General features: G+C 32.6%; 6 protein-coding genes across 9 annotated transcripts in view; 3 read left to right on the top strand and 3 right to left on the bottom strand.

The window, feature by feature from the left end:
• The window catches only part of LOC124360727 (integrator complex subunit 13), a 35,725-nt gene extending 14,622 nt beyond the window's left edge, over positions 1 to 21,103 (top strand). The window contains exons 6-13 of the mRNA XM_046814577.1: positions 2,300 to 2,393; positions 9,998 to 10,205; positions 10,353 to 10,506; positions 11,880 to 12,096; positions 13,842 to 14,003; positions 17,180 to 17,337; positions 18,929 to 19,099; positions 20,475 to 21,103. Coding sequence (XP_046670533.1) covers positions 2,300 to 2,393; positions 9,998 to 10,205; positions 10,353 to 10,506; positions 11,880 to 12,096; positions 13,842 to 14,003; positions 17,180 to 17,337; positions 18,929 to 19,099; positions 20,475 to 20,775 — 1,465 coding nt within the window. The 3' untranslated portion in view covers positions 20,776 to 21,103. The remainder of the gene's footprint in view (positions 1 to 2,299; positions 2,394 to 9,997; positions 10,206 to 10,352; positions 10,507 to 11,879; positions 12,097 to 13,841; positions 14,004 to 17,179; positions 17,338 to 18,928; positions 19,100 to 20,474) is intronic.
• A 7,772-nt stretch (positions 21,104 to 28,875) lies between these two features.
• LOC124360726 lies at positions 28,876 to 50,943 on the bottom strand. 3 transcript variants are annotated; one of them, XM_046814574.1, is made up of 6 exons: positions 50,586 to 50,943; positions 48,002 to 48,171; positions 43,459 to 43,592; positions 35,362 to 35,539; positions 33,511 to 33,689; positions 28,876 to 29,526 (listed from the first exon to the last, which is right to left on the bottom strand). In XM_046814574.1, the coding sequence occupies exons 2-6, from the start codon at positions 48,134 to 48,136 to the stop codon at positions 29,118 to 29,120; spliced, it is 1,035 nt and encodes a 344-aa protein (XP_046670530.1). In that variant the 5' UTR covers positions 48,137 to 48,171; positions 50,586 to 50,943; the 3' UTR covers positions 28,876 to 29,117. The 3 variants fall into 3 exon arrangements, with proteins under 3 accessions (XP_046670530.1, XP_046670531.1, XP_046670532.1); XM_046814575.1 differs by having other exon boundaries at positions 48,002 to 48,168; XM_046814576.1 differs by lacking the exons at positions 48,002 to 48,171; positions 50,586 to 50,943 and adding an exon at positions 46,442 to 46,577.
• Positions 50,944 to 55,682: 4,739 nt separating this feature from the next.
• Positions 55,683 to 62,685, bottom strand: LOC124361528 (leucine-rich repeat protein 1-like). The gene is made up of 2 exons (XM_046815585.1): positions 62,456 to 62,685; positions 55,683 to 55,946 (listed from the first exon to the last, which is right to left on the bottom strand). Exons 1-2 carry the CDS (start codon positions 62,618 to 62,620, stop codon positions 55,722 to 55,724), a joined length of 390 nt encoding a protein of 129 aa, XP_046671541.1. The 5' UTR covers positions 62,621 to 62,685; the 3' UTR covers positions 55,683 to 55,721.
• Positions 62,686 to 66,855: 4,170 nt separating this feature from the next.
• On the top strand, positions 66,856 to 84,673 carry LOC124360725 (c-Myc-binding protein-like). Its single transcript, XM_046814573.1, has 3 exons — positions 66,856 to 67,081; positions 77,042 to 77,163; positions 83,648 to 84,673. Exons 1-3 carry the CDS (start codon positions 67,067 to 67,069, stop codon positions 83,922 to 83,924), a joined length of 414 nt encoding a protein of 137 aa, XP_046670529.1. The 5' UTR covers positions 66,856 to 67,066; the 3' UTR covers positions 83,925 to 84,673.
• A 12,025-nt stretch (positions 84,674 to 96,698) lies between these two features.
• LOC124360724 (prefoldin subunit 3) lies at positions 96,699 to 116,252 on the bottom strand. Of its 2 annotated transcripts, none has more exons than XM_046814570.1 (6): positions 116,179 to 116,252; positions 111,462 to 111,617; positions 108,649 to 108,776; positions 105,237 to 105,402; positions 99,928 to 100,040; positions 96,699 to 96,937 (listed from the first exon to the last, which is right to left on the bottom strand). In XM_046814570.1, the coding sequence occupies exons 2-6, from the start codon at positions 111,534 to 111,536 to the stop codon at positions 96,850 to 96,852; spliced, it is 570 nt and encodes a 189-aa protein (XP_046670526.1). In that variant the 5' UTR covers positions 111,537 to 111,617; positions 116,179 to 116,252; the 3' UTR covers positions 96,699 to 96,849. The 2 variants fall into 2 exon arrangements, with proteins under 2 accessions (XP_046670526.1, XP_046670527.1); XM_046814571.1 differs by lacking the exon at positions 116,179 to 116,252 and adding an exon at positions 115,805 to 115,829.
• Positions 116,253 to 119,039: 2,787 nt separating this feature from the next.
• On the top strand, positions 119,040 to 143,805 carry LOC124360723 (box C/D snoRNA protein 1). Its single transcript, XM_046814569.1, has 8 exons — positions 119,040 to 119,327; positions 127,193 to 127,374; positions 132,135 to 132,232; positions 134,024 to 134,202; positions 137,451 to 137,597; positions 138,240 to 138,364; positions 141,812 to 141,991; positions 143,529 to 143,805. Exons 1-8 carry the CDS (start codon positions 119,284 to 119,286, stop codon positions 143,684 to 143,686), a joined length of 1,113 nt encoding a protein of 370 aa, XP_046670525.1. The 5' UTR covers positions 119,040 to 119,283; the 3' UTR covers positions 143,687 to 143,805.
• Positions 143,806 to 144,179: the final 374 nt, after the last annotated feature.

Genomic DNA, 144,179 nt, shown 5'->3' with positions numbered 1-144,179 from the left:
TTTAAATTTCCTACACCAATCACGCACTGTACTGTCACTCATAAAGCTTTCACCGTATACTCATTCCATTCTACGGTGAATTTCTGCTGCAGATAACCCTTCAGCTTGCTAGAAACGAATGACACTTCTCAACTCACACTTGGCGGGAGATTCTATCATGGTAGCCATGTTTATGTGTCACTAGATAAATTGGAAATGGCGTCGGCCGTCCGAAAATGAGTGAGGTTGTAGTGGGAGAGGTGCGCAGTTGACTGCCACGCATTGCTGGCCGATACCGCTCGCCCAGCCATCTAGCGGCACGGTCGGAAGTTGAAAAAAAAACAGCCCTCGTATGTATGATGATTCCAAAGTATCTGTTGTCAATCTAGGGAACTATTTGGAAAGAGAACTGATTTTGAAGAATATACATTCTTTATATATAGTTTATAAGAATATTCCTCGTTGTAAAGTAAAGTTATCTGTAGTTATGCATGCAAAGAATAGATATTTTTCAGAATTAATTGCCTTTCCAAACAGTTCCTGGATTAACTTTTGGAATCCAGGCAATCCGAACGAAGAGATAGAGATAGATTTTATTGAGCCTATATTGAGCTAGCCATTTGAAGAATTCTTAAAAAATCATAATCTGTTATTGAATTCAAAAAAATCCAATTTCATAACTCGACAACAAAACAACAAAATCGGCACAAAATTCAATGGCAATGATCTTGCAATGATCTCATAACAAAGAAATTTTACCAAATTTTTAGGTTTAATCATAGATGAACACCTTTCTTGGAATAAACATGTTAACAATGTATTAAATAAAATTTCATCTGGAATCTACTCCTTACGGCGTATGTCAAAGTTATGCGAAAGTGCTCTAAAAAAAATTTACTACGCACTACATCATTCATTCATTCACATTTAGCATACGGAATAAGTATCTATGGAGCAACATCCAAACAAAATCTTGACAAGATACTAAAAATGCAAAAAAAGCAGTTAGAATAATATTGAACCTAAACAGACGAGATTCAGTAAAGCACCTGTTTAGTAAGCTCAAAAATTCCAACAATTTATAGTCTTTATGTTACGGAGGTCATTAAATATGTTTAAAAGTAATTCTACAAAATTTTTAACAGTAAAGCAATGACTACAATACACGTAATAAAATGAGCACTGACAAACATAACTTGACATTCTATGAAATGAAAACAGAATATATGGGGAAAAAATGTTTTAACTGTTTACCCAAAGAATTAAAAGATTACAATGGCAAAAAGTTTGATAGTGAAGTAAAAAAAATTTCACAAATAAAGCTTTATACTCAATTGGAGAATTATTATCAAACAGTTAGCAGAAAACTGCTTAAAAATAATTGTAAATGTTAGTGTTAGTTTTAATATAAGTTTTAGTTTTAGATTTTTATAGTTATTGACACTATTCATGTACAGTTGATGTTTACATTTAATGTAGCTCAATGTATGTTTTGGAATAAAGAAAATTCTCTCTCTCTCTAATCATCTTTAGCTTTAGATTTATAAGGATTTGACATGATGGTAATAAAATTGTCCTCATTTAGAAACTTCTGCTACACACCTCATTTATAATCTGCACTGAATCTGCATCTGAAAAATCCGTATAACTAATATTTCAAGACGTGCAAAAATCTCTTTCTTATTTTTTTCAACTATTAAAGGTGTACTTGACCCATAACCAAACAACAAATATTTTAAAAGAAAACTACAATTCAGCTCCCATTATTTCCTCTGCCCCAATTGATAAGAACGCATCAGGAAGTAGGGGGAGAGGAGTGACGTAACACCAACGACCTTCAGACTAGTGCTGACCGATTGGTTCAAGCTTATTGTTTATATGTGTAAGCATATCCTGTTTGTGTAATTCGAATTTGCCCATTTGTTTTACAAACGTTATTTGGTCTGTGTTTTTTAGCTTTTGGCAATACATGGTTTTGAACATCTAAAGATGAGACAATTATTTTGAAACATGTAGTATAATAGGGTGCAGAACCATAAATTTTGAAACTGTTTTGACAAGATAAAGTTCAAGTTTTGTTACTTATTTGTGTGGCATGGTGCCACATGGTTTTCTTGTGTGTTGCTCAATTGCTATAATTGGTGTGATACACAAAACTGATCTTATTTTTCAAATATCTATGATTTTCCATACAGCTATTGGTGGACCTGTTTGGAAATTTAATATACTTCCATCTCCAATTGAGCATACAACTATAGTTTTTATATACCAATGAATACTTTTGTGCTTACATGTAATTAACATTGTTTTTATGTGGCAGTCTGATCCCAGTTCACCACTGCCATCTTGTGATCATCAATGTGTTTCCCAATAATTTGGACGCTGTCGCTGTCACTCCTCATCCTGTCATCAATGTAAGAGTCTATTGTTTTCTGTAATAGTCAGTTTGCTGCATTGTCTAATAATCTAAAAGAGTAGATAATTCTTTTACTGAATATCTGAAAGGAATTTAATGTAAATAAAAATTTTACTAATTAATATTGATTAAAAAAAGTTATTTGTTAGGTGTACGTTGTAGATTATAAAATAAAAGCTGTTGTTACTTAACAGATGTATTATAGTTAAAATCCCAAGCATTATACATTACCAGGCTTCCAAACTCTTCCAATAGGGATATTAAACAAAGCCTCCCTGTAAAGCTGAATTATACATTGAAGAATGATTTTGAATAAAGGCATTATTACGAGGGTCGTCCACAAAGTAACCTCCGTTTTGAAATAAAAAATAAACCAGTTGAGATACAAAAAGTTTATTATATAAATGTTAAAACTACAGCTTTTCTCTACTTTTCTACATATTCACCATACAAATTCAAGCACTTATATCTTTTAACAGTTTTTGAAATTCCGTCTTTAAAAAAATCTGCCGCCTGAGAACGTAGTCAACCTGTCACAGCGTTTTGAAGCTCTTCATCACTCGCAAACCTCTGAGATGCAAGCCACCGCTTCATGTACGGGAAAAGATGGAAATCACTTGAAGCCAAGTCCGGGCTGTAAGGGGGGTTGGTCAAAAACGTCCCATTTGAACTTTTCCAAAAGTTCTGTTGTTCTTTGAGCTGTATGAGGGTGGGCGTTGTCATGGACAAACACAACACCAGATGTCAGAAGACCACGACGCTTGTTTTGAATCGCTCGTCATAGCCGTTTTAAGGTTTCACAGTAAGCTGCAGCTGTAATGGTCGTACCACGCTCCATAAATTCAATGAGCAAGATGCCCTTAGCATCCCAAAAAACTGTAGCCATCAATTTTCTCGCTGAAAAAGATTGGCGAGCTTTCTTTGGCTTGCTTGGCGAAGCGGTATGACCCCATTGCATTGACTGTTGTTTTGTTTCGGCATTCACATAGGCTACCCAAATCTCATCTCCTGTAACAATCCTGTTCAAAAATGTTTCTCCTTCAACATCATACCGAGTAAGAAAGTCTATGGCAGAACCCATTCTTTTCATTTTTTGATCATCGGTGAGCACTTTTGGAATCCAATGAGCACAAAACTTGTGATAGCCTAGTTTTTCTGTCACTATCTCATGCACAAGACTTCGAGAAATTTCAGGAAAATGATCTGAAAGTTCCGAGATTGTGAAGCGACGGTTCTCGCGAATTTTCTCATCCACTTTGTTCACCAAGTCATCACTGATGAGAGATGGCCTACCACTCCGGTCTTCATCGTGAACGTTCGTTCTTCCATTTTTAAAAAAACAAACCCATTGACGGACTACACCTTCGCTCATAATGTTTGGGCCATACACCGCACTCAATTCACGATGAATTTCAGCTGCTGTGTAACTTTTCGACCACAGAAATCTTATTACACCACGCACTTCACACTTGGCGGGATTTTCTATCACAGCGCTCATGTTTTTACGTTGTAACAAAAGAATGCGTGATCGCACGATGCTCTCCCTTGCACAGCTAGAAGCGTACTGAACGGCTGCGCACACCGATGTGAGAATGGCGGCGCTACCCCCACTACTTATCGCGCCACGCCCAAACGGCGGTTACTTTATGGACGACCCTCGTATTATGTTGATGTTAGGCCTTACCAATAAAACAGAGTATCTTAGGTGGCATACACATGAGGGGAGGCCATTGAAATAAACACTGACTTGTTGCTGAACCAGGCTTCCAATCTCTTCAAACAGGGATGTCTATGGAAGTCCTTAATGATATTTATACAAAACTGAAAAGTCTTCAAGTATTCACAAAGCACATGGCTATTTTAGTTAATATCTGTCTACAGATTCCTTTTCTTCTTAGTATAAGCTTTGTTTGTAATAGTTACACAAGAAATAACCCATCCAATTAGTTGAGGCACTGCAAAAGTGAGTGCTGGAATGTATTCTGGGGTGTGAGAGGTTGTCGTCAAGTGAACTTGTTGTCTCTCTGTTGATTGCATAATAAGTGATGAGTTGATGCTTCTCGTCGGGTTGGCTCACTAGAATCGCAACTACAGTCCGCTTTTTAAGTGCATCGTACCTAAAGAGTGGTGGGAATGCTAGCTCTGTCACTCAGCATAACACTTCATGAATTATTAACAGAGGGCGTTTGTTTTTCTTGAGAGCTTGTGAATATCATGGAAGGAGACCAAACATATGCATGTGGTGTTCGTATGTAGTCCTAGCTTGGACCTCAGTACACCTTGCCCATATGAATGATTTATCTCTGTGCAACTAATACAATCAAAGGTTTAAGTAGAGTAGCCTTCATTATCTTTTTATCAAAGCTGCAATACACTTTTCAAGGAATTTTTTTTGTAGTGTTATGAGATGTATTCGCTTTAATCTACCTACAATGTACGCACTAGTTATATTTTATGTTCAGTCGTAATTATTGTGACAGATTTTATAGCATTTAAAATTGCCCTTAGCACTTTAATTACCATTGCAATTTTAGTAGTAGTTTAAGGTGAAAGCTACAAATGTTGAAATTTCATCTAACTGTTTCAAAGTGAAGTCAAGAAAGTCACTATTTTTATCTTATAAATTGTGTTTTTTACCTCTTTTAAGCAGAAGGTTTCCAAAAAATACATTGAAGATTATTTTTATAAAATGACATACTGGATGGAATTAAGGCATATTTTATAAATGCTGTTGATGACAGCTGTAAAATATAAAAAAAATTTGGTAGCAATAAAAGGCAAATCTTTTGTAGTTACTATTTTCTGTACAATACTGCCGAAATCCAATCACTAAATACTTATTCAATAATATTTAAAAATAAAATTTAATATTTTCTAAAAGTTTGAAGTTCTTGTTTTGAACGAGACTATATATTAACAGTTATTGTAACAATTGTACCATGAAGATTTTTTTAAAGTTAATCATGTGTTTCATAAATTTTTTAAATTTACTAGCTGTTATCCGCTGCTTCACACACAATTTTAAAAATTGAAATTCTTACACTACTTAGTAAAAGCACTTATCATGGAGCCCTATGCAATTTTTCAAATGTAAGTACGCATATATTAGGTAGATATTATTTAAATATTCATGGTTAAGAGTATCAGAGTAACCTGACTCTTACATCATGTTTTGCACATGTAACAGCATTTCTGGTTCAAATTAATTATATTTCCAATGTCACAGCTGAGTCTGCCTTGTTACCCTGATCAAGAAAATACAAATACACAGGTCTCGGAAACCTATTTAGACTAAAAAGTGTTTACTTCTAGCCCTTGTCATATAATTCCGGTCTAGGTTTTTTCCAATACCATATTATACTTTAATTTACTGTCTCGACGAAGAAAAAAACACAGATATGTAGGATTGAGAAGCCTCTATTTTGTTTAAAAGGTGCCTACTCCGGCCATTTAAATTCACTTAAGGTGCCACTTTAAAGTTTGCCTTATTGCCCCAATCAAAGAAGTACATACAAATGTAGCTCGAAAAAATCTACTTTGGTCAAAAAGTCTACTTTCAACTTTTCTTTCCGTCTAAAATATTTCTAGTGCCATAGTTGAGTTTGCCTTGTCCCGATCAAGAAAATATGTACAAGCATACGATGTAACAATAATAGTTTGTAATGTTTTACATTATACAGATTGGAGCGCGGTAATTTGCATTTTTGCACTGCAGGCTGTGGTGGCACTGTTGGTCAAAGAGAGGGGAGAGTGGGCGTGGCTTATAGTGGCTGACGGGAGATTTGTATTCCTCCGCGTTCCAGTTGCCATCATGCAGTGGACACGAAAGGAGAGGTCGTTTTGTGTTGAAGCGTATTTTTCAAATGCCCACTCGATCATTGCAGTGCAGCGTGCTTTTCGTTTACGATTCGCTGTTCTCCTACTCGGACGTGTTCCTGGTCGACAATCAATTGTAAATTGGGTAACTGCATTCAGAACAGCAGGGAATGTGTCATGTGTACGAAGGGGACCTCAGAGAAGGATTACAACACCGGAAAACATCGATAGAGTTAGAGCAGCAGTACTGCAATCTCCAAAACGCTCTGCTCGGAAGCAATCACTTGCTCTTGGCATTTCAAGACGTTCTCTCCACCGGATTCTTTATGATGAACTAAGATTTCACCCGTATAAAATGTGCGTGGTCCATCAATTGTCAGCACGGGACTATTTGACACGGCGTACTTCTTGTGAAGACATGCTTGCAACTATACCGCGTGACGCAATTGTGTTCTTTTCTGATGAGGCACATTTTCACCTCAGTGGGTGTGTCAACAAGCAAAACATGCGCTACTGGAGTGAAACAAACCCCAGAGAAGTCCACCAGAGAAGTCCACCAGAGACCTCTGCATTCGGACCACGCCACTGTGTGATGCGCCATATCACGAGTAGGCATCATTGGCCCTTACTTTTTTCAGGATAACCGTCGTGCCATAACTGTGAACTCTGAACGGTACTTGACTATGATACAGGATTTGTTTCAGCCGGCTCTTGAGGCAATGCAATTAGAGGATACATGGTTCCAACAGGATGGTGCCACTGCACACACAGCGAGGGTTACCATGAATTGTTTGAGGCAAATGTTTTCTGGACGGCTTATCTCTTTGAGGGGTGATGTGAACAGGCTGGCACGCTCACCAGACTTATCCCCATGCGATTTTTTCTTTTGGGGTTACCTGAAGTCGAAGGTGTATATCAACCGTCCCAACACCTTGGAAGACCTAAGGAACAATATTGAGGCTGAAATTGGCAGAATACAAGTCGACATGCTTGTTAGAGTTAATGAAAACTTCAGAAAACGTATGCAGCAGTGTGTGGATGCCGAAGGTCGACATTTGCCAGATACATTATTTAAAACCATGTAATTTAAAAATTCCCTTACTGTTCAATATAATTAAAATAAAAAATAATTTTTTCTAAGGTTCATAATTTTTTTATTTCATTTCCAAATCAGCAAATTACTGTTTCAGTGTTATTGTTTGTTTATCAACTTTCCTTCAACATCTGTTAAAATGCCATGTCACACATCAAGGATGCCCACCATTCTGGAGAATCTTATGTGAAAACATTCACTACTTTGTTCATTGAAATTGATTTTATAGCGGACATTTTAATAGTATTTGCAATGTATTAAACATTTTAAATTTGTCACTGGTGCAATCTGGGGTAAAATTTAGATATTCATTTTTTATTTGCTGTCTGGATTACACTACTGATCAATCACTGTACAATTTATATTTCATAAAGTTTAAATGTAAATAGATGTTTCAGCCTATTTTTAGATCTTCATAAGATATTATCAAAACAGCTGTTTATTGTCAGTTAAATGTGGATTATGAAACGTAAATGTTACAATTTTTTTAGAATTCCAAAATATTGCAGGTAAATTTTCTTATCTTCTTTTTTTTTAAAAAACCACCCTTAGATTTCAACAAATATTTTACAAAAAGAATTAGTCGAATTGCTCCAGCCATTCTCGAGATTAGCACTTAGCAATACAGTTTGCGATTTTTTCAAATAAAAATGGTTTCAAAATTTAGTGAAAGAAGGTTAATCGCAAAAGATTTCTAACACAATTGTGCTTAAAACGTGAAAAATTATTGAAATTGTTCAGACACATACAAGTAAGAACACAAGTAAACAAATGTACATTTAATATACACGGAAATAAAACTAAATTCAAGAAAAAATTATCATGCATTAGTATAATTAAAAATACACAGCAAGTATAGAAGCTTATTAAGAAATCCATGATACTGTAAGATTTGACAGGTCAGTAGAAAACAATATGATTTAGTTTTTATAATTAGTATTAAGGTTGGGTAAGATATGTTCACAGTTTAAACAAAGGCTATCTAATATTTTAAATCTAATATTATACTAATTCCAATTTAAGGTAGAATAATGAATATGTAAAAGCTGTTTACTATTTAAAATTATTAATAATATTTATTTTATTTTATCAACTCTGCCAAAAGTTTATTTTAAGAAAGTGTTATAGTGACTACCAAATTATGTGTGAAATCAATGAAGAGGAGGAGTAACAGACAACTATGCAAAGTGATGTAATTTATAAATTCCACTCACAATTATGTAGCCTACATGTATGTGTTATTAAAAGTTTATTATTTATAAACACTGTATTTTTCCAAAATTGATGGAGAAAATTCCAAAAATATTTCCCAAATCAAGAAACTAATGTTCTGAATAGAAGAATATCAAAGGGTAATAGAATCTGAAATTGGTTTTTACTCAAAGACGGTGATTGAAGATCTTTGTCTTTTTTTGAACTGTGAACGCAAAAGCTAAAGAACATTGCTTTATGTTACTTGGCTTTGAAACTTACTAAATTTTATTAAAAAATTATACCATATCGAAATTTATTACTCAATCAAGAACAAAAGATGTCTCCATGTATGGTTAAGTGCTAATCCCATAACCAAAGGTTTTAGCGTTTTCTTGTAAACTCCAGGACTAGATCAAAGCACACATAAACAAGATGAAGAAAAACAACATTTTATAGAAATGAAAGGATAACAGAATTTTAGAGATTTATCATCGTAGGATAAAACACTTTGTTATGAGGATAGGAATCTACTCTTTTCTTCATGTATAAAAAGACTTAATTTACAGGATTAAGCAAACGCAACTCAATATATGGTGATAAATTTGCCAAAACCAAAGATATTGACATCGGAAACAAAACAAAATTCAAGCTTGTACCTAAGATGTATAGCTGTGTGGAGAACCACAACCCATGGACTGCCTAATACAGGCACACTACACATAATATGCTATCTGCACTACGCAAGGTGAGAGACTGAAAAAGTAATGGCACATGGTGCTAGGTATAGCAGTACATCTGGAACAATAAACTGGATGCCATTTTTGGTTATGCACATAGAACTAAAAGAACTTTATCTACAAGATAAAGTCTGTGAAATACTTAAGCATCCACTATATGTGAGCGTTAAAACATATGAAGACAATGTAAGAAAAGGACTAGTTGAAAAGTCTAAAATTGCTGATTTGAAAATTATCACATAAAGTGTATACGTCCTCTATAGTACACCTCGTAGAAAAAGCTTTTTTAGCGTAAACTAATTGAGGCTTCATGTTTAAAACTCACAAATCAACTAATAAGTCAACATTCTGTAAAACCAAAATTAAAGAAAAAATTAACTATAAAATATAAAAAAATTGTAATAATCAAAGCAACCTCAGAAGAAAGACACTATGCCATTGGTGTGCCTATTAAAATATTGGAGTGTTTCAGATTTCTAACATGTTGAGTGCAGAAGTTTACTGTGCTAAGGCAGCAGGGCAAGTAGCAAGCAGGCTGTCTCACCTCATACTTTCGCATTATGAATTAGCATCCACTACAGCGACAGGCATACCCATGAAGTATTGGAATGTTTTAGGTTTCTAACATGTTGAGTGCAGAAGTTCACTGTGCTAAGGCAGCAGGGCAAGTAGCAAGCAGGCTGTCTCACCTCATACTTTCGCATTATGACTTAGCATCCACTACAGCGACAGGCATACCCATGAAGTATTGGAATGTTTTAGGTTTCTAACATGTTGAGTGCAGAAGTTCACTGTGCTAAGGCAGCAGGGCAAGTAGCAAGCAGGCTGTCTCACCTCATACTTTCGCATTATGACTTAGCATCTACTACAGTCACAGGAATACCTATGAAAGAAGAGCAGAATGCTAGCTCTAGTGCTAATTACGATGTTGAGATTTTTCATTCTTCTCAAGCACATACTACACTCTTGGGTAAGTTTATTTTAAACTAGAGAACTATTTTTAATAAATAAATGGAATTAAAGCTATAACATTTTTTTATGTTAATTGTCAAATTAGTTCTTGTGTTGAATATGAATTTCATTTCTTCTTGCAACCTGATGATGTTTTTGTTTTCAGGAAACGCTGCTGATACTGCTATAGTGAAAACACAAAAGGAAGGTGCAGATTATGAGACGGTAACTCTTAAGTGGTGTACCCCTCGGGGTATGTCGCCCTCCGAGGTTCACAACTGCACTTCAATGTTTAGAATTACACCTGTTGACGTTAACAGGTGAATGATCAAGCAGTGTACACAGTTGTTTTTGAACTAATAACTATTATCGAAGCGTATTATTATTGAAAGAAATGGCAACACTTATTATATATTATAATTTAATTTCTTTTAAACCCATGAAGACAGATGGAATAGATTTTAAAAGGGAAATAATGGTTGTCACCTTTTTGTGAAAATGAGAAGAAAATTCATCTTGGGAAGTTATTTTGTGATTAATGGACTTTAAATAAATGGTTCACGTCTTAGTGGTTCAGGCCACTTGGGGCTTAGCCAATATTTTACCTAGCAGTCTTTAAACAGTTACTGTCCGTTCTCTAAATTTTATTGAGATTATTATTTACACTTTACTAATATATTCCAACTTTAGTTTGAATATTGGGCAATACTCAGTTACAAGAAATTTGAATGTGTTTTTTGAACCCTCTTTTTCTAAATGGCATGATTAAAATGTTCACTGCAGCATAAGTTAGTTACCACCAGTGGCTCATAGTGCATGTTTAATTTAGAAACATATTGTATTTAAAAACAATTGTATGGAAAAATTAATTGGGGATTGAATTGAGAAGTATATGTTATAATAATAAAGAGTATTATTGCTTGTGAATCACAGATAGTTCTTGCTGAATATGAATTATTTTGCTTACACAATTATGTTGAAACATGGGTAACTCAAGCCAGTTCAAAAAATTAAATACCGTACACAGTGGCATTCCCTAATAGAACACAATCTGGTAGTTCTGCTAATTTTGACCTAGAGCGCTCTAGTGTTGACCTACAATAAACTATCTGACTTCAAATTCTACCTTTTTCATAAGTCACTGGTGATTCATACTGCTCAGATATAATGCATCTTTCCGAGTCACTGGTGATTGACGTCACAATATGAGAAAGATTACCAGATTTAACAATGCAGCTAACATACATTCTAGAATTTCTTTTCTTATTGGAATTATTTATAAATTTAAAAACAAAACACTCCAATAATATACTTTTTATTTTTGTTGAACCACTTTTATTCAATTATGTGGGTCTGATGTGTTCCTTGAGCTCACAAAAAGAAAAAGTATATTATTGGAGTGTTTGTTTTTTCAATTTATATGCAGCTAACATGTTAACTACTTTATTCTCCCTTCTCCCTAATCTGATGGCTTTGTTTGGTCCTCTAACTACTGAAGAATTGTATAAAAAAATCTCCACATCAAATGTTAAAATATGTAATTAACTTTTGTCTCATTTAATCATTCTATAACGTTTTTACTTTTACAAGACTTGTGTAAAATCCTGTTCCTCTTAATTATATTATTTTTTTCTTCCTTTATATTTAATAATTCTGTGTTTTGTATCTTTCTTTATTAATTAATGTTGAACAGCCGGCCATCGTCTTGTTTAATTAACTTCTTGCTGAATGGACGCTCCGTGATGCTGGAGATGGTGCGGAGAGGTGGAGGTAAGGTGATGTCTCACCTCCTGGCAGCTCATGGAGGAGAGATCTTCATTCACAGTCTGGGCACTGGCCGCAGCATCTTGGAGGATCCTCCGTCCATTAGTGAGGGCTGTGGTGGCCGTGTTACCGATTACAGGATCACTGTACGTTTTTCAGTTGTTTCATCAATAAGCTATTTCTATTTACTTCTCAGTACTTTGTTTTATGAGTCAAAAGTAAATGCTTTTCAGTGAACAGTAACTTATAATAAATTGAATATATGATTAAACATGAAACATTATGTTATAGATCTAGAACCTTTATTAAGCTATATTAAAAACATTTGTTGTAGAATATTTTGTGATATAAACTTGGACTTATTGCATGTTATAATTGAAATATAAATAATATTATCCTATATTGCAGAGTTAAGGCCATGTCACACTGCCGTGGCGTCGCGTCCGTCCATCTGTGGATGGATTTTTAAAATAATCGCTAACCATGTTGTCAAATAGGACAAGTCACACTGACATAACCGACGTGGCGCAACGTTCGTCGCGTCGGCCACCGTCTGCTGCGCTATGCGGCTGGAGCGATCCTTGGCCGACGTCGGCGATGCTACGAAGCCTCGCGCATGCGCATAAAGCACCTCCCCAACCCCCTCACCGGGGCACCGCGCGCTCTTGCCACTGCCTACTCCTTTTATTTTATATTTTTAATAATTTGTTTAAAAACCCCTTGCGCGAAGCTCTAAAACAGCCTGACACTCCAGGATGAAATGACCGCCAGTTCTAGGGTTAATGAATACTCTGGTGTCATGTTTATATGCAATCATTTTATTTGTTATTTTTCATATTATGTTTGATCTATAACAAAATTAAATAGGCCTTATTTTAAAAAACATAAAGACTTATTACAAAACTGAAAACACCAACACAAAAATTACAAAATAATCCTTTCAAGTGCATCTTAAATATAAAAACCAATAGTTTTAAAGAGGTATATCAAAGTATTGAATGCCCTTATTACTAAGTTCATAATAGAAATAGTATTGCATGTAATAATGAAAATATAATTTTGATAATAATAATTATTAATGAATACGCTCCAGAACAATAAATTAATTTTGTAGAGCTATAACAAACTATTAATTCCACTATCAGTGTATAACTAAACAAATTCAAAGTAGTTGAAATGCATAAGCAACTCCTAGAAAGACGTTGCGTTGGCCGCGGACGCGTGTCTGGTAGTTTGACGGGATTCGAGACCGTCGCGGCATACGCGGACGTTCATACTGTGGATGGACGGACGCGACGCCACGGCAGTGTGACATGGCCTTTAGAGACCCATGCTCATTCTACATATTATTCATATCACATCACAGGTTTTTAACTTTCCCATTCAATAAATATAGAATTAATGTAGTGGTAAACAAAAATCTCTAAAGAAATTAATCTTGCACAGTATCAAATACAATAACAACACAATGTTATTACATCATGTACAATTTATATGTGGATAGAGGGTTTGACATCCACTACTTTTATGTGTTTATCTGACAATTTTCTGAAGTTGTCCCAAATATACCACAGCTAATGTTACAGTAAAACTAACATTACTTGCCTATTACTTTAAAACATTAAGAAATTAAATAAATAATGAAGCTGAGAATAAAAGAGTGGTGACAGATTAGCAAAATGGGATGTAAAAATAAAGAAGCAAAAAATAGAGAGTGCTGACAGATAAGCACCATGGGATTTTTTTGGTAAAACAATGGTGTAAAAAATTGCCCACTGTGACATTCAAAGAGGGCAATTAATTATTAGTGTAGATTAAAAATTCTATTCAGGTTAGTCTTTATAAATATTCTTAAATTATGCCTGTTTGTAAACATTGGAAATTATTCCAGGATTTTGGCGTTTTTATGCAACAAAATAAAATTGTGCCAATAAGGAGAAAAGAAAAAGGATCTGTCATGTCACCAAATGCAATGGTGAAAGCCAGGTTGGAGAAACTGACAAAATACTGGCCCATTACCATATCGTCAACATGCATATTTAACTTCAAACAGGTATGTAGAGACATTGAAATAAATGAGCTGCTAAACTACAAAACTATTAGTATTTTCAATACAATTTTAGCAATTTCTTGGTATTTAGTCAACATTACTGTTGTTATTTTTTCTTCACTTCATCATTGATCAAAGCAGAATATGTGCAGCATAGTGAGGTTTAGAGGGAGATAGCAAGTTAATACATTAAATCCTAAACAGTATGCTGTAACAGTGGTGAACAAAGTTTATATTGGCATAAATAAGTTCACAGTTCAGGTATGGGAGATGGCAGGGGAGAACTCACGATCAACTTGTACTACTAAAGAGCAGATAAATACAACTGAAAACTAAACAAATGGTGTGTACGAGGAGATAACACCATACTCCCACACCATACTCCCGTAATTAGAAATAGAAATATCTTTGTTGTCATCAGAATATAAGTATTATCGACAAAGTAAACATCACAGCCATAAACTAACTTACAACATTAGCCTAAAAAAACTCACAACATTCCACATCTACTTCAAGCTTACAAAATGGTTTGAGCATTAAAATTATGATTAATTGATTGATTAATTATGATTATGATTGATTTGTATGCAAATTTATCAGAGCAGAATAGACAATTTTTGAATCTTGCATTGAAATCATACACACTTATGTATATATATATATATATATATATATATATTATATATATATATATATATATATATATATATAAATATGTTACAGAATCATATAACATATAAATATAAACAAAATAATTTATACATTTTTATTTTGAAACATATTTACTGTGTGACATTGAAAATGACTTACAGTATAAAATGCATACTTTATGTTCAAGATTTATTTTCACATTCTCTATAATAATTGTATAGACTAACATTAAGGGAAAATATACATAATTGGGTTGAACAGAATTTTTAATTTTTATGCAGGCATCATAGTTAATTTTACATAATAATAGTGTAGTGCGTATTTTATTTGACTATGTTGACAATGGTCAATCTGACTGTATGCTACTACTTACAATACTCAAATGACATTTAGACAGAAGCCATTATTGTGCAAAAAAAATAATTCTGGTTAAATAGTAAAATATATTTGGTTTATATAGAGTAAGTGGATTATAAGCATTGTTATAATGAACCGTATTTTCTGTACAAATTTTATTAAGGGCAAAGATAAAAATTTTACCAATCTTATGCAAAACACACTTTATTAAAAAATAAAAATATTACATAACCATAAAATAATGTGCCAACCAGGCCTGTTCTGAGACCGGTTTTTTTCGGACAATTTTACTAGGGCCCAGCTGGTTATCTTTTCCGGGGCTCGACAAAGCTGAATACGGCCCTGGTGCCAACATACAAGTTAAAAGTGTAATTCCATTATTTTGGAAACATCACAAAACATGCACATATAACACATCATGGAACAAACACTAGAACTTACAATATACTCACTACTAGAAAGCAGCTGTCTAACACCCATAAAAAATCACTTGGAACCTGAGAAACATTATGTTTACCTCACATTTTCCATGTTTCTTGGCCTGACTGTTTACTGAGATTTCTTTTGCATTATGGTATTTAGATGGGTTTACACTTTGCTCTAAAGATTATCACTCTAAGTATATATTCTCCAGGATGTTATATACAATTGACATTCTCATAAACGGCTATTCTTATAGAAAAACTTTATTTGTTATACATGGTTGTTTTTTATTAAGAATTTGCTTTAACTGGTCGTGTTCAGTAAGAAATGAAGTGATACCTCACCTGCTGTCTGTGAATCTCTCATAGTAGGTGTAATCAGCTGTATTTTAGTACAGTGTAAAGGAAGCAATAAGTTAATGAGTTCCGCCCTCTTGGCTTAACCAGTTAAATCCTTATCTGACCTGAAAAAGGACATTTGTAGTATTGTACTGTATAGTTTAATAATAATAGTATATTATTATTTAATAGTTAGTATTTTATTATTTAGTACTGGTTGAGTGTGACTGTGCTTAATGTTGGTAATCTCCTGAGAGGAAAGGAGAGATGTTCTGTTCATATTATATCATTATATACTAGGTAAAATATCAAGATTACATAAACTGTATCCTTTAGTAGCCACATATTTTTCTTTGTTTGAATGGAACAGTATGATTAATTATATTTTCTAAAAATACAACGCATATCCAGAAAGTAAGTGAACTGAGGCACTCACGGCCGGAGGAATTTTATGTTTTGGAATTTATTTTACACCGTCGTTTAGCCTGATTTTTCCCCTCAGCAATGAGACAAATTCAAGGTCAGTACATTGAGAACTGTCGATGCGACAGTACGTTTCATGAAAATTTGTAATCCAATCTCCTACTATGTGCGAGATACGCTGCATCATTCATTGTCTTGTTTGGAAGGGAAAAACTCCATTAGAGGTTTATAATGAGGTAAAAACTGCATATGGTGATAAAGCTATAAATCGTACAAGTGGTTTCAAATGATGTAGCTAGTTTCAAAATGGTCATACGTCTGCATGATGATCAGAGGAGCAGAAAACCTTCAATTGTGACTGAAATTCTGGAAAAAACTTGAAAATACACTCTGTAACAATCTCAGATTAACTGTGGATTAACTTTGCGATGTGTACCATACAAATCTCCAGATCTCTGCTACACGAAACCATCACAGAAACCCTTGAATATTTGAAACTATCTACATGGTGGGTCCCAAAACAGCTGACAGACAAATACAAGTTAAATCGAGTGGAGACCGGCAAGAGTTTTTGAGACAATACAAACTCCTTGGAGATAAATTTCTTCACTCCATCATTTGGAATTATGCACTTTTTACCTCATTAAAAACCTTAACCAGACTTTTTCATGAAAATTATCGCATCGACAGTTCTCGACATATGTACTGACCTCGAACTAGTCTCATTACGCAGAAGAATCAGGCTAGCAGTGTAACCAACATGTGGAAAATAAAATCTCTCCAGACGAGAGAGCTCCTCAGTACACTTACTTTCTGGATACGCCTTGTAGAAAACACAAATGAGGAGTGAGGTTTCCATTCAATACCATAGTACTTCCAGGCTTGTTATAATTGGCATCAATTGTAATACCATGTAAAATAGTGTTAAATATCTAATGCCATTGTGATTATAAAATGAGAAATGTCTGTGTTTGTTGTATGTAACAGTATACAGAGCCTCTCCTGAGCCTGATGGTCAAGGATACACTGACAGAGGAGGAAGTGGTCCAGTGTAAACAGTGTATCTATTCCCTCATAGGTTTGGAGGCTAAACATGAACCTCTGCAAACACCAAACGTTGGCCAAAGAGGAAAAGGTCCTAAAAGGTATCATATACTAAAATCTATTATATGATGTTAAAAACAAGACAGAAAAGATCATTGTAATAAGACAAACGTATTAAATCCTTATAATTTATTTTCCTGTGTTAAAATTTCAAATAATATCATCAAATGTCTTTCGATTCTCAGCACGCAGAAGTGATTTAATTGAAAATCAACAACTATCATTTGCTGAGTGAAGAAAATAGTAATATTATGCACCTCTATTTTTTGTTGTGTGTTATCAGTTATTTAGTATCATATCAGGACTTTTGAGTTATACTAATGAAAACTTTAAATTGAAAATCTTGACCATTCAAATTTATAAGAAAGAATAGTAATTTTTGAAATATTAATTTAATATCAACTACCTACATATGTAATGTATTAACAAGTTGCTTACAAGAGTAAATGAGATCTGTTAAAATAAAAGACCATTCTTTTGGCATTTTATGCAGTAACTTGTTGACTGGAGTAATTGGCTGCTGCTAAGATTATGCTATGTGTTCTAAATGCAATATTAGTACATTGTTATTTTACTATTTTCTATTACTGTTATATACCTTTAAGAGAAAATAAATGGCAGATTAACATCTATAAACCCTTAGAGCGCTGTATATTATTATTATCTATTTCTCCTTAGTGTGTAATTCGCTTTTAAAAAAACTAATGTAATTAACTTAAATTTCTATTAGAATTAAGATTTCTAAAGTTATTATAGGAAATAAAAAATGAAACTATTTTTTTTAAGAATTTTAAGAGATCTTTTACGAATAAATATGTATAGAAAGCAAAACATGAAATGTTACAATTCGCAAAAAAACAGACAAAAACAATCATAATAAAAAAAGACATTGAATTAATCTCAATTAAAGTTAACCTACAGTCACTGTAAACAATGTTCAGATGTAACATATAGCACACAATTCGACATAGTAAAGCTTGCACGCAGATCCCAAGAATTACACTGTCCTCCTCCATGTACAGAAAAAGCTATCGGACGTGCCAGCTCACAATGAAAAAATGGCGTTCTGTTTTATAACAACCAGTTTCAGATTTATATAACAGACAGCCGGGAATTGCAAATTCTGACTTTCAGTTAACATTCTAATGCATTTTATCACAAGTTTTGCAAACTATTGAGCGAACAGAAACAAAAATTTAAATAGCGAGATTTGTTTTTATACTCATGTTGGAATCATCTTACCTGTTCAGAATTTCATGTAAAATGCATGGGAAGGGTCAAATGACTGTTAGATATTCAAATGTCACAGTTTGTTTCTTGGCATTAATTTTACTAGGAAAACCAGATGTTATTTTCAGTTCACCATAGTTAATAAATTTTAGGATTTTTTATTATGTTTAAAATATTCTCAATTATAAAGCCATATGGTTCCAGTTAACTGTGCAATAGATCTCATTAGAAGTTTGTTTACCTTCACATAATCATAAAATGATTTCAATAATGTCTGTGATTTTAGCAATACAGAAAACAAAATATTGTCTATCTTTAAATCAATACAAAAGCTTTATCGATCAGAAGTAAAACTTTAATGAAAAATCCACAACCACAATGCAATGTGTTTGTATTTTACAGAGAGGAGCAATACAGACAAATGTGGACAGAATTGGAAACATATCTAAGAGCTTACGGTCAAACTGAACAACACACTAAGGTACTGCACTGTCTCCTGGAGTGTAGAAACAAAGATGATGACAAAATCAAAGTGGAAAAGGTTGAAACGAATCATGTACTTAGAGAAATTGAGTAAGTAATATAAAGTGATGAAGTGAATTATTTTATAAAATTTAATTGCTATGGACATGTAAACAAAGTATATTACAGGTAACTGAGTACATACTTTGTTGCTTCAATATGGTTAATGTAAGGCAATATATGAGACTACTTGGAAAATGTCAAACATTCAGATTGAATTGCATTTGACAAATTGAAGGACATTGTTGACAGTTTAGTATGTACAGTCTCCAACTCTCTTCATGCCATTCCTTATTCATTCATATTTTGTTGGGAATCTACATCATTAAAAGATTTTTTTATTTTTATGCAGCAATGGTAAATGTCTACAGCTATTACTTTGTATATATACATACATATACACACATATGGTTTGTTAAATGTAATCCTGTGCTTAAATAAATACCTTAGACAATTGTGAACCCCATCGGGCACACGATTGTTTGATTGTTAAGGTAAATTAATTTTTTAGTACCCCTTGGGGTACACGGAAAAACATTGAAAGAACATATTGAAATAATCGTTGTGTGAAAAATTGTGAAGTCTACACACTTTTCTCATTATACTTAGACGTTTGACGTAAAACAACTATTACAATTTTTTTGAAATTATTGTTGAAAAAATTGCAATGTTCATCTTATGACAATATTTTTGTTTAGTTTAAAACAACCGATTACTAAAAGATGTGCTGCTCAGGCTGTTATTCTCAATCCACTAAGCAACAAACATGTTCAGGACAACGGATTATTTCAGGACTTTTTTATTTGCCATCAGATTTTTCAATAATAATTGAAAAAAATCGTAATAGTTGTTTTACGTTAAACGTCTAAGTATAACGAGAAATGTGTATAGACTTCACAATTTTTCACACAACAATTATTTCAATATGTTCTTTCAATGTTTTTCCGTGTACCCCAAGGGGTACCTAAAAATTAATAATCTTAACAATCAAACAATCGTGTGCCAAATGGGGTTCACACTTGTCTAAGATATTTATTTAAGCACAGGATTACATTTAACAAACCATCAAGACAGGCAAACAATAAAAACACAATAACAAATGCATAGCAACGTGTACCCCATCGGGCGCACAAAGCTCTTAACAAATCGGGTACACAACGGTAGTTGTAAAAGATCGTGTGTACCCGATGAGGTACAAGTCATCGTGAACGTGTTAATATCAGCTGATTGGCTATAACATAACATCATGCAAAGAAAAATAGTTTGAAGTATTTAATGAATGGTTAAAGGACATCATGTTTAGCTTGTATGTAAAAGAAAAATTATCCAATGTTAAACATGCAATTGATCTTGTGTTAGAAAAAATGTTATTTATTTTTTTATTTTGGTATAATTAACTTTCATTGAGCTTATGTATCTCTTCTAGGATTAGCAAGGATTCATCATGTTCAAGATCAGGCACACCAACTCTGATAGAACGGGCAAGTGTTATTAGAGCAACAACTGACTCACCTCTCTCTCCTCCTCTCCAGTCATCGAGAGCAAAACCTTATCCTAGGAATCTTCTTGAGATCTGGATAGCAAGAAATACAAAACCAAAGAGGCCAGACTTCGCTGGACGTTTGAGTGCAGAACCTTTAGGCAATAGAGGAAGTATTGCACGACTTTATCCGAATCTGAAAAGTGAATCAAACACTTCTGGTCCTTCTGCAATGGAGACAAATTAACTTTTTTGTACAATTTTGTAAATAAATAAATAATGATCATAAGCCTTTTGTAAGAAGATATTTTTCTGATTATCTATTTTTATCAGTTCTGTTCAATGTGATTTTTATATATATTGTAGAGGAAAATACAACTGTAATTGTTACAAAATCAAGGTAAAAGTGTCGAGTGTTCTAGACTAGTTCTTGTATTATATTACAACGACTGATAATTTAAAAGTTTACTAAAACCTCAAAGTAATGGTTTATAACGTGTCTTTCACTTAGGTGTTTATACACATTATTGTACAGTTTAAAAATATTACAGAATTATTAAATTGATTGCATCAAATATACTCGTATTACTACCTTAATTTCCCACACCACTACACCTTTTAAGTACAAAATTTACCCAGCATAAGTTACACCTAATATGTTAAATACTATGATTACTCTAAAAGTGTTGGGATACCAGCAGACGGTGTATATTGCAATAATCTTATCATCGTTATCTGATTGTCCAAGTGCCAATCAGTACCTGACAGCAACTTGGATTCATCAGTGTATTTGTGTTGTCTGTTCAGAAAGATCGGTTGGGTGAAATCTTGGAGTTATTTAGAGAGTATTTTCGGGCTATGGTTTTTGAAGTTGATTTGTCTCAAAATGAGTGCATCGAACGTCTCAAAAATTGCCTTTGGTTCTGGATGACCAGATATTTTTAGTTTGTATTCAGAATTTCAAAGGGACTATAATTCAAGACGATGAATGTTTGGGAAGGGTGTATTTTATTTATTTATTACATGAACATTAAGAACAGTAATTTGTCAAGTTACAATAAGTAGAATTAAGGAGATGTGTTCATTAATTCCAGGAACTCTTCTATCTTGTACACAGGATTTTTCAACAGGAATTCTTTAAGCAAGCTCTTCAGTCTGTTGCCAGTCAGGGTCCGGAGGTGGTGTGGAAGGAGGTTTTTCAGTTTTTGGCCTATGTATGACAGTTTTTTCTCAAAGAGGGCTGTTCTATGTTGGGGTAGGACGAATCTAGAGGCATGGCGTGTGGGGTAGCTGTGAAGGTCCATGTGAGTCTGCAGGTTTAGTGTGTCTGCATATAAAATGGTTTCATAGATGTAGAGCGCAGGTACTGTTGGTATGCCTAGGGTCTGATAGGCTTGACGACAGCTTTGCTGGGACTCCACGTTCACAATTGTCCTAATTTCCTTCTTTTGTAGTACACGTACTCTCTTCAGATTTCCCGAGGAGCTTCCCCAGATTGTAAGACCATATCTAATATGAGATTCTACTAGAGCGTAGTATGCCATTTTTGCCGTTTCCTGAGTGCCAACCCATTTAATGCGTTTAACAACATAGACACCAGTGCTGATTTTATTGCAGATGTTGTTTACATGGTTTGCCCATGTGAGTCCATTATCTAGAGTTATTCCTAGAAACTTAATCTGATCAGCCACTGCTACATTGGGGATACTAGTGGGTAGTATTCCACCAACACTCTAGAAAACGTTAATTGGGTACACGCTACGATCATACAACTTCACTTATATTATAATTGAAGCTTACTTAGGATTTTTGATGAGAAACAATGCAAATAATTTTGCATGACTTTAAAAGCCAGAACAACTGTTTCTCTATGGATTCCTCGTGGTTTTACAGATGAGCGAAAAGCTGAACATGTGAGAATCAGCCAGCAAGCCATCCAACTGTTTAGTAATTCAAATTCAAATTTGTTTATTAAGAATAATGCTTACATTACAGGTTTCCCCAATTACAATGCAGCATTAAATTATATAATTAATTAAATAAAGAGAGAATACTATATGCACATAAGTATATAAATATGCATAACAATGTAGTATAAGTTAAAAAAAATAATAGTAATAATAACAAGAACAATATAATAGATAAATAGTAAACCACGAACAACAACTAAAGTTAAAATACTAAATAACAACATGACCGATTTTATTGAAGAAGATGACAAAATACAAACTATCAAAATGAAAATATTTTATAGAACTTGATAATTAATTTATACATGCAAAACTAAAAAGACGAAGATTACCAATAAATACTAATCAATACAATTTGAAACATTTTTTATAAATATTCTTAGAGAATTACCAAAAATATCAACAACTAGTGGCAAAGCATTGTGATGACTAATCATTGATTAGTCACACAATCAATGATCAATCAATTAATTACACAATCAATCAATTACACAATCAATTACAATCACAATCAATTAGTTACATTGATTGGCGAGTTGGCAGCCCAGCTGGTACGAGAGTAGCGAGGAGAGAACAACAAACGGTTTCGTGAATTGTGTCTAGGAACATAGAACTGTAATTTTTATAACAGAGCTGAGTCGTCGATTGTGCCACCCACCAGCTTATACAGGCAGACCAACATAGCCACCCACCGCCTTTTACCCAGGGAGTCAAGATTAAATATTGACAACAGTTCGAGATATGGAACTACTGTTGTGTAATGGCCAAATTCCTTGAAATATAAAAACCTTAGAAATTTCTTCTGGACGCTTTCTATTAAATCGGAGAGGTAAACAAACTGTGGATTCCAGATGACTGAGCTGAACTCTAACCTAGACCTTACTAAGGAGCAGTAAAGAAGTTTGATTACATTTGTATTTTTTAGGAAATTGCTAGATCTGTGGATGAAACCCAGTACTGAGAATGAAGATTTACAGATAGAAATAACATGGTCGGCAAATGAGAATTTTTCGTTAAACGTGATGCCTAGGTCTTTAATGGAACTGTTGGATGCTAGGTCAATGCCTCCTATCAAGTAATTAAAAATAACATTGTTATTCTGAGATCTTTTTAAAAAACGCATAATAGAACATTTTTTATGTTGAATTTTAAATTAGTCCTACTCCATTCAAAAAGATTGTCAAGATCATTTTGCAGAATCTGACAATCAGAAATATTGTTTATACTTTTGAATATTTTCAAATCGTCTGCATAAAGCAAAAATTCACAATGTTCAATTGAAGAAGTGATGTTGTTGATAAATATAATAAACAGAAGTGGACCTAAGTTGGAGCCTTAAGGAACTCCAGATCCCGGATGAAATTCAGAAGACAATGTACCTTCATAAGTGACATATTGAACTCTTTTGGACAAATAGGATGAAAACAACTTTATCAATGAAGAAGATAACACAAAATAATTAAGTTTTGAAAGTAATGTCAAATGGTCCACCTTGTCAAATGCCTTTTCGAAATCTGTGTATATGACATTGATTTGACCTCCAGAATCTAAAGTTGAAATGCAGAATTCAGAAAAATTGACTAAGTTTGATGTGATGGATCAACCAGGAAAGAAGCCGTGTTGATGTGGACTGATGAAGCACTTTACATAAGCGAACAATCTGTTGTACAATATGGACTCAAATACTTTAGCAGGTGTTGATAAAATAGGTATAGGTCTGTAATTCTTTGTCTGATCTTTGTCCTTTTTTGAAAAGAGGAGTAACTTTGGCCCGTTTCAAAACGTCAGGAAATTGTGAAGTAGAAATGGAAATATTGAAAATGTGAAGTAAAGGTAAAACCAGTAATTCGGAACAAGCCTCGAATATATAGGGAGGCAGACCATCCGGCCCCACGGAAGTTTTTGGTTTTAATTTTTGAAGAGCCAATAGCACCTTGTTGCGGGTGACAGCGGTGAGTGTCATGACCGGGGAGCGGAGCGCACAGCGCCACAACTCCTCACTGTCCAGCTGACAGTGTTCATACACTGAACCAAAATACTGAGCAAACTTGTCTGTTATCACTGTGCGGCCCCCTCTACCTCCATCCCGTCTAAGCTCATAACAGCGGGTCTGCCATCTACTACTCTCAAATTATTTATTTCTCGCCAAAAAGATTTAGGATTTAACCTTAAATTGCTTTCAACAACACTAATATGATTTTTAAACGTTTGCTTAATGCAAACTTTTATTGTACTTCGTAATTCCTTGTACTCTTCATAAATGCTAAGGATCTTATATTTTAAGTATTTACGTCTTACAGTGTTCTTACGCCTAAGCAAACTAATTAAATATCGATCAAACCAAGGAGGGTACTTAGAATTCAATTTATGATGAACAGGTACAAATTGACAAATAATTCTATTTAAAACTGAATAAAAATAATTAACAGCTTCATTAACACTACACATTTTCAATAAATTAGACCAATGAACATCTCTTAGATAATTATAAGAGAGGTAATTATAAGAGATAATTGAGGTTAAGCGGTAGAGAGAGGACTTTATAGTCCTAACTTCACCTCTAATAAAGTCATTTTTCATTTTCATTTATACAACATTAAAAAAATCTGCTCTTTTAAAGTTAAAAAAGTTTGTATTAGGAACTATGTAACTAATGCTCTGAACAGTGGACTTAAAAGTAATACTGAGTGGCGGGTGATACTTATCAACATTGACTACTGGACAACAATCCTGTTCAACAGTTAAAACTACTATGTCAGATAAAATCAAATCTAGAGTTTTACCAAGTTCGTTTTTTATATCATTATGCACAAGTAAATTATAGATTTCCATAAAAAATAATAACTGCTTACATATTTCATTACCCAGTTTTAAATCAAAGTTGATTCCAGTAATTGGTAGATTAAAATCTCCAAGGTCTAAAGATTTTTGTTTTTAAGTGATAGGGAATGAAATTTGTCGAAAAAAGAATTATAATCAGCCAATGGTGAATTAGGAGGAAAGTATGTGCAACATACAATTATTGGTGATTTGTTTAAAAACTCCAAATTTAACCATATGTTTTCTCCAAAATCTTCCAAATCACTAAGTCTCTGAACTTTAATATAATTTGAAACTGCAATTAACACCCCTCCCCCCTTGTCATTCCTGTTAGCAGTTGACACCGATCCCGACGGTATACCTGATAGCCGGTTGATATGTTTAAACTATTATAGATTAAGTAATGAAACTTTGTAAATCAATACTATTAGAAAAGATCTACTTCAACTAGCAATTATCGGTTTTTGCTACATCAGGTGGCTCATGAAGAGTTTGAAGAGGTTCATTTGTTCATAAAACTATTTTTATCATTTCAATATAAAATATTTTATCATCCCTCAGGTTAATTTAATTTAACATACTCGATTTTCTTATCACCACTATACAAATGATTTATTCAAATTATTAATTCATTTTGATAAGAAAGTTTAAAAAGTTCAAAATATAAAATAGGCCGCACTTCTTTATCATTGATAAGTTAGGTGTTTCATGTTACCTGGCAAAGTCACAATTAAAGTGGATTTGGTATTGTTTGAATATTGATAGACTTCCTTCATCATCCTTATTCTGCAATGAAATTTTCCTTTCTTAACCCTTTGGATCCCATCAACTTTTGAAAAAATAGACCGTCACTTTACTTTATTAATATAATACTATAAAACACGATTTAGTTACACCAAATGTCAGGCTAAGTAAGTCTCTCAAAAGCTACAGCTATCAGCAATATCTGCTGTTTAATAAATCACCATTATCTATAAGTTACCATAATAAGATTTTTGTCCACTAACAAATTTAGAGTATTAGTGGCAAAATAGCTTAAAAACAAAGTGTATATTCATTAGATGAATACCCAAGTTGTGTCCTAAACAATATAACTATTGTTTGACGAAGCCTATTATAATTAAATTGTGAAAATTATGTAACGGTTAATAAAGATCTTGTATTGAAGAGACTGGATAATTAAATGTGAGATCCGTCATGTAATTAATTGATGGCTGATCGGCAATACACAAATTACAGTGTTCGCTGTACTTAGTGTTTCAAAAAGCATTAATATATTATAACCTAATTAACAAATTATTATACTTTTGTATATAATATTTTGCTTGCAGTTAGTACTGTCTATATTTATGCTCCATCACCAGCTGTTGATAAAATTAATGAATTATCGGACAAAAAGAGATTTAAGGAAAAAATTTAAAAATATTAAAGGACCAGAAGAGGAAATTAATTCTTTAGCTAATTTTAAAATAGTGGTTTTATTTTTATTCTAACTTACAAACATTGAACATAGTGTCAACAAATAAATATAAATATCTGCATGCTTTGATGCTATTTTGTAAGTACCACTTACATTGTTTCATTTTTCAGACATTGTATGAAACTTTCGTATTATGGCTTAACCAAAGGACTGGCAACAAAATTACCTCCATTGGCAGGCTTTTTTCCAGTTTTTGCAAGGGTATTTTATACAAAAATATAAAAAATACTTATTTTCATTTATCATATTTTTCATAAAAGTATGTATTTTTCTATGCATTTTTTACTATGTATAATTTTATAAGTATTTTTTTTGTTTTTTTTATTTGAAACTTTTTTATATATATATATATATATTTTTTTTTATTTGATACTTTTATTTATTTTTGTGTTAGGGGACCGTACCTACAGAAGTGTTATATTTGTACTAAACAAAACTTTTAAAATATAAAAATTATTTTTACATTTCTCTAGTTTCAAAAAATATATAGTTTGATGGACTTATTTCATAAATTTATATTGATAAACCTTGCAACAGAGCATTTTTTTGAAAATTGACATTACCCTGGTAACATATTATATTACAACAATAGTTTTTCCTTTCATGAAACAGTATTATATCACACCAAGAGTAAGCAATAGAATATACTTTATCAAAAACAAGTACAAGTACAAAATTATGTAGCATAACTCATCTTATTTATTAATCCGGAAAGCATACATTTTCTTACATGTCAAACTTTATATCTTCAAAGTTATCAACAATGTTCAAATTTTCTTCTCATTTTGAAAAAATAAAATTTTATTTACCCACTAAACACATTCTGTATTGTAAACACATGTCCCTAAACTTTATTTACACAAATGTTCAATGATAAACCTAGTTTTGGTTGGGGCACTGGTAGATTACTCCGTAGTATGCCGTCATCAGTATCTGGGTCAGACAATACTCCAATATTTTTCTCAAAACATTAGATTCCTGAGGTTAGTTTTGAGCAAACATGGTCTATGTGACAGTCCCAAGTTAACCCTTGATCAAGGTGTATTCCAAGGATTTTTGACGATCAAGGTAGTCTACTTGCTCACTTTCTTACAACTCTTATATCACTAGATCGGTCTAAATAGTTCCTATCCATTTTAAATAGGTACATGAAATGTTTCTAAAATACAAACTTGACACTATTAACCTAAGCCTACATAGATTACGAAACTTGGGTTATTTGAAACAAGACACTAATTATTTGTTTCACTATATAAAGTAAAAAAAGTAAAGTAAAGAATGTTTTATTTTACCAGGCGAAGTTAGGACTAAAAAGCCCTCTCTAACACAACCTGGGGACCAACGGCTTAAAGGTGACTTCCGAACCACCACCAATGGCCGGGCAGGTGGGCCGCTTGCAAGGACAGGATCGCTCAGCGGTCATCTATCAAAGCAGCGGCCACGCTCGACGTTGCTTGATCTGGTTATCTTCTGATAACCGACATACCCACTACACTGCGCCATTGGCTATATCACTCCCATGAAAGAGAAATACTTTTTAAGACATGTTTATACCACTTGACTAAATAATAACTTCAAATAATATAACATACTTGCATTAAGGAACAAACAAACTAACAAACCAATATGTAAACAGCACAGAAATTTCAAGAATGGAAATGGAATATGATATTCTTCTCTCCGACTTGTGTCAAAGATCGAAAAGTACCGAACTTCATACTAATCGATAGATTGATTTTTCCACTATCGAATGCTACCATTACCTTCGTCAAAAAGCATGATAGTTACTTTATAAAGTTTTATCGCAGCGATGTTTGATCGTCGCTGCAGCAACCAGTCACCAGTTGTCAAGAGTGATAGACCATTGCTGCAACGATCATCACCAGGACCTTGGTTAAAGTATTACAGAATTCGTTACTTCTCATCAATTTATATTACAATCATTCTTCAATATCTATGGAAACTCTTGTAGTCTAGTCTAAAACATCTAGAAATTTCAGGGAATTTCATGACAGGAAATGTGTAGCAACCCTGGTAGTTAAAATGTGTCAAGGGGGTTGAAAAATTTGCCACACTATTTAAACATTTTTAGATTACAAATACACAATTTATTACAATGTAAAATACAGCAGTTCTGAAAATATACAATAATTTAAAAACAATATATATATATAAAATTTTGTTCTCAACAGCAACTTACTTTTATTTGATCATTCATAATTTTTATCCTTTTTAATATCACATATCACAGCTCTAGTCATGAGGAATGTAACAGTACTGTATGCTTGTAAGCTTCTGGAAGTATAAACAGTCCCTCACTCATGAACTAAGTGTCCCACTTTCATGATCAGAGAAAAGCATTTTAGAATTGATATCTTGTTCCAATTTGTCACTCCAAAGAGAATTGGCTATAGATGGATTCTCCAAATCTAAAAAGGGTTGATCAACTAGCTTTTCCAAATCTAGAAATTTCTCTGCTGCCTCCTTGGTGATGGGTTTGACTGCCTCCGGTCGCTGATAGATGGCACTAATGTGTTGCCAAGAGTTGTAGGGTGAGGGCGAATGTCTAGGACTGCTAGATGCTTGTGACGAGCACACAGGACCAGGTTTCTCCTGAGACCAACTAGTTATCGTAGACAGAGACAGAAACGAGTTATTTTTTATTTCTATTGGAACATCCACACATTCTTCATATGTAGGAGAGTTCTTGGTACTTTCCTCCAACAATCTGAAAACAAAATATCAATATAAGATTTAAATTAAGTTTCATATGTAGGAGAGTTTTTGGTACTTTCCTCCAACAATCTGAAAACAAAATATCAATATAAGATTTAAATTAAGTTTCATATGTAGGAGAGTTCTTGGTACTTTCCTCCAACAATCTGAAAACAAAATATCAATATAAGATTTAAATTAAGTTGCAATTGATTGACAGTTACAAATTTATTAACTCTTAAACGATTAAATTTTGTTATAACATTTCACTTCGGAATAAACTTGTAGTGCAGGTTTGTTATCACCTTATAACCAAATCACTTTTATGATAAGTTTCCTTTAATACAAACACATATTTTGATTAAGTTGCCTCTCTGTTTTTACAAGTTTTAATTATTCATCAATGAAAAATGTCAGTTGAATTTTAAAATGTTTGACTTAAACCATACATGTCTTTGAATCTCAAACTCACGGGTGCAAAATATGTCTGATCACGTAAGCATTGATCAACAGGAAATTTTAGTCAACTCAGAGAAATCTGGGGTAGTTTTAAAGAAAGAAACTAAGATAATATAAAAATCATGACATTAAATACAAAAATAAAATTTAAAATTGAAAAAACAGATAGTTAGTAAAATAAACTAGCACTATGTGCCACATGAAGAAGAAGCAGATGGCTTGTGGACAACGTGTCTCATCCCATATCATTTATGTGCATGAATCAGTCCAATCTGCTGGCATCTCTTTTGTGTACAAGTTATTTAAATGAATATTTTTTTTTCTTCAAAATTACATGCAATACAATGCAATACAATATAATTCTTATACCATATGAATACAACATGCACACAATAGGGTAAAGCTGAGAAATAAAGATATAATCTCCCAGGCATGCCTGATTGGAGAATTTTACACACTTTCAATTAACTGAAAAAAAATATAGCAGCAACTCAAGCAAATACAATAAACATTCAATATATTATACAAGTTTACAATCACCAATTGAAATCATAATTACTTTCCGCTTAGCTAGAAATACTATAAATAATTTCAGATAATTTATAAGAGCCTATATATACAATTACACGAGTCAAAAAAATACAATTACAAAATTAATATAACTAAGGAGAGTAAGCATAAATAAATGTTTGTCTTTGCATAAATAAATACATTTTCCATAAAACTAGATGAGGAGGATAAACAAATAAAACTTTTATTACTTAACCATTTAAGTATCAAACTTATATTTACTTAAATGTTTTTTATTTATAATTATTGTAAGTTTTGTTTTATTTCATTAAGTATTTTGGAAAACAAATAAAACATGACACAATTTACAAAACAACTGCGTAATAAACTTATTATTACATATTATTGTTATAAAGTAATATGTTCATAAAATAAACTATAATATACATAAATGTGACTTTCTAATTTTCTAAAATATGAGTCTTGTTTCAATGCAGTTTACTCGTCAGTTGTACTTTATCATTTAAATTACTTTACTTATCATGGAAAAAGCATAGCTAAACACACTTAATGCGGCCGGCACCGATTGGGGCCAGTGAAACAGGGCGTGCAATATGGATGACCCCAATTGGGGCCGGTTGAAATGCAAAGTATAATGCCTCTACATTTTCCTCATCTGTTAATCCTCATTATACTTTTTGCTGCAGGGAATGGGTTAACTTCTAGTTTTAGTATTAGTATTAATAGTAATTCTAGATCGTCTAGTATTTTATGTAACTCTGAGCTACCTTAGTGTTTTTTCTTTTTTAAGATAATAATAAATAAATAAATTTTATTGAAAATTGTTTTAATCTCCAAATTTAATAGGTATGCCTAACTAACTATAATTGTTGCTGGCTACATTTACAGTTCATATTCTTATGTCTTCTGCACTTTTGTTCTTAATTTGGACTAATTTATTGATGGAATGATTAATACGTACTATTCCTACTTCTATTTAAAAGTCTTTGATTGATTTGATGGGGTACTGGGTAGCCCTAAGACAGGACGTTTTTATTTTTTGATCAGATTACCTGCTAAAAGGTGAAAACTTTTTGGGTCTGTTCAAACAAGGGGATCAAATGCAACAGTAGTAAAGTAAAGGGTCAAGAACTGTTTGTTCTCTTTGCCAAGAGGGCTTCCATCCAATGTGTTTCCCCAAACAGAGAAGCCTACTCTTATTGTAAATATGTTTGTACTCATTATATTACTCGTTGTTAGCTGATATTGATAGAAATGTTGCACAGCATACAGCTGACGGACAATGCAGCTGGTGACACGCTGCACGGCCTTGACGTTCTTTGTTGCTAGGTTATTATGTAGGCTAGTTGTATATAATTGATTGTTATGTTGTGAAATGGGCGATCCTCGTTCAAATTATATACATGAACTATTGAATGATGGAAATATTAGTTTTGATGATGAAAGTCACATATCAGCAAATAAAGTGCATGATGATATTTCTTTATCAGATTTGTTATCAGGTAGTCTAGATGATTATAAACCAGTGGAATGTGAGTTGGGTTGCGAAAACTGATAGTGACAGTGAAAACAATTTATCATTAACTGATATTCCTCTTGCCTAAAGAATTCATCAAACACAGAAATGGTTGCGTACTGCCATGTAAAAGCAGTACGAAGTAGTACATACTTTTAGTTACTTTAGTTGTAAAGAAGTAGTACATACGTTACATTTTTATAAAAAATAATTTTTTGTGTTGTAAATAAGTGTATATATGTTATAATCTTTTTGTTCACTACAATACTGTGTATATTTTGAACATGTACAGTATCTTACACGTGGCACATTATTTACAAAATGTTAAAGAGCACTTGCAGATAAGTTTTCCAGGCAGATGGATCGGTCGAGGTGGACTAATTAATTGGCCTCCTAGGTCACCTGATTTAAATCCCTTGGATTATTACCTTTGATGTCATTTAAAGCAACTGGTATAATATATTAACGGCAGAACCAGTTATTTCAAAAAAAGAATTATTGAACTGAATTTTAAATACTTATGAGCTACTTAAGAACGACCGAGAAGCTATCAGAAAAACTACATGTGGTTTCGTTAAATGCACTAGATTGTGCTTAAATTATCAAGGAAATCATTTTGAACGCCATTTATAAGGTATGGAAATTGGAATAAAAGATTAGCAAAGATCAGCAATCAAAATGTTTTGTTTTTACAAAGAACGTTCATATTGCATTTTTGGTCTAATTTTGTGTGTTTTGATTTATTTAAACATTAATTTTTTAAACTTTGTGTTTGTTTATGATTGGCCTATTAATAACACCATTCTCTTCAGAATTACATTATCTATAAGTTTTGGTTATAAAGTTAGTGTGTTTATTACCAATTTAATGAAGCTAATGTACTTCAAATCTAAACAAAGCATGTTTTTCGAGACTGAATTTTGCATATTTTGTCTGATATCTCAGAAATGGATGGTCTTACAGATCTGGGAAATATTGTATTCAAATTTTCAGTTCATTTTATATAAAATCCAATAAATTATACAACTATGTTTACGCCATAAAAACATCAATTTCGCTTTACTTCCCTCCTTCCTAGAAAATCAGGCAAAATCTTTCGCTAGCCGTAGCTTGTTAACAAAGCGTTTCCGGATATATGTTTATATGAGCTTTTTTCATTATTTTGATGAGAGGAAACCACCTGAGAAGTTTGCTAGGTTACTCGTGGGACACTCTGTATATGTGTATATACAGTCAAAATTGTAGGATGTGTAGATCCATAAAAAGTATTTTAATTTTTAAAACTCCATTTTGAGTTTTTCGATGACAACATAAAGAAACTTTGAATAATAAAATAAACAAAGAAATAGCACATTAAATTTAACTAAAACAATTAAAACATACTAAGTGATCAAAACACCTCTATGAAATATAATTCAGTTTATTTAGAAAAGCTATGCAAAAAGAAAATCGTAATTAATTGTATAAATTATAAATTAATTGAATACTTACTCATTCTTTTTTTGTTCCAAACCAGTTTTCTTATTCTCTTTAACTTTCAGCAAGACTTTCAGTTTTTCAATTTCTAAATCTTGTAGCCATAATCTTGACTGTAGAAGTTCTTTCTCTATGGTTATTTGTTTAACCTGAGACCCCAGTTTTTTAGTTGATTCTTTGAAATGTACTAGAGCCTGAAAAAAAATATAAATACAATATGCTAGAAGATAAAACAATTGCTAGAAGAAAATCAAAATACCTAAACAATTTTTATATAATATTACTTGGACTGAAGCCTTTCTCCATGGCTTTGATCTGACTTTTCATAGTTATCTACTACAGCTCTGTGCAAGAGAACAATACTCCACAGCCTAGCTATGGATCTACCAAATTCCTTCAAAAGCTTTTCTTGGTCAGTGGTTCTGTCATTTCATTTCCAGATCCTCATGATCTAACACCCAACAAAAGATTCTTTTAGAGCCTTCCTACATTTCAATATTGTGCTCAACACTTGCATAGTATTGAGCACCTTCGGGCTTATTCTGGATAACACCCTTCAATTCCTTTGACTTCTGCTTGGAATACCGTGGTTTGTTTTCTTGCGGGCATTGCCAATCTGATTCCTGATCCGTATACTCAAAAAATCTAAACTTCATATATGAAACAACAATGTAAAACTTCAGGTCACTTTTTGAGAGGTAGACATCCATTATCTGTCTCTACTATCTGAGAAGACACTGTATGATTTTGATCAAAGTAGTATTTCTTTATCATGCACTCAGATATGTTTATCATTTCAGCATCAGAAAATTCCTCTATTACTGCCATTTTTCGAGCAGGTAGGCTTTGCCATCTCTCTTCTCAAAAGCAAAGCTTTATTGCACTCAGTCTACTTTCATTTTCAGAGCGATACATCCTTATATGTTCCGCTATGCTCTAGGTATTCTGTAGGACAAGCATAAATATGCCCCTTTCAATGTTACAGTATTTTTCTGTAAAATAAAATTAATAGATCAATCGTGCTTGAGTTTACCTAAATAGTAGTTAAGTGGGGTTGTGGATAAATGTTTAATGCTATATTGCACTCTGTTCTAGTGACAGCAGAGTCATAATAAGAACATACAATATTGCTAATACAATCCTAGAACTATGAGTTAAAAACGTTTTAAAGCACCTTATATTTTAAGAAATATCATAAGTTAGACTACTTTCCCCCTTCACCAGCTAAGAGATTGAAATTATAAGTTGGAGAATTAGAGCTGCTGGCAAGGGAAGCTGTTGATATTCTTAAGTTATTTTAATACGTGCAATATCATATAGAGCCTAATGTTATAGATTATGAAAGTTGATTGACTTCTTATAGGACAAAAGAAAATTTCTTCTTCCCTGACATGTTTTGCTTTGTTAACAACAGGAAAACACTTGCTATAAACAGGGTTTGGTAACTTCCCTGTAGTAAAACCATTGTCCAGAAATTAATTGAATCATAATGTACCAAAGATTGGAATTGTTTATAAGACAGTCCACTGTCTATGGTTTAGAATATCTAATTTATAAACCAGAAGTAGACTAAAAACTTATTCTTCAGTTGCATTCAACTAGAATTTTCTTACCATATATATAAATATATGATTCTGGTAATTACCTAGATGACATGTTTGGAGACCATATGGTAAGCTCTAGCTACTGCAATTCATCTAGACAATGCATTTAAATAATATACAAATTTCAGTACTAGAATTTCTTCTTAAGGGCATTAAACAGACGACAGGATTATATAAATTGGATCATGTACAAGAGGTTGTATAATACATTTTCAATGTATTATATTATACAATGATCCTGATTTACATGAGTAGTAGTTACCTCATTTTCAGATGTTAGTAAACTGATTTTGTCCAATAGTTCTTGAATTGTTTCACTCTGCTGTTGATTTTTCATTTCAGTCTCTTGTACTTTCAAACGAAGTTCACCCAAGGTTACTTCGTACTCCTTTTCTTTAGATTTAGCAACAGCCAACAGTCGTCTACTTTCCGCCAGCTGCCTGAAACAAAACTACAATATAAATGGTGTCTGTGTAATGTGTAAATAATATTCATGTGGGCCAAAATAAAAATACATCTTAAAAAGTTTTTTATTCACTAGATCTGCCCTAAAATTTCTCATGCTAAATAAGTTTTGTTTCTAAAACAACTTAACTGAAAAATAACCACACCTCATTTCAATATTCTGTTTCAATACGCCGGCCTTATAAAAATTTTTTCAGCCCATCTTATTTTCTGTAATTTTAGGACTAATAATAAAGGCTACAAGGAAGGAATCTATTTGTTTCCTTTGACCTTTTTTATATACATACCAATACATAGAAAATAAAACAACCAACAAAAATGTAATCTTGAGAAATGTTGTAAAAATGAACCAGTTTTGAGTTGTTTAAAGTTTAAACTTTGAAATGGCCACCATTTTTAAACTGAATATTCAAAAGAGTTGATTTCTTTGAGGTAGATTTCATAAAAGTCTGCTTATTTGCAACCACCCTCATAGTGAAATTTCCAGTATAGTACCTTTTAACTTTTGTATAACGGCACAAGAACCCCAAACCCACCACACGAAAATGTCTATTGTATGTGCGAGGAGTTTTTTAAGCAAGACCATTTTGAAATTCCGTTACTGCAGCACTGCAGTCGGTAACCTGTTCTTGCACACTGTTGAGTCATCTGATTGGCAAGCAACAGGCGCTGTTATGGCAAAATTTGATTGTGTTTACTCCTATTTACGCATATTTAAAAATTCCTCTATCAATTGGGAATCTCATTTCACGGTGAAATATACACAGTTATTGGTTTTCTTAGTGCTAAAGATGTGAAAGCAGTTGAAATTCATAGTCAGACTTGTATAGTCAGAACATTAAAATGGCTGAAAAATTTTCCATCATGGGAAACATCACGACCTTCAGCAATCACTAAAAAGTCAACGATCAGTTAAAAATTAGACATTTGTTTCTTCTGTTCTAAACACGGGTCCTCCTCCCAAAAATATTTTGTAAATTATTATAAATTATTTTCTTATAAAATTCCAAGAAGTACTTGATCTGCCTCGTATATCTTGCATATGAATCATCACCATTTGCAGAATTTTTCATTTTCTTTTTTCAATTCATCACTGGTGATTTTGGTGCAGAAAATGAACATGAATGATAAAATGAAAATGAACAGGAGCTTCATTATTTCTTGGTTATCAGAGCAGTTTCTATAATTTTCAAAAAAATGTTCTCTATGATGGTTTAATACTAAGCATTTAAACCAATTGGAAAATGTGTATTTACTACAGGTCAATGCTCGTCTACACGAGGAAATGAAACTAAAGATCTCATCACGATATTTGGCTGGAAAAAAAATGTGATAATACTCCATATAGCTTTCATCTAACACCCACTGATTACAACGTAGTTTTTGCAACTAAAGTAACAACTGGAAGGTCAGCGTTGCAATAAGGAAATAGTGTCAAAATGATTGTGTTGCAGTTGCTTTTTAAATCAGGTGGCAATCTTCAATGACAACAATATAAAAAAAAGTTTGATTTTCAATATGATTAATGGCCTAAATTATTGATGATAGTGTTTAGAAATATAGATATAAAAGTGTGGGCTTTCCTATAAAAATAAATTGTTAAAGTAGTTTTACTAGTTTTACATATATAACACATACTTATACATAGTATGTGGAAATACTGTCTCTGTACACATTTTTATGTAAGGGTATACAAATTTATGGCAGTTATAGTTTCTATAAGCCCACATTCCATTGCATAAATATATGGGCTTATAATGAACACTTACAAAAACAACTTCCATGATTTTGTACAGATTTAGACCAAACCTTGTACAGAGTCATACATTTTCACATACTAAGCTTGGATGAGCTCATTAGCCAGTCCCAACCAATACAAAATTTAAAGAACAAAACACATTTTGATCATTTATATTCTTGATCTACGTTAATGATTGCTGTAGCGTTTTTAAAGCTACATTGGTTGATTATTTTATTAAAACTTAAATTAAATGAAAATGTTGGAAAAGAAATATTGGGATTTAATTTTAATCAGATTGTCAAAAGTTAGGATAAATACGAGTATGTAATCCTTTGGCAAGTTAGTGCCTGGTAACTTTAACACGTTCGCTGCGGGCCACTGTCCGGACAGTCCCGTGACCCTCGCCAAAACTGCGAGGCACTGTCCGGACAGTGCCGATACGCACAATGCATTGCTATATTCGTTTCGCTTGTCACGTAATGCGATCTTGCGGGAATTGTCAGGAAACTTTTCAAGCTTGTTCTAGATGAAGTATACTTACTTTCTGATATGTCAGTTTCGTCCCTGGAAATGCGGGCCTACTGTCCCGACAGTGCCAGCGAAACAGCTGAAATTTCACATGTTTATTGCTATTATGAACCAGTAGGAAAACAATAAAACACGTGTCCCTAATTTCTTTTCCCTTGTGTTATTGTTTTCGTGAGTAGACGTATTAGCAGCTAGGCTTGTTTACAAATTGGGTAGGTTATTACTACTAAATTAAAAGTAAGGTAATCTTTTACCGGTATTGCGATTTTATCTATATGTGTGGTATCAATATTTTTTCTTGTACACAGTATACACATATTTTGCTTTTTTGTATACAGTATGTATTGTTTCCTTAGTAAATTCATTCAAACAATACTTTTATTTGTTTTACTGTGCGGAACAGCACGCGGCGGCGATCTGCATCACGGCTCTGTGGGTGTTTTAACGCTATGTGCGGGACTACTGTCCGGACAGTAGCGTTGTCTAGCAACGGAACCTGATGCATATCAAAGTCGATTGAAGTATTCTTGCTACTTTTGGACATCACACAAACACATTTGGTAAGTTATAGTTAAATTTTATATAGCCCGTCATATGTTAACATAAATGATGCCATGCCAAAAATGCGGGCCACTGTCCGGACCAGTCCTGATGATTACGAACGCATCATAAGAACGTAATATAATCGAATATCATTATTTTATAGCGCATCAAACCAAAATAACGCCAATTCAACGAAAATCGCAAGTTCGAATTTTGCCGCATATCGACAACAAACATCATTGGCCGCTCTTGCCGCAGCGAACGTGTTAATTTATCAGGAAGGCGGTTCACTGCCTTGTATTGATGAAGAACTTGTCTTGTGTACTGCAGAGGGCTATTGTTTCTCAAGTTGGATACCGGCTGGGCTAATGAGAGAGGATGTCCATCAGAAGGGGGGGTGGAAAGGGAACTATAAAAACCTTTTTAAAATATTTATCGTGAGTTAGTTAATGACAGTGCGAGCCGTGTTTCCTAAATTTCTTTCCACAAGGGATTTTGAGGTAAGCACCAAATTTATTGTACGTTATATTGAAATAGTCTTTCAGATCTAATATTAAATTAATTTTGTTGTCTTTTTTGTAGGAAAAATTAAATTTATAGAAACTTCAGAGCAATCTGCATAACTGATTCTTGATGAAAAAATAAAGCACAATAGAATCAAACAATGTTACATTTGGTTCAAACTTGCAAGAAAAGTGAATTAAAATTGAACTTTGTTAATAACTTTGATTGAATTTTGGAAATTTAGTAATTTATTAATATTTAATTTGAAACTGTTTTATTGTGAATTTTTATTGGAAATTAATTGGATTTTAATAATTGTTTGAGAGAGTTGTATCTGAATTGCAAAGACTTGAAAGTTAAGGTACAAACTAGTGTAAAGAGAAGTTTAAAATCTTTTATTTTTGAATTTTGATTGAACTTAGTCAAAAGTGAACATTTTTATTTTAGTTATTTCCAAGTGTTATTTGATTTTTATTTGAAAACTTTATTATTTTCTTTCAGAAGAGAGCTCTGATTTTTAGTTTTGATGTATTTTTACTGAACTTTTTATTTCTTGCCAAAGGACCTTTTTTAATATTACTAAATGGTTTGTCAATTTTGTGTGGAAAACAGAGTGATGAAATTCTGAAGCATAGAACTATTTAAATTTGCCATTTTTAAATAAATCCATTATTTTTATTTAGAACTGTGATTTTTATTTTAGACAAACCAGACATATATTTAATAGTTAAAGATTTAGTAATAAATTTTTACTGAATATTCACTCGGAGCTAACTAATCAAAAAATATTTTATATCGTCTTGGATGACTGATTGATAATAATATTAATTCATAATATTGTGGAATATTAATATCTCTAATCCAAGTCCGTTTATACTTGCCTAACCTTCTTTCGTCATCAGCAATATAAATTCTATTTGTAGATGACACCAGCATTTTTATTAACACCAGAACTTAATGTAAAAGACACCATGAGTAAGTTTTTTTTTTAAAGCGGTTAAATAAAAATAAGTAACAGTAAATTCTGAAAAAAATTGTTACTATTTACTTAAGAAAAACTGTATATTTCTATTTTTTTACGTTGCATATGAATAGTAAATCAACAAATCTTTGAGTGTTCACAAAATCTTTGAGTGTTCACAGAGACTACATGTTTTTCATGGTCACAATACATTTAAAATTTAATACCCAAATTTAGTAAAACAATTTATTTAATTATACAGTTACAAGATTTAGTAAATATTTGTATTATGGCATTATGGATAGCCCAAAAAATTATTGTAATTCTAATGCCAGTCTGGCACATTTAGCCTTACCATACAAGAAAATAAAGTGGAAAATATGCAATAGAGAACATAGAATTTTAATAAAGAGTGTTTGACATACAGGTCACACCACAATACACAACCAATAGAATACAGCAAAAAGATCAAAGCTTCAGCTGAAAATATTGAAAATAATCATGTTTTATATTATGTTTGCCCTATTCCTTATATATTTTGTGTTGCGTATTTTTAAAACTTTTTGATGAAGTCATACATCACCATACTACAGAGCTCCAATAATGAAGCAATAGCAAGCTTTTGTTACATGTCATATTAAGACGTACTAAAAGTAAATTGGATTGTTGATGGTAGGATATAAAAAAACTGAATTTTGTAGATGACCAACCTTTTAGGAACAAATTAAAATCTTTCTTCTAAATAAGTGTTTAATGTGTGCCTATATCTATAAATTTCTTGTGTGCGTGTGTATGTCACTGAACTCCTCCGAAACAGCTGGACCGATTTTAATGAAATTTGATGTGTTTTTCAGGTGGATTCGAGAATGGTTTAGATTTACAATTCGGTCCCATTTTAAATTCTTTATTTAGTCAAATTTTTATTTTCTAAACTGTTGTTAATTTTGGAGTGTTTTATATTGGATCCGACAGACTGCGCTACGGCACATAACACAAAGTGAACTGATACTTAACACTTTCAGCTGAAGTTCATTAGAGGCAGAAAAATTTGTTTACATAAAATATTTTATTATTGTAACTGCTTGATCAGTAGTGTAAAGAACAGTGTTTTGGGATCCTGAAGTCGTAAAGTGAAACAGTTTTTTACTCAGGAGATCAAGAGTTTGGAATAGCTTTGAGTGATTATCGATTATCTCAGGACTGTTTATTATGTCATAGAAAAAGAATACATGGATATATTGTCTGGTTTTTTAACAGGAAAATTGTGTGCGAAGCTGTAGGCAAATGCTAATATATATTCATTAAATTTGTAAATTGGATATAGACAAATTTTTATGTCATGATTAATGAACAGAAAATACTTACTTTGGTGTCTCAACCCAGATCTCTCACTTTGCTGGGTGAGAATGCTATTTATTAAACTTTTTGATCCATTATCAAGTTCTTACCTTTTTCATCTATTATACTTTATATTTGGATGTCTCTGTCCCCAATATTCACTAAATTTTTAAATATGACAATAACCAAATATAACATAAATAAAGCTGGTATGGTGCACAGTAGGCCTACCATGTTAATGTTTGTCTATAGCTGCGAAAAAGCCACCTTATAAAACTATAATGCTTTTCGACAAAAGTAATGGTAGCATTCTATAGCGGATAAATCAATGTATCGATTAGTTTGAAGTTCAGTACTTTTTCGATATTTTGATACAAGTCGGAGAGAAGAAGAATGTCATGATTTCATTTTCATTCTTGTCATTTCTTTGCTGTTGTTTACATAATGGTTAGTTTTTGTTTACATTTCTTGTTAGTATGTCATATTATTTGAAGTTAATATTTAGCCAAGTGGTATAAACCTGTTTTGAAAAGTATTTCTCTTTCAAGGGAGCGATTGTAGTGAAACAAATAATTAGAGTTTTGTTTCAAAATTACCCAAGTTTCGTAATCTATTTATGCCTAGGTTAGGAGTGTCAAGTTTGTATTTTAGCAAGTTTTATTAATGTTATATGTTGAGTTTTACCAACATTATATGGATATTAAATGGACAGGAACTATTTAGATCGATCAATCTAGTGATATAAGTGAGTTGTTATAAAGTGAACCAGTAGACCATGGCAGTGGTGGTGAATCTGATTAAGTTTAGGTAAGATTCTCAGTCCCCCAACTGAAAATATGTTTATAATTGTACATTTTTGTAAATACATTTTTATAACAGTTAGGGATGTGTTTACAATACAAAATATGTTAAGTGGATAAATCAAATTTTATTTTTTCTACATGAGAAGAAAATTTGAACATTGCTTCTACCTTTGAAGATATAAAGTTTGATGTGTAAGAAAATTGATATCATATCATCTTTCCAGAACCATAAATATGATGAGTTATGCTACATAATTTTGTACTGATAAAGTTATTGATAAATTATATGTTATTGCTAACTCTTTATGTTATACAGTACTGTTTCATATAAGGAAAAACCATTGTGATATAGTTTGTTACCAGGATAATGTCAATTTTCATAAAATATTCACTAAAAAAAAAAATAGAATAAAAATATTATAAAAGTAAAGATTTAAAAAATAAATCCATCAAACTATATATTTTCTGAAACTAGAGAAATGTATAAATAATTTTATATTTTGGAATTTTGATTTAGTACAATAATATACTACTTCTGTAGGTGAGGTCTCACCCCTAAAAACTTATCAGATCATCTTAGCAAGAAACGTTTTAATAGTAGAGTTTAGTCTCCTATACTGGCTTGGATAGTACTCGAAGAGAGAGCAAGGCTCTCAATCTTCAACTGTGTACGCTGTACGACAGTGACAGATGAAATCTGCAGTTTATCTGTGTCTGAAGAGACAAAACTACTTCAATAGGTGGATTATCTACTATTGAAACGAAAGTACTTTCTTCAACTTCAACGGCCAGCAGTATTACCAATCATTAACATACAATATTGGTATTGTACACCAATCGATCGAGAAACTTTTTAGCTAATCAGTGGTTTGTTTTTATAAATAATAATAAATAACCTCGTAAAATTAAAATATCTTAAAAAGTTTTCTTGTCTCAATTAATAGTAAGATAATTTTTATAAAAATCACTGGCTTAAGCTATTATAATTCTATTTGCATGAATAGAAAGAAGATGAATTTTACTTTGCAGTGTTGGTGTTGGTTTGTTATTGAAACATAACATCTAGCCACAGAAACTAATCAAAGCATTGCAAATGTTTTACTGCATAGCAGTAATATTTGTATGCAAAAAATACCTTTCTTCATTTTAATTCATTATTTACAGAAATCTCAATGTGTAAAATGTCGTGGAACCTCTTTTTCGATTAGTACCGAAATAATGTACTTTCCATTTTGAAAGCTGACAATATTGTGAAAAAACAACATTATAAACAAGTCACGTGCTAATGTGACATATCAAGGGTTAATAAGGAATTAAGGCTTCAAGCATTTACCATAGGTATTAAGTTTAAACTACATAGAAAATGAAAACCCATCAAAATTTGTAATTTACATAAACTGGATGTAACTTCTTTAACTTCACATAATAAATATTATTTCAAGTAAAATAATTGACTGTAAAATTTATTTGGCTTACAATGTGAGCTGCTCTTTTTCTCGTAGGTGATTATCACAGCTTTCTCTTTGCTTAATGCACAAACTTTGCAAGAAAAGACAACTTTCTCCGTAATGGTCTTTAAGCTGTGTACATTCTGATGGACTAATCTTTTCCTGCAACAACATTAAACATATTTAAAATAGTGAAATGTTTTTTTTGTTTTCCAGTATTATGTTCTGTAGGAAAACTATTTTCTTTTAATAAGAATATGAGAATATAGATTATGAGAAAATTAGAAACCTTCCTAAAAACAATATTTTTTAAAGCAATTCTAAAGACTGTTCTCTAATTTTTTATATGCTAGTTACTTTTATAATGCAGATTACAATGTGATCTAACAAGACTCATTGTGATACATGTATAGGTCCTGTTAGAAATGTATCCAACCGGATATAAGGATGGATATTGGATCCTTCTGAGACCACCACGAATTCGTTGCACATGTGTTTGTGCCACAATTTCACTGTAACTGAATTTGTTATTTTTACTTCAAACTGACACCATCAAATTAAATATATCTATATTCATGAAATGTTAAAACATTGAATAGCGTCAATACTATTAAACTTATAACTAACCAATTCAGTTCTAGACTATAAACAAAGAACAATGATAATATAGGTCTCCAGTTAAAGCAGTTGACAAATATTAGCAGGCAGAACTGACTCTGTGCTGATCAGATGAGCGGGCAGCACATGCTCACTGTAACATTTGTTCCTTGCACAACCAGTGCCCATTTCACGTTTAGGTAATCTATCTATACTCTCTAGTTTCATTGTAATCTGATGCATTGATTTTTGTCTGCACTGAATTTACAAAACTTAATTCTTTGTAAATTTAATTAACTGATTCACCAGATAAGACAGATGAGAAATTTTGCCAGTTATCTCACTGTATCAAATCCAATGCAACATCATCAATGTAGAAATTAAGTTTCATCCAAAATTTCAAGTCTGTAAATCAATTGGTTCTCGACATATCACCCTGAGAGATAGATTTCGCTGCTAATGCTCAACCAAATCCCATGGAAGGACAAGCACCATTATCAAACTAAATCTTGTCTCTAGTAAGGATCTGTTCAATAAGTATTGGGACTAGTTCGTTGTATCCTCAACGGAGTAGTGGAGGGGAGCCTAACCAGTCAGTCTCGGTAGAGGGGTCCCTACCACACACATGCACTTTTATTCGTCGTCTGCGGGCATGCATTGAGGCAGGGGGAGGATTTTTGTGACGTGTGATTTTTTAATTGTGTCATTGCATCAGCATAGAGTGCACCGTCAAGCAATGCTATGCTGTGAAGTTTTGCTTTAAACTCGGGAAATCCATGTCCGAGATCCTTGAACTCATTAAACAGGCTTATGGAGATGATGCCTTAAGCGCACATGAGGTTTTGAATGGCACAAAATGTTTAAGGAAGTTCAGGAACTCGTTGAAGATGATCACCACATCAGATGCCCGATGACTGCTCGAACCAATGCTCAAGTGACCAAAGTGAAAACAGTTTTGGACTCTGGCAGGTGTTTAACCATTGCCCTTATTAGTGAGGAGACCGGCTTTTCAGTCGGAACCATGCACACTATTGTAACAGAGGATCTAGCGATGAGGAAAGTGTGCGAAACTGGTGCCAGAAGTCTTGAGCGAAGACTAACTGTCGCGGATGGAAATTTTGCAAGAAATTTTGGACTGCGTCTAAGAAGATGAAGATTTTTCTTGACAGCTTGGCTGTCAAAACTAAAAATAAAAACCATGCTGATTGTTTTTTTGATTGATGTATTGATGTGGCATTGTTCACAAGGAGTTCGTGCCTACTGCAACGATCACAAATGCTGCATTTTACGTGAAAGTACTAACACACCTTCGAAATCACGTAACACGTGTGAGACCAGCCATTGCGACGAATTGGAAACTTTTACATGACAATGCGCCGTGCCATAATGGGATTGTTGTGTGGCAGCTGCTGGCGAAATTCAGCATGGCAATGTTACTTCATCCTCCGAAAACCTAGACCTAGCTCCTCCAGACTTTTTCTTGTTTCCCTAAATGAAAAGGGAGCTTAAAGGACATCGGTTTGACTCCATCAAGGCGGTTCAAGAGGCGAAGATAAAGGTACAACAGTATTCCGGAAACTAAGTGTATCGATGCAGGAGGAATGTATTTAGAATATTATTAAGTAATTGTAATAACACCTGCAATACATTTTTATGTTTAGAACCAGTCCCAATACTTATTGAATAGACCCTGTATAAGTAAAGTTTAAAGAATTTTCAAATCCATAGCTCATTTGTTCTTGATATAGACATTTTGCTAATCTCCTGAATGATAAGCTTCGCACTCAACCAACAAGAAAGTGTCTTGACTGTAAATGTGATTCATCCTAAATATAGCATTAGTATAAAAAAAGTTGTAAAAGATTTAAATCTCTTTTTAACCCGCATTCACATTAATGTTGTTTTTTTTACTATCATGACAATTTTAAGTAAAAAAATGTGTGGATGTGGATATTTTTAAAATAATTTTATAAGAACATTCTTCTTTAATATAAGGCTTGGTTCAAATCTTTAAATGTTATTTTTTCAATTTCATATTTGTAAGCAGTTTCAAAATTGTTGTAAGTACCAGTAACATAAAAAGTAATACTTTGTCAAAAAGCTAAGCTATCAGCCAAGTTAATTCAAATAAAATAATTATAATTTTATTTAAAGTTATGATTCAATTGAATCCACATGAACTGTAATCATAATACAATGTTTATAAAATATATAGTTTTATTAGAAGAATGTAACCTAAGTTTTTCATAAATTTCAATTAGGTTTATAGATATAAATTACAATTATAGTTTAGGTGATTGGTATTTAATAGGTATTTAATCGATGTACTTTCTGTAAAGTTAATAAAAAGCCACAAATACATATTAATGCAAAAAATCTGGTAAAAAATTTAAGTTAATATAAAATTAAGTTACCATTCTTATTAAAACAGCTATACCAATTTACAGAGCCAAACACCATAAAATGTTTGGATTTCCTACATTAACACAAAGTGTACAGTATTAACCTAAAATATAAAACATCCCAATCAACAGCTAATATTAATATAATACCAATGTAACTGTTATTAAACATCTGATTTGTTTTATTACAGCTATGAAAAATTAGGCTTTTAACTTAAATGCACTTTAACCCTCCAAGCGGCCATTATATTTTGTGAAATGCATAACCGTTTTGTGGTCTCTCCTTGTAAAATTTATAATAAATCTAAATAGTAACTTAAATATAAATATAAAATAAACCACTTTTCTGCAAAGAACTGGGTTTTCAGACTGTGTAAGTATGAAGTTAGAAAAACAGCTTTCTCATTTTTGAAATAAAAAAGTTAAAATAATAAATAAAAGTAAAAACAAAATTTGCACAAAGTATGCACATGTATTTAAAATATTACACATCTTCAAAATTCAGAATAGCCAAATGTAGGAAATTTTATTCTTAAGGCAGGAATACAATGCTAAACAGTTTATATTAATAAAATTGTTTATAAATATTTATATGAAAAAGAGCAAATTTTTCCTAGTTGTGATAGCAAATAACACATTGATATAACAATGTTCTTACTTTTTGTATTATACTAAATATAGCGGCAATTCAATATGTAGAATAGCCTGCTTATAGCAAAATTTGCCATGAAAAGGAGATATACATTGTTGTAAGATTTCTTAAGTAATTCATAATATTTACATATATAGTGTGAGTTAAAAGTATGGATACACTCTGTTTAGTTTTTGATGGACAAAGATGGAGGGATGGAACTCGGGACACCTTTCTAGGAAATAGAAGTGAACTTTTTAGTCACTGTTACAACTTTGCCCATTTCCCCAAAATGGGATTTTGGAGGGCGGCTCAAAATTGTTGAAAGATCTTGATAAAAGAAAAGAAAAAGTGGAAAGTATAAGCTTTCTATCTCAACCCAGTACAAAATGGCAGCACATTGAAAGTAATTAAGTTACAAGTATGGATGGATCCTGCACAACCTTCAATGGACAAAGATAGAAATGAAACTCGGAACGCCACTCTGGGAAACAAACATGAACCATTTCCCAAAATTGGCTTATTTGGGGAGGGGGCAGTTTAAAATTTTTAAATGTGAAGTTACAGTATCACTTGTAATTACAATTATGTTAAGCAATAAAACGGCTAACACTGACTTATCAACCTGTTTTTTTTTTTTTAATTAGATGTTCAAACAACTAATCCAGGACAGTTTGACAACGTCTAAGCTTATTGTAGAAACTTAAAAAGGCATGCTTTATGGATTCATGTGGGATTTTTTTGAATTTCCGCTACTATTCTGTCCCTAAGGTCATTAATGCACTGGGGTTTCATTTTTGATGACGACATTTGGTGAAAATCCGAGTCATCAAAAATATTGACAATGGACGCTTGGAGGGTTAACTCATACTTTTTTTGTAAGGTTAGTACTTCCACTGGATGTTCAATGCAATTCATTTCAGCAATATTACTTATCTCACCTTTAATTCATGACTGTTACTAGACTTAGAAGCAACAGGTGAAGATATTCCTCGAGTCTCGTGGACAATTTTGTCCTGCATTTTTAATGGGTAAGTTTGATTCTCAGCAGATATTTTCAAGAGAGCATTTTCCATTTCAATAATAATTTGTTGCAAATTTTTATTTTCTGCTGAAACATAACAGAACATAAATATGTATACCTTTCGGTATGTAAAAACCTATGAATTATAAAATCAAGCTGGAAAATATAAAGATAAGACCTTCTACCAATTACAGGACATACATTTAGTTACAGCTTAAACATAGCACTATATTACATAGTCTAAGACATCTATAAAAATATGTACTTTTCTGGCTATCAAATCCAGGCCTGTAGTTTTTTAGGCCATGTAAGGTTTTAAATGCAGTAGGTTTTAAATGCAGTATTATTTTACATACTCAATCTCAATGTATTTTATACGTACTTGTTCAGACTAACAAGTACGTATATATTGTGCAACATAATCCTAAAATGATTTTTAGTTTATTTTGTTATACTCCAGTTAGATGTGCCATACAGTAGGTTAAGTAAATGTCAAAATAGCTTTTATACTGTAAGTCGGAAATTATTTACCAAGTTGCACAATGAAAGTAAGCTCTTAAGATTTCAAACTATTTCAGTTTAGATGTTACAATTAATTGTGAAGAAATTAGGATTTTTCCGGACATTTGGCATCGTTCAGTGAAACAAAAACCAGTACCACAGAAAACATCAGGGAGCAAGCCAAACTGATTTTTTTGTTTCACTGAACAATGGAAAATGTTCAGAAAAATCCTGTTTCCTTCACAATCCTTCCATCGAAAGTTTTCATAACTTTATGTAAATGTTTCAATTTTTTAGTCAAACTACTGTACTGTGATGCATCTCATCGATCTCTTTGTTGACCACCATTGACGTTGTCAATTGCATGTATGTATTTGTTTACGGACAATAAAAGTTTCTGATTTTGATTCTGAAAATTTTAATTATTATAAAAAGAAAGTAACCAAACAACTGGTGAATATTAAGGCCTAGTGAAGAAACATACAAGATAAAGATGAGCTCTCAAGCTGTTATAATTCAAAAAAACATTACCAAACTATACAAGAGCTGCAGCAGGTGAGATCTCTCGCTTTTAATAACTGAAAGTAAAATGAATTTATCGTTAAAATAAAATAATATAAACAAAAAGTACACTTTAAACCAAGTATTTATCTAAACCAAGACTTGAAAACACAAAAGACGGATAGGGTATGATAAGCGGACCCGGTTTTTTATATTGAAATTGGCAAGCAATATTACTGTACTTAATCATATCCGTCGATATAACCAATCGTTACTGATTAATTATTTTTATTTTGAACAATTAACTTAATAATCTATATCAACAGCTGTAAACACTTTCAAATAATACACGTAATCCTATTATTTGATATATATATATATATATATATATAAATACGATTACGTGTATATAACAATATTATTATTATTATACATAGGCCTACACGTAATAATATATAATTACGTATGTATAATTATAAACAATACAATAATTTTTACAAACAATATGAATTTGACTCATAATTATTTATGAGTTTTCCTGTTTGATCTTTCTCGTTCTGGTTCATTTATTATTTATAATAATTTATCATTTTTAATTATTTATGAGTTTTCCTATATTCCTATCATATTTTAATTTAAAACATATGATTGTTATTTAGGACTATAGATACTTTTATTTTGATAGTCTAGGATTCTAGATGCGAATATTAGGTACCGATGATTATATTCTTCGATATAAAAAACCGGGTCCACTTATCGTACCCTCCAAAAGACTAGGCCTATTTAAACAATAAAATGAGATAGAAATACTTTAACCAAACAGAGAAATTCAATGCAATATGACTTTTGGGTAACTTCCAAGAAAAAGTTAACCTCCTTGACTCTTTAGTTTAACAAAAAATTACTTTAGTGATTAGAAGCAATTTAGTTTAAAATGTGACCAAGTTACAGCTCTGAGAAGTCTGCTAGCAATTCCATGTAATATCAAAAAGTCTCCAAACTAGTCATCTCTGTTAATGGTAAGGAATAAAAAAGGTAGGCCTATTATCCAGATTTTTATTTACTTTTTCCTTGTATCCTAACATTAAAAGTTATCTAACAAATGTCTGACATCCTGAAATTCTTTTACTAATTTAATAGGTTGACATGTTTAGACCAGCCTCTGAAATCTCAAATAAAAATCGCATTTTGTAAAACATTAACATTAATCAGACACACACAATTGACAGAAGAATCATACAATATCTGCAGCATATATTTCATCAACGAAACTACTAAATTTCATTCCCTCCCACACCTTAAGTAATTGAGAAATAAAAATAAATCATTTGAAAAATGAAATAGAATAAAAATATTCATTATTCTGCATTATAATACTTTATCACACTTTCATTGGTTCAGTATAATAAAAAAGTCAGAAAATTACAAGCTTTTACTTACATTTTCTTTAACAATTTTTCTCGAAGTGGTTTGATAAGAAATAACAAGCTTTTACTTACGTTTTTTTACCAATTTTTTCTCGAAGTTGTTTGATAAGAAAGTCAAGTGTTTTAACTGGATCCGAATCAATAAACGGGTCAAAAGATGCTTGACATGTTTCAATAGAATTACTGCTACTGTCCTTATATAAGTGATTCAATTTTTCATGACTTGGTTCAAGTGTCCTTGTTGAGATACTTGCAGAAACTTTACTGGCCTTCTTTGGTGAATTTTGACAAGATTCAGAAGAATTAATGTAATCAACATCATTTTTGTGAAGTTTATCTTTGTATTTTTCACTCTCAGCCAAAATTTTACACTGACCTCGAAGTATCTCATCCCAAGTTTTATTCCTGTTTTGTTCATCCCTATGTTCTAATTTTATGGGGGGGGGGGGTGGGGGGGGGGGGGGGTGGGGGGGGGGGGGGGTGGGGGGGGGGGGGGGTGGGGGGGGGGGGGGGTGGGGGGGGGGGGGGGTGGGGGGATCTAAAAATTCCCCTGTTTATTTTGATCTGTGATGGGTGACTAGGAGACTAGCAGAAAAAAACTGAGAAATAAATAACGCTATGTAGCTTACTGTTTTACCGCTAGATTGTGTGAGTATGATGATTGGACTTACATTGAGATGTGTAGTTTTCTCGAAAGCATAACATGCGCCGAGAATTGTGTTACCAGTGCAAAGATTGCGATGTACGTTTGTGGTGTAGCTCCTTGCTTCAGGATTTCCCATACCAATAAAAACTACTAAAACTAGCATTTAAAAACTAGTGTGTGTAAAATAATGTGTATAATGTGAGAAAAAGTGTATTGGAAATTCATAAAAATATTAATGAAATAAATGCATTTAAAAGAAAACCATTAATATATAAAAAGGTAATAAGATGAAGTTTATACAAGCTTAATTTTTAATATTTCGCTATAAATTAATTATTTTATTAATCTTATGGATAATGCAATTTCTTTCAAAATTAATACAGAATGAAAACAAACATTTCCAACAATTCCAGATTATATTGTTTAATGGAGCAGAGAAATTCAGATGTGAGCCTATCAGTAAGGCAAAGCTGAATAAACATACAATAATGGCTTTTGAAGATAAATACTCCATGGACTACGATCGGTGTTCTCATCGTAGATAAATCTCTTATATATATATAATTAATTCAGCCTTCATAACTGGTATATGCCTTGAAAAATTAAAAAATAACAAAAACAAAATCTCTCAACAAAAAAAAGTAAATTTTTCCGAAATTACTAAATTTCAGGACCCTCTCTGTGTAATTTTTATTCAAAAATCTATGAAAAAACCAATGTATTCTTGTGTAATAAAACACTTGGAAGACAATAATCCCTTAGATATGGCACAACATGGTTTCAGGTCTGGCCATTTCCCTGGCACAAGCAACCATAAACTTCAAATACTTCTATTCAGAAGGTAAATTGCAGTTTGTGGAACTGAGTCGTGTAAACAATCAAAACCAGTTCATTTCTATTCAATCAAAATTAAGTTTAATCAAACATGGAGTTCCCCACACAAATCGATTCTAGAACCTTTATCATCCTTATTTTTCCAAAGGGATTGTCTGGAATAATATCTGACAACTTGTGTAATAACATACATATTTGCCCACATGCAAAAGATGCTAATTTTGAAATAAAGTTATTCCAGTTGTGTTATTCAGAAATACAAGTACTGACAGTTCAAAATGTGTGTAAAATTAATACTGTTTTTTTCTAGTCCCAATCCATTTTCTAAATGTTTCAAAAACTAATTTTATCTAATTCACCAAGAAATATAATATCCCAAAGAAATCAATGAATACAAAACTAGAAAGAATGGAATTGGAAGTAAAAAAAAAAAACAACATTTTTGGATTGAATTATGGGTAATGCATTGTGTTGGGATCAATTTCGAAATTATAGCAAAAGTTCCTTCTTTCTCTGTACCTTATACACAGTTTAACAGGTTTAGGATTTAAAACCCTTAAACAAGATTTATTTTGCACACATTCAGTCCCAATATATCTTTTAGAATTAGTATTTATGGAGCACCCTTAAAAAAATATGGATAGATTAATTAATTTGACAAAAGAGAGCTATATGAACTATGATAAATTTAAATTTTGTAACTGTCTGTGAAAGAACCTTTTAAACACCTAAAGATAACCACTATCTATAGTATTTATATTTATCACTGCATTCTTTTCACGAAGCAGAATTTAAGCTCTGCCTCTCTCTTGAGAGCCAATCATTCATATACAGGGTGTTTTGTGAGAGGTTGGGACAACTTCAGGATATGATAGATGACACAAAACAAGAAAAAAATGTTCATATGAGCAATATGTCTTATCTCACTTTGTTTAGTGTCTGTCTATATCTCAAAACTCTCTGGAGCGAAAAACATGAAATTTGGTATTTATGATGAGCTAATTAAAGGGACAATTAAAAAATGTGAATATATATTATCATTTTACATTTTTAAAATGGTGGAATTGAATTTGAGTGTTTTCAAAATTTAATATCCCAAAAACTGTTAATCTCACTTAAAAATTAAAAAAAAAAAATTATTTATTTCAAATATAATTACAAAACTATCAATACCAAATTTGTTTGGAAAAATAAAATAATTACTTGTTTATTTAGTTGAGTGTTTTTGCTATCTTACACATGAAAGCATATTCTTAGATCCAAGTCCTAATTTAATTTTTTTTTATATATTGGTCTTTGTATCATTAACAGAGCTGTTTTTTTTTTTTTTGTTTCTTTGCCTAAAAGGCGGTCTGGTTTAAATAACCATGAGACTTCGATGTACACTATTGTCCATTTGTCCATCATAGTTTTGATTGTTATAATACATACACTTAATCAGCATCCATTTCACATATATACACACATCACAGATAATATTTACAAAAAAAATGTAACAGCACAAAGGTAAAAAATGGATTTTGTCTTCTCTGCCAGGGGCCAATCAAGCAGTATCCTCTTAACCCGAAAGGGTGGGCCACGGATAGAAATAATACAAAATGATGAAATTTTTGCATAAACATATGTACGTATTAAAAATTGTTTAATTACAAGGTTACAACCTTTTGTAACTGTTCTTTTTAATTTGGCTTTGATTAGCATTCACTGACACTATTTATTCCATTACAGTAGTAGTTATTTAAAAGATGGCTATGTACAGCAATGAGCAGTACGCTGATATGCGTTTAGCATACATCGTCATTTTAAAGAGACAGATTCGTTTGTAACCACTATTAAAGAAAGATCCGTTGGACTAAACCATGAAATAGAAGAAAACATTTTGTGAACTGTTGTAGATGGAGCTTATATTGGTAAGTCAAAGTCAAAGTAAATAACGTACTTACATTAAAACATTAAACCAATATTTAACACTTTTATTATTTTGTGAGGCCTTTCAATATCAAAGATATCTTCTTTAGACACATCAAAATTTTGTGAGTTGTTGATGGAAGTTCAGAGACGAGCGTGAGGAAAATAACATACATACCTGGGCACTAGAGAATCATCACGAACCTGTGATTTGGTATCAGCAGCAGCAGTTTGGTTTAAATGTTTGGTGTGGAGATGACCTGCTGGGCCATATATTCTTCCAACCCGTCTTAATAGAAACATTTACCTACAATTTTTGGAAAGAACTTTGCTAGATCTATTGTGATGCTCAACTTGGAACAAGAGAAGATATGTTGTTTATGCATGATAGTGCTCAGATTTCATTTCAGTGATAAGGTGACTGATTGCCTCAATGATATATACCTCAATTTCATGTAAAAATAAAATTTTTTTAAGCATGTACATTTTAAATTTTATAAAAAAAAAAAACGCTGTTGTAATGCAAGTATCAATAGATAAAAATAAGACTTAGATCTAAGAATTCTAGTAAGAAAGCATAAACACTAACCTGGATTAGAATTTGTTATTTTACTTAATGTTACTTCTAACTTATTAATGTAGCCTATTTATTTTTAAATGACATGATTACCTTGAGTACAACAAATTTATTGGTATAAAGTAGAAACACTAGCACGGTAACTAAATTTTTAATATACCTTCCACTTTCTAATATTGTACTGACACTGGTGTACTTTTGTGAAAAACTTCACATAAATTAAGATCATCTATGAGCAAGCTGTTTAACAGTGTGCAAAATGTTAATACTATATAAATACAAAACCTATAATAACTTTTGAAACCTATAAAGTTGATTTTTATTGTCAGGGGGACAAAATACAAATATTTTGTAAAATGTGTTAAACTTAATTAATTTCCATACAATTACATTTGTCCAAATAATGTAAAGTTGTACAGCTTTAATTTTCAGTTTTTGAGATCAGATTCTTGCCTTACTTCCACATAATTTATTACTAGCAAAATTAGTAATATTCAGTTCATTCTTCATCATGTGCTGTTGGAAATTTGAGATTTGAAGTTTGTAAAACCACATTTTAAAACTAAATACTTGTGTATAGAGGACTAAAACTTGTTAACCTTTTAGTACGTTATGTGCAAAAAACTTCTACATACTGATCAACCAACTATTGTCTCACATCCTTTAAAGAAGATACCGTAAGAACTACAACTATATTCGATTTTCATTTATCATACAAAAGTTTTTTTTAAACATACCTGTTTCATGTAATAAAAAAACTTTACATCAATAGGCTGTCTCTGTCAATTCTGTCAATAACTTACAAAGTTACATGTTAGGGAGCACTGAAATCCTCGATGAGACTGGTGCAAAGAGAAAGTATCGTACTGAGGACTCTTTTAACACTTTAAATATCCAAAGTAAAAAAATGATAAATATTTTATTTCTGTAACTTCTAATCAGAAATCTAAATTCGTTTCATCAAGAAAAGAATAAATATCAGATAATTATCAAAAACATTAATGACTGTCTTGGATTTAATTAAATTTATCTCTTTGTTAGCTCACCATGATTATACTGATTGTATTAAATTGTGAAATGCTAAGCAAAGATTGATTTTTGAACAACACCGCTATTGTTACAGCATTTAAGATAAGATTAATAAAATAATGAATAAGGGTACTTACTTGCAAATATTCTAATGTCCGAGGAAACCCCTCCAAAACTGGATACTCTTCTTTGGATGTTATTTTAAGTTTTGTTTTTAATAGGTTTCAAACTTTTGTTTTGTATAGTCTGGGTACTTGGAATTGTTGATAACTGACTTACGTAATTCCCGTCCAAACCCAGTTTTTAGAGTTCTTAAAAATCCTTTTAGCTGTATAGAATCACATTTTATAGCAAGATCGTGTTGTGGTTCCTTGAAACGTATTGTTGCCTTTCCTTCATTGATAAACTTAACAAATAAGTTGGCAATGTTATTTTTTACCTAAAAATTCATAAAAAATAATTGATAATTATTGTTATTTATTATTACTACTATTGAGAACACACCTATGATAAATCTGTCAAGTCATACCATGCACTTCCTTTCCAAGACTGACAAGTTGTAACAAGATGCAGAGTCACAACTATTGGGGGATAGGAACAGCAAAAATATAGAAGATTGAGTCAAATTGCATTGCAACTGTTTATTAAGTAGTTTAGTCGGGTTCCGCAAAGTCTGTTTACTCTTGGATAAAAAGTACAGATATCTGAGTTTGAATGATAAAAAAAGATAAATAGTTGATCTGTAATAACAGAAATTATATTAAAAGATTGTTTTTTTTATATTTGTGCACTAGACATAAAGCAAATTATTTTAAAATTTCAATCAAACTTCAGGTTTAAAACTCGTGACTCAGAGACTCGACTTCCAATTAGGAACAATTTTTATACAAGATAAGTACAAGTTTACTGTTTTGAGTATGTAATTTTAGAATAATATGAAAAAATTTGTTATTAAATTATCATCTTGACTTTTCTCTTTAACTGGACAGTTTAAAAAAAGGCATCGGTTATGTCAAATGGAACTCTTAAAGCCATTATCTTGGGTGTGTAATTTTATGAACCACTAAAACATTTATTTTTAAAACAGATTTAATTGAACGAGGTTAATGTACCATGGCCACTGGTGCCTGCTTGTTTGAATGCTCAAACCGCCAGTCTATTGTGACAACACCGCCTTGGCAGTGAAAATAAGGTAACAAAAATATATATTAACTTTTGACACTTTTTCTATATACTGTCACAATGACTTGCATCTAAGGTTATACATTAGTCTTCAAGTTCATAGTAACAAATTGCTCTGCACTCAGTCCTAAAAGGTCTTTGCGCCTACTTCCAGAGTGACAGGATATTGAGGATAGGTGAGATGATTGTGGACATGTGCTGTCTCCTGTTGAGCACTATAAGTCATATCACCTTAAAGTAAGAGGTGGCCAGCTATGCACCAGCCTCTCCAGTAAAAGTAGACATAAGTAGCTTATGTCAGGCTAGCAACTGCCTTTAACGCTACGGGAGTTCTATCTACCTTCCTTTTGGTCATGACCGCAAGCCACTTCACGTTTTGTCTGGCTACTCCATTGCTCTGAAGTAAACGTAATCAATTGAAAGGGGTTACAAATTAGAGCAAAGACATTGGCTGACAGATATCTGGAAAATTTAAACAAAGAGGAACTGGGTAAAGAAAACAGAACACCTCAATCAACTTTAAAAATTATTTACAAGCAACACTTAGATGAAGATTACCCAAAAATCACGAAATAACTCCAAATATTCCTTATTCTCCCAGTATCTGTTGCTTCAGGGAAAGTAGCTTTAACAAGCTGAAATAACTATGAAACAGAGATTGACAAATTTAAATACTATATAAATTCAACTTGAAAAAGTATAAAATCTTATTTGATGTAATCAATATTTTCAGACAAAATATCTAGAAAAATTAAATTACCTTATATTATGTTAAAAAATAATGTTAATTCACTTTTTTTATCACTTTATAATTTATGATACAGTTTCCAAGCTAATTTAGAGTGTTTATTGCCTTTACATAAAAGAATGTCAAATGCTAGAAATGTTAGTTTTGTCCTTGTGAAAAAATTGAAAATTGTAAGTAATATTAATATTGTAATTTATTATTAAAATATTTTTAAATGTACGTATTTTCAACTGCAGATATAAAATTGTTTTATTGATAAAATTCTTTTGGTTTGACCTCATCTTCCTAATAAACAAGTTATAAACATCAATGCTATTATTGGTACTAGACACCATGAATATTGTAATTATTATTAATTACTTCTGGCTTATTTACAAGCTTTATAAGCAGAATTAAAGTACATTTTTAAATTTCCAGAGTTGATTGGGGGAAAAGGGCGGCAATTTTAGGACTAACCTCTGGAAAAATATGTAGCTGAGACTCTGACAAGATGTACTATAGGATACTTTTCATTTACATACCTTAATAAAAGGTATAGGTCCTGGTTAATATAAAGTGTATCAGTATTAGCAGAAGGAACCACTGTTTTGAAATGTTAATTTCCCCAACTTAATCATTCCAAAAAGTAACTACCCTTTAAACAACGGTGAAAATTTTACTGCAATGTACAGTACCTTGTAAGTTATAAAAGTGATTAATAATATGCAAAAATCAGATATTTTATAACTTACAAAAAATTAAAAATTAATTTTCAATGGTAAACAGAAGTATACAAATACACAACTTTATATTATATTTTTATTTACAGAATTCTCTCACAAAATTTTCTTTCATAAAATATAAAACACATTAATCATTTTTTATTGGTGTAATTTTTTATATGTACAGTATAATTATGATTAACTGAGCTAAACAGAACCAGATATAGAAAACATCTGATAATACAGGGATTGCAATTAAATATATTTGACAGAACAAAACAATACTGATTAGTAAAAATTGTTTATTTATACAATAAATTATGTGACCCCTACCCAACTAAAACTAACAGGCTAATTTTAACCTGCAACATTATTGCTTGAACTAACAACATCCAGAGTCATACATACAACTCAGCAGAGCGCCACAGTGTTCCGCACCACCACACATCAAAAACACACCATGTATCTGCATTGTAATTTTGTAAATGATTCATAAAAGATTATTAAATGAAAGTAAGAAGTATCTTGGTTAACCCTGTGACTTGGATAATTGAACATTTACTTTTTAAGCTATTGTAATCTACTATATCATGCTATAAGTTTTAGCCAAAGATATTCATAAATAAAATTAGTAAAACTGCTACTATACTATCACACATCTAATTTTATATGTTCAAGTAATTTTCCCAAACACTACATAAATATTATTAAATATTAATAAAACACTACTTTTCCAATTTTTTTTATTTTTTCGGGCGAGGCCTTTCAAAACCAAAGGTTTCATCTTCAGATGAAGATCAGCCTGAAGATGAAACCTTTGGTTTTGAAAGGCCTCGCCCGAAAAAATAAAAAAATTTGGAAAAGTAGTGTTTTATTAATATTTAATAATATTTAAAGAATTTTCCAATTGCTCCAAGAGTCTACAACTACATAAATGATCTACATTAAACATTTTGTATAATACCTGGGAAATATATGTATGTATGAAATATAATTCATGATCGTAAACTAAAGCCATAGTAGTAATAATATCAACATTTAGTATTCCTCACAGATAATATACATACACATTTACAATTTAAACATTTAAAAATAATTTAATTTCATAAACAAAAATTAGAAAATTAAATCAAACAAACCAAAAGTCAACCAAGTAGATTCGACTCACATTCAAAAATATATTACAAAATTTATTCCTGGATTACACAAAATTGAAAATATTACGAAAATTGTACATAATGTCTTACTTTTATCTTCATATATCCAAAAGGTTATTGCTAAAACAAGTAGTTTATCATTTGCAAATCTCCAAACTTGAAAAATAAACATGGCCCAGTTAAATTACACATAATAAAACCAGTTGTTAACAGATGTAAACCATGCACTAAAACATATTGGGGTTCCTCCAAAATGAAGGAAAACTCAAGAGAATCCAAAAACAGTGAACTGATTTACATATCCCATCATTAACAGATTAAATTGAGACTCTAAGTAAGTAATTTATAAAATTAATTTTGTAAATTATGCAAATAATGCATTGGACAAACATTAGAACAGACTTTATTTGAGTTACTGCAAAATTACATGTCATGACAATCGGTTCTTGTTTTCTGCCCCCCAAAAGGAAGTGATCTCAACAAAAAGGAGGCCACTCTGTCCCTATCTACTATTTGTTATTAGTGGATGTAACTGATATCGAGGTAGGGTATTTTTCTTTATCGAGATGCTATTGGCCTATATTGAAACTTGGCTAATCGAAACTGTGTGTAGGATAAATGTATTTTAATCAATAAAGTTCTATCTGATGGAGAACCATAGTATTTTGTAGAGGGCTCTCATCCCAGGAGGAGGTTTCGAGAACAGAACCTGTCTTGTCACGCACTTAATGCACTTTCCAAGGATGAACCTTAAATTGCGTTGAAGGAGCTTCTCTTACACTTCACCCCAAAACTGGTGCAACGACCTCCCAGGAAACTCAAACAAGTAAAATAGATTCTTTTAGAGTCAAAGTTAAGAAATAAAAGAACTGTGTCACATAGCTTAATTTAATTTATTGTTTAGGTTACCGGTACTGTTAAGTTTGTCTGTATTTGTACATACATTGTTGCCTAGCCTATATTAAATAGGGTACTTTGGGATTATACCGACCACACCCAGACATTAATCGTTATTTGACATTTTGCTTCTACTGATTACTAGATTAGTGTAGAACAATATTTCGTCAATATAAAACAGGAATTGTCTTATCGCAAACCCCTCCCCATCCTCAGACAGAGGTCAAAGTCGAGCGGTCTAGTAGACAACGTAATTGCAGTCTCGCCGCCCGTTCAGCTGGTACGTCGCTTTGTTGTACTTCCGTGTTTTACCTCTACATTTCTCCAAACACAAAAATTGAATAAAAACAAACATTACCAAACTAAAACTACTCTTTATTGAAAATACACTCAAAACTTGTTTTTATTCTTGACCACACTCCGCCACCCAAAATGCGAGCGCCTCCGGCCATCAGCGCGGGCTTCGGCAGCACCGAAGGTGTTGTTTTCGTTTGTTGTTTTACGAAAGAAAAACATCCCTCGAGATAGTACCTATCAGTAAAATATCAAATTCTAGAGGGTCTGATCAGAAATATAAATTTATTTGAATGTACTGTGCAAATCATGTGATGCCGCGCGGCCTGCCGTAATCGGGATTCTCGAGAAAGATATGATAACAGCGACAACAATACCGATCACAATACCTGGCAATGCTTGTAATTTTGTAATTAAAGAGTAGTTTTTTCGTTCTATCATGTTTGTTTCTATAAATTTATATTTTTGTGTTCTTCATACTGGTGTGGTCGGTATAATCCCAAAGTACCTTAAATAGTACCTAAATTCAAGCTCAGATCACACGAGTGCTTGTTAATTTTTTATATTTATAATATGAACATATGTATTTATCAAACTTATGCAGTCTAATAACAAATAGTAAGCAGAGACAGAGTAGCATCCTAGAAAACATCGCTTCCTTTTGGGATGCAGAAAACAAGAAATGACCATCGTAATAACGTATTATTTTCATTGTTAGTCAAATAAAGTCTGTTTTTTTTTTTTTTGTTCCAGGTAAGAATTTAACTAAATTCAAAATAGTAGCCTCCGCATAATACCTAAGTACCAGTGAAACATGTTAATGGTTAGAAGCAATTAGTTAAGTGGAATAGGAAGACAAAAAACATTGTTTTATATTCGTATAGACAACTTGAGAAGTAATAGGCCTACTTCATTGTTTTGAAAACCAACCACCCAATATCGCATTATTTTAGAATTCTAGACTAATGAAATTTCTGCAAATACATAGTTGTTGTTTTTATTTGATTTATTATGTTCATTCTTTCTCAAGAATCCAGATTACGGCAGGCCGCGCGGCATCACATGATTTGCACGGTATATAATTGCCTTTCCATTACAATTCAATTTATATTTCTGATCAGACCCTCTAGAATTTGATATTTTACTGAAAGGTACTATCTCGAGGGATGTTTTTCTTTCGTTGACATCAGCGTGGGGCAGCTGCCGAAGCCTGCGCTGATGGCCGGAGGCACTCGCATTTTGGGTGGTGGAGTGTGATCAAGAATAAAAACAAGTTTTGAGTGTTTTTTCAATAAAGAGTTTAGTTTTAGTTTGGTAATGTTTGTTTTTATTGAATTTTTGTTTTTGGAGAAATGTAGAGGTTAAAACACAGAAGTACAACAAAGCGATGCACCAGCTGAACGGGCGGCGGGACTCTGCAATCACGTTGTCTACTAGACCGCTCGACTTTGACCTCTGTCTGAGGATGGGGAGGGGTTTGTGATAAGACAATTCCTGTTTTATATTGACGAAATATTGTTCTACGCTAAATCTAGTAATCAGTAGAAGCAAAATGTCAAATAACGATTCATGTCTGGGTGTGTGGTCGGTATAATCCCAAAGTACCTATATATATACACGTAATCGTATATAATAATACTAAGGTAACGTTTACTATTCGAAAGTGTTTACAGCTCTTAATATAGATTAAGTTAATTGTTCAAAATAATTAATCATTATCAATTAGTTTATATTCATAGTTATGATTAAAGTAATATCATTTGCCAATTTCGATATAAAAACGGGGTCCGCTTATCGTACCCTACCCCCTCAGAGAGGTAAATACAGAAATTCAAACTAATAAAACCTTGAATACAAAAATATATCATGCATTGTTATTTCAAATTTAAATGAGGTGTAAACTTTAAATTTTTGCTTGGAATCTTGGAAAGATCCGTTAAGAAATTTACATGTATGGTTACAAACTAACCTTGTACTTCTTACCAGACCCATTCTGGTTCGTTTGATGCAAAATATATAATTCTTTATCCCCAGATTTTCCTATTGCTAAACTACTCCTCACCGACTTTTTACTAGGCAAATTCAAAGAGGGTAGGTTTCGATCTGATACTTCCACTGTACAAATTATTTTCATTGTTTTACGTAAAATCACTACTTTAAACTAAAACAGTTTCAATTTTCAAACTTCATAATTTTCATTTTTAATCCCTCCCTGTTTTCTTTCTTTCTTTCTTCTTCTTTGCTGAATTTCAGCAGGTTCTGCTTACTTTGAGCATGGAACCTCGATAAACATTCTTGTATGTATGACCAGTTTCTTTTTTTTTATATATTACCTTATTTATAGATTTAAGAAAACTTACAATTTCCAGTATTATTTCCATATCAAAGCTCGTTAAAAGATCTTTCAATATATAAGGTGGATCTATTTTCTTCGCTTTCAGTTTAGTGAACAATTCATGTCTGAAGTCGTTATATTGCACACAATCAAAGATTAAATGTTAAAGACTTTCTATGGAACCTGCATTGCATTCGAGGCATAACGGAGTGAAATAACAATTTATCTTAAATAGGGTTTCATTAACCCAAGCAATGTCCAATTCTTAGTCTATTTATCGTTACTATTTTATTTCTACTCAGTTTGTAATTATTATACCATGGGGAGGGGCTATCAGGGGCAATTAGTGATTGTTTAATTGCGCCAAACAAAATCTTCCAATGACACTTTAAAATCTGTTGGTTCTTCACCTGCTTGGGTTGCCTCTTTTGCCAGCCTATCTACATGTTCATTGGGACCTATCCCCACATGACTTGGTACCCATTAAAAAGTGAAGTATTTAATACCTCTCATCATGCAGATTGTAATGGCTGATGCCAGATTTTCTTCATAATCTGCTGAACTTGCTGCCTTTATGGCTAGTATAGTAGCTTTTGAGTCAGAACATACTACAATGTTATAATAATTTTGTTCGTTTGCTATTTCAACAGCTTTCTTTATGGCATACAGTTCTGCGGAATAGCTGGATGCCTGGTTTGGAAGTTTATATTTGCATTCTATTTTTAAGTCCTGTATATACACGACAGAGCCTGCGCCATCCTTGCTTCGTGAGCCATCAGTGTAAATTCTTAGATAGTTTTCATATTTCTTTCTCATTAATTCTAGAAATAATGCTTTAATGGCTTCTGGTGGGAGTAATGATTTTTTTCCAACTGTGTCATCAATCTCTAGTTCAAATGATATTTTTAAGTTCTTAAGCAGTAGGGGGTTATCAACGAATTCCAAAAGATTTGAATCACTTACTGCAATATTGTTTAGATTCGCCAAATTATCTACTGTGTTCACCAGTTCCATGTATAGAGGTTTAGTTTTTTTGACCCACTTTACCCAGTACTTATGATGATAAGCTACTGCATGTAAATATTCTTATATTCACATAGCATGGGTGTTGTGAATTACTTAGTGTTTTAAACAATATTTTCTCTGTTAAGAATTCTCTCCTTATATGTAAGGGGAGGTAATGCTGCCTGTGCATGCAGAGTATTAGTTGGGGAAGATTTCATAGCTCCGAGAATGCATCTTACAGCATGGTTTTGGACTATTTGTAGGCTTTTAAGGTTGACTTTTGGGGCATGACCAAAAATAAAGCAACCATACTCCAGCTTAGATCTAATTACACTTTTATATACCTTTGTTAGAAGCTGCGGGTGGACACCTAGCCTCCCACAAGCCAGTGACCTCAGGATGTCAAGGTCTTTTAGGGATTTGCTTACCAGTGATTGGATGTGCTCCTTAAAGTTTAATTTATTATCGATTATAATACCTAAGAACTTATGGCTATTGACTATAGGAATCACTTGATTGTCAACAGTCAATGTGGGATTTATGATTTCTTGCCTTCTACTTATTATGATAATTTTACACTTTCTTGGATTTATATTAAGTGATACCTTTAACAGGTATTGTTCAAGGCTGGACCAGGCTTCTTGGATCCCAGCTGCACTAATGTCTAGCTCTTTATGACTACAGATTAGGGTTATGTCATCTGCGTACAGTAGAGGTTGTACCTGTCTTGGCATATACCTACCGATGTCTGCAGTATACAGTGAAAATAATATTGGACTGAGCACACACCCCTGGGGAAGGCCTCTATATGCAGTTCTGATGAAGGTACCCTGATTGCTGATGAAGGTCAACCTTCTACAACACTAAGCCATTTAAAAATGTGCATTATAAATTTTGCTGGGATTCCTAAAACATATAACTTACTTGCAAGTGTTGGTATGGAGACTGAGTCATGGGCGCTACTTAGGTCCAGGGATGCAACAACTGCAGTTCTATCGTTTGTAAGGCTTACCTGAGCTTCGGTTATCAGGGTCAGCAGGAAGTCATTGCTTCCACTCTTCTTTTTGAAACCAAATTGGTTGTCAGTAATAAGTTTGTTCTTAGTGGTAAACCATTCTAGGCGGCATTTAATCATTAAATTGCATATTTTCATAATACAGAATATTATTGATATAAAGAGTATTATTAATTTATGTATTATTAACGCGCTGACTAACTATTTGACTACCTTTTGTTTGGATGAAGTTTGACGCTGTCCCTTGGGCCGTACCGCGTCACATGCAAACCGCGGTACTGGTTCTGGGATCTCGTCCCAAATGTTGAACTATACACCTCATAATTAAAAAAAAGTATTGTGTTTAGACGTACTTATATATTAATGTTTGTGTAAATTCTGACGACCAAATGGTCAGAACATTAAGCGTCTTGCAGTAGTCAGTACTTGCCTAGACGTTGTGTAATACTCACAAATGAGTGAAAGCTGGATATTGGATTGAGGCTAAACTGTTTAAACAACACGTGTGTTTTATTAATCAACTACTATTTTAAATGAAACAAAATACTTTCAAATTGGAAGATTGGAAATTTGGAAGCCAGTGGGCGGAGTCTTATAGTCAAATGTGTATGATACCCACAAAAGGCCCGGTATGATACACATATAAGTGTAAAACAACTTTCGATTTACACACATATGTATATAAAATAATTATTTTAGTTACCAAAATTAAAGGGGCAGTAACCAAGAATTAGTGCCGGTTTGGGCCGGTCACGGAGGGTGGGAGTCTATTTAGTTGGATTTACTTCGACTTTACAAAAAGGCCGGATTACAGATTGTACTGATCCAGACCGGTCACAGTAAAAGGTTGTCTTTTTAATTACAAATATTTTAGTATCCCAAAATTTCCAGCCAAGCTGGGCTGCGCTGGTCTGGTCTGGTCCCAGTAAGCGGTATGCTTAAGAAGACATTAAACTCAATAATTAAATCTGTTCAAATATTTAAAATAATTATGGTTTCTTAAACACAGTTAATTAATCACAGTTAGACCTGTCATCGATTTGTTCTTCTTAACATGTCCCAGAACTGGAGAATTCCATGAATTTACTAAATAGCTATGATGTATACAAATATTTATCCATAATCAAGTATAAAAGCAACGTCCCAAATACATAATCAGTAACAGTATGATCAAAACAACAATAAACTGACGTGTTTACATCAAGAACGACTTGCTGAGTCCTCCTCCGTAGACTTATGGGTTATACAGTAGTCTCGGCTCTCTAACCGAGAGATCACGGATTCAAATTTCGGGGAGGTCCAATCATGTTCTCTGACAATAAAAACCAGTGCACTTTGAAGCCGGCATAGCTGACGCCGAAGCTTAAATGAGATAAAAAAACGACTTGCTGCTTACAAGCATAGAGGTAGTTGTGTTTTTGTTGTTGTTCACTTTTGGTCTCCGTTTATGGTTTGTGACGCTCCTATCCATCCAATATACGCAGTGAAGCAACTTTAAGCTGCACTGTTAACTTAATGCCCTAATGTATCTTTAGCCTAGGCGTGAGGAATGCTACTTCGACTCCCTGTAGAAGCCACCTCTTCCAACTTACACTTCAATGAACGAGGGGTTGGTTACGTTATAAACATCACTAACCCGCTAAATTCCAACGACATCTTTCCTTCTTGCATGATATTAATGAGGCCTTCCCGTCTTCTAATCAATAACCGCTATGAAGCACTTTGTTAATGCTTTTGTTATAACGATAATATTATGTATTTATAAAACTTTTCGCCAATTGAAAAAAAAAAAACATCTTAACACTGTTTTTGTTAGTTACAGTGCAGTATTTTGTCGTTTTCTACTTTTTATTTAGTATGCAAAGCGATTTTGATGATGATGATGATGGCTTGCTAGTAATGTTATTTTAAGCTAGTATTTTTACTAGTAATGCAAGTATGTTTTGTAAAGTCTGTTGTAGGTAATTGTAACACTTGCCATTGGCTAACCTGGAGTTAAACGTTGTTCGTTGTATAGAAAATTGAAAAGTATAACGTAAATGGCGGCGTGTTGGCTTAGTGGATTATAATTATCGTTTTGTAAGATTGTTAGTGCGGTACATCAATATTTAGATTGCTACTTTTCAGCGATACAACGACTGCACATCTTCAATAGATTATTTCATTGTATAACTTGTCAGTGAAAAATCAAGTTGTCACCACTTTTATAGGGAGAAAATTGAAATATGTCTTCATACAGGGTAAACATAAAGAAATTGGATATAGTTAACATTACAATTAGGCCTGAATAAGAAAATACGATCGTTAAAGAAGATTTATTATATCTTTAAATTAAACTCAGTTATGTACTAACTGAATATTTCAATGTAGATATCAAATTCAATTGAGTTATTTTATGTACAATTAGTAGACATAGCCTATAGGCTGACAAAAACCTGTTATCTAAAAGTCCTAATCTCTGCTGTTATCTATCCAAAATGATAGTGATAGGCTATATATAGTATCTTTGATTGGTTGGACTAAGATTACCTGTATAGAATATTTATCACAAAGATGGTTTATTTCTCAATATAAATTTGTATGAATTATTTAATTGAATTTTTTTGTTAATAAATAAATATGAAATTAACTGCATGGGAGAATTTCTTTTTATTCACTTAGGACAAGAAGATGAGTAAATCCCTCATTGTAGCTAGTTCTAAAAGAGGTTTTGTGCTGTTTCCTGTAAAAATATTCAGGATTGGTTGTTGGTAGGGGTGGTTTCCTGTTTTACAGATAAAAGGCACTATTTCATTTACCTCATCTTTGAACAATGGGATGTTAGCCTACTTCAGCCTCTTGCAGTCAGTCAAAGCGGGTAGGAGAGAAAACACTCCCTCATGTTTAGGCTTGTAAAAACTTAAAGGGAGCCCCACTAGTGACCTCCAGGGGTAGACTTTAATACGTGTTTTACACTTGTTAGTCGATGATTGATTGATTCTATATATTATCTTACTTTGATATTATATAATAATCGTACGCAACAAGAATTATATTATATTAACAACAAAAATAATTCATTACAATTCTTAGTAAAATAAATATGTCGATGACATTAACAAATTACAAAACCAACTTTTTTGTAGACATACATTAACCCTTTTACTGCCGACGTCCGACATATCGGACGTCGGCATTTTTTGCCGAAAACGCCAACGTCCGATATGTCGGACGTCTGTTTTTTTTTTATTGTTACTGGCTACTGTTATGTTCAAATGCCGAAATATTCGGTATTTTGGTTGTTTAGGAGGAAAGGATAATGAAAAAAAGCCATTTGAAGAACTTTGGATTTCTATTTTCGTCGTCTTTGACTAGAATTGACGAACTACCTAGACAGCTGTCAAAACCAGATGATCGGGTTAGATTACTGAAATTTTCGTTCATTGTTGTTGTTTACAATGTTATCGAAAGTTTTTTGAAGTGTTACTTTTGTTGATCAAGGATAAAATGAGTAAAAGAGTTACATCTAACTCTCCTGTGAGTGAGGGAACAATAATTAACAGTCTAATCGATGGTGGTGTACAAGTGCAAGACGAACTGAGTGACAATTTCCTTCAGAATTTGTCAGATTCAGATGCCGAGAACGATTCTGATATTAGTGTTAGGGCTATTGATGACAATCAAAGTGATGTGGATGACACTGATGACGATCCTGACTTTATCTTACCATCAGATAATGAGGAGTTATTAGATAGTGAGGGGGATGTGGCACAGATAAGTTTACCTTCAACTTCCACTGGTAGGCCTAGAGGAGGCCTACCAGTTTTGGGAAAATCCTCATAGTGCAGCTATGTTTCAAGGTAGCACCTTCAAATTTGGTATATGTTCTAAGCAATTGCTCTAGTTTATAATGATATCATGCTCAAAATTTTAGTATAATTTTAAAAATAAATTATCAGATGCCAAACACAATTTTTATTTTTATTATTTATTTTTTATTTACATAATTTTTAAAATTAAATAACGAGTTTGTTTCAAATTAAAATTTCTTTTTATTATTTAAAAAACAGCATTTAAATACGAGTAAATAAAGTAAAAATTCATGCAAATCTAATGAAAAATAAAAAAGATACAGCATTTTTAAATGAATGCACAACAGCGATTTTCCCCCTTGGCAATTTTGACTGGTACGATAAAAAAATGGCCGGCAGTAAAAGGGTTAAAGAGAAACGTTTCAGTATTTATAGATAACCTGAATAGCAGGTGAGTAACCGCTTTTGAGAAATAGATAAAAGGATTTTCCCAGACAAGTACACTTCCCTGCAGTACGAAAAAAATCACAGATTGCTTGACAGTCTACCCCTATTTCACTCCACAAATTTCTCTGACATTTTGCCAAGAACTATCTTACACAGTTTCCTCATATCACCATTTACATATTCTTCAAAAATAGTTAGGCTTACATCTTTTTCTTTTTTTTGTTATTTTTATAATTATAATGGGTAGGGTACAATAAGCGGATCAGGTTTTTTATATTGAAATTGGCAAACGATAATACTTAATTATAAGCATCGATATAATTAACTGATACTGATTAATTATTTTGATCAATAATTAACTATAAATAATATAGGCTATATCAACAGCAGAAATCACTTTTAAATAATACGCATAAGGAAATATATCAATTTTACATAAATAAAATTTGATTATTAAAAGTGGCAGTCAATTTTAGAATACTACACGAAATTGCTTTGAAAGATGATATATCATGTTTTTCGTGGCTTCATCATGTTGGTCTCGTACCGAAAAACCCATTATATGTGAAATTTGTGGAAAAGAAACAACTGTAACTGTGAAATAGCAAATATGGTCATCTTCAGTTTTCCTAATTTTGGTTATAATAATTTGTTTGATCACTGTAAATATTAAATTCATAATATTTTAATTTTAAACATATGATTGTTATTGAGGACTATAAATACTTTTATATCGATTTATAGTCAAGGATTTGAGATGTGAATATTAGGTATCGATGATTACATTCTTCGATATAAAAAACCTGGTCAGTTTATTGTACCCTACCCATTATGATCAGTTGAAGTCATAAGTTAAAATAAATTTTTAAATAAAATCCTTGTTTATTAAAATAAATAAAAAATTTAATAAAAAAAGCTTAATAACAAATGTAGGCCGCTTATTAAAGTCTCCCCACCTTTAGGCTCAGCGGGGTTTGGCCCATTTGTCATTATCTAATTTTGCAGATGTGTTCCTATGTCCATAGTAAATGTATGCTGTACATTTTACCCCCAGACTTCCTCCTTCTGAAGAGGGCACTATGACACTCTTTTCTAACAGTTTTCCAACAACTGTCAATCAGCTGATGACTAATGGTAAAGGCATTTGTCTATACCGCCTGTGAATAAAGGTGGCACGGTTGTCTACTGATTTTCTGCTATTATTCTAAAACCGTGCTCATAAATAAAAATGAATTTCTTATAGTTTATATTTGTAATACTACGCCTTCTCCGTTGACATCCATCCAAAGGCCGCACACCCACATCTGACCTTGTATTTTTTTTTATAAAATGGGCTTTGGTTACCCAGGGAGATGTAACACGTTCACAACACAATTATTTATATGCATGATGGTGGTCATTTACTTGCATAATTACGTGGGCAAAAGGAAAGAATTAGCAGTTTTTGTGTTAATAACCCAAGTATAAAAAATTTGTGTTTTCTGTTTTCCCAGTTGCAACTGTGGCATCCACCCTAAGCTTGTATGGGTCCTTTGGTATTAGCCCAATCTGCCCCTATCCACTACTTGTTATTACATGATATAAGTAAGTTTAGATCAGGTTATCATAAATATGTTCGGTACTTTGGGATTATACCGACCACACCAGTATGAAGAACACAAAATTATAAATTTATAGAGACAAACATGATAGAACAAAAAAACAACTCTTTAATTACAAACTTACAAGCATTTCCAGGTATTGTGATCGGTATTGTTGTCGCTGTTATCTTATCTTTCTCGAGAATCCCGATTACGGCAGGCCGCGCGGCATCACATGATTTGCACGGTACATAATTGCCTTTCCATTACAATTCAATTTATCTTTCTGATAAGCCCCTCTAGAATTTGATATTTTACTGATATATACTATCTCGAGGGATGTTTTTCTTTCGTTGACATCATCGCGGGGCAGCACCGAAGGTGCTGTCGAAGCCTGCGCTGATGGCCGGATGCACTCGCATTTTGGGTGGCGGAGTGTGATCAAGAATAAAAACAAGTTTTGAGTGTTTTTTCAATAAAGAGTTTAGTTTTAGTTTGGTAATGTTTGTTTTTATTTAATTTTTGTTTTTGGAGAAATGTAGAGGTAAAACACGGAAGTACAATAAAGTGACGCACCAGCTGAATGGGCGGCGAGACTCTGCAATCACGTTATCTACTAGACCGCTCGACTTTGACCTCTGTCTGAGGATGGGGAGGGGTTTGCGATAAGACAATTCCTGTTTTATATTGGCGAAATATTGTTCTACGCTAATCTAGTAATCAGTAGAAGCAAAATGTCAAATAACGATTCATGTCTGGGTGTGGTCGGTATAATCCCAAAGTACCATATATATATATATAATTTCAATAAACATTGAATCGCAAAAAGTACTCCCGGCTGAACATGTCTGGGTGTGGTCGGTATAATCCCAAAGTACCATATGTTCCTAATAATGTTCAAGTTAAACTCTAAGAACGCTCACGTGATCTGAGCTTGAATTTTGATAATTTCTTGAGAGATGTTTTTCTTTTTTCACCAGAAGTACGGGGTGGTGCCACCAAAGCCCGCACTGATGGTCAGTGGAATTTCCGATTGGTACTTTTCCGATCTCAGATTACGTGCCTGATGTTCCCAACTTTTCTGACGTTAGATCATGTTTAATTTTAGGTTTTATCTCAATTAGTCCAGTAATCTTGGGGACAGGGAGGTATCGAGAGTTTTTTCGATTGGGAAGGATAACAAACTGAGGAAGGAATAACAGGATTGTTAACATTCATTCGAGAATTTTAACGAAAAGATTATGTTTGGTCCTTTTTTCTGTTTTTGTCATTTTGGCCACAGTTCTAACTTTATGGAGAAGTTTATATTCATCGTTTCTACTTCCATGGTGAAGATTATTGATAATTTTTCCTTTTTTATAGTGGTCTGTTAACTATTGTGCAATTTCTTTCAGCATCTCGTCATTGCCATTACTGATTGGTTGGATTTAGTTGCATAATAATTATAGAAATAGACTTTATTTCTTTTGTGGTGCTAGAGATTGGGATTTTTGTGCATATTCAATGTAAAAGTCAGTGTTGAGAGAGCTCTTTAAAGTAGGTATACTACTTAATATCGTGTCAGTATGGATAGAAAAGATGTTTTATTTTATTTCGTAATATGAATTTAAATGGTTTGTGCATTGTCAGCCATTGCCTTGCTATATACACAGTCTGTATATGTATCAGTGTTATGGTCAGTTGAGTTTGTAATATTTTTAGCTTCCTGCATTAGTAACTAGCCTTTTGGAATTTTATACTTTTTTTTTTTCCCTGGGGCGGCTGACAGATTTTTTTTCACCTGTCACAATCTGGAGGCATTACTATTAGTCCATTGGACTTTAATGCCCTGTACGAGATTAAAAACAGTTTTTTCTTTCCAAAATTTAATTTTTATCTGTTGTTTTTAATATTATTGTGCTTCTCCATAATCTTAAGCATTATTTTCTTTTTGAAAAAAAAAAAAACAACAAATATTGTGATGTGGCTAAAGTAAACATTTACCAAATTATCTACATAACATGAATTCTGTACATTAAGCATTTATATTTTTCATACCTAAATATATGCATTGCAAGGACGAATTGCTATGTTTTTTTCTTTAAAAAAAAAATGTGTTTCAATGTATCTTTTTTTCAAAACCCCGCCAAAAAATAGTTATCCTCCCAATTTACTTTTAATTGGGTTAGAAAACTATCGAACAATGTGGCAAGATGTGTAGGATTAGAAGTTTTTGTACTCGGAAGTAAAAATGTTCAGTTTGTTTTCTCAAAAAATAGACATTGAAACAAGTTTTTTTAAATGGTGGTAATTAGACAACTTTTATAAAATGGGGGTCCTTTTTAGACATAGTCAACATGGATTTTTGTCATGATTTTCATGGTTAGATATATTTAGGAGTTTACACTATACAGAGGCCATTCTGTCCATATCTACTACTTGTAATACATTACTAACAGTAACAAAGTTAAAGTTTATATAATTTATGAGCCATATGCAATGGTCTTTGAGCTCACTTGTGTGTATATATATATATATATATATATATATATATATATATATATATACACACACACACAACCTAACCTAACCTTTTTTATATATATATATATATATATATATATATTCATAACAATAAAATTATATTAGTCAAACATAAAAAACTCATAACATTCTGTTTAACACGTTCGCTGCGGGCGGTAACTCTGGTTACCGCTGCTACGCTGTGCTAGGTGCAGGCGGTAACTGTGGTTACCAAGAGCCTTTGTTCTGAAATGAGGTCAGTGTGCGGCCAGCACTCGAGCTATCACAACGATGTATTTCTCACTCCTCTGGAGGTACTTTTCCCGCATTTTTATGCACTTTGTTTTCACAATAGACTTTTTCATTATTTTTAATGATTCTAAAAGTTTTTATAGTAGTAAGTGATTATGCAACACAATGCATCTTCCCCCGGGACCAAGTGGTGTACAATAACCAAGTTCAAAGCGTACAACAGAGCCAGTATTGAGTTCAAATGACGAGGATGACAACATGGACGATGTGGAGTACCAGATGGACTCGGAAGTTGAGGATCCTGATTACGAGACCAACCCATACCAATGGAGCGCTCACAACTGTATTGCAATACATTTTTATAAACCTATGTACTACAATATTTTTTGTATCATTTCAAGCAAACATTTAAATATATTTTATTATAATTACTCACCACATATTTGTAAATAATAACTGAATTTGAGTTAGTCAGTGGAAATTTATATAAACTTTTTCACATTTTTATACATTTTTACATTTATGTTGGTTTTCACATTTACGTATAAATATTGTTTGTGTTTGTCTAAAACGAATAAAATACAGTTTACTTAGCTACAAGGTATTCATCTTGAATATTCCCACTGCTATAAAAGGGCGTTCCCTAGTGCGAGCGGTAACTAGAGTTACCAGCTGGCAGGGAAGACTGTCCTCAGGAGCTAGCGGTAACCACAGTTATCGCATTCCCAAAACTGTAGAAAGTGACAACTTTTGTGACTTCTGAGTAATTTTCATATATTATTTCTATCATATTTCATCCAAAAGTAAGTAAAAATATATTTTAAAATTTTCAGCATATAGGGAACTCTATATAGGGATTTTTAGCAGCGAACGTGTTAATAAACCAACCACAGTATAAAGAATTCATAGTTTTTTACTTTTGACAGTAAAACTAAAGATCTACAACACATGATACGTACATGTGGTTAAGTTATTAAGTCTGAACAAAACAACCTTTACAAGCGCTTGCATGATCTGAGACGTAATCTGGTTTTCTGAGTTGAAGGCGTCACCAAATCTTGCAATGATGGCCAGGGGCATTTCCAATCGGTAATTCACTGACCTCAGATCACGTGTCAGATCATTCAACATGATCTGACATCAGAAATATATCAATCAGTAATGCCACTGGACTGCAGTATAATAAGCAGCCACCAACACAATGGGATGATGATTATCGAATGATATTGGAATTATCGATAGTCCTTTGGATGACTAAAAGCAAAATGTTAGACCAAATAAATAATTGATATTTCAAAGAACAAAATTGTTTTGCTAGTTTTCAATTTTAGAAATTAGTGTGTAAATATTTATAATTTACAAATTAAAATGTAATATATAATTACAACAAAACAATAACATTTACTTACCTTTTGTATTTCAAGGATAAAAAACAAAGAAGACACGTACGTCACCGTTAGTCAATAACAACAGATGTCATTAGTCGATAACAAAACACATGATTTTAATTTTGAACGAAGATGTCAAGTTGAATTACGTTTTAGGCTCTAAAAATGTTAATATAGAGAAGCCATCTTTTAATATGTAAAAGAAATTTTTTTCAGATTACGTAAAATAACCATACTTTATTAGTTTGTTTGAGCAGCGTAGTACTTACATTACTTACTTTAGCCAATCTGAAATGGTATTTCTGCAGTTACTGATGCCATCTAAACTATATTCATTAATTAAATAGTTTGATTTCAACAAAAATACCACATGATTTTTGCTATAATCATAGTACTAAATTTAGAATGTTCATAAAGTCTTCCTAAGTGCGTTTTTTGCAACATCCTGCTTGTTCTGACTTTTCTTGCAGTGAAACACTATTTGATTTCCACCTTTAATTCTAGTTTTCATTTCCTCACTACAAACAGGATAATTCAGATTTAGCTCCTTTTCTTGCAGCCATTTAAAACATTGCTCAGTGTTTATACATTTTGAGCCAATATTTGCATATTCATCAACATTGCTCTTGTTTTTCACTAACCTTCTCCTACATAAACGAAATAACAGCTGGTAATGACGTCACTAACAAGAGCTAGTAATGACATTACTGATCTAAATAAAGAAAGCTGGCAATGATTAATTATGAATATGTATAGGTCAAATGTTGTATTCAATTGTATCAATATTTAAAATCAATAATCATAATCCGTATTGGTGGCCACTTATCATACTGTAGCCTATTCCACCATCAGTACAGGTTTCGGTGGCCCTGCACTACTGGCAAAAGAAGAAAACCATCCGTAAAGATTGTACCCAAATTCAAGCTCAGATCATGTAACCGTTTGTAAAGGACATAGTCAACATGGATTTTTAATGACCTCTGCTTATATATTTGGATACTTAAGTATTAACTTTTATATTGGTGTTTGATACCATTCATATTATCATAATGTGTTATTCTAAATGACAAAGTACCAAATTTGATCTTAACTCTTAACAGTGTTAACGAAACATGGTGAATTAAAATTTGTTCCAGAAGCAGCTGTTTACCACTGAGTGCAAAATCAGATTTAACTTCTGTATTGTATTGGGAATAGAGATTGCCAGTCTATGAATTTCCTTGGTCACCAATATATTACTAAAATTCCTTATAAATTCTACTGTGAGGAGTTTGCAGATTTTATTATGAATTTCAAATCTCTATTACAATTATACAGTTTTATGTCCATACAGACTTCATTACATTTTTGTCAAGTTATTAATGTCTAAAATAGTAATATTTTGCTTTTTGTCTACTCCTCTCTGTATAAATGCCCATACTTAAGTAAAAACTCTGGCATAACAAGTTGTACATTCTGGATTTCAAATTAAAATAGTTGATTAGAATTACTTACTTTTCTACCTCATAACTTGACATGTCTATATACTTGTATAAAAATCACAATGATTGCTACTAAAATAAAAGCCCCTTAACTTGCTTTTATAAAAAAAAAGAATATTCTAACCTATTAAGCATAAACTAATATTTTTTTCATCTCAATAGCTTAGAAAGTACTAGATGTCCAACCTTCTTAGAATATTCTAGTATATTCACAAACTTTTCACCTTAAACATAGATCATTCTAAATAGCAGTTAATTCAACTTCAATCAGTTTGTTTAAGAATGTATTCTGTGATTTTCTCGTTGCCGTCAGGGTTACCTGTAAGAACAGTGTGAAAATGATCACTAATGCTCTATCACATGCACTATCATTGAACCTGATGTTGCCTATATAGAAGTCTGTAGGCCAGTTCATTCTGAATATAACATATGGAAAGAAAAAGATTAAATTTTTGTAGCTCTTTGAATAACGCTCAGGTAATAATACAAGAGAAAGTTATGTTATATTTTATAATAAACGTCTACGTAAGATGGAACTGGGATTTTATACTGATATTTGTTATGTCCGTTTTGATAAAAGTTTGGGATTGAAAGAGTAAATAAACAATGGTGAAAATGTTATTTCAATAGTTTAATATTGATGTTAAGATTATGTAAGACTGGAATCATAACACTAGTATTATATACTTAATGGAGTTATTTTAGTTATCTAATATGTTGTTCTATTATGAATGTTTTAATAGCTTATTCATTTTTCAGCCACTTGACTCCAAAAGAGAAGAATTCCGGAAATATCTGGAAAAAGCTGGAGCAATGGATGCTTTAACTAAAGTTTTAGTTATGCTTTATGATGAACCAGAAAAACCTGCAGATGCGCTGGAGTATCCTTTACTTACACTATCAATCACAGTTAATTTTGTACGGTTACACAATATTTGAATTTAAAATTGTTTTACTATTATTTTATGGTAATGTCCTGTTTTACTAATGGGAGTTGATAAATGGCCAAGAAAACTATAGTACAAGGGTAGTGAACAGCCTGCACCCTTTATTGGTATGTTACTAGTGTCTTTACCCTTTGACTGGTAACACCAAAAGTTGCTATAAGCATGCTTTGTATCACCAGCAGTAATGCAGATCGCTCCTCTAGAATTGTTCCACCGCAAAACAATTTATATAAAATGTCACAAGAAAAACTTGAGACTAGTTTTTTTTAACCCTTTGAGTGCCACAGCGTCGCTAATTTTGACGGTACGATAAGTGCATAAAGTGCCAGCGTCGCCAATTTTGACGTTTCGTATTTTGATAATATTTTATATAGTACAAGATTATTTTGGCCAAATAATCAGACGGCTGTATTCAATAGGTTCCAAACTATCAATAAATACGAGTTTTATGTTCTTTCTCTACTATTTTATTTGCGAAAACTCTTACGTTGTTTGGGTACTTATCAAGAAGCCACTATTTTTGGACGAGTTTTCCTTATCGGGGACAAAATAAATTACAGTATTAAAAACAACTGACTTTATTTAACCTATTTTGGAATTTACAAGTTATTACGACAATCAATTAAATTAAAACTATAAGAAAAACATTTCATTATTCGAAAATGTCAGGTCATTCGTGTGTCTATTTGGAGACGATTTGGAGATAGGAAGTATGACTCATCGAGTATTTGTCGATTCATTATGGAAGAAGGAACGTATAATGAAGTTTATTTTTATCTCTGATAGGGAAAACACATCCAAAAATAGTGGGCTGTGATAAGTACCTGTACGATGATTCTGTCTTCCAGTCAAGCGACGTAGCGGACGAGTACCGTGTTGCGTAACGGCCTTTCTTGTTGTTTATGTGCCGATAACCAAGCATTTGAGTAAATATAAAATAAAATAGTAACTTATACAGTATTTTACTGTATTTCTTTACAAAAGTAATGTATGATTTGATTTGTGTTCAAGCGAAAAACGTGAATTTTTAGTGTAAATATTATTAGGGTTATTATTTAGTAAATGTAAACTTTTATGTAAATATGTTAGCAAGTATTTGTTTTCTAAATCTACTAATCATATTTATTTGTGTTGTATTAATGTTTTATTAGATTTATTGGGAAAACTACATCATTACTAAGTAATTTCTAAACTCTGACAAATGAAGTACAGTTTATAAAATGTCGGTACCGGGCAACATTTTTTTAATACATATAATGCCATGTTTTAAAAATTCTAGAATAAGATATTACACATGGGTTTTATTTAGAATCATATGGCCTTTATAATGGTATAAAGATAAAAAATCTTAAAAAATACCATATACACACAAATTAGGCCAAAACTTAATTTTTTATACAAAAGTAAAAAACTTTTTTTATAAATACTAAAATTTTTATATTTTTATAAATCAAATTTTATTTGTAACGATATGTATCATATTCTGCATTTAATAAGAAAAAAAAACAACAACAAAATGATGGAAATCTGTTTGGTAGTTATTTTACAACAGCCTTTTTCCCAAAAGCTTACAAATATGCAAAAAAACAGCGTGGCACTTTATGCATATGCCTTCAGAAAATACCCGTGGCACTCAAAGGGTTAAGTGACTGTTGTGATGATGAGAACTATTTAATAATGGTGCTAGGTCACAAGATGGATGTGCTGTGAGTGACATGTTTTTATCCCAGACTGCTTTTGAACCTTTCACACCAACAAATATAAGTAATACATCTTGTCTATTATATGTATACAAATTTGCTAACAAATATTAATTTCCACTTATAACGTAGCTATGGTGGGAGGGTTAATTCATTACCAATTTTGAGTTCAGCTCCATTTCACCTTCCACTTAGTGCACCAACTGAAATCAGTTGTACAACTGAGGAGACAATGAAAACACCTCTTTATTTAGATTATAATTTTTTGTATCTAGAGGGAAAGAGACAAAAGTCTCTGCACATTGTCCTGAAAAGACCTTTGCGTCTCCCTTACTTAAAGTTAGATGTTGCCCTTAGAATTTGAGACTTACAGAATCCTATCAAATTTGAGGGCTCCTGTTCTCTGATGTCCTTAGGGCTGAGCAGATACTGCTCCTTTGGCTTGATTTTTATGAGCCTTATGGCGCATGATTCTATTACAATAACTTCCACTTAGAAGACCATGACATGTTTTCCCAGGGGCACTGCTAAAATTACTCCTGGTCTTGTACCAGAAAATATAGATTACACTTGATTTTGTAATGTAGATGTCTCTGATGTCCAAACGATGCGGAGTTAATAAGCTTTGTTGCACTAAGTGGAAGGAGAAATGGAGCTGATCTCAACATTCACAAATATTGATTTGTCCTATTATTGTCTATTATATATTTTTAATTTATCAAAACAATATTTAAAATCAATTTTAAATAATGTAATTTTGTTTTTTTGCTTTATCAAACTCAATAATATAAAATTAAAAAATAATGTATGGATATAAAACAAATTAACCCTAGATCTGTGCAATTTTTAAAATAGTCACCCCATTTTCAGCACTTGGCAAGTTTGTTATTAAAAAATTGCCACATGTACAATGTTTGCTTTGATTGTACGTTATTATAAATATATTTTTCTCTCAGGAAACGTAGATTATGATAAATTAAATATAAAACTTTAAAAACTTGTTCACACAATATACATTAAGTGTGTTTAAAAATGTTTCATAAAAATTCAAATGTTTTGAAGAAAATCCAAAATACACAAAAGTGGCCAAAGTTCGTAAGGAATGTAGATATGTAAATATTTTTAAATATGTGGAAGAAACTTTCCCTATAAATTATGCGTAGCGGTAAAACTTTAAAATGGAAAAAACCCTTTCTTTGTTTTATTTTATTAACTGCTAACGTAATGTTGCATCCAGGTGAATGAAATCTGAGTATGTTATGTTATGGAACCCCCTTTTCTATTGGTACTGATATAAATTGACCTTAATATCAAATTAATAATATCATGAAAACACGATGTCTAAGCAACAGATCGCTGTCCTGTAACTATGGACACGTGAGTGTCGATGTGACAGATCTAGAGTTAAGGCCCCCCATCCACTTACAGTTCGAACTGCAGTTCTTGACTGCAGTCAGAACTGTGAAACGGTGGACTGTGGACTGTTGAAAAATGTTCACTGTCAGTACGGACTGCAGTCGCGGACCGCAGTCCGTTCGGTGGCGTGGTTGTCGTGGTCAGTCTTTCCGGTGTTGTTTTGCCGTAGGTGTGTACTTTATAGTTATTATTCGTTATATTATTTATTATATTTTTAGTTATATTATTCGTTTTGTGGCTGTAGGAAAAGTGCATTCTAAGTTCTTATCGTATGTGAAGTTAAAGTGCAATGTCTACGTTTGAAGATTTGGCAGCATACGCTGTAATAGCGGTAGTAGTAGCTATTAAAAAACGCAAGAAACGAAAGGCATCAAATGTGGAAAAAAGAATGGCTTCAGAGGAAGAGATTTAACCACGTTCACCTTCTTAGGGAGCTTGAAGCATATCCTAGAGACTGGAAAAAAAACTACTTAAGAATGGACGAGGAAAACGTACTTTGATTGATTTATTACGTATAGTAACACCATTGATTACCAAACAAGATACAAAAATGAGGGAGAAGCCATTACACCACATGAAAAAACTGACTGCGACATTGCGGTATCTAAGCACTGGCAGAACAATGGAAGATTTAAAGTTTTCAACGAGAATTTCCCCCCAAACATTAGGAAGAATAATTCCAGAGACCTGCTCAGCTATTGTCAAGGCCTTGAATGACTATTGCAAGGTTAGTAGCCTAATGTGTGTTTCAAGTAGTATTTTCCTCAGCATCTAATGGTTCTTTTTGTGAATCGTCCAGCATCTCCTGTAAAAAAAAAAATGTTTGAAAAAAAATGTCAAAATCCGTGACTTTTCGCGGATTTCCTTTATTTCCGTGCCCGGTAGACACCCTGTCATTACTTAATAATGAACCACAATATCAATAATGATTCAGTTATCACCACAGTACATTCTTAACTACTTATTTATTACTTTCTCAAAATATTATATTGAAAAAATTACAGAGGGGGTGTGGCGAACGGAAAACGAGGGGTGATACGGTTCTCGATGGGTTTGATTTCATTAAAATTTGTTCCGTACAAAACGCTGGTCTGAAATATGACAGCTGACAGTTTATGAATTGTTTTCAGGTACCGAATACAGCCGAGGAGTGGGAAAACAAATTGCACAGGAGTACGGGGAAAAATGGAATTTCCCCAACTGCCTAGGCAGCATGGATGGAAAGCATATAGCCATAACACCACCACCTGGAAGTGGTTCTTACTTCTATAACTATAAGGGTTTCCATAGTCAGGTACTTTTCTGCATTGCTAGTGCAAACTATGAAATAATTTATTTTCATTTTGGTGTTAATGGCCGGGTATCTGATGGAGGAGTTCTGAAAGAGACAGACTTCAACAAGAAACTAACAGATTAAAAGCCTCAATTTACCTGAAAGAGGGCATTGTAGACGGCGAAGCTCTTCCATACGTATTCATTGCAGATGACGCCTTCCCCCTAAACTGAGGTCATAATGAAACCCTTTTCCTATAGGGTTGCAAACAAACCTAGAAAGGTATATAACTACCGACTCTCAAGAGCACGCCGAATGGTCGAAAGTGTTTTTGGGATTCTCGCTGAGAGATTTCAGGTTCTACAAAAACCAATCACCTTCATTGACTTGAGAAAGTGAATAGTGTTGTTGTTGCGTGCTGCTACCTGCACAACTATTTGCGTAGGACCAATCCCTCAAAGGTACTCACCTAAAGACTGGTTGGATTTAGATGACGACGAAGTTGGTGTGTCTAAGCCTGGACCAAGAACCAGCGATCACATGGCATTACAAGTAAGACAAACCGATCGCCCAATGGCTAGTGGCAAAAGAAGTAAGAAATAAATTTGTTCATTATTTTAGCAACAAAGGAAAAGTGGGAATGGCAAGACAGATACATCTCTTAAGTTTATAATGATTATTTGAAAAAACAAAATACCTCCGATGACAAACTGTAAGTTTAGTTGTAGCATTGTGAATACATTATTTAACCGCAAAACTAGTAATTTAATTCTCTTACCTCGTCTTCACTGACTCTTCTTCTCCTAAGTTGGAAGTCCCTCCTAGACATTCTTCCTGGTCAATAAGAAACAAAAGTTCTCTGTAGTACCACAGCTTTGGTACATATATATCGTCTGTACCACTGCCAGAACGTTGAGAGGCTGTTACCTTTCTTTGTTCCTTACGAAATGCACTTTTGATATTGTTTATCTTCTTCAAACACATCGCTTTTTGTTGCAGTAGTACTGTCAAACCCTTTCACTACTAATAGTAAACTACGGTGGGCTGCTTCCTTCTTTTCCCTATTGTGATAGTTCTTTTGACTTAACCTTCCATACACATTCATGTTTCCTAAACTCCTCTATAAACTGTAAAAGATTATCCCTTCGACCAACTGGCCATGATTGCCGCGTCACAAACAAAACAATGCGCAACCACCAAACGCTCACCACTCAATGACGCATGAGGCCGACACGGAGCAGCAGCTGAGCTAGCGCATGCGCATATCCTCGCAGCTTGGACTGTCGACTGTGGCCTGTCACGGGAGCCTCCACTAACTAGCAGTTCCGCCTGCAGTCCGATCGTTGAACTGTCGCACCGTGCGACAGTTGACAGTCCAACGATTCGCCTGCCGGATTCCCCATCCACTTACAGTTCTAACTGCAGTCCCGGACTGTCTCAGTCCAGGACTGCAGTTAGAACTGTAAGTGGATGGGGGGCCTAATGGTAACGTAACCGTAATGAATCCATTGCTAATTCATGATCTGATTATTATTTTTTACTTATTTAATTGTAAAGATGTTGATAATATCATACCCCAAAACGCTTATTATTATATAAAGAAATTTATTAAATTAATCCAATGATATATCAAAGACTGATATATTTCATCTAAAAAGATCTTGCAACTGACCAAGTACAATGCTGAACAAATTTATTGTAATAATCGAAGTATGTTTTTAATTGACTTGGTATTTAAGGCTTTTGGAAAGAATGTTAAGCAGATTGAATTAGATAAAAGATGAAAAAAAGATTATATACGTTAGTACCAATTGTAATATCATATAAATTTAATGGTCTAAATAACCTAAATTAAAAAAAACAAAGTTTTTTTTATTTTAATGGAGATTTAAGTTTTAAGCTTTTAAACATTGTTGGGTGTTGGTGTTTGCATTTTAGTCCTTGAGACGAGTGGAGAAGGAATATCTTTTGTTTTGTCAGTAAATTATCAGCCACTTAATAAATACACACCCTTAACAAAATATTTCAGATACATAAGAAAACATTTGGGTGATAACAGACCTGAGGATGTGGAAGTAGGTGTTCTCAAAACAGATTTGGAAGCAGCCATTACAAAAATCCAGACTTTGGAAGGTGAGATCCAAGTGTTGAAAGAAAGACTTGAAAAATATGAGCCAGAAGAAAAACATGCTACGGAGGAGGAAGGTGGTGCACCAGTTGAACCTACAACTGATGCCGAACCCTCCGCAGAGGAAGCTCCAGCTGAGCCAGCATCGGCCACAGCAGAAGAACCGCCAGCTCAATAAACAATTTTTAAGTTCTATTTCAAGATTTTTTTACCAAAGTTGCTGTGATACAGTATGTACAAATGACCTCTTAATTAGAACCATCCAGTTAATCGTCCAAGCCAATACTATTTCATAATATTGTGCCATCCTTTACAAATAAATTTCAAAATAAAATATTTCAATATTTGTTTGTATTACTTTTCAGTATATATATACATGGTTTTCTTTATGGATTTAACAATGGTATATCCTGCTGAATTGATTTGACTTATTAAGTTTTAATTTATATATTTTCCTCTCAAAAGTACTTGTACTCATATTACGGAGTAAGTTTTAAGTTAATGTGCAGTGTACTTAGTTGTACCTTGTACTTGGTATTGTAAGGTTAAATATAATTTACTGTCCATTTTTTGGCCAGCTTGGTGCCATCAATTTGGCAGCACAATATTTTTAATGTTCCTATAACTTTACTATTTAGGAAGACAAATTGTACATGGAGTTGATTTATATTGAGCTAAGTTATTACAAATACTTCTAGATGAAAAATATTACTTACAAACTACTTAGACATTTTGAGGTAAACATAAATTACTCTACTTTCATGTTAGAATTAATCACTAATGTTCTATTTTTTGGATATCTAATGATTATGTTGGTAATCATAAAAAAAATTAAGCAAATGGTGTTCTAAAGAAGTAAATTTTTAGTTTAATTTTTCAAGATAGTTTTAAGTTTATTTTATATGTTAATAAAGTGTGTTTGTTTAACTGGTTTCACAATTCTGTTTCCTTTGTTCTGTACTATTAACAAAGTACATGTCTCACTGACTAAAACTCTCCATCTGGCCATGTAGTAACTTCTCTACCGGCAAATCCATTTTGGCTGATTTGCAATGAAATGAATGAGTGGCAGGTAATGAAATTTGGGTCTGTCATATGTCACACAGGAATCCACACACATGCAATCCCCAAAGAAACAAAAATTCGAGATGACAATGTCTGCACAAAATATTATGTGCACTGTCTTTTGGGATAGGAAAGGTGTTTTGCTAATTAACTTTCTCACAGGAGGTGAAACCATTATGTGGCAAGGTATTACAAAACGTTAAGAAAACTAAGGCGGGCAATTCAAAACAACGTAGAGAAATTCTCAGTAACGGAATTGTGTTGCTCCATGACAATGCTCTGTCCCACACTGCTGGTGACACTCAAACATTAGTTCGACAATTTCTTTGGGGGCAGTTCGATCCGCCCTACAGCCTGGACTTGGCACTGTCTGACTACTACTTGTTCCTGCACATGAAGCGCAAGCTAGGTGGCCAATGCTTTCAAACCGACAATGAAGTGAAAATTGCCGTGGAGTTGTGGCTACATTCGTTGGCGGAAACCTTCTACGAAGAGGGTATAGACAAATTGGTCACCTGCTACAAGTGTTTGAACATCAGTGGAAACTATGTTGAAAAATAGTTTTAAGGTTTGGGCTTTTATGTAGAAATAAAATTATGTTGGAAAAAGAATGGTTTTACACTTTTTAAAACAGTAACTCCTTTATCAAAAATCTCTTGGGGAGGGGGGGAATAAGACCGGTTTGCTTGTAGCAGGGTTTGGATCTTCCCGGATTGTGCAGGCTGTTCAGGATCTCTGTTGCCCTCAGGTATGTTCCTTCAGCTTGGAGAGCATACAGGGTGGTGTTTATACAGAAGCAGGGGAGATCTAACTTGGATTGGCTTAAGTCCTTTGACCAAATATCTATCCTCTTTTCAAAACCATGGAGATGTCGCTAGGTTTGTTAGAGAGAATCTCTTTATGAGCACCCTCTTCATCCAAATTAGCATGTTTACACTTCAGAAATATTATGATTCAGCCCTGCATCAGTTGGTATGATTGATAAGGTGCTAGCAGCAAAAGAAGTAGCCATAGGTGTCTTTCTCGAAAAGGCTTTTGACAACCCCGGTGATTGTCAGTGACAACCGGTGCACCTAGTTGTGGATGACATGCAAGCGTCTTTGGACAGAAGCGGCATCTTCTCACAGGGGTATGCAGATGACATTGTTAGTCTTGTGAGTGGCAAATTTAACAAAACAGCCACTGAACCGACCAATGCAGCTCTGAACATGGTGGAAAACTGGTGTGATGGGATGGGCCTTAGTGTCAAGCCCATCAAAGCTGCCGTGGTCGTGACACACAAGAAGGCGTCCAGTGGAGAGTATTGGTCTATTCTTATTTTAAGGTTCCTCCATCGAGTTAAAGCCTAAAGTTAAGTAACTAGATGTCATTCTGGACAAAGCTTTGAACTGGGGATCCTAACTAGCAAGAGTTGTTGCTAGAGGGAATGATCCTTGATGCAATGTGGATACGTGATGGGTAGACCTTGGGGACTTCAGCCAAGGCTTCTGTGGTGGCTTTATGTCTCCGTGGTTTGACCTGTATTAATGTTTGGGGCTGTCGTCTGGTGGCGTTAAATAGAAGAGAGGACGGATGGCAGTAGCTAATCTTGTTAGCATCCAAAGGATTACTTGCCTTGCTACCACTAGGGCCTTTCAGAGTGCACCATGCGGAACTCTAAACTGCTGTCTCAACCTTGACCTTCTGGACGTTGTTCTGATTATGGCTAGGAGGAGTGCCTGTATGTCTTCAGCATATGGGAGTACTCTGGTCAGTCTCGGGCTGTAACCATGGGCAAAATTAGCATCCTGATTCTGGGGGATCCTTTGTACATGATCTCTGATTAGATGCTTCAAAGATTTTTCTTCAATAAACCCTTCAGGGTTGTGATCTCTTGTAGGGAGGCTTAGTCGGAGGAAAAGAAACCACTTCCAGCAGAGCTTGGACGGTTTACAGATGGCTCTACAACATAAAATGGTAAAGGCACTGGGAATGAAACCATGTAGGGAGTTGTTCGTTCCTATGGGTCCTTATCCCACAGTTTTTTAGGCACAAGTCACCGCCATTATGGAATGTGCTCGTGAGAATCTTCACCTGTGTTATAGAAGTAAGACGATTACCATTTTCACAAATTGCAAGGCAGCAATGAAAGCGTTGGACTTTTGTGTGTTTGACTCCAAACTTGTATGGGATTGTTATCAAGCCTTTCTTCCCTTGGCAGACTCAATGTAACTGTTAGGTTCCTGGTCATGAGGGGGTCTCCAGAAATGAAAGTCGTGATGCCCTGACCAACGGAGTGAGCTTAAGGCCTTTGAGGCTAAAGTGCTTTGCAACAAGCCACCCCTTAAAAGAAGAAGAAAGTCAAGTGATATAGTTAATCGAAAATTTAAATCCCTATTTGGGATAGTTTAATTCATGAATATATATGATATCCATGGTTAAATTGTAGAAGTGAAAATGACAGCGACTAGATGAGTCACTAGTTACTGTAGATGCATCTAGACTAATTCAAAATGAACTGCCTATTAGGAGGGTTAAGTAGTATGAACTATTCAAAATATGAGGTTGCTTGTAATATATGTTTTGTACCCCTCTCGACAGATACAAAATCAATTAATTAAGTAGAGTAAGCTATACATTGATTTAACTTATCAAGTACTAGGTAGGTAAGATGCAGACTTGTACTCAGACCAGTTTTTTCAAACAATTATACTGGAGCTTAGGCTCTCGGGGAGCGCAGACTCCACTTTCAACCATTAACATTGCTAAATAGCGTATAATGTTTACATTTGTAAATAGGAAGTCCTATTTCAATTGCTTTATACATAAACATTATTAGTTTAGATCTTTCATTAAGTTTCGAAATGCTGAGCTTATCATTTGGGTCATCTGTTTGTAAATACATAGAAACCGAACATGATTCCACATTTCAGGAGTCAAGTCTGTGACAGCGTCAGATTCCAGACACTGCACTATGAGTGCAGTCAAGATGTCTCTGATGTCAAAACGATGTAAAGAAGTTACTTTGATCTTAGTCGCCAACTTCTTTTGGATCTCTTCAAACGAACATGATATTCCAGGAGTCAAGTCTGTGACAGCATCACAGATTCCAGACGCTACACTAAGAAGAATGTAAACTGGAACTAAACTCAACATTCACATATAATGTAATATTGATTACTTGGAATTTGGTGCGATGTGGGTCACGATAGATGGCACTAGTTCATTTGCACATTTTGCAAGGAATGAATATGCAGCGAATTGTTATAGAGCAAGTTAGGGACTATGGGCCATGTAATTGGATTTAAGGAGTAATCTAATAGAAAGGTATAATTTAGAAACTAAACACAGACATACTTTAAATGTCCAGGTATAATTAAGGCTTGAGAATTAATTCTAACAAAGAGATCATAGGTGGGAGTCAGCACAAGATGAGAGAAAGCCAAATACTAAGTCTAGGATGTCAAGTCCAGAAAGTTGATGGCTGGTGTTTAGGAAACAAAAATGCCCTTAGGAAGGTGATGTCAGGACAGGTAATACCAAGTGCTGTATCTAGAAGGCGACTTGAGTCTGGGGGAGTTAACATGATATCCAGGAAGGTTATAGTAGGTATTTAGGAAACAACATTAACTGCAGGAAAAAACTTTCCATTACAAACAAGATGGAATTGTGAGTTTAGAAAGCAAAACATTAGGGGGGTAACAATAACAGAAAAAAGGAGACAGATGTAAGACTATTACAAAGTGGACCTTGGAGCTTTACTTTTGTACTAAGTTTTTTTTTTTTTTTTTTTTTTTTTTTTTTTTTTTTTTTTGACAATTTTATTTACAATCTGTTCAGACATTCTTAGAACAATATGTAAATTAGATAAAATAATAAATTAACACGAGTTAGACTCTATCCAGCGATAGAGCTAACACAAATAAACAAGAAAGTTTGAAATTAGAACCTAAGAGGTAAGTCCCGGATTGAGTGTCTCTTCAGACGTGTAACTGACGCACTATTATCCAACAGGTTCATCGCAAGGTAGTTCGGATGAGAATACAGCTTGTCTTGGTACTTCTTGCTGTAGCGAGTTATTTACTCTTTTACTGTGGGAATTTTGGTGTCTTGATGTATTAATTGATTAGTTATATTCCACGGAGCTTCCAGGATGTTCCGAAGGACTTTAGACTGAAAACGTTGGAGAATTTTGATGTTGGAGTTACTGGCTGTACCCCAAAGCTGTATACCATAAGTCCAAACAGGTTTCAAAATCACCTTGTATACTAACAACTTATTTCTTAATGATAATTTCGACCTCTTGTTTAAAAGCCAGGATATTTTTTTGAATTTTGAGTTTAAAAATAATCTTTTGTGCCAGATATGAGAACGCCAAGTTAGTCTTCGGTCTAGATGCATACTCAGATATTTCACTTCTTCAGATTGGGGGAGGAGGACATTATTAAGAGAGACAGGTGGGCAGTTAGCAGGCCTTGTTGTGAAAGTTACATGAGTGGACTTGGTTTTATTAACCTTCACCCTCCATCTCACAAGCCACTCCGACAAGTCATCCAGCTCAGATTGTAGTCGTTGGGATGCAATTCCTGGGACTTCATGAGAGGCTAGTATAGCGGTATCATCAGCAAAGGTGGCCATGGTGACATCGGCTCGTACAGGTATGTCAGATGTGAAGAGGGTGTAGAAGATGGGACCCAATACACTGCCTTGTGGAACGCCCACCTCAATTTTGTGGAGGTCGGAGTATTCGTCTTGAAATTTGACTCGAAAAAAACCTGTTTGACAAATAGGACTTGATGACATTAAAGAAAGAATGAGGAACTAGTAGTTTTAATTTATAGAGGAGACCCTCATGCCAAACTTTATCAAAAGCCTGACTGATCTCAAGAAAAACAGCCGAGCAGTATCTTTTTGCTTCCAGATCTTCCTTCACTACATTGACCACACGATGGATCTGCTCAATGGTAGAGTGCTTCTGGCGGAAACCAAACTGATGGTTGGGGATAAGGTTGCCGCTATCAATAACTTGCTGAAATCGTTTTAGAAAAAGCTTCTCAAAAACTTTTGAAGTCACAGGCAATAGACTTATGGGCCTATAAGAACTAACCTGATGTGGAGGCTTCCCAGGTTTAGCTACCATGACAATTTCCGATAATTTCCACTGTACTGGAAAATGCTCAATTCTCAATATTGCGTTGAAGACAAAAGTCAAAAACATAATAGCTTTCCTCGGCAGTTCTTTTAAAATCCTTCCTGTAATGAGGTCATACCCAGGAGCTTTGTACGGCTTCAATTGTTTCACAATTATTTCATATACTTCAGAGGGAGTAAAGGGCTGAACAGGAAGTGATAGTTGGGTAGGTGATTCTAATAAGTATTCAATTTCTGGGTCAGGAGCTTGAGCTGAGTCACTGGGCTTGAACACATCGCGTAAGTGCGTAGCGAATACTTCAGCTTTCTCCTTGTTGTTCTTGGCCCAGCCACCACCTGGCAAGATAATCGGAGGAATCGGCACTCTTGGACTAGTCATGTGTTTAGTAGTTTTCCACATTGAATATTTCGTGTCTTCTGTAGGAGTTAGAAATGCAGTAAAAACCTGAAACCTTTCATTATTGAAGTTAGATAACAAACGTTTCAAATCCCGCGCCGCTCTATTGAAGTTGTTTTTATCACGAGGATTCCTGGAATTTTGCTAAATCCTACGAAGTCTTCTTTTTTGAGCAATCTTTTTCTTGATGCTAAGAGGGTAGTTCAGGCCATTAGTGGTTCCATTTCGTTGATTGCCAAGCACACTTCTGGACTGTCCTGTTAAACAATTCAATAGCTTCATCTATTTCACCATTTGTCTTCAAGGAAACGTGTAAATGCAAGTTTTCATCAAGAAGAGATCGAAATTGGTCCCAGTCAGTATATTTAAAACTTAACCGCAGTGGACCCTCTGTAGTAAATGGCAGATGAACTTAAAGTGAAGATCAATGGAGAATGGTCTGAGGATAAATCAAGACAAGATTCTACACGTGTGTACGTTTGGGAAATACCTTTAGTCACGAAGAAATCAAGCAAATCAGGAATTTTTAAGGGATCAGTAGGCCAATAAGTCGGTTCTCCCGTAGAAAAATATTGATAGTTATTGTCGTTGATAGTCTTAAGGAGATTACGGCCTCTGGGATTGCACAGCCGAGAGCCCCACATGGTGTGTTTCGCATTAAAGTCACCCCCCGCAATAAATCTACAACCCAAGGTATTGAAGAAGTCGCTGTATTGCTGGTATGAAACGTTATGACGAGGAGGGGTATACACAGAAGATACCGTGAGTGGACCTGACCAGTCTTCAATCACAACACTGGAAGCTTGAATATAATTATACTTATAAGCAGGTATGGCATGGTGTTTTATACTATTTTTAACTAATACCGCACTACCACCAAGAGCAGTATTATCTGGATATAAAATCTATTGTATAATTTTTGTTTTTGTCAGCTGAGAGAAAAAGCAAAATAATAAAACCATTCACAACAGAGAATAACGTAGCAATGATAGTTTGAAAAGAATTGATACCATTATTAAGTTAAACGACTGCTGAAACAAGGTACTTCAGTTACTAGAGCTAAAAGCCAGGATTACTTCTTTCTATAGTTTTCAAGGCTAATTTTCTTATCCATAGAAATGATTTAACCCTAGAAGTGGCAATGCTAAACTTCCACAGTGGCAAGCTCTTTTTGGCTACTTTGCAGACTATTTTTTAAAAATTCACCAAAAATATATTTTTTACTCTAACCTACTAGGCATGTTGCATACTGATTTCTTCAGAAAGAGTTGAACTTTTATATTATGGCAAAATAATATGATTTCTTAAAACCTGATTGGGCTTATTATGTGGAAAAGCAAAAAGATTTATATTTACTGAACTAAAATTGTAACTTTGACACTAAAAAATAATAAAAACATAATTAGAAAAAATGCAATATATACAAAAATTATAAAAAATGGTTACCTAAAATTCCCAAAGGAAAAAATTTGAAAATTATAAAAAAAGAAGTAAAATTATTTAAAAAATTTGCTAAATGGCAAAAAAAGGTTTTGATGAAACTGGTAAAAACCAACCAACCTAAATGCAGTAGAATCTTTTCATAGTATATATTGTTACTTTGAAGAGAAAGAGTTTTTCTACAGATCTACTGTTTATTACAGTAATTTATTATTTTTTTGTTGAAAATGAAATTTGTTGCCAGGAAACAGTGAATAAAGAAACTAACACAAGATTGTAAAATCAATGCAAAATTTATTACAAACTGAAGAGATAGACAATTTTATAACAACAAATACATTTATACATGTACATGTTTTGTTTTTAAGAAACTTTGACAGAACTTACAATGTTTTAGTTGGCTAATGAAGCCAATAAATAGCGTACTATATGAAATATAGGCCTTTTCATGGTGGCGGCAAGTGATTGTTCATTTTTGTCGAAAGTTTATAACTGTTTTGAATGTTATAATTGATGTAATTATAATTATTATATATAAAAATGTTCAGCATATATTTCTGCGCCTATTTAATATATAATAACATGTGTTACGATGATAAATTATGAAAAATATCGAAACGAGTCTTTTGCCACGTCTAGGGTTAATAAATATTATTGTTGTACAAAGCTCGAGAGCTGGTAATACATTGAACACTGAAAATGTAAGGACATTTAGTGTAATTAAATATGAATGTTGTTGTATTAAAAGAATTGACTAATGTCACTCCTTAACCAAGATCATTTTTTGGACCTAGACCCTCACCAATTCCCTCCCCCCCCATCATAGAGACTGAACCCTCTTTAACAATAATGCTTGTAAAAATGAAAACATAATTACTATCTTCCATCAAAATATGCAGTACCTCCCTTCAAGAATTAATTTTATAGAAATTGCTCTGAACTGAACCTGGGAATTGTAGCTCTCACAGAGCACAGTTTGAATCAATATGAAATTACTTGATTAAATATAAATAATTATTCAAACAGTTCCTTTTATTGCCATACAAAAACTACAAGGGGAGGACTAATGATTCTGGTAAAAATGGGTATTACAAATAAAAATATTCAACTTTCCTCAAAAGAACATTTGACTGTTGAAAAGAATTTGAGTGTTGCATCTTAGAAATTAAGTTTGAAAAATTCCCAATAATATTGGTCTATTTATGTAGATCACCAAAACATTGTCTGACTTGAACGTTTTAAACTTTATCAATTTCTAAATATTTAAAATAAAAAGTACAAAAATATTATTGTAGCTGGTGATATTACTATTAATACTTTAAATGAGAATTTGACACTAAACAGTTTTAGAAACATATTTCAACATGGTTTATACCACATAGTTGATTTCCCAACTCGTGTCACTAGCACATCAGTATCGCCAATTGACAATTTCATAACAAATATTGAAAAAGTTTGTAAAGGTTGAGGGGGGGGGTCATAACTGCAATATCCGACCATGATGGTATATTGACGGAGGTTGGTAATGTCAGCAATGTTTTTATTAACACGAAATATAGAGAGAAAGTAAGAAAATTTAATGAAAGTAATATTAAAAAATTCTTAAAATTTTTAGAATCTGAGAATTGGCTTGATGTATACATGTTTAATGTAGATGATAAGCACAATACATTTCATGATATCTTTTTCAATTATTTTAATTTTAGTTTTCCCAAAGTGTCTGTTTTAAAACATGTTAAGATTAAAAAAAAATTAATGGATTTCAGAGGATATAAAAATAGAAAGAGATAATTTAATAAACTTTGAGAAAGTTAAGAGAGAAAACAACAATTTTTAAATTAAAAAACTTAGAACAAAAAACAGAATCTTAGGGAAAATATTTTAGTAGCTAAAAAATTGTTTTTTGACAACAAAATCAAATCCTCTTCCAACATTATTAGAACAACCTGGAATCTGATCAATTTGGAACCAGGGCAAACTAAAAAAGTAAATAAAAAATAATAATTTTGTCATACTTAATAAAAAAGGTATTTTAAAAAATAAGCATACTGAGGTGTGTGTGCAATGCTTTTAATGATTTTTTCATAGATATAGTTGATGGTCAAATATTACCTAATGTAAATAAGAGTTTGCAAAGAGTTCATTTACTTTACTTCAAATAATCTGTGTGGAAAACATAATTTTCAAAGGTTAAATTATGTCAATTAACGGACGATAAAATTGAACAAATTATCTCTTTATTCGCAAATAAATATTTAGCAGGTCTCAATGAAATACCAATGGTAACTATAAAAAGAGCCAAAAAATATTTGAAAAAACCGTCAACGCATGTTATTAATTCATCATTAATAACAGGAAAGTTTCCCTACATATTAAAGATTGCTACGATAATTCCAATTTACAAAAAAGAATACCCTCAAGTCTGTGAAAGCTATAGACCTGTGTCATTATTACCAGTATTTTCCAAAATATTGAGAGAGTTGTAAATGAACAAATTTAAAACTATTTACAGGTGAACGATAAGTTTGATGACAACCAACATGGGTTTAGACCAGGCAAATCTACGGTTATTGCCATGGTAGATTTTATACAAAATATTATTGAGGGAATTGATAAAGGAAGCAAACATTTAGGAATATTCAGGATTTAACCCGAGCATTTGATAGTGTAGCTTATGATAAACTAATGAATGTTCTGTCAGATTTTGGAATTGAAAATAAAGAATTAATTGGTTTAGGTCTTATTTGACTAATCGTAAACAGCATATAGAACTAACATATACAAATAATGAAAATAGAAATAAATATTTATCTAAACAAACAGTTATCAAATACGGTGTTTCCCAAGGCTCAATATTGGGACCTTTGCTATATAACAGGACTACCACACATAATTATAGAAAATAACTTTTATTTATATGCTGATGACACAAATCTTGTTTAGGGAAAAGATCCAAAAATAGTTGGAAAACTGCTATTATCTCTCTAAACTCGATTAATTCTTTTTTAAGTGAAAAGAACCTTTTTCCAAATCCCAATAAAACTAAATTCATACAATTTAAAACGTATAAATCCAATTTTAAGTTTGACAATCAAAATATATCAGAAGTAGGAGAATCAAAAGTTTTGGGCTTATTAATTGATAAAAGTTTAAGTTGGAATCAACATTGACAATCTGTCACGAACAAAATATCTTCTGGACTATATGCCCTCAAAAAAATGTCAAAAATACGCAACCAAAACACTTTGAAACAAATTTACTTTGCATTAATACATTCCCATATTAGTTATGGAATAAGTGTCTATGATGCAACTTTAAAAACCATCTTGACATATTCCTAAAAATACAAAAAAAAGCAATTAGGACAATACTAAATTTAAAGTGGAAATAAACTGTAAAACATCTGTTTTTTAAGCTAAAAATATTAACAATTTACAATCAGTATATTTATTTGAAACAGTAACATACACAACATATAATACAAAGGCCAATCCCGTAAACTCATGAGTGTAATACCAGGAATAGGTTAGTTCTTGAGAATCATAACTTGTGAAACTACACCACTACTACCTTATACAAAATAGAGAAATGGTATGGTATAAAATGGTGAAATTGAGCCATTTTTCGGTCCAGGACGTTGTCCACAAAAGGGTGCACAAAGCCCCTATTCTGACTCGATGTCTGGCTTGCGTCTTGTGTATACAAGCAACAGTGGAATTATATCAAATGAAACAACCTACATGGGCTCAAAATTTTTGTTTTTCATACACTCTGAAATTAGAAACATAGAAGAAAAACATCTTTTCAAACAAAATCTTAAAATATACTTTACGAAACATGCTTTTTATTCACTTGAAGAGTTTTTTTGACAGATAGAGCAAAATTCAGTGATTGTCTAGGCTTATTTTATGTTATTGCATTTCATTTGATTTATTGGTTAAATAATATTCTTAAACTATGTAAATTTAGAATTTAAGTTTGTTTTATTGTACTAGAATAATACTGTACACTGACACTATTCAATCTGTATTTTTACATGAGTGATGAATAAATATATTTGAATTTGAATAGGTACAAAATATATTAACCCTTCCCACACCGTAGACGGATATATTTGAATGATAGACTTTAACCTAAACTTGATTATATCTGAAAGTATGCATTGCGTTTCTTGAGGTTTTTTTTAGTTCACATAAAAACCTTTGAATTGGCAGGTGCACACTCCGTGCTTGACGGAAATATCACGGTTGACTAGGAAGTATTTTTAGATGACCTAAAGTCTGCGGCATTGGGAGAGGGTGCCCTTTGTCTAGCTCCATCCACCTCTTCGTCTGCACTGCGTGTCCTAACCAAATCAACCAAGAATCATAATCAAATATATCTCTTGTCTGGTGTTGGTGTGTATTACTGCTTCGTTGGTTGCTATAAGTGTGTCTACTATGTATCTCGTTATTTTTCTTCATCATGTGAAAGTATTGTAATTACATTAATTTTGTATCTTGTTTTTTTGGGGTGAAAAGGAAAGTCTGATAAGATGATAGACCTTATTTACGAAACCTTGGGTAAGAAAATGCTCTCTAATAAGTAGTAGTTTATATAATTTTTCAGTTTTATCAGATTGTAACATGAATTTGAATTTAAATCAAATCAACAATATGGTAAATAGTTATTTTTGGATTGTTATCAATAAATATCCTTATTTTAACTAAAATTCACAGTTTTATATTTTTTGTGTTTACCTCTTAAAGCATAGAGTTATAATAAAAATTAGTTTTGAACTTAAAGAAAAATATATTTTATAGTTGTCTCTGCGTTAAAGTAAAATTATGGAACTGATTAATGCCATGCAAAGGGTTAAGTTTTAAAAAGTTCTTGTAACAAGGTTCTCAAGTTACGAAGGATAAGTAAATATAAACTATACAAAATTAGAAACATTTTAATTTTTTGCTTGGTTTATTAATTCAAGCGTTAAACAAATTAACCTTTAAAACGAAAATATTAGTTACAATCAACGTAGTGTTAAAATTAAACAAGATTATATAGGAAAATTTCTGTTGTTTTGGTCCAATCTTCAAGTAGATGCTTTAGCTGCTTGCCGCCTTTTTACATCCCAGTTGTAGACTCTAGCCATATTTACTTCGGTGGTAGTGAACTGATCCCTGAAATAGCAAAATATATATTCAGCAATAAATTACACTTTATTTAACTCTGGATCTGGCAGTTGAAATTCCTATTATGGCAGGCACTATTTTGCTAGTTGTTCATTCAAACGTATGTTGAATGTTTATTATTGAATTAAAATATACAATATTATATATTTTCTTTTTCAGTATGAAACCAGGAATACATGCAGTTTTATAACGAACAGTTGGATTAATTCTTTTAAGTCTTTGTTTTTTTATTATAAGTGAAAAAAATTAAAAGTAAAACAAAAATATCCAAAAGTGCCTTATAAAAAATAGAAATAATGTTTTTATTACTTTTCAAAATATAAAAAATGTCTTAAAAAAGGTTTTTTTATGCAAAACATCCCAAAAATATCCACTTCCCCCAAATTTGTAAATTGTTTTTGGTAAATAGTAAAATGTTTTTTTTTTTTTAATTACACATTCTAACATTTTAAGATATTTTTTGTATTCTTACTATATTTTGGGACTTTTTCTGTTGTAGAACATAAAAGTTCTGAAAATAAAAATATTTTTTCTCATTTTATACTTTCACATTTAAAAGTGTTTGTTGCAAATCCTAAGAAGTGTTTTTTCACTAAATAAAAGTTGTAAAAAACACACAATATACCATCAGAAATGCTTAAAATTAAGTAAATTTTTTATAATAAAAACTCATTGTGTAATACTAATTATCTAAGTTCACCTGGCTTATTCACTAGGTCACTCATGGTGTTCAATAAATAAAAAATAACAGTATTAGCAATCTAGACGTAGGCCTAGGTATAGCGATTTTTATATCACAATTTAGCCTACAGACCTGTGATTGTCACTAAATTATTGTACAATAAATGAATCACAAATAACCATTGTTCAAGGTATAGTTTATAAGTACAAGCTTAGAATTCACAAATAAAATTTAGAATACACAATGAGAAATGCTGGTGCATCAACATGGTCGTCTCAAAATTATAAAGTTTAATCATAAAATAAACACTATAATTTACTTATTCCTTGAAGATATCTGTACCACTTGAGGGCAAATTTCACAAGGGAAAGTTTGATACTAACAAAACTCTAATAATATTATGATAAACAACAAAATACCAGAAACTAGTGAAACTAGTTGTCTAACATTACAGAAATGTCGCATACAATGGTTGCGTCGAAGGTCTTTCTTTGCAACATATATCAACGGACAGATGTTGAAGCAGATGATCTTGTTGAGAAAAAAATTCTGAACTCAGTGATGTAGCCAAACTCATTCCTAAACAAAATTCCCTGCAGCAAAAGTATAGGGAAAAAGTCCCTTTTTTCAAGTTCTCTTTAAGTGCGTGACCAGACACTGCAAATCAACATTTGTATTGCAACTTTATAATTTCAGTGCATACTTATTACACATTATTATTCAATAAACTATACATCAAATTAATATGTGAAACATCCCGATTATTTGGTTTAATATTTGCTCTACTAAGTTTTATTTTCTATAGCAAAATTTTGATTAAATAAATGACTGCAAAATCCACTAGTGAATAGTCGTTCAACATTGGGGAAAAGTTTTTTAGGGACTAGTCACTAGTCGTCTAACAGATGGAGGATTAACTCATTTTACATTTTCATAAGTTCAGAATAATTGAAGGGAGATTGAGACAATCTGCCCTCTAGTCTTTAACAACCACTTTGCGATCTATGCTCGCTTTCCTAGTATTGTGTATTTTTCAGCAATTTGACTGAAGTAGCATTTGTAGACTATATTATATTGTCATGCCATTTCTCATACAATATAACCTGTGTTAACTCTATGTCAAAATATTTTAATAACTGTTTGTTTTCTGTTGTTTTTGTTCACTTTTCTCCCTAATTGACAAGACATTCAGTACCCATGGTTTTTTTCTTGGTTGGCAAACACCATTATCCTTTTAGTGTCATACTTTGCAGTACAGTTTGTCTTATAATGCTATGTTACTTTGCATAGTGTTCGTAGAGCAAGTACTAAGAGATTTTTTAAAATTTTTATTTAACAATACCAAAAATCATACTTATTTTTTTATTAAACTTACCAAATATTTCTAAAATAATCAATATATCATAACTGTTGTAATTATTTTGAGTGTATATTTCCAGAAAAATTAATTTAAAAGTATTTCTTTTTCACTCTTGAGAAGTGGCACATAAATAATAATATTGATGTCATAATGAAAATATCTTTCACTGAGAATAACTTACACTCGTTTTTACTCAGAATTCGCTTAAGTACATTTTAATGTAAGAGTTGACCTCTGACAGGAATGAGTGGCACAAAAAGTGACCTAGTACCATTAGTTTTTCTTGTTAACAATTAAATTTTTAAGTGATTAGGGTAATAATAAACATTAAAAAATAAAAAGATAAATAAATCTAGAGAATTTAGTAATAATCAGAATAAGAAACCAAGTCAACTAAATTGAATTACAATATTTTTTTAATAGCAAGGCACATTTACTTTAATTCATCTATTCTTACAATCATAAAAAATACATAGATCTCTTTACACACATGAAAAACTACATTTTCATTAAGTTGTTTAAAGTTCTATGAATAATAAATACAAAAAAGATCTTTTCTAAAATAGAAATTGGATTATTTACTCATATCAGTCGTACTATAGAGGTTATTTAACAATTGTATACTTTTATTCCAGTAATCCATAATCTTTTATAATCTGACAGGGTTCTGGTCATGTATGTGTTAGGTTATTGAGAGTCTACTGTACATTGTAAAAGCTTCATTATTATTGGAATTCTTTAATTAATTTAAAAACAAATACTCCAATAATAATACAATATTTATTTGTGGGAGGATTTTGGTTTTCAATGAAAATATCATCAGACCCACATCTGAAATCAAAGTCTACTGAGCTTTCTCTATACACAATAATGAAAAAACTCTACAATAATTAAATTGGATACAATTCCTTAAATCTAAAATTCAATATGTATTACCTAAGAAAATCTAAGTCGTGTTCCACGTGACTTAAATTCTTTTTTGCAGTTTCGATATTCTTTACCAGGAGAGCCATAGCATCATCAAGGGTATACTCCAACATAACATTGGCCTAAAACAGATAGAAAATTGTCAATGAATGGACTAAATATTGATAAAATAAACCATTATTTTAATAGTCAGAATCATTTTAAGCCAAATTCAACCCAGTTTACTTCTTTTACTTGCATAATACATGAAAATAATCAAACATAAATAATACCACAAAATACAGAGTATTTCAAAAAGGACTTTACAACTTTAAAAACTCATATGAATTTATTCAAAAAAGGTACAATGGTGGTTTTAGTGTTGTTTTAAAAAAGAGAAACACATGAAGTTTTGATTTGTGTAGTTTGTCAGTGTAGAATCGTACTAGTGGCAGTTACGTTAATGATGGCTGCTTTTACTAAACCGGAGCATGCTAGCTGTGTTTTGGTTTGAAGAATCAAAGTCGGTGACAACAGTTCAGTGTAGTTTCAGTGAAGTACGCTAAAGATCCTCCAAATATGCATACAATTTATGAGTGGTACATATGTTTTATAGAAATAGAGTGATCAGTAAAACATAAGAAATCATCAGGTTGTCCAAGCACATCTCACAAAATCGTTAAGCAAGTGAGACAAAGTTTTGTCAACAGCCCTCGGAAATTGACCCAGCATGGACCTTGTGAGGTGCAAGTCCCACATACGACGGTTTGGCGTTTGTTTAGAAAACATTTTCATTTGAAACCGTAAAAGATTGCCACTTTTACAAGCAATTAAAGACACTGATAAGATTGCCCAGAAGAACTGTGCGGATATGTTAAATCGATTGGATAATCATGAACATGTCTTGGGCAACATAATCTTTTTTGACGAGTCAACTTTTCAGTTAAATGCAAGGTTAACAACACACATAACTGCCAAATTCTAATTTGGGGCAGTGAAAATCCACATGCACATGCTCGTGATAGCCCTAAGCTGAAAGTGTTTTGTACATTGAGCAAGAAAAAAATGTACGGCCCCTTTTTTTCCAAGAGAGAACCATCAATGGGATAGTGTACCAGGATATGTTGCAACAATTTTGGATACCAGAGATTGATAAGGATGGCGGCGCACGACATGTTTACTTCATGCACGATGGCGCACCACCATATTATCTGACTGGCGTCTAGGAATTTCTCAATGACCGCTTTCCTGGTCAATGGAATGGTCTTGCTGCGCCATTGCATGACCCCCAACATATATAACAGTTCCTCAGACCTGATATCGCTAGACTTTTTCTTCAGGGGCTTCATCAGTGTATGTACCTCCTTTACCTACCACTCTATCAGAACTTAGAGCGAGAATTTAAACCGCCGCTGAGCATGTTACACTTGCAATGCTAGTGCGACTTTGGAAAAAAATCTACTACTGATGGGATGTCTGCCGGATAACCAACAGAAGCCACATAGAACATCTTTAGTTTACGGTAAAGAAACTTCATGTGTTTTCTTTTAAAACAACACTTAAACCAGCACTGTAAGTTTTTGAATAAATTTATATGAATTTTTAAGTCCTTTTTGAAGCACCCTGTATTGCTTGGTAGTAAACGTTCCATTAATGTGTTTGACTATTTCTAATAAAACTAACTAAATAAAGATTTTTTACTAACCCACTATCTCTCCATTCCCATGGTAACATAGGACCATACTCATTGACATTATTTCAACAGTTTCATACTGATAATACACTGACTTGCCCAATTCTGACAAATCAGCCTCAAATAGTACTAAATGTAAATTTTAACTGTGCCACAATTGGTATTTCAAAACCGACTAAAAAAAAAAAAAAAAAAATTGTTATGGAACACCTATATTTTCTTGCAATGCTTGATATAGGACATTTTAAAACATTATAGTTCTTGTCAATTTTCCTTTTAATTTACTTCTTTAGAAGTTACAGCGTATTAGTTTATAAAAATTAATTGTTTTGACATGTTTAAGAAGCATTCTGTGAGAAATTAAAAAACAGAAAAAACAAATGGCATTATTGTTAAGGGAACTATTAGTGTCTTATCTAGGTTCAGTAATAAAACCATAGTGTAATTATTAAATTGCTAACATGAGTATAAACATTGAATACTCCAAAAATAATGACTTCCATTACCAACAACCAAGTCAGATCTTATGGGGAAGCTTTATGATATTTGAAGCATCGCAGATAAAGCGGTAAAACTGTACACACCAATACTGTACATAAACACCTAATTTTTTATGGAAATACACTACTTTTCATCATATCACAGGACAAGTAATACATCAAACTAAAGACAACAGTAGTGGCGGTACTGTACTATATTTGTCAATGTCTATGGTTTACATATGCTTTTTTTCTTCAAAGAATGCTGCCAAGTGCGAGTCTTGTGATGTATTGTCTGTCTGCTGTTATAGTTGCAATATTGCTAGTGCTGTTTAGTACTTGTTTTGTTTTTTATGATGGCAAGTTTAAGTGAACAATGTGCAGCTATGAAATTTTGTTTTCTACTCAGTAAAAATGCTGCAGAAACTCTTTTACTTAATGTTAAAAACAACTTACCAAGCTTTGGGAAAACTCAAGTGTACGAATAGTTTGCTAAAAAAAAAATGGTGACATGTTAATTGATGACAACCCTTGTTCTCAATGTCCATCAACTGCCCGAATCGACAAAAATATTGAAAAAGTTCCACAGCTTGTGCTCACAGACCGTCAACAGACAGTTGATGAACTGTCAAAGATTAATGGGTTATCTTGGAGCTCAGTTCAGCAAATTTTAACTAAAGATTTGGGAATGAAAAGATTTGCTGCCAAGTTTGTTCCTCGGGTTTTGACTGACAATCAAAAGGAACATCGAGTTCAAACATGTTGTGTTTTAAAACAATAGCATGAAACTGATCCAGATTTTCTGACAAAGTTCATGGTATTATATTAACATTAAAACAGTTTCAGCAGCATTTTTACCGAGTAGAAAACAAAATTTTACAGCTGCATGTTGTTCACTTAAACTTGTCATCATACAAAAAGAAACAAGAACAAAACAGCACTAGCAAAAACAATCACTGCAGATGAATAGAACAAGCCAGATTGATAATAGGCGGCACTGCCTTGGCTATGAGTTGGGCTATCCACACCTAATAGCATAAATGCATATTACACAAGCTCTTCCCACGGCAATGCTATTCCGGTTTCTTTTGGGTACCCCCTTGTATAATATAAGTTATCTTCAATATTTTTATCAAGAGGGGTGTTATAACCCTCCGAACACCCCCTCCCCAGTCTATATAAAACATTACTAGATACTTAATTATTGTTGGTTTTGAGTGGACATTTTTTCTTATTTCAAGACTGAAAGGGATTTGTAGTTTGAGATTTCTTCTATATCCCATAGAACACAGGAATGTTTGTCTACTTACAAGACTAACAGGTGAGATATCTGCATTCCTGTTGAAAGCCACAAATTTGTGAGCCAAAGAAACATACAATAAAGAAGATTTCATTTTGTTTTAATGACGATAGCTGACACCTTAGGATGATGTCTAAAACTTTAGTTACTGAAAATAAAAATGTACAATTAAAAACTGATTAAACATAAAAAAGTCATATGTAGCCTTTCTATATTACTCAGTAATAATTTTCAAGCTCCATTCATTCTGGAAAAAACATTTACTATTATTTGATTTTAAAATAATATTCTCATGAGTCTTCACACACAATAAAAACTCCAGGCAGGTTGTGCCATGAGAAATGTGTGAGCCAGGGCAAAATGGCAATGCTGGAAGAACTGTGATGTGGCAATGCTGGAGTAGCTATTTATTATAGTAAACAGCCTATACGCCTGGAACTACCTTACAATATCACACACACACACACACAATTTATCTTCATAAATATTACACAGGCACACAATGAAAACTACAGTTTATAAAGTCACCCCAGGGATGCAGAATATGTTTGACCACCCAAAATTTCCCCAACACTACTTTTGATTAATAGATTCCTGGTACAGTGCCTGACTGCAATATAGTTAGTTAGGCCTACTAATTAAATCTGGAAGTTTAATAGCATTTCAATAAAGTTTCTTTATTTATTGGTATCGGTAAAAAAGAAAATCATTCAAGTAATACAGTGTTACTTATGTTAAATATGAAATTATAAATTAAAGAAATCTAACCTGAATCTACATACATATTTTACTTGAACACAAATAAAACAGAATTATGAAATAGATTTTCTGTTCGTCCATTTCATCTCCCCTTTTCCTAGTTTTAGTTTTAGCAACGCTCTTAACAATATCTATCGTTCAAGAGCTAGATAAGTTCTCAGAGCTCTTAAGTTTAGGTGGTAATTGGTTCCACGAGATAAGGACAGTAAAAAATTGTAGTATCAAATAAGATAGGCTATTGCATTGTGTTTGTGAACGCATGGATGATATAAACATTCTCTATATTATATAACAAAATTATTGTAAAAACTGTGTGAATATTGTAAACATTTTATTTAAAATGTATAAATTCAAAGAAAATACATTTTCACAAAACTAAACTCATTAAAATAAGAGTATTAAAAAAGATGTATCCGAATATTTAGTAAAAATACCCATATTTTAAAAGTAACAAATTTAAAAGAAAACATACAGTCCTAACGTGTACTGACGCCTAGTCTGCGGTCTCATGTGGTGACAGTCAGTAAAGTCAGGATGACTGCACTCGTGATAAGTGCGCAGTGATGCCAGCAAAGCAGACACTGACTGACTCATTCACACAGAGACCAGAGAGTGGATGAGATGGCCAATGGTGTCTGCAAGGCTCCTGGTTTTAGTTAATCTGCCACACAGATCACTGGGTTATTTGACAAACTTTTGTCTAATTTACGCTTTTACGATTTTTAAAATTTTATTTATGTTTTGTTCTTTAAAATTTCTCAGAATTTCCCTGAATTAAATAAAATCAATGTTTTATTTGATCATACGTTTTCTTCACCCATCAGTAACCACTCCATAAATTGTCATAAGAGCGGTCTTAGGGATTGTGATTCCTAACTTGGTGGTCAGAGAATTACATTTTACTATGTTAGTAAAGTGGTTTCATACATGTATTGTTGTTTTCTTCTTTAATATCTTTGGTTAGAGGATAACCGCAGTTCCAAACCTTTATTGATTCATTAATCAGATTTTGACGCAAGTTGTTGCTCCCATCACTGGAAAGTTTTTGACATGTTATGTTCAACTCTAGCTTACTCTAGCTTTTAGAAAAATACATATTATTACTTACGCCCAACCAAAGACAAACTTTATCTGTTGGCGGAACCACAGCTTTCATATATACTTGATCTGAAAGTAAAAACTGAGCCTCAAAGTCCTCTGGTGAGTTTTGTTGTTTTTGCAGCATCTTAATCATTTTCAAAGAATGCTCCAAATCTGGAATCTGCAACCTTAACCTAAGAAACAAAAAATAATATAATATGAACAAGAGTTGGTTAGGAATTTTGTATCAGAAACCTTGTAACTAAACAGGAATTTAAGTTCACGGACAGCAGGATAATTTATTTACTTTTGCATGTGACACACTGCACGACAACAAAAGCACATTATGTGGATGATCAGTGACCCCTTACATAGACTTCTCATGAAGAGTCAGTAGATCTTGCATAACCATAGGTCAAGTAGTACATCATTTTAGTGACCCAGAACCTTCACTGGTATCTACTACACCTCCAATGTAGGTTTATCAAATTATTATTATAAATCTTCAACAACAAACATTTTCCATTTTATAAAATGAACCAACTTTATATTTTTCAATAAAATATGCAAGATTTGGATAATTGTAAATGTTTTGTGCTTTTGTAAAATTTATTTCAATTTATTACTTAATAGTTAATCAATATTCTAGAAGCACTTTTTGAGGAAAAGGGCTACATTAAATCAACAAACTGAGTTTGTAACAAAATAGAACACCTGTGTTACTTGAGAGTTGTACAGAAACTCTATATGAAAATTATTATGGTGTGTTTATAAAAAAACCAAATTTTCAATATTTAATTATGATTAACTGAAAATAGATATTATAACGAAATAGAATATCATAACTAATTTAATTTTATGTTAAAATTTAAAAAAATCAGAATTTGATGTATAAAGGGGTAATTTTCCAACAAGAATAATTAGATTCAACTTAATGTGTACTGACATTTTTATAGGAACATTGAAAGATCACTGGACTGTCAGGTCATAAATAGGATAGATGTATAGTATTTTATATATGAAAGTCATATTTAAAAAATTTACTATCGACACTTATTTAGGACATACAAATCTTAAAAATAGTACGTAACTAATAAAATTTCCCCAAACACACACATATAAAAGGTCTGTAAATTAATTAATGAGGCCAGGTTTTTGTTTTTTTTTTATATTTACAGTTCCATATTGTCACTTTCAAAATAACTTCCTTCTGTAGCCACACAGCACTGGAGATGGTTCTTCCACTCCTCATAGCAGTGCTGGAACTCAGATACTGGAATAACCTTCAGCTAGTCGGTCACAGCCTTCTGAATGCTTTCGACTGTCACAAAATGAGTTCTCTTGTAGATGTCGAAACATCTAAATCATGAGCACACCTTTCTGCTCATATAATGTTAGTTAAGGTTTGACTGTAGGAGTACGTGTGGGACAAGTATATGAAATAGATATAAATTTAATTTTAAAAGGAGTGAAATTATTCATTAACATTTACAATAAAAATTTCTTTTGGTTTGAACTGCTCATATAATGTTAGTTAAGGTTTGACTGTAGGAGTACATGTGGGACAAGTATATGAAATAGATATAAATTTAATTTTAAAAGGAGTGAAATTATTCATTAACATTTACAATAAAAATTTCTTTTGGTTTGAACTGCTCATATAATGTTAGTTAAGGTTTGACTGTAGGAGTACATGTGGGACAAGTATATGAAATAGATATAAATTTAATTTTAAAAGGAGTGAAATTATTCATTAACATTTACAATAAAAATTTCTTTTGGTTTGAACTGCTCATATAATGTTAGTTAAGGTTTGACTGTAGGAGTACATGTGGGACAAGTATATGAAATAGATATAAATTTAATTTTAAAAGGAGTGAAATTATTCATTAACATTTACAATAAAAATTTCTTTTGGTTTGAACTGCTCATATAATGTTAGTTAAGGTTTGACTGTAGGAGTACATGTGGGACAAGTATATGAAATAGATATAAATTTAATTTTAAAAGGAGTGAAATTATTCATTAACATTTACAATAAAAATTTCTTTTGGTTTGAACCTTCGTTAATTTATATAAAAATTGTTATTGTGAGGATTGGCTTACTATTCCTGTTATGATACGTCAGATGTCATTTACTATAGAATTTAAACAAAGAAATAAAAAATAATTAAATATTGCCTTTGTAGCAGTTTTTCATTGCTCGAAAACACAGATAATAATACGTTTTCTAAAATGAAACCTAGCTAGATTGATTTACAGACAAATATTTTTGTGAATTGGAGTATATATATACTCCACATGATATAATAGAACTTCAGACTGTTTTTCAATAAGTATTATTGTAATCTCCCATGAAATATTAATTTATAAGCTATTATAAGTGCTACAAGACAAATATTTTTGCTGATGGTAAAAATTGTTACTTGGATTGCTAACTTAGGATAGTATGATAATTATTTTTAGAAAGAAATTGGAATATATATACTCGAAGTTGATTGTAACAAGTGACCGAGTTTGGTTAAAAAAATTCGGCATTGGTTACATTATTGAGCTTATAGTCATTATTTTTTTTAAAGGCAGTTTATTTTTATGAACATAATTTAAAACTATAGTATTTAACACCACTTTGACTCAGTTATGTAAACAGATTTTGTTTATCTGCTGTGACTGGTGCAGACACGTTCGAACGAGTCTTCAGACTGCCGAGGGCAATGTTGCGAATATCATGCTCACGCCTTTAAGTGCAAGAACATGTACTAAACACAGTAAACTAAATATTATTTTAATAATGATAATAATATTAATTAATAGTTAATAATAACATTAGACCATTTCCCATCAGCTTTTTTCATATAAGCTCTGGGCCTCCCATGGCAGGTTTAACAATGAATAATTTAACTATAAAATTGCAGTTTAGTAGTAAAGCACCTTTTTTTCATTTTTACAGACACAAAACTTGGCTGTAAATAATTTGCTTTTTACGTCTAGATGCAGAAATAAACAAGCTTAAATTTAATATAACTCCCATAATTTTAGCTCTATTAGTAAGTTTGTGGTTAACATTCACTTTTTTATCAGAGAGTACCAACCAGACAGTTTGTCGACTGACAGTGTCGCACAGTGTCTAATAATTTTATATACATGAAATTAAATGTGATGACAAAATGTATGATCTTATAGTATCATTGAAAAAGAATATTCTTAACACGGTAAGCTGATTTTCAAAATGCTATATATTTTTTTCACAGTTAGTTCTTTCTCGCTTTTATTGCAATTGTGCAAGAGCTTTTCTTTAACAGCGTTGCATTTTCTCTGCTTGTTTCGCAAGATGCGACAAATTCAATCACAGTTTAAACCCTGCTATAAAATTATTTTTACTAATAGTCACCTTATATAATAATAGTCAATAAAGAATATCTGAGCTTTTTTCAACTCACCTTTTTCTTTTGGAGGCTAAGTTCAATTCCATAAATTTATATTTGCTGTGTTGTTCATCTAACTTTTTTAATACTGTATCTACAGCTCCACTATTCTCAGGCAAAGCCATAAAGGCATCAACATCATCCTGAAACAATTATTGTTAAAAATTTCAAGCTTTTAGTTTACAATTACTATGAGGGCCATTCAGACAGTAAACTCTATATCCTACACACTTAACATAGCTATGGTGGGAGAGGTTAATTCCTATCCAAACCCTGTCTGATCACTGTGTGGGATGTAGAGGGGGTCCTTTGTTTGAAGTTTGTTTTTGACAATGAAAGGATTGTGAAGGAAACAGGATTTTTCTGGATATTTGCCATCGTTCAGTGATATAAAAAATCAGTAACACTACATTTCGAGATCTGCGATCTGATCTCTTCTTCAGGTAAATAACTAACCTAACACATAATTACAAACTAGGTTAAAATAAACAAATCACACCAGAGAGTTGTGACACGCGTAAGTCAGGAATCACAACTACCATGTTGTGTGTCAACTTTACTAACTCTACAGCATGCATGCAATACAAAATTAAACACAACACTAATTATTAAAACTGAACAACAGAATACAGGTCACAATAGGTCTGCATTCATCGACTAACCGCCTATGACTGACCAGAGGCCAGAGGCAAATGGCGATTGTCACGACAGAAACAAAGTTGGCAAAAAACAAAGAAAAACAGAAGTGAGCCGATCTCAAAACGAACCTGTAAGTGGGTTGTACACCAATTATTGTACCAATGTGCACTTCAGGTCAAAGAAGATTCAGTTGTAATAGAGATTAGGCTTTTTGAGCACTAATTGTTTTCTATTACTTGCCAAAATGTGTGCTTTAATCAATTCAGCCAAGTGTTTAGTGTGCTATGATTCAATGTGTGATATTTGGCAGTTGCAATTCACATAGAACTTTATACAGAGTACGAATTAATGATGATAAGTGATGGAGTTGTTCGGGAATAGGTTCACTTGTTTAAAAGTGACCAAACAAACTTCCAAGATGAAGAAAGAAGTAGCCTGGGGTCACATCTATTTTGGGATTCAAAAGGAATCTTGATGGTGGAATTCAAGGAATATAGTACAACTATCAATGTGGATATGTATACTGCAACACTGCAAACCAATAACAAGTGATTCAAAACAAATATCAAGTGCTTTCATTTTTTTGCACGTGAACACTCATATACACGATACTCAGAAAACTATAAACCTTTGGGACAGTTCAACGGGAATATTTTTAGGCATCAACCTAAAAGCCCAGTTTTGGCTCTCAGCATCTTTAGAATTATAAGTTCAAAGATAAAGTAAAAAATTTACAGACAGTTTTTTTTGTAGAAATTTCTAAGTCTGTAGATATATATGATAGGTATTTAGATGTTCATGGAAACAATGTATATAATAAAATTGTTTTACCTACTTATATTTGATATATGTACAAAAAAGTAGATTAATTTCTGAATGGCCCTCGTACATATGCTTAAATGTAAGATATCCTGGCCTCAACACTGTGTTCCAATGTTTAATTAATAGTAAGTAGGTGTGGAACTTTTAATTTATTAAATTAGTTAGATAAATTATCTTAATCAGAAACCAGTTGTAATTCCTCCACTATTGGCTGAGAATTAATGTTCACAGACTGAATGTAGGCTATTCAGAATCATGTTGCCAATTTCTCATCTGTCTGTCTGTATATCCACAAAACACCTCTATAATAAATGAGCTATAGACTTAAAATATGGATGAAACCTCATTTCTATATATGTGGGATTGGGTTCTATTATGATGCATGTCGTTCCATGTGATTTTACTTTGGAATGTTAGCAAAGCCTATTATTAAGGATGATATCTCAAAAAACAAGCTGAGCTGATGGCTTTAAATTTTGCATGAAACTTCATTTCTACAGACTCGATTGAGTTCGATGTTGAGCATTCCTCTACGGGTTTTGGCTGAGCATTAATAGCTTATCACTCCAGGAGATATCTTGAGGGTAAATGAAACTATAGACTTGATATTTTGCATGAAACATTATTTCTACGAGATTGAGTTCAAGAGGGTGCATGTCCCTTTATATAATAATTCTCATTCTATCTTTACCAAAGCCTGCTACAGGGCTTCTGGTCTGATTTATTTGTATCTTGTTTTATACATACAATATTAAGTATACAGGTTTATTTCTCAGTTTACAATGTTAAAGTTAAAGTTACAATGTTATAAAAAACTGAGATATATCGGAGAGAACTCTTTTCATATTAAAAAAAATAATTTTAAATCTAAATATAATTTTCGAAATGAAATATCTGATGCAAGTTTTTCTTAAAAAAATATATATAAAAAAATATTTATAAGTCTGTTAGTTGTTTTTTTTAGACTGAATCACAATTTATTCAGTAAATAATTTTTCTACCTCTGCTCACAAAAAAATTAAATATTTGTTGGGAAATTGTTATATTTTAGTACTTTAATTAAGTTTTTATGCTAGTTAATGGTGTATGATATGAATAAAGTATTTTTGGATTGAATTGGGTAGTGTTACTTGGAACAAGTTTATTGAAGGTTTTTGAGACAAAACCAATTAACCAAGGCCTTAAACTTATAGGAACTCGATGCATAATTTTTACTAAGAAATTCTTCTCTCTTGATAAATACATTACGTTATTGTGTTTCTTTGAATGAATTGCTTAAAAAGGTTTAGACCTTGGAACTATTAGAAAGGAAAATATGGATTATAAAAGTTGTTGATACATTTGATATAATTGTAGTTTTTACTTACAACAAAATTTGCTTCTGGAATACCAGCATACGACTTCTTAGGTCCGTCTTCTGTGGTATCCTTATCGCCTTCCATTTCTAGGAGACCAGAATTTTCCTGTAGCTCAAGGAGAAATCCAAGGATTTTTTAAAAAACCAATACCACCTTTCAACAGATCTGTAAATTTGGCACATATCAACACTGCTGAAAAATATACTAGTTGAAGTGAAACTATTGACAGTAAAATACTAGAGCTCAAGATAACCCAATATTTATTACACATTATTGAAAGTCTAATTGTATTTTACACTTTCAAATGGATTTTCTTCAAGTTATATTTCAAAATTCAAAGGCGTCATGGAAAACCTTATACATATTTAATTATTCACATTTTCATAATTGCCCATGCAAGTGATTCTGAAATTCTGAACTAATTTGAGTATTTATCACTCTCAATAAAAATTGTTCAGATCTCTGAGTATTTTTTTTTTAATTGGAGGTTATTTTTGTGTCTACATCAGTCCAATTCTCAGATAAATACTACATTTTCAAATTAAACGATATTTGATTGTTATTAATATATATATTTTTTTGACTTTCTTTGTTTACTAAAAAGCATGATTCTGTTTACTAAAAAGGTGCTTTCAAAGAATTGTCTATCTCTGTCTAGTATCATAACTATGGGAGTAGATTCGAATGCTATATGTTTGCTTCTGTATGTACAACTAAACAAAAATACAGTGAGGGGACAGGAACCATCTAAACATAAAAAAATATGGTAACCTAGAGCTGAAATCGATAAATTATTTTGAGATAAAAGTATAACCAAGAAATATCCAAGACAAATATTTACATAGTGCACACAGTTGGCTGTGAAAGTCCTGACATTAAATTAGACCCTCTTGATAAAAAATAATTTCATGAATAAAAAAATATACATAGATATTCCTTCCATTTAGAATCGAAATAGTCTTTATGGCTCAATTAGAAGAAGGTAGGTTTTGTGACAGCTGAAATGATATTACTTTATTCACATGCAATTAACATGCACTCAATATCTTGAAAACTGTTCCAAGATACAAAAAAGTGTATACAAAAATAAGTTCAGGAACTGGAATAAGCATTCCAGAATACTTTTTCATTAGCTTCACAAATAACAGAGTTAACTTTTTTAAAGTTTGAACGACCACTATGAGCATTCTAAAATATAATTTTTTTCCTCTTATTCACATTAAAACTGTATACAATATAAATTTATGTAATAATACTTGATTGGGTATAAAGTAAATAATTTACTGTTTTTTGAGTTTTTTGTTTTTGTTTAGGCCTACCATTAGCTAGCTAACTACAAAAATAAGAAATAATTTTACAGTCAGAAACATTTTCAGTATCTTATTTTAGTTTGCAATAGTACAAAATTTGATATTTATTGGCTGAATAATATGGATAAAAACAATACACAACACAATTACCTGTATAACGACACCGCTGGAGTGACCTAACTCTCATGATCCCTAGTGGGGCTTATAAGTGCAGTTCTAGGGAGGTCCAATCATGAGAGGAATAACAGTGACCAAAAAACAAGCTAGCATAGCCTAAGAGCTGAGGCTTAAAAGAGAATAAAAATAAATCAATAAAAAACTGCAGTTCAAACACTGAAATTACATCCATGTTGACAACTTTGATCCTCTCCTTTTACTATCCCTCCTACAGGTGTGAAACTGCCAATGGATTCCACCAAGGATTTCTGTCCCATTTCCCCTCACTTCCCCCACCATTCTTCATAGCCAGTTACTTACCAAAGAGAGAGAAGATATGGCAGTTGACAGTCATAGCAAACCTAAACTATAAACTTGTATGTGAATGTAATCTGTATGGTAAATAAAACAATCTGTGGATTTGCACTTGTATCATATGACGTTATGTAGTATATAATGTACTTTCACTGATAAATGTGTCTTGATGAAGCCATTTTGTATTTCTGAGAAAAATGTAAGTTTTGACCTTCTAGATATAGATCTATGATTATGAATTCATTGGTAGCCTAATAAAAAAATGCTCAGCGCCTAGAACCGAAGTAGTATGTCATTTATACTTTTCACATGGTATATTGTATCTTGCTGGATCGGTTTTTGTATTTCTGAGAAAAAGTTAAGTTCGGACTGTCTACCTGCAAAACTTGAAGATTTTGAACTCATTTTTAGCCTAATAAAAAATTTTTCAGACCATAAATCTGGATGTATTATAGTCATTATTAGTGTATATTATGAATATTCATGTGGTATATGTGTCATGCTTATGCCATTTTGTATTTTTGAAAAAAGTAAAGTTTGGAATGTCTTAATTGAAAATTATCATAACTAATTTAAGTAGCAACCTAAATTAGTAGGTTAACAATAAATTGTTTTGTTGCCGGCAGCTGTTCTACTCCCGTCTGTACGCCGATGACCATACTATCCGCCATTACTGACTGTCAGTGGAGCACGCATTGTGCCTTTGGGAAGTGTTCTTGCGTTGTCATTCCTTATACAAACAGTTGTAAAAAGTTATTGTTATCATGTTTTAGGTGTTACAATCAAGTTTTTATTGTTTCTTTTCTGTTATGTAATTAAGGCTCATCACCAAGACGATTCTGATTATGACGATTTTGTTGCTAAAGTTTTGAATGCTACGTTTTCTAGTGCTTATTATGAACTTATAAACTAATCAAGATCAGCATATTAAATACTTTATTTGTTTTCTTTTCCTTGTACATAGTTTTAATATTTTTCATCACATGTAGGCCTATTTGATTACTCTGTAACCTGAATTTAATTTTTATTGAAATATTCCATTATGAAAAAATGTGATTATTTTAATGTAAGTATTACATTAATGTAAAATTTATTTTTTGTTGTGTGTTATTAGTCATTAGGAATGAATAAAAAAAAAAGGTTTAAGGAATTTTCATTTTTTCACCTTAAATGAGCGTAATCTAAAAAAAATACTCGTACCAGTAAGATTAAATGCCGGGGCGGCAAATCACGAATTTGACGTTACCAACGTATTCTGCTCACCCTCCTGAACAAAAAATATATATAGTACTATGGGGTGCAAATGACAAATAACATGATTTTAGGGGGTATATTGATAAGTGGTTAAGTTCCTAATGTTTTAATGTTCAGTTTGTGTGCTGTGTCTGGATAATCTGTTTACTTGAATATTATCTGCGGCCGGGACTGATAGCAGCCTGATAACGTACCTGTTATCTGAGTTCTCCGGGGCATGGGTCAGTTCTACACAAGATATCGTGTTCAGTAGGTCGGATTGAGTGAGTGCGTTTACAATGATGAATCAACCATCCACTAGTTCAACCAACCCTAGTGAATTGTGTGTGTCGGAGTGTTTCGTAGGGCACGTAAAGAGTTTACGTTTTAACCGAAACGAAATTATCTCTTTTTTAATTGAACATGGAATTTTTAAAAATGAGTGTATGTGTTCGTCGTGCGGTCGAGTGGTGTTTTTAAACCGGGAGACTTTGTCGTTTCGTTGTGATGGACGACTTTTTTGTTGCTGCTGCTCAGCTGTATCTGCCAACACACTAATGGTATGTGTTCTCTGATCCATCTATATTTTTGAGTTTTTCATGATTTATTTTGTTTTTTAACTTTACATAATTGCCTTTGCATTACATTTCAATTTATATTTTTGATCAGCCCCTCTAGTATTTTATATTTTACTGATAGGTACTATCTCGAGGGATGTTTTTCTTTTATTGACATCAGCGCGGGCTTGATTGATTGTTGGTGCTGCCGAAGCCCGCGCTGATGGCCGGAGGCACTCGTAATTAATTTTTTTCTCGTAATTAAGAAAAACATTATTTATTTTGATCAAAATTCTGCTCATTTCTGTATTATTTTTCATTTAAGTTTGCAAAGATGGCGGCGCAACCGATGACGTCATCACGAGGTTCAATCATTGGCCACAAAAGGTCACGTGACGCTAGACGTGGATGTAGAACATGGAGATATTACTGAAAAGTTATTTCATTTTTCATTTTCTAGAACTTCGTTATTTCTCATTTCCACCCCATCAAACCTTATACTTTTTTGTTCTATATGACAATTACAATAAGTTTTTAACGCAAAACTCGTATTTTTCCGCCCCGGCCGTTAATATGATAATTACCAAAATACTAAATTTATATCGGCTTTCAAAGGGTTAATGTTTACAGAATTTACAGTTGTCAGGGACTAAAAACTCACTGAAAAAAATAAAAATATCTATTACAGGAAATTATTGTTAAAAGTTGTTTTAGATTGTTTTATGTATCGTGGGTGAAGTAAATTTTATATGATATTACTATTGTAAATACATACACTAACCTCCAAAGAGTGATTTCAGAGAGTACACTATATGCATGGGCTTATAGATACAGCTCAGTAAAATTTAACAAAATGGTTTGTTGATTCTCCAAAATTTAAAAATGATTTTTTACTTATAATAGTTTCAAAGGACAAAACAGATAGTTTGGTTCTTTAAGTATAGCCCGATTATTACAGTACTTAAAACCCTAAAGAAACAGGTTAAACCATATAACTGAATATTTAAGATATAATTTTAAGGGATATTTAGGTATTGAATCGTAAATAAAAATCAAATTTGAGCCCAAATTTAACGGTGTACAATGGTATTCTTCGACAAAATTTATAAATATAGCATTAACGGTTGAAATTAAACACATCTATTACCTACTTACCTCAATCCTAACCTCAATTCTTCAGTAAAAGAAAGGAATCAAACATCAAACCATTAAACACACAATGGAGTAAAGATTAATAACCACATACAACATAGAGAAATGTCACATTCAAACGACGTTTATCATAACCTACATTACCTTTTACGCCACAGCTTCAAGTGTACATTTAAGGCCACAGACAAAACCTTTTAATAGGATTTTATCATATTCCATAATATATTTCTTTATTTATGAAACAAGCCCCATCATAAAAAAACAATACATTTCAATGTATAAGTAAGTAGCAACAGTTTTATGACAACAGAATTTCGGATATTTGCTATCGTTATATGTTACAAAAGGTATAACACAACATTTCAAGGAATGAAACCTATCCTCTTCATCATGTGGAAGTTATATTAATACATACAAACGAAAATAAAGAACAGAAAGAAGGAAAAGAAAAGGGAGGTTCAAACATACCCTAAAGCTGTTTGGGTTCCAGTCCAGGCGTTGTCACTGCATTGGATGCAAGTCCTGAGCACAAATCACAAGTATGAGAATCACGCATCACACCAGCACGAGCACAGTCTACGGTGGGATAGTTACAAGAGTGTCGAATGCCGATGTCGGTTCTTTCATCGGCACCGCGTAGTGTCTTCTGACACTAACAATGGGATATGAAGGCGATGGTCATTAGGGGAAGGGGTAAAAGCAAACCGCTTCCAACTTTTGGTCCAAGGTCTTAGTGTCATGGTGTATATATGAATTTTGTTCGTTGAGGGTTGTTTAATCGTTTTATCTATTTAAGTTTCCTAGTTAGTTCTTTTTTAAATATTGGTACCCACAGTGGTCTAACCTCAACCGAAGGTTGACTTAGCGGTTTGACAGCTAATTTTATTGCATGAAGCCTCAATAAGTTTGCGCTGGAAAAAATTGTCCTCGCGGAGTATAATGATGGCTTTATGTGATGATTTTCAGACCAGCAATGTTCAGCAATTTTATACTGTTCCTCTAGTCTTTTTTCTTATTGTCTGTGTTTTTTTAATTTTCATATTTAGTGGTCTTTTTGTATTCCCTACTACAAGAACCTACTGTAAACACAGTTTTTTTTTTATTCAAACAGGAATGCAAACAATACAAGGGAAACCTAAAACGTGTGTGACACAAAAAATAAGTGAACTAAAACATCGGTCTCATAATTTGCTAATAAAAATAAGAATATAACAGGTTAAAAAAGTAATAATTATAAATAACCTGAGACACCAATAGATTGATAGTAATAAATATCCTAGTATAAGGAATGTATGTAAATGTGAAGGGGAATAATAAATTTATGTATGCAATACGATAAATACATAGGTACCGATATAAAGAACCTACAATAACATAATACAGGTTTATGTTAATGTAAATACTATCGGAGCGATATATTGTCGGGATTTGAATTTCAAAAAGAAATGGAAGATTAGTCAGTACAATGCACCATTCAATAATTTGTGAATGCAAAGATATCACATTTCCTTTTAAATTTCGCCATTAGGATTGGAATTCAAAGAGAGATCTTAAAAATTAACGGGTGTCTTAAGGTATTCATATCTAATCTCTAACTGTATGAGTAAGTATTGGATATGGATAAATATTCAAAGATTGGTGCTATTCGTATTTTAATAAGTGTACAGTTAATAATTATAACGTTGATGGGGATTGAAAGTTCCTAGTCAAGCTGTACAATGGTTTCATAAGTAAATTGGCTTTTTTACATGCGTGATTATCACTTCAAGGGTGTCGAGTTTTGTGTTCACGCACGTAGTGTCCTTCAACAAGCACGCAGGAGTATACTGGACCGAATCGAAAATGCTTAAAAATATGAATATTATAAATACATTTTATGAAATGTAGATTCGTTTGTTCCTTTATTCCCTTAATTTATGTGAGAGCACTTATCTAATAGTTAAGAGTAATAATTACAACAATTATTATACTTTGTGGATAATGAGGATACAACGAGTGAATCTTGCGAATAGCAGTTAAGAACCGGATAACTCTTTTCTACGAACGAGCAAGTTTGACTGTTATACATCGGTTTGCAAGATAACTACAGATCTATAAAAGTAGATAATCCGTAATTCCATAACTCTATTTTTAATTTCAATTTTTACATTACAACTAGGAAGATACGTTAAGTGTCGGATAACAGGACTCTGTCGACGAACAGTATGTGTATGATATGAAGACAGAGTAATAAGGCTGCTGAACTTGTAATGGCTGAGGGAGAGATGGTGCAAGCCTTTAGACCTCTGGTTAAGGGGTATGTGACACCTTATAGATAGGTAATTGACTAGTTATAGCAAATCGTACATTCTTAAAGAGGTTGGAATGTGCTGAAACCATCTCGTTTACTACGTGCACAGACAATGGATACGTTTCTATAGAAACGTATCCATTGTCTGTGCTACGTGGGAAATGAAAAAAGCTCTACAAGGCAGACGATGTTTTAAGTTTGGTAATCAATTTATCAACTAAAATCAGAAAATTTATTTATGTTGAATCTTTCTGGTACTTTGCCCGGTGATTCTGGCAACGCTTATCGTACCCTAACCCTGGCAACTGAAAAAATAAGCATATATTTTAGGTCAGTGGTCTTTAACATAGTAACTTTATAACGATTACACTTACTATAACAATTACTATTATTACATCATTATCACGTATGGTCAATGGAGTAATATGAGTTTTTTGACAAACAATTCGTAAATTATATTAATTCAGTATCCGGATTGACGGGGAATATCCCATAGAGATACAGTAGAATTTGATTATCTGCTTTGTAGTTCTTTCTTATTTTTACTCTGTGGTTTGCAGGTTGAGTATTATTTAGCTTTAACCTTATTTTCATGTTTTGGTTAGTTTACCCATGTTTTATTTACCATAACCTATCCTAGTCCTACATCTAATATGTTATACATTGGACAATTAATAAGAAGTGGTCTTGTCTTCTTAGGCTAATTTAGTAGTTCAGTCAAAGCGAAACTGTTGTGAATGTATTTGTTTAACTTAAAATGTTCAGGTGGTTCGTCTTATAACGGATATTTGTAACAGAAGTGCGGTGAAGTTGTTAAAATGGAATTGACGGCTACGCCTAATAATGAGTTGCAGTACAAAAAGTAAGTACAGTACCTAACTTATATGTTTATTTTGAATTAATTATTCCAAGTACTCCAGTCATTTTTAAGCTTCAATGTGTTTGCTAACTGGATTTCCACTTAGCTGCAAATGGGGATCTACTGTAATGAACCTTGTCACCCAACAATGGAGTATAGTGGAGGTCCTCCCAGACAAAAGTCAACTGGATGTCATACTGATGTGAAACTGGTTATATATTCCATCCATTAAAAGATCAAGTAGACGGACGTAAATACGCTGAATCCAACCTAATTTCTGAGCGTAACCCATATAAAATATATATTAATTTAATAACATGAAGATAAATGCTACGGATAAGCAGTCACCAACACAATTGGATTATGATTATTGATTTAAATTATTGATACTATTAAATAAGACCTTTGCCCTATAGATATTCTAATTAATCATTACCAGCTTCCTTTATTTAGACTAGTGACGTAAATACCAGCTGTTGTTATTTCGTTTATGTAGGAGAAGGTTATTGACAAACGACTTGGAACAATGGCAATGAATGGATGCCAATGAATATACAAATATTGGCTCAATATGTTTTTATAAACAAAGAAATCTTTAAAAACTGGTTTCAGAAGTTAGTGCATTGTTGATTAGGCCTATCTTGCAGAATATAACCTATGTATCAATGAGAAATTACAATTATTGGTGGCGATCCATCCGGGCAGTTTTTAAATGCTATCAAACATCTACCCTGTGTAATAATAGAGGTAGGGTACGATAAGCGGACCCGGTTTTTTATATCGAAATTGGCAAACGATATTTCTTAATCATAACCATTGATATGATCAATCGATACTAATTAATTATTTTGAACAATTAACTTAAATAATCTATATCAACAGCTGTAAACACTTTCAAATAATACACGTAAGGTAATATTTAAATTTTAAATTTAAGTAACATTCGATTATTAAGAATGGCAATAAATTTTAGAAAACTACACAACATTGCTTTGAAAGATGATAATACATGTTTTTCGTGGCTTCAACATGTTGGACTCGTACCGAAAAACCCATTATGTGAAATTTGTGGGAAAGAAACGGGTAATTCTAAGCAATATATGGGTCAACCTCGATTTTTCTCATATTACAATATAATGTTCCAATAGTCAATTAGAAAAGGAAATGACTAGAATTTCTTGCTGGAAAGCAGTTATAGGGAGCAGGCAACCGCCAGACGGTCATATATTGCTTAGACTTACCTATTAGTGATCAGGGGCACTGGTTTCAAATTTGGAACTACTTGAGTTAATTTTTTTTCTAAAAGAGCAAGCAGCGCGAAGGCATCGTGCGTGATCTGGGTATATACTGAATTAATTTCAGTCCGCACGTCGTTATCTCGGCGTTATCAGTCACTGGCGGCCGGTCCTAATCAGTTGCTATCGTGATGTGCATGTTGCCTGCTCCCTATAACTGCTTTCCAGCAAGAAATTCTAGTCATTTCCTTTTCTAATTGACTATTTGAACATTATATTGTAATATGAGAAAAATCGAGGTTGACCCATATATTGCTTCTAGAATTACCAAGAAACGAATGTAACTGTGAGAGGAGCAAATATGATCGTCTTCAGTTTTCCTGATTTTGGTTATAATAATTTGTTTGACACTGTTAATATTAAATTCACATTTTATTTTAAAACATATGTTTGTTGTTGCAGACTACAGATATACTTTTATATCGATTGATAGTCTAGGATTTGAGATGCGAATATTAGGTATCGGTGATTACATTCTTCGATATAAAAAAACCGGTTCCGCTTATCGTACCCTACCCAATAATAGTACTACACGACTCAATAACGCTTTAAATACAATTTTGTTATTTTATACAATTTAAAAAACAAATTCATTTCTTTTAGGTATGAAAATATAGCTTGCTGGTCATTCCATGCCAAATCAACCAATGGTCTGGACCTTGACCCCTCAGATTTTGGTAATTTTTTGTATGGAAGTTGTATCAACTAAGACTAGTCAAAATACGTTTTACATTTCTGCTATTGGGTTTTTGAATTAAAAACTAGTAGTAGAAAAAACCGTACTTGCTCTGCCGGGATCAAACCCTGATATCTCACTTGCCAGGCGAGCATGCTATTCTACACCATACAGCCCTTTTTACAAGTCAATTATTTTTTATTCTATCGTGTCTGTCACATATACAACTCCTGGTCAATAAATGAGCACACTGGGCATCTGCCCAGGTCACAAAATTTTGTGTTAAAGATAAAATTATGGTAAAAGTTAAGTAAAAATTATAAAGAAAAGTATGATAAAATGGTATTCAAAGTATATTTAACGTGATTTATATATATATATATATATATATATATATATATATGTGTGTGTGTGTGTGTGTGTGTGTGTGTGTGTGTGTGTAATGGTAGCACATTCACCCGGCAAGTGAGAGATCCGGGTTCGACTCCCGGCGGAGCAAGTACTTTTTGCGATTCAATGTTTATTGAAATTAAATAAGGCTATTGCCATTTATAAAGTTTAACGTATATATATATATATATATAAAGAAAACTGGAGTTATATTGAACCCACGTAAACTTTAAACATATAGGTATGTTTTTACATGACACAATAGTCATGTTTTGACTATATAAGCGTGATGTTCTTATACTACCATAATGGTGGCTAATATTATTCTGTTTTTGCATTTAAATCATTTTGCAACTTTTAGGGAAGCATAAACTTTTAATAATAATATAGTTTTTTTTTCTGTATCTCATATAAATTTAATATAAAATGTATTCGAAAAAATGATATTTGTTTGCTTTCATGGAAACCAAATAAATTGAAAACTTCTTTATTGTTAATTATTTCCTTGGAAACTAGGTGTCTTTTAATTAAAGTTTTGAGCTTGACACATGTGTTTTTAAAAGCTCTTATACTGTAAACAAATTGTAGTTCAATCTATTTGAAAGATAACTCTTAAAAATGGATCGTAAGAAAGTTCAGGATGTATACAAAAAGGCGTTCATCTACCTGGTTGAAAGAGGGTTCTGGCAAGTCTCCATTACAGGCGTCTACTCTATTGTTACAGAGAGCTTCGTTTTCAGTAAGGAAAGGCAAAATCAACCACACTTCTAACCGCCAAGGTTTCTTTTTATGAAAGAGGACACAGCCCAGCGGAGAAGGCAGCAGGAGGTTTTAATTTCAACAGTTCCGAAAAGGCTTTGAAAAGAGCTCCTTCTTTGAATTCTTAAGTCAGCAGAGAAGAGTCCTCTCACATCCATCTTTGTGAAATTCAACAGAACAGGTGTCCAAGAGTGATCTTTCTTCTGTTGGAAAGAAGACTTCAGGAGAAAAATCGGTTAGACTTTAATAAGTGGCCTACACGCATTATTCAATTGCTATTATCGAATGGTTCAATTGTTTTTATCCATAGGATAATTCAATATTACAAATTATTTAACTTACCATATGATTTCAAATTATGAGTTATAGTAATTGGCGATGAGTACGAGGAAAATATTCAGATATTTCTCACAAGTGACGAGATTGTTTAAGTGGCTTCAGCATGTATGTGGGTTTGGATTCTGGTAACACATGGGGAGAATTCTTTCCTTCATTTCACAAAAGTGGTTATTTTTTTATATGAAGCTGGGCATTTATATATATATATATATTTTTTTTTTTTTGTAAGGTTTCTTTGATATGCTAAGTCTAGGCCATAGATGGTTTTGTTGTTTTGTAATGTTGTTGTAAATTGTATGTTTTAAGAATTGTTATGTACGAGATTCTTCTTGTTACGGTAATTTATTATAACTTATTTTGTACGATTTTTAAGTTGGATTAAATATAGAATTGTTTGATAATAGCAATCGAATAACAAGTGTACACCGCTTATAATAATTTCCCTGAAAAACCTCTGAGCATCATCAGACTCCATCTTCTTGAACTCTCGTCTCCTAAAAGAAAAGCATCCAGATAATTTCCTGGGACAATCTTCACAACTCACAACCTGACGATTCTTTTTAAAATTTAAATCATCTGCAACCAATCAGCCATTGAGTATACAACTGCAGTATGGTGGTGTTGTGTGTTCGAGTTACGATTCTGGGGGCGGTGCTGCATTTTACAAGGTAGAGGATGACCGCTACACTACGTCGCGATGGTTAGGGTGTCTTAGATACGGGGATAGGACGCTCCTCCCCCCACTACTACCCACTTTTGAGACATACCAACACCTCACCACACGAACACTAGTATGAGGAAAATGAAATTGGTGATGATTCTACAAATAATACATTTTTTTTTAAGCAATTTACATTTATGTAATAAAATTGCAAATTTTTATTGGTTTGTACTGTTAATCGAGTTTGAGGGAATCTACTATATAACGCTTTATAAAAAGTGCATATTATTGCCACTAATATTGGAATGTAAGCTGTGAATATAACTTATGAGCATGAATATGAACTTTTATAGAATATCGTCCAAAAACCAAAAATTCATATACTAAGAATGTTTAAAGAAAGTTTTTCAAAAATAACAACACTATGTATGACAATTTAGTTCATGCAAGAACTTCTTCAGGTTTTCCATTACCAAACACAAGATAAAACACATCAATATCATAAAAAATCTTGCTTTTTTTGGTTTTCTGTAATTAAAACTAAATAAAATTAGAACATATTTCCCAAATATGAGCTGGTACTTGAATTACAAGCAGATCAAAATGTCATATGTAGTCAAAAGTATCTGTCAAAATATAAAAAGATTTAAATCATTGTATTTTATACTTTTATACCACAATTAATTGATTTTTTTTAGTTAAATTAATACCTTTTTATTACTACTGCAGTTTTGACAATATTGTAACATACTGGTTATCTAAACATATTTCATACACGAAAATAAATTGGATAAATAAATTTCCATCAATGCTTTATGTTCAGGTACGGCCATCCATAAGATTTTTCAGTATTTAGCCTTTACAATCGATGAAGCTCTGAAAAAAGGGTGGCCTAAGAATGAGGGTTGGAATATAATTGTAATAGACTGATTTTTGAATAAATATAGAAATCTTTATCAAATCAGTTCATGTTTTTGATTTAGGCCATCCATATATTTGTTTTTTCAGTATATGGTCTGTACAACCGTTATAACTTCGAAAATAGGTGCAGCCTATGAATGAGGGATATAATATCATATACAGTAGTAGTCTGTGTCTTATGTGTGTGTATAAAGTTTTATCAAAAACATCTTGTACGCACCAGGCCTTATCTTGTATGGCCTTGAGGTACGGCCATCCATGGATTATTTTTTCAGTATTTCGCCTGTGAAATTGATATAGCTATGAAAATAGGTGCAGCCTAAGAATGAGACTTTGGGTCTGAGTTAGAGATAATGCAGGTTCAAATCCTGTCTGTGACCATTATACTTTTTACCAGTACCATTGACCTTGTACTGTATTGACTCTCCCCCTTATTCTGTTTGATAAGATTCTGGCACAGGCCAGTGGCCCATGAGGGCGGACAGAATAAGGCTTAAAGGGGATTGGCCTCTCCTTTTTTTTAAAAAAAAGAGAGAACTAATATAATATTGAGTTATGTATTGAATGTGTGCAAAATCGGCTAGTATGTTTTTGAGATTTGAAATTCTATAGATTTGTTTTTTCATTACATGGCTCCAAAAATAGGTACCGCCTAAGAATGAGGATAGTAATATAATATAGTAGACTATGTATTGAATATGTACGCAAAGTCTTATCAAAACGTCTTGTATGTTTTATGGTATGACCATCCATATATTTGTTTTTTCTGTACATAACCTACAAAATCGATATAGCTCTGAAAATAGGTCTCGCCTAAGAATGAGAGTAGTAATATAATATAGTGGACTCTGTAAAGAGAACTAAAATACTAGGTTTAAGCCGCGACAATCCAATCAAGTAATTTTATGGGGAAATAGTTTCTATTAAAATAGAATGTTTGGAAAAAAAAACAATAAGAATTAGGATAAAAAATCTTAATGAAAGGGAATCTTGCGTGCAAGCTTTTAGGGACGAATAGAGCTGCCAAGGACCAGGCTTGAAAAAACAAAAGGTAGTCATATATGACTACCTTTTGTTTTTATAAGTTCTAATGTCTTTTGCAACGTTCTTCTTAATTAAAAAAATCTGTCTCTAATTCTAAATTATTATTTATTACTTATTATTGCCCAATAGTTTGATGAAGTCTATTGTAACTTGTTATGTTGCTTAATGACTAATAAAGACATCTTGAATCTTAAATCAAGCCAAACTATGGCAGTGAGATTATTAATAAATTGAAAAAAAAAATTCAATAATACAAGAGATATAAGTTTGCACATATGCGGTGCATATTTACAGCGACTTATGATAGATTATCTAAAGGAAAAACTACCTCATGAGCTTGAGCAAAATCATTATTTTTCCGATGATGGGACTGCATCACAATATAAGAATAAAACTAACTTTCTAAACCTCTGTCATCACACAGTAGATTTTCCATTAAAGCTATATGGTTTTTTTTTGCATCGTCACATGGAAAGTACGCTTGTGGTGGAGTAGAAGGTGCTGTTAAACGTCTAGCAGCACAAGCAAGTCTCTGAAAGGTTTATAATGAACAAATTATAACTTCTTCGCATTACAATGCAAACATCCAGTTTAGAGAGAGTCTGCTAACTGGTAATACTACCTACTCGTACCATATGTGGTAACACTGATAGGGAGTAATGATGTTGCTTAGTCGCTATTTTACTGGGATATTCGCTTATCTGAAGCCAAATTGAGATTTTATAAAAAAAAGAAAAGTGAAAATACAGTAGTCATTTTATTCCTTCCATATCTCAATATAAACATTTGCCACATAACAAAAATGCATTGGTTAGAACTGTGAATTGACCCACTAGCATAAATGCAACACAATATAATGCAATAGAATAAATTTTAACGTATTTGAAATACGTTCAATTATTCAATGATTGTAAATTGTACAGTACATCTTGTGTTGTTGATATGATCCGAATAATTGAAAATTCAGATTAACCAGGAATACAATAAGACACAGTAGATTAGAGTTAATAATGAATTTATTATTTAGTTTTACAGAGGTTTATTTTAGGGAAAAACAAATAAACGAATGTTTACTGTTTTGTAAAAATATTCAGTCACTCTATTTTGAATAACTTTCGTACATTGCTTCCGGGAAAAACAATCACATAGACATTTTATTTCAAAGCCATTATTGCAGGTGAAAAAGTGTTGAATTTTAACTAAAAAATCAACGTTAGTCAGTCTAGCTGTACCGTGGTGACAGAATGAATCATGACATCTTACGGTTCTTTATTACTAGAATAATTAAAAAAAAAACAAGCTGCTGATACAATATATGCATTGGTCATCATTGTTATTGTTGGTCTAAAGCCAGTTATTGACATCTTGCAAATTTACAATGATCTAAACCTCTTAAACCTACTATAATATATTAATTTGTTGTTATACTGTACAAATTATTATGAATGCTGATAAGTGTTTCTATAAAAACAGATTAATATGAAAATTGAACATTTTATTCCACATAAACTTGGGACTTCCTCATTTTGTAAAATTGATCCCGACTACCCAGAGATCTGGATACATTGGGTCTGGATAAAGTTGTACTGTAACTTACTCCATGTAAAGTAAATAACAAACCAAAATTGAATATGAAAATAACATTCATGGTGGCGAAAGGCTGATCTGTAACACTATTTTTCAACTTAACAAACATTAATATATCTGTAATAATACATAGATCTGGATGTAATGTTTTAACATAGATATGGTGTAAATGTAATATGGTATATATATGTTTTAGATTGATTCATTGTGAAGTGTGCTCAAAAAATGAAGCAAAGTATACATGTCCAAGATGTGAATTGAGAACATGCTGCTTGGAATGTGTCAAGATCCACAAGAAAGAGTTGGAGTGTAATGGTTTAAGGGATAAAGTCAAATTCAAATTGTTAAAAAATTTTGATAACATAGACCTTTTGAATGGTAAGTAAACTTACTCATTAAAAGCATTTTACTAAATTTTAGAGCTATAGGTATTAACCTGTTGATTAGTGAGTTTTTTTTAGTGCGCATTGCTCAAAAAGTGAATTTTTTTTATTTTTTGAGTATTTTATTTTGTAGGTAGGTCTACATCTGCGTCTAGGCTAACACTTGACGCGTTCACACTGTTAGGAAATAAATCACTATCCATTTCTTCGTCTTCACTACCCGAATCCAAAAAGAACTTGCGAATTTCATCATCATTTAGATGGCTACGGCCAACCATTGGCAACAAAACTAATTAGGTTTGTAATAAATCTGACTAATCACATGAGAAAAACAAAAACATAACCTCTAACACGGGTTTCAATGTCACAGCAAGAGGTAAACTACTGATTCCCACGTAGCCACTTGTAGGGCTTTGTTACAGAACGAAACTAAACTGAACGCTCCTACGATCTAGCAGATACTCTGAGAACTACTTGGGCCAGTGATTTTCCGTAGTACTTACCACAGCTGCTAGATGTCTAGAAATCAATATCCTTACGAGTCGCAAGTATTGCGGTGAAACTAACCAGTAAAACTGTTCAAACCGCAACAGTTGCGTCGTGTACTGCGCCGCAGATGGTGCGGCGCTACTAATCAACAGGTTAATGATAGTATATTTTAAATGTATGTATTAAACCTTGGGCGGCCTGTAAATGATTGGTCTGGTTAAAAATTTATTTTTTTCGTAATGAAACAACTGAAGAAAACGCTTAAATGTATAAAGTGTTCATATAACTACATAATACATTGTGTTACAGATTAGAATTGCATGTAAATTGTATGGTGTGTGGAGGAAGGTAGAAACATCAAATTCCCATAGTCATACGTAAACTTGCCGTTTCTACTTCTGTCACTTAATTTTTTTTCCATTTAAGCTTTGTTATTTTGGCATCCACTACGTTAGTGTTCACTGAACTAATCCTTTTTTTGTGCGTATATTTGTATAGACATGGGTGTCTGTGTTTGTGTTCAATTGTTGTAACAAATTGCTGAATTTATTTATTGCTCTGTACCCTCATGGATTTAAGTACAAAGCATCTTTTAATATTAAAACCGTTGCATCCATGTTAAAATGTTCCTCCTGGTTGTAGGGTCATAGAGTTAGATGTGATAAACAAAAATTCTTAAAATGTAGCCACTGCTAATTTTTATAAAGTAAATTTTGATTCAATTGACAATTTCTTCCATGCTAATCTATAAGATATGAATGATCCATTATTGGGATTTAAATTAAGTAAATAGAGGATTATGAAATTGGTATGTGCAACAGTGACCACAGTTAAAGATTGCTTTAAACCATTCCTTACAAAATTGCTTGGATTACTTCAGCCATTTTTCTGCATTGGTTTAAGAATGACTTCATATCTAGTATTACAAAATTCCATTATAAAGGAAGATTGAGAAAGTGTTCTCACACATCCACAACCCTTCTCAACTTTAATACGCTTCTGCATCCAAATGGCCAAGTGAGTTTGGTTTTAAAAAACAAAGATAATCTAGCAAACGGGAAACAGATCATTCGTCTCCTGATACATGGGAAATAAAAGATTGTAGTTTAATTTATAAATCTTAAAGATGTTATTTACATCCTCTTTGCTTGTTGCTGACGCTTGGGAAACACCTACAAAAAATAATAAACAAAGGTTATGGAGAAAATTATGGCTTGATTAACTCCTTGCGGTCAGGTACGGCATTTATAGTTTGTCCTCTGCGATCGCATGACCAGTCTGACGGGCCACAGCCATTTGCACAACAAGTAGGAATTGTTTTCATTAGAGTTGTCCTCAGCGATCGCCTGGCCCATGAGACTGCCCAATATAGATTTCCTTTTACGCTCGGTTGGCCTGTGTCACTGGCCAGTAAAACATTCTGTTTTTAGAAATATTTACGATGTGTTAGTAGGTCTGTGAAGTGCTGAAACCTACTGAGGAATTATTGAACTAAGCGACAAATGCCTTTCATCACATTTTACCGCCTTCAGTCTTGGAAACAAAATATAAATTCACAGCTGTGTTGCCGGTTCCATGGGCACTGTTTGCTCTGATTGACGTAGTTGTCTGCACATTGTTTTGTTTATGTTTTTTTATCAATTTGTTTTAAGTCGTTATTTTAACATGGATTTTATTTGTGATTTGTGTAAATAGTTCTAAAGTTTTAAGAAAATATAGTGGTGAACCAAAATCTGTCTTGAAAATAACGAGTAAACTTTGTCACCTGGTAAAAGTAAGGTTATGCCTACCTGCAGATTTGTTGTAAGTTTATTTGTAATGGTGTTAGTTATCCAACAGTTTATAAAATCCTGTTAACCTTGTAAGTCGTGAAGATTACGAAAAAATAATATTTGATGAATCTAGTAATATTGACTCACATCAAGATAGTGACGTGCAATCTAATTATTGTGATGACTTATAATATTAATTATGCTATAGAACAATTAGAAGATAAATATGATGAAATTCTTCCATTAGAAGAGGGCCAAATTTTTGAAGATGATAATGTTGTTGGCGAGACACAAAATAGAGATTTAGTAGGGGTGGATGAAGAGTGGAAAGAATGGTGTGAGGGCGATACAAATTTTTGTGAATTTAAATGGGCACAAGATAGTGGTTACAAATTTTCAAGTAATGAAAAACCACCAATCTCTTTACAGTTTTTTCAATTATTTTTCAATGATAGCCTTTTAACTGAAATAGTTAAAGAAACAAATAGGTATGCTGCTGAAAAAATCCAGAAAATACGCCATTACATAAAAAATCAATCTGGTTGTCATGGGTAGAAGTAACACTTCCAGAGTTAAAAAGAACTAATTTATTTTCCAATACCTGCACAAACAATCCGAGACTGCATATCAGTGAGTGCTTTGAAAAATATCACTCCAACAAAAGGCTTAAACAAGATTAAATTAAAAGACTGTCATATTGTTTTTACAAGGCTCAGTATAATCTGTAATTTCTTTTAATATTAAATAAGTATATAATGTCATTCAAATAAAACAACCAAATGTATATTGTACTTCTTTTTATTATGTTTGCGCTCATATCAATAAAACACATGTTTAAATGTAATTAGTTTTGTGTTATTTAAAGTTTAAATGCCCTATGTAAACATTGAAGGTTGCTGTAAAAAACAATTCCGAGTTGGTGGGGAATGGCCGCCATAATAAATATTGAGTTGACACAAGGACTGGCGTGGGCAGTGACGCGGGCCAGGCAAGCGGCGAGGACTACTCATGTTGAAATTATTCCGCGCCGTCATTGACAACTGTGTGGCCAGTCTCACGGGCCATCCGACCACAAAGTGTTAAGAACACATAATTGAGGAAAACGCTATTAAAAATAAAGATTGTAATGTAACAACACAACATAAATATGTAGCATGATTCATGAATATGAGGACTTTTATAAAAATGGGGTCAGTGAGTGGTTATCAGTTGATGATAATGACCATGATTACTAAATTTTGAGTGATCATGAAATAGCTATCACGGTTTCTGAATAACCTTACATTAACTTTAACCCTCATTTTATAAACTTGTTTTACTGTTTAGCTAAACACAATATGTATACATTATATAATATGTTTTATATAATAGTAACGTTACTTCTGCATAGCTTCCCCGAATATTTTTATATATTTGTATATATCTATGTTGTACATTATGCGGCTTGTGTAAACAATAATTGTTTCAAAAAAGCCCAAAACAGTTGAAGCTTGGTACCAAAACTGATTTTATAAATATCTTGACTAGGTTCATTGGACAACTTGGTATGCTATTTCATTTCAACATGGCCAAACTTAAAAAAAATTGACAACTTAATCCATTAAATTGATGTAGATAAAAAAAATGTGGAATGTATCTATCTATTATTTCCTAAAATATTTTTAATAAACACTTTTTTACTGTACGTATCTTTAATGTTTTTGTTGTAAATTCCATAAGAAATTTGTTATTGCTAAGAATTAGATCAAAGAATGCTGAAACAAGTTCAAACGTTGTACAAAAGTTGATCTTATGAATATCTTTTTAATTTTAAAAAATCACAACTTTATTATTTATGGACTTAGACAAAGTTAAAAATGGTGTTTTGGGATGCATATAACATTTTCTAAAAAGTTGTTTTTGTACATCTGAACAGTTTTTGAGATATTGAGTAATTTAAATACTTTCAATGAGAAATAAAAATCATTAATACTTTAGTTGCCACAAAATTAACCTAATTCTTCTGGAATGAAGAACAATGAGTTGAAAGGAGTGTTTTTATTTTAAAGAGACACAGAACTAGTGTTTTGTATTAGGTAACTTAGGGAACACACCCTAGTTCGTTCTCATAAAACAAATTAGAGTTTTAGCTGTAAAATAATTAATTTTAGCACTGCTACTGTTTAAAAGTTTATAAATGACATTTTCCAAAGCTCAAACAGAGTATAATGTTCTTTATATAGCAATTTTTTATTATGTAATATAGTTAACTACTGTACTTTGCTGTAGGACTAAATTTACTGTCTAAAATTATACGTGTAATATTGTACCAAATAGTATATAATGTTCCTATAAATAAAACTTTAAAAATATCTTTTTGCTTTCTTGTATACATTTAAAATATCTGACTATTTCAGTAATCAATAAGGAGTAATCAACATTAATCAAACATATTACTGATAAATGTTTTAAAACTAATATTTGAAATATTTGGGATTTATTCTTTTTTTGTTAGATTACCGGCTCCTTGAAGAAACGGCTCGTGTCATTACCAAGCCTGTAAAATTGCCAGCAAAATCTTGCTACAATGATCGAAATGGATGTTTACCCATTGTAAGTATTTAATTATTTTAAATTTATTTATTTTTTAACCTTATTTGTAAAAAACTATTTTGTTTTTAACATTTTTAACACTAATTAGTCAATAGTCAATAGTCTTTATTTACAATTTAATGAAGTACATGCGTCAATAATTGTCTAGTGAGTCTTTTCTTCTTCCAAAAGCCAGTTGTTTGGTTTTACCAGTGTTCACTACCAGATCGTTTTCATGACAGTACTGGTAAGCCGTGTGTAAGGCTATGTAGGAGTTGATAGTTAGATTGTTGGAAGAAGATTCGGACACGATTAGTGTCGTATCGTCAGCGTACATCAGTGGGAAGCAGTGTGTTCCTACGTATTTTGGCATGTCGTTTGTCAGGAGAATGAACAGGACTGGTCCCAGTACTGAGCCCTGAGGTACTCCTCTGTTTATTGGAAGAGGCTTTGATCTTGTTTCTTTTATTATGCCCTTTTGTGTGTGTCGAATCTCGACGACTTGGCTTCTTTCTTCAAGGTACTCGTAGCTTTTAAACCATGCTTTTGCCTGTCCATTTACCCCAAGTTGCTCAAGTTTACTAAGGATCAGTTATTGATGTAGGCATTAGGTTACATTAAGTAAGTTTAGGGTTTTTTACTACAAATAATAACATTTTACTGATGTATAATTACAGGGTTTGTTGCTTGTGAACTGTTATAGAATATTCCAGGAAATTAATATAAAAGGAACTTGGTTCTTCTTCATGTCATATTATCATTTTACAAGAGGGGGATACCAGCACTGTTCTATAGCTGGTAGTCTGTACTAGTTATAGTCTCCAGGCAAAAAAAAATTAGATCAACAGGTTTAAAATTATTAAACAGCCTTTGACATTTTAGAATTCCACACTCACTTCAACCACCATCCTTCATAGTGACACAAATGTAACCTGTATAGGTCCTTTTCTTAGGAGTGAACCAGCCAGAATGTAGAAAGTTGAAAGTTTGCAGTTATAATATTAAAAAGTCCTAAACAAATCTATAATAAAATAAATATAAATTGATTTTACCAGCCAGAATGCTTAAAAGACAGATCTTAAAACGCAATAAAATAAATAGATATTGACTTTATTTAGAGAAAAATTTATGAGTATTATTTTCTCTCTTCCACTTAATATTAAACCAGAAATAACATCAAATTAACATGCAATTTTATGTCAAAGTAGAAAATTTTGTGAATTAGGTAATAATTTTTAGTTATTACTAAAATAACTGTATGTACAAGTCAGATTTTCAACAAAAATGTTAGAATTAAAATTAAAATATGTCTGTTCTTAAACATATGTATGTGTGTTAGAAAAGTTAACTTTAATAATTTTATTGTTGGACTTCTCTAAAAGTAAAGCAACTCTGAAACTCGACTTTACATTGGTTAGTTCGTAGCAGTTTTTTGTGCTTGTCTTTTAATGAATATTGCTTTGGGTTATCCATTTTCTTTATTCTTAACCCTATTAACAAACAAAATGTTATAAAAATTTTGATTCTTTCTCTTTTTAACCATGAATTTTACTGAAATCAAATTAATATTACTCCTTTAAAGTAATGTAATTTGAAAATAAATAAATAGGTTATATATTCGTGATGCACTTCCATGATGGCCTTATATGCTGCGTGTGACACTTGTTAATGTGGACAGTCGTGAGTTGATCTAAATCAATTTATTTAATATAAGCATATTAAATATCATGTAGCAGAGTCTAATAGTTGTTCAAAACATTAATTTTTGTTAAAATTAACTACAAATCATTCTTTGATTTTTATATTTTCTAGCACTTGTATCGTCTAAAACGTACAGCTTTGGCTCGGAAAATCCAACTATATTTTCTTCCTCCCAGTTTTACCCGGCACTCTACAAACACTTCGTATCTGGACTATGAGACCCAAAATTTGTATTGGCGCATTGATTGGGTTTTCCCACAAGCAGGAAACATTACTTTCACCGATGAGAAGTAAGTATTTTGAGAAGTAAGCAGGTTTGTTTTTTTTTTTGTTCTTGAAAATGATTAATTTTATTGCTTGATATATTGTTACAATTAGTTATTTTTTTTATGTACTGAGACAGCTTAACAGGTTCCTACTTTTCCTAAATGTTCTGATTTTTTAGCTTGGTTTATAAAAGTCCCTGTTAGAAAAATTTGGTACCTAAAAGTTAATATTTTTAAGCTTTAAAGTTAAATATTAGTTTTACAGAGATAGAACAGTACTAATTATTGATATCTTATACTCAGTTTAATATGAATTTAAGAATACAATACAATATTTACTGTGCATCGATAATTAATTGATTCTTGATAGTTTGGTTTTCGGTTTGATGGTTTTTGTTTGTTACTTAATGGAAATAATGTAATTTGCAGTACTAAACTTTTTTTAAACTAACTCAATGCAATGCAATACAATGTGCAAGTTATGGTTATGTATCGCATTTTGTTTGATTATTTATAAGAACTTTGTAATGATGAGTTGAATCTAACTTACCCAGCAATTATAAGAATCAACACTTTTTATCATAAAGGCGGTGGGGAAAGTCTATTTCCATAACTGGACCCTAGAGAAGTATTGGGGCATTGGGAGCCGAATGGCTAGCAGTTACCATATCAGCCTCCACAGGGATGCCCACAGCCTGGGGCTTTAGCCTTTCTATCTAAGGGAGACATCCCAAAGAGTTAGTGAACTCTCATTAACTTTTCCAAAGACTGAGAGTTGATTGAGATCATCAAGTGAACAACTTTACCCTCCATGGGTTTGCAAGGCTGATTTAAGGATCTACTCTTAACAATTTATAGAGCTAACATATTCATACCCCTCACATACAGTTTGTATATTTCATAGTAGTATACTAGATTTATCACTTTGTAAGTTACATAAAATACTTGTTGTCTATAGGTTTTTGAATATTACATAACATCGGTTATCGACATCATATTTTGGACATTTTCTTTAGTTCGCTTCTTAATTAACTGAGTCTGTAACCCTCTCCCATCTGAATTGTGGTAAGGCAGTCTGTTCTTGATAGACCCTGACTGCCAGTTCGAAAATTATAGAGGCTTTGGATTTTTATTTGTATTTTAAGCAGCTGCTAGTTTTAAAACATGTTTTGTACATTATTCTAAAGCATAAAAATGGGTTTCAATAAAAAATTATATTTATTTTATAAAAACAGCATAATTTATTTTTTACAAAATAATTAAGTATTTATTAAATTTTGGTTTAAATCTGTTAAAAAATTAGTATTAAACATATTTGCTTTAAAGATGTTGTACAACTAAAGAAATAAGAGCAATATTTGAACTATAACAATAAATGGATGCATGGATTCATGAGATGCAAAATTAATTGACACTTACGAGGGGGTACCCAAAAGTAACCGGAATTGTATTGCTGGCAGCCAGCAGCGTGTAGTACACATTCCTGCCACTAGGCGTGTGTCGCGCAACCCATTGCGAGCTCAGTGACCCCAGTTCCGTTGTCCTAGTGCATTCTGTTCGTTCGTAGTGACTGTTTTCGCTAACCCTGTTTTGTTCTTGTTTCGTTTTTTTGTCATGGCAAGTTTAAGTGAACAACATGCAGCTGTGAAATTTTGTTTTTTACTTGGTAAAGATGCTGCAGAAACTATTTTAATGTTGAATACAGCTTACAAAGATGATGCTATGGGGAAAACTCAGGTCTACGAGTGGTTCGCTCGATTTAAAAATGGCGACATGTCGATTGAAGACAAACCTCGTTCTGGACGTCCATCAACCTCTCGAACGGACGAAAATGTTGAGAAAATTCGTGAACTTGTGCTCACCAACCGTCGACAGACAATTAAGGAACTATCAGAGAGTAGTGGGTTAACTTGGAGCTCGGTTCAGCGAATTTTAACAGGAGATTTAGGACTGAAAAGGGTTGCTGCCAAATTTGTTCCTCGACTTCTGACTGACCATCAAAAGGCACATCGAGTTGAAACTTGCCGCCTTCTGAAAGAACATCTCGAAAATGACCCCGATTTTCTGGAAAAGGTAATTACTGGTGATGAGTCATGGTGCTATGGTTATGACCCAGAAACGAAGCAACAGTCAAGCCAATGGAAGTCGCCATCTTCACCTCGTCCAAAAAAATGTCAGCAAGTCAAATCAAACATCAAAACCATGTTGATTTGCTTTTTTGATGCTAAAGGCATTGTTCATTCTGAGTTTGTTCCTCCAGGTCAGACTGTCAACCAAACATTTTATTTGGAGATTTTAAGAAGATTGCGCAACAGTGTTCGCCAGAAAAGACCCGATTTGTGGCAGACTGGAGACTGGTTCTTCCACCACGACAACGCACCGGCACACACAGCCATCTCAGTTAGGCAGTTTTTAGCCAAAAACGGCATGGTTCCGCTGCCCCATGCACCTTACTCGCCTGACCTCGCTCCATGCGACTTTTTTTGTTTCCACACATGAAAAGAGGCTTGAAAGGTCAACGATTTGACAGCGTTGAAGAGGTTAAGAAAAAAACGAAGCTCGAGCTTGCAGCCATTTCTAAAGATGACTACAAAAAATGTTTTGATCAATGGAAATACCGTTGGGACAAGTGTAATAGTTGTAATGGAGATTATTTTGAAGGAGATAAGGTCGTATTGTAAAAAATTTGATAATATATAATTTTTATAAAATAATTCCGGTTTTTTTTTGGGTACCCCCTCGTATAGTGCCTTATGAAGTGTAAAAACAAGAACAATAATTCCACAAAACAGGAGCTAAAATAACAAATGTTAATACTCATTAGAGACAGATTTTACCAGCTCAGTTGCAAGACATGGTTGAGCATAGATTTTGGCCATTCATTCAGGAGAGGGTTGAATAATGCTATATCAAACTGTGTTTTAGGCCATTGAGGTGTGCAACTGGTAAGTGAGTTGCAGTGCTAAACTAATCAAAGTGATTGGTGGCGAAGCTAATAGATACAAATACGTATCTACAGTTAAAAAAGGGAGGAGTCAGCTAGCTCTACTTATGGCTGACAATCACGTATGTGGAAAATACAGTTTTGGAAATTATAAATTTGGTCTGTGAAACTTATTCTGAGTACCACCATGATCAAAGTGACCGCCTAGCCCAAATCTATTGATCTTTGGTTTTTATGTCTTTGATAACAATGATTACTACTTGTTTATTTAGATTTAAACATTTTTTACTTTCATTATACTTGTTTGTAACTTAACACATATTTTTAGGATTTTAGATTCAACTCTTCTATCTGCTTGTATCCACAAGTATATTGATCCTGAAGCCAACATGAGCTCCTCTTTATCATTTTATCAAGCAGCTGGCAGTTCAGGTGTTAAACTACTTTTGAAAGCTGAGCGCACCGGTCCTGATAGGTAAGGCCATGTTCACTATGGATTATAATCAATAATCAATAGTCAATAAGACTTCTGTATAATATTTTTGAGTTCATTAAAAAAAGTTGAATTTGTTTAGAAAAAAAATTTATTAAGTAATTGAATTGTTCTAATAATAATAAAATAAAGTACATCGCAATATTTATATACATATATACCCATAGTGCCATGTAACGGACACTTTTTGATATGAAAATTTGTCCATTTGCATTATTGTAATGTTTAAATTTGTTATGCAAATGGAAATTGGGTTTATACTACAAGATACATGCGTACATGCTCATTAAAAAAATTACCTCTTTAAAAAAGGTTCTATATGCATTTCTTTGAAATTTTTGAGAATTAAAACCCTCCAAAAAGTGTTATTAAAATTGGAAAATAACGAATGTTTGGATTTTTTAGTAGTTAGAACTTAGAAATTATACTTCCTAACTGGTTTCTCAATCAAATGTCCTGAAGAGTCAACAATGTTTATAATATAAATTGTCTTAACATAAATAAATTACTTGGTGTTGAAAACATATTATTTTAATTGACTTTTTAATAAAAAAAGTATTTGATAATTATAGATAAGCTTACCTGAAATAATTCTGTATTGAAGTGTTTGATTCTTGATTTCAGATACTACCTGCTGGATCCAACAACAACGCTAAGAGAAAATCTCGAAGGAAAGTCAATAATTGAATATCCAGTGATACATGTGATTTTAAACTATCACTTGAATGAATTCAATTTACTGACTGAAGGTACCGATACATAATTTAAGCAAAATAACTCATAGTAAAGTTTACATATTATGTATTCTTTTGATCAAATCCATTTTTGTTATTTTAGAAAGATTGATTGTAATTTAGATGCACTGTAATCACAGGTGCATTGTATAGCTTTAAAAAGTAAAGATAAACAATTAGTGTTTATGTATGTACCACTTATGCATCTGGAGATATCTACCAGCTTGAGAAACATTTGTGGATCATACAATACATTTCAAATGACAACAAACATATTAGTGAAGTCTCAATTGAGTTATATATAATATATATTTTTGTGAGCAATAAACATAAATATGTCATAGAATCTACTTTCAATAATTCATGGTCAAGTAACAATACAGATTTTTCATCTTATGCAAAATTGTGCGTGTTGTTACACATGAGTAGTAACACAAGAAGCTTATGTTACTTTCCACCTGTAATACGAAGGGAAGTAAACGAGAAATATTTATTATACGTTGTACCATGTGGTGTAAATAAACTTCTTTATTTAAAATTTTGAATGAATTTTTTAGCTTGACAGCGTTGGTTGGAGGATGATGAAAACTGCAATTTTTATACTCCAAGAGCAAGCATTGTGTAGGTCAACTAAACGTTCAGCATTTATTGTTATGTTCTTTGTGTAAATGTTAAAAAAAAATTGGCACCAACTGTTTCTGTTCTCTTACGAGCAAGTACTGCTATACTACTTACTATGCCTGAAGTAAAACAGCCTATGCCTTCAAAAGTATCATTTTAAATAAAATTATCAAGGTATAATGTCTTAAATAAATTGTAACGAACATTTTTAGTTTATTAAAGCTTAGAAAATAGCATTTCGAAGTGAAATGTGGAAAATGCAATAGAACGATTGGGATGTGCTATTGGTAAAACATAAATGTTCTTGTATGTTTTTCGTATCTAATTAAGTAAAGGTATTGACTAAGACAGTTCCATATAATGTTTTTTTTCCAATTACATGTGTGTTTGTCCTCTAAATAATACAATGATATTGGTGAAATTTCACCTGTGACAGTTTTTGTTCCTCCCTCAAGACTTTCAGCACCAGCTTCGTGCACACTTTCCTCATCGCAAGATTCTCTGTTACAATGGTGTGGACGGTTACATTTGAAAGGCCGGTCTCCTCATTAATAAGGGTGATAGTTAAATGCCTATCAAGAGTCCAAACTGGTTTCACTTTGGCCGTCTGAGCATCGGCTCGAGCAGTCATCGTCTTCGACAAGCTGTCGGCCTTGCTTAAACATTTTGTGCAACTCAAAAACTCTTGTGCGCATCAATTAAAGCATCATCCTCATGAGCCTGTTTAATGAGTTCAAGGGTCTCAAATGCAGATTTCCCGAAGTTAAAATATAACTTCACAGCGTAGCTTTGCTGTACGTTCCACTCTATGTTGGTGCGGTGACTTCATAAAAAATCACATCACAAAAATCTACCTCCTGTGTCAACTCATGCCCATAGGCAACTGATTTAAAATACACCTGAGTGGTGCACCTGCAGTGGGACTCCTTTACCGATGTCAACCGGTCTGACCCCTCTCCACCACTCCGTTAACCAGTCTTGATACTTATTAAATCCTGTAATACAACTTTGAATACAATTGTAAAGTAATTTACAAAAAAAAATGTTTTAAATTAAACTAAAAAAATATCAGTAATACACTGAGCCATTGTATACTATTCCTCTAAATATTTCATCAAAGTATTTGTTTATAATTGAAACCAATGTTCCCACTGTATTAAAAACTATTCAATAATCACATCATTATGTATATAAAAATATAAAACATCCCTTTTCCTGTTAAGATTTGGTTATGCACTCTAGAAGCAATTTAATCTGTTGTTGTACATTCCAATAAGTGAAATATGTATGAGGACTATCTAGAAAGTAGATTACGTTTTGATATAAACAAAGTAAAAGAACAAAATTTTATTATATATATATATATATATATATATATATATATATATATATTTGAAAGTGACACTAAAATACTATTTTTCAACATGTTCACAGCTATAATAAGTGCCTAAATTTGTATAGTGACTTAGTTTTGAAATTCCAGCATTATAAAATTCTGCTGCCTAAGACTTCAATCAGGTAGTCATACCCTCCTGCAGTTCCTCATCGTCATCAAAGCGCTGCGTCGCAAGTCAGGTCTTCATTGCTGTAAACAGGTAGTAGTCGCTGGATGCAAGGTCCAGACTGTAAGACAGATGTGACATCTCTCACTTAAAAGCATCTAAAACTTCTCGAGTCCAATTTGCCATGTGTAATCGGGCGTTGTAGTGAAAAACAAATTTTTTGTATTGCTCTTCTTAACTTTTTGCAATGTTTGACAACACCTCAAAGCATTTATGGCCACATTGTAAGAAATCAACAAGAAAAACTTTTCTGTCCCAAAAAACAGTTGCCATAATTTTTCTTGCCGATAATGTTAGGCATGCATTTCCTTGGTTTTTTTGTGGTGTGTCTCGTCTCCTGTAATGACTCGATCAAGCAGCGAGTCACCACCTTTTTCCTATGTGTCCAAAAATGTCAGTGAAGCAGCCATACGCTGATTATGGGTTTCTGTTAAGATTTTCGGTATCCATCTTACATACCGTTTGGTAACCTAACTTCTGCGTAACAGTTTCGTGTTACGCAGTTAGTTAAAATTTGAGGGAAACTAAGTGAGAGTTCTGTTATTGTGAATCGGCGGTCTTCTTTAATCTTCTCATTGACTTTAGAGACAATTTCATCGGTCACAATGCTTGGCCGTCCACTTCGTTCGTCATCATGGACATTAGTTCGACCATTTTTAAACTTTATGCACCACTGACACACTCCACCTTTAGTAATCACATCATTCCCATAAACCTCACAGAGTTGACGATAAATCTAAGTTTATTGTGCTTAGCCAACAAAACCTGTATTACTTAACGTACTTCACAACTTGTTGGATTTTCATTTTTGTCACACATTTTAAACTGCTATTGTAAAACAACAAGAAGCGACAGTAACCTCTCACTAGTACTGCAGGATAGCCACTGAATGGAGAAACGCTCTGACATCAAAATGGGCTTAATAGTCTCCTACAGAGCGAAATGTAATCTACTTTTTGAATAGCCGTTTTGTGTGTGTGTGTGTGTGTGTGTGTGTGTGTGTGTGTGTGTGTGTGTGTGTGTGTGTGTGTGTGTGTGTGTGTGTGTGTGTGTGTGTGTGTATGTAAGTTAACATTTTTAAAAGCTAGAACTTTTGCAAAATTTCTTAACTTGAGAAACATGTGGGCAAAGTTTTGAAAATGGAGAGCAAAAACTGTTCCTTAGTTTGTACCTAAGAAATTACATAAATGCATGTGTAAACTTTCACGGAATTTTGTTTATTGAAGTGTAAAAATTATATATATATATATTGGGCATAACAAATACTGGGTTTGTACAGCCGAAGAAGAAAGTCTTCAGAAAAGACAAAGAAGAAGACAGCATTTGCGAAAAAAACATGAAACAACCAAAACAAATAATTTCCTTTTCTCAAATGGCACTGATGGAAAAGGAGTTATGTCCAATGAAGATATTGATGATTCGGATAATGGTGATTGTCCTACTACAAAAGAAAATAATGGTATGTTATAATATTAATATTTTATTTACCTTTAACTGTCTGATGGTGGCAATTTAGACTGATGCAATTATAGTTTACACTAATTAGAATTATCTCCAGGCCTCAAAAGCAAAAAATATATAATTTTAGTTTAATGTGTTATAAAAATTTTAAACAGCCATGGACTGACACAAGGAAAATATTAACAATTTCAGATAGCATTTTTCAGCCATGTGCTAAAAGTGAACCGGTGAAGTCTCTGCACCATGAGATTCTATGGTGATGTGTGTCTATGAAGCTAGCCCAACCTTAAAAGATGTGCTACATCATTTCATGTCTTTCCATAATTTTGTTACGTTTAATTTTAGTTTTGTGTTGAAAATTTAGATTTAAGTCTTCATATTCAGATAGCTTCAAGTTTGCCCAAATACCGTTTATGTTTTAGGTAAAATGCATGGACATCTTTTAAGTTTTAATTGATTTACGTTACTTCAGCATTTAAAGTTTCAGTTCAATGTCAAAACAACCAATAAAAATGTAAGATTAACTTTATAATTGTACTGACTTCACTATAGTATTTTAGTTAATAAATTACATTTGACTAACATATTTTGTTTTATGGATAGTTTATTATTCAAAGTTAAATGTGATAAAGCCAAAGGCGTTTGGTGTTTTACCAATCAAAATCTAGCACCTATATACTGCTGTGATTAGATTTGTATTTGCGCTGTTATAAACAGAATACAATTAAAACCTGAGTAAATCAAATCCATAACTTTGTTTAGGCCTGCCAGAGCGTACAGTTCTCCATGTACTAACATTAGCCCCTTTGTTCCCTCCGTCTATAATAAATTACTAGAGAACGAGTCTTTAAGAAATAAAATTACATTTTAATTAGGTTTGATGAGATACAATAAAATAGTGGATATGATAACATTTGAACATTATCGTTAAAAATTTTAAGAAATTGTTCTTATTACTGAAATAATGCTGACTTGTTAAGCAACTTTAAAATGAGAAGACGAGAATAAAGTTTATAAGTTCTTAGAAAATCTGAATTGGCATATACCAACCATTTTATAAATATTAAACTTTTTATATGGAGGAACAACCAACAGACGTAAACAAACAATGAAACATCCATCCAGTATTTAAAAAATCTATTACAAGTTCTGCAGGACTATTTCATTTGATTCTTAATGTAACATAGAGCAATTAAAATCTTACGAGATAAATCACCACCAAAGACCAAGAATTGTTGGGTGAGGTTACTGCTTAGATTAGTTGCGTTTGACCTTCACCTTTGTCATGTGTGCAAAATGCTATTTGTCATTGTAAATGCTTGTCTGTGCTGTCTTTTGATAAAACAGGTTATGGGGATTAAGTTTCTGGTGCCAAACTGTTGAAATATTTTGGTGAATTTATTGGAGAAGAGGAATGTAACTAGGAGAAGTGAATGAAATTGTGTATGTCTACTACTATAGTAGTTCCTGTTAATGATTACTTTTATACATAAAAATAAAAAAATAATAATAAATGTTCTAATTTTGCTTTGCAGATGAAAAGAATCATTTTCGAGATAACAACTTCCCCTATAACAGAAGAGGAAGAGGTCGAGGACGATTTAATTACAAAAATAAATGGAATCAAAGAAATAGACAAGGCAACCAACAGTCAAACAGGTTTTCTAGCAATGATGCCAATGGTCTTATGTGAACATATTTACCACTTTGTTATTAATTCTCCCATTGTTACAAATTGGTAGTCTATTGAGTTTCCAGAAATATTTTTTACCTAAGTATTAAAAAATGTTATAAAATATAGTGTATATTTTATTTTTAGTTTTATTTGAAAAATCCTGTTAACCCTCACCTGTACAGAGTATTTATCATCATAACATCTTCACTGCCGTTCTATAATGAGTGATGTTAAGTAGTCTTAACCCTTTCCGAGCCAATGACGTTACTAGACGTCATGCCTAAACTAGCGCTAAAAGCCGACGTCCACTGACGCAAAATCAATTTTTTTTTTTAATATTATTTTAAAGCGTTCCTGGGTAACAAACTTAGTAAAAACTGTTAAACAAGGTTTATTTAAACAAGGGACTACCGTTTGTGTCTATTTTGAAGGTCACGGCTCTTGTTCGAGCGGCAAAATGGCGGGCGGCCGGATGTTCATAGTCTCCCGCAGAGCCAACGATGTCTACGGA

The sequence above is a fragment of the Homalodisca vitripennis genome, chromosome 4 (assembly GCF_021130785.1).
Source record: "Homalodisca vitripennis isolate AUS2020 chromosome 4, UT_GWSS_2.1, whole genome shotgun sequence".
In the NCBI taxonomy this organism is placed as follows: domain Eukaryota; kingdom Metazoa; phylum Arthropoda; class Insecta; order Hemiptera; family Cicadellidae; genus Homalodisca; species Homalodisca vitripennis.
This window is presented reverse-complemented; position numbering and strand designations above follow the sequence as displayed.

What these genes read in the sequence shown, in the direction of transcription:
- LOC124360726 (XM_046814574.1), bottom strand. Translation starts at nt 48,136, where the DNA reads ATGGAAAATGCTCTCTTGAAAATATCTGCTGAGAATCAAACTTACCCA. An exon ending in GTAACAGTCATGAATTAAAG is followed by an intron (nt 43,593 to 48,001) that starts GTGAGATAAGTA and finishes ATGTTGTTGCAG; the next exon opens with GAAAAGATTAGTCCATCAGA. An exon ending in TTGGAACAAAAAAAGAATGA is followed by an intron (nt 29,527 to 33,510) that starts GTAAGTATTCAA and finishes TTTTGTTTTCAG; the next exon opens with ATTGTTGGAGGAAAGTACCA.
- LOC124361528 (XM_046815585.1), bottom strand. Translation starts at nt 62,620, where the DNA reads ATGAAAATAATTTGTACAGTGGAAGTATCAGATCGAAACCTACCCTCT. An exon ending in GGTCTGGTAAGAAGTACAAG is followed by an intron (nt 55,947 to 62,455) that starts GTTAGTTTGTAA and finishes ATGAATTTTTAG; the next exon opens with GTAAAAAATAACATTGCCAA.
- LOC124360725 (XM_046814573.1), top strand. An exon ending in AAACCTGCAGATGCGCTGGA is followed by an intron (nt 77,164 to 83,647) that starts GTATCCTTTACT and finishes AAAATATTTCAG; the next exon opens with ATACATAAGAAAACATTTGG.
- LOC124360724 (XM_046814570.1), bottom strand. Translation starts at nt 111,536, where the DNA reads ATGGAAGGCGATAAGGATACCACAGAAGACGGACCTAAGAAGTCGTAT. An exon ending in TTAGCCTCCAAAAGAAAAAG is followed by an intron (nt 105,403 to 108,648) that starts GTGAGTTGAAAA and finishes TTTGTTTCTTAG; the next exon opens with GTTAAGGTTGCAGATTCCAG. An exon ending in CACGACTTAGATTTTCTTAG is followed by an intron (nt 96,938 to 99,927) that starts GTAATACATATT and finishes TTGCTATTTCAG; the next exon opens with GGATCAGTTCACTACCACCG.
- LOC124360723 (XM_046814569.1), top strand. Translation starts at nt 119,284, where the DNA reads ATGGAATTGACGGCTACGCCTAATAATGAGTTGCAGTACAAAAA. An exon ending in AATGAGTTGCAGTACAAAAA is followed by an intron (nt 119,328 to 127,192) that starts GTAAGTACAGTA and finishes TATATGTTTTAG; the next exon opens with ATTGATTCATTGTGAAGTGT. An exon ending in ATTCAATTTACTGACTGAAG is followed by an intron (nt 138,365 to 141,811) that starts GTACCGATACAT and finishes GGGTTTGTACAG; the next exon opens with CCGAAGAAGAAAGTCTTCAG.